Source organism: Lepidochelys olivacea (genome assembly GCF_965140295.1).
Source record: "Lepidochelys olivacea isolate rLepOli2 genome assembly, chromosome: 1".
Lineage (NCBI taxonomy): Eukaryota > Metazoa > Chordata > Testudines > Cheloniidae > Lepidochelys > Lepidochelys olivacea.
Window position 1 is genome coordinate 46,396,840 of NC_140411.1, and position 144,179 is coordinate 46,541,018.

The window sequence follows — 144,179 nt, forward strand, 5'->3', positions numbered from 1 at the left end:
ATAATTTGTTGGGGGAAGAGTCAACACGGTTTTTGTAAAGGGAAATCATGCCTCACCAATCTACTAGAATTCTTTGAGGGGGGTCAACAAGCACGTGGACAAGGGGGAATCCAGGGGATATAGTGTACTTAGATTTTCAGAAAGCCTTTGACAACATCCCTCACCAAAGGCTCTTAAGCAAAGTAAGCTGTCATGGGATAAGAGGGAAGGTCCTCATGGATTAGTAACTTGTTAAAAGTTCGGAAACAAAGGGTAGGAATAAATGGTCAGTATTCAGAATGGAGAGTGGTAAATAGTGGTGTACTAGGGTTGCCAACTGTCTAATCCAGGGATTGGCATCCTTTGGCACCCAGCCCGTCAGGGAAATCCGCTGGCAGGCCGGGACGGTTTGTTTACCTGCAGCATCCGCAGGGTCGGGCAGCACATACCTTGGCCCATGCCGCTTCCCGCAGCCCCCATTGGCCTGGAACAGCAAACCGCAGCCAGTAGGAGCTGCGATCGGCCGAACCTGTGGACACTGCAGGTAAACAAACCGTCCCGGCCTGCCAGCGGATTTCCCTGATGGGCCGCATGCCAAAGGTTGCCGATCCCTGCTCTAATCACACAAACACCCTTGCCCCGCCCCTGCCCGTTCTCCGAGGCCCCGCCCCACTCACTCTATCCCTCCGTCGCTCATTCTCCCCCACCCTCACTCACTTTCACCAGGCAGGAGGTTGGGATACGGGAGAGGGTCTGAGCTCTGGGCTGGGGCCAAGGGGTTTGGTGTGGGAGGGGGCTCCGGACTGAGCCTGGGGCAGGGGGTTGGGGTGCAGGGTGGAGCTTTTACCCAAGATGGCATCCGTCTAAAAACAGGTATGACATCAGGGGAGGAGCTAGAAAGCTAGAAGCAGATTGGCTGAGAGGAGCTGACCTTGAGAGAGCAACTAGTTTATCAGGCTGAGACTATAGTGGGTTTTGGGTGTTTCTAGAAGAACAGGAGTAGTGAGACACCTCAGCTACCTTGCCAGCAGCAATGGCCACTACATCTGCAGCTCAAAGAGACCGCAGCTGTGCAAGCAACACTCCAGAGATCAGAAGGACCAAATTAGATGGTACAGAGGGAATTCGAACAGAAGTGTAAGTCTGATCTTCTTTTCTACCTATTTAAGAATGTATGGGTCTCTCTGTAAATAAAGCTGGATGCTTGCATCTTGAGTGAAATCTCCCCTATCCGTTCTACAACTGCTTGGCCAATGCTTACAGGATGTTAAATGTTTAGTTTTAAGTGTTAATGTTAGTGTTAAAGTAAATGTTTTATATTAGTCAGTGAAAATGATGATGGTTTCTCGTATGTGTATATAGACACAGCCTATGCCACGATGTATTAAGTATGGGGTTAGATTGTCGCACAGACTAAAAGTCTTTGTGTATATGGGCTCTTTATATGCATATTATATTGAAACTACTGCATTTCCTGTATGTATTAATTATCTTATGCGGTCTGTCTTATTTTGTTGTGCCACTTTAACTATAGGATTCTTTAAATGTAATTCTACGGCATTTTACTATGTTTTATGTATTCTTTTGTGCTTTATTAAATACAATGTAACCACTTTTTTAAAATAAATAATTCTTTTGTTTTCTAAGAATTACTGCTTGTGCATCTATCCTTGAGCCGAAGGCTGTATCCGTGTCCTTTCAGGGGTTAGCAAGACTAACTTGCTCTGGGGAGTCCTCTGTGGTTAAGAGACAAGTCCGTGCGTAACACCCTGGCAATTCCTTTAGGGCAGGCCAAAACCTTGTTATCCTTTGGTTAAATTAGACAAATTTGTGGGTAACATATTTGGCATCCTTTTTTATTGGTGGGCTTGAGGTGCTATTTTAAACCCTGAAGCTTGAAAGTTTTATTTCAAGGTCAAGGAGGGTACAGCACCCCTTATGGGATAAAAGGACGACTGACACCAAGCAGTAATATTTTTTTCTCTCTCTTCTTTCCCCCCCTTTTCTTTTTTTTTGACAAATACACATACACTCTCAATACACACAAGCACACACACAACTTCATTACATACACATACCTGCTTGCATATCTGGCAGCCGTGCGCAGGTCTGAAAGGCAAGTAGGACCTGTCACTTAAAGCAGGAAATTCTAGACATTTTTACAAGTTTTGAGAACATTACAAAAGCACCAGAGGCCATGTGACTCAACAGTAGGGATATACAAAGAATACAGTACTTACCTTCAGAGAACATATTTTATTATTTAATAGACGTTTTTGCTCCAATATACAAAATAGGGGACCTGTCATCCCAATTAACATTTACATAGTTACACAGAAATCATTTCCATCATTTACAAGTGAAGATTCTTCTCACACTCCCCATTGCAATTACAATCAAGAGATAATCCTCTAATGCTTTTTATATTGGTCAGTTACATTTTGTATTTCCTCTGCCTGTAGTTTCTGGTATCAATTTTACCAAGAATTTACTTATATTTTTCAGTTGCACTAGAAGTGAAATTAAATGCATCATTTGGAACCACTATCTCAAAAAACCCTATCCAAAATAAATCACCATTTTATAAAAATATGTTGCAGGAGTAAAGCAAAATATCCTGTGGCTACCAGTGAAACAAAAATGCTTTAAATTTTGTTACTGTATAAAATATGTTTAGCAACTCAGCTTGGCTTTTAACTACATACATTTTTAAAAACTGTAAAATGACTGAGCAAACTTTTATCAGTTAACAAAAACTAATGCGACAATGGTTTTACAAAGCTGTACATTTAATGCAAGGGACTTCATCTTTCTGGCATGTATTATGGTCCAACTGATTCACCCCTCACTCTTTTCCCACTGAAACCTGGAAAATTTAGGTTCTAAAATAATTTGGTATAAGCCCTTAAAAATATCTAATCCATTATATTTTTTATGTCTCTCCCAAAATATTTGTGATGCTTTTCTTTGCAATGCTGGTAGTTTAGCCAAGCTACATAATTTATACAAAAGAATTTTAGCCAAACCAAGGTTTCAGAAACCTTGCATTTATAAAAGCAATCTGTTATAATATGACAAGAATTTTCTTTCATATATGTTAAATAGCCCAATTTACTTAGTGACCCTGTTCACCTATTCATTCAGTTGAACAAATCTTGAAGTCTTTTCCTGAGATAAAAATACAGGTAAGTAAATATATTAGTTATAGCAGCAGACAGGAGACATTCTTTTTAAAGGTTTCAACAGTATCAATAAAATAACCTTAGAAAATTACAATAAAGTAAAAATCACTATCTGAAATGGGATGACAAGGACATCCAAGACCTGATAGCCAGAATCTGAAATATGTATTCCATCATTTTCCAGAAATTACATTCAGCCACTGTCAGACAACAAACTAATGCATGGAAAAGTATCAAATCAAAACATTTCACATATTTCTTATTACATCTATTACTTGGTGGTGCTATTATTTAAATCTTAATGCTGTTTCATAAACCCAAAGCAAGGTAAACTTTAATTTCAGAAAATTCACCTCATATGACTTGAAAAAAATCTCAAAACACTGAACTCCTTTTACATTCCTAGATTATTTCATTTATTATCAACTTCATTTCATATTTAGAGAGTTTTTTGAAAGTCACCCGGCTCTTGGGAGTCTGAATGGATCAATTTTCTGAGAAGGGAATGATATTCTGAAAACTGCTTATTTTGATCCAGGTTTTTCTAACAAATTATTTAGAGTATGAACCCTTAATGAATAAAGAACAGTAAGGATTAGAGTACACCACCAGCATTTCACTATAGTAAGCATTCTTACAATCATCATTCAGACAGCTACAGGAAACATTTTACGGCTTGGCTTTTTCATCAGAGTAAAAACAGATTCATTGTTTAATTATTAAATTAAAATATGAAAGACATTGAGCCAGATACCAGTTCCTCCTGAAAGAGAGAATACAAAAGTGGTAAAACAGAAGGGGTAAAAGACATTTTATGCATTTTATTTAGAATCTGTCTTTCCTAAAAAAACCCATTTAAATGGAACAAGTAAATCTAATTCAAATATATATATAAAATTATGTTCAAGATTTGTTATGCTCAAAGACAATACATAGGACCCTAGTAGTTATAGTAATTCATAAATAAAAATAAACTATTATTGACCTCCCCATCTTTCTCCATAGGGAGATTAAAAGCCATAATTTTTACTGATTGTTCCCGACAGCATAGGTATATATTACTATAATGTCAGCTTCTTCAGAGAAGCAAAACATACTTGGCCTCCTTGACACTAGTTTATATTTTCTGTTAATCTATTACGGTCAAGAAGGCAACTGTGTTGTCCCAAGTATATTTGTTATTTATATATTAAAGAACCCAGGGGAAAAAAAAACCCGAAAAAACCTGTCCACCACATTCTTTCATAATTGAACACAGGCAAATTACTGCACAAAGAATTCTCTGTCTTTTCAAATAAAAAAATCAGTATAAAATACCAGATTTATATTGCTTCTATTGCACTGCCAGATTGTTGCAATTAGCCTTGAACCAAACCCCAGTGAAGTCAATGGGAGTCTTTCCATTGATTTTAAGGGGCCCTGACTCAGGACTTTAAAAAGAGAAAATGTGTTCACTGTTGGAAGGTTGTTCCTACAAGAGTGGCGGGTATCTCTCTTTTCTCTTTGCAGTTGTAGAAGAATTGTGTAGTCAGCATGATACCTGAGTAAATAAAATGAACTTGATATGAAGGGTTAAAAAAAAAAAATCCAAACTTTCCTTTATTGTGTGCAAACTGCGCTACTGTCCCTGGAGCTCCCTGCATTCCATTTTTTAAATCAGTGCTTGCTCCATTCCATCATAGCCAGAGAAGAAACGAGGCATAAAATCTCTCTTCACCACAGTTCCTATTCAATCCCGAGACTGATAGAAGAGAATGTAACCAGACTCAGAGTTCTTTGAAATGTCTGATGTCAACCCATAGAATTCTTCAATAGCTTGTGCATCTATTTTCTACAGAAAACAAAATACAAACATTAATTGTAAAGGGAAAAAAATCTACAATGACAAATGTATATTCTATTAAATTATACTTTGTGAAACAATGACAAAATATTCTGGTCTCATCTGCTAATTACCTTTCTCCGGATAACCTACGTTATAGAAGGGTTATAAGGCTTTTAGGGTTTTTTTTTTTACTTCCAAATCTTCTTTCCTCCACAGCAGCCCATCTTCTGTCTAATTTAAGTAACTTGAACACCTAATACTAACAAATGGACTAAACATGAATACAACTTAATCATCATCTGATAGGTTCCTCACACAGAAAGGTGATTTATAATGGTAAAGATCTTTCCTGACGAGAGGATATAAAGGATATAAAGATCTTTTCTGATGAGGGGCCAAAACTCACCATGGGCTATGCACATATAAGAACTTACAATCAGCACTGAACTTATAAGTTGGACTAATCAGAATGTAATAAAGTAGACCAACTTAGACAGAGATGGGGGATGAGCATGAAGAGGAGAAAAGGGCACCTGGCTCTTTAAAAAATTATGAGCTACTAGGACGATAGACACTTAAATTGCAAGAAGAGCCTCTAGTTTGTGATATAGAGCAGGATGCAAAGAGCTGCCAGATGCTACCACCATCATGATGATTTTGGGGAACACAACAGAAATTGAAGCCAAATTAAAGGCAATAAAAGAACTCTTGATTCAGAACAAGCCACAGATATATTTCATACAGCAGGATTGTGGAAATAAGCACTCTTTTCCCTCAGATCAATTAGATTTAATCTAATCTTTTGCCTCCACTGATGTGATGACTAATTGGATCATTTCCATCTTGAAGCACCAAATACAGCTACTTAAGATCTAGTATCAGCCAGCCTTCTTTGGGAATGCAAACTCTAGTAAATTCCTGAAAAGCATTCTCGCTCCGGTTCTAGTGAGATACACTGATGTTTGAGAGGTTGCAAGGCCTGTCCTAGCACCATCCACTTTACTAGTGGGAGAGTGAACCTTTAACTCTGTTGCAGTATCTTAAAATCCACTGACTATCCTGTCAGGACAACTGACACCACTCATCAATCATCTTTGAGCCCCCCCAGGAAGAAGTCTTCAGTAGACTGATTGGTTCTGGCAACTGAAAGGGAAGACTAACCTCTTGGTATCTCAGGCAAAACGTTCTTTTTCATTATGCAGTTCTTGCACATTGTAGAGAAAAATATGTACTACTAATACACCTTATAGGTTCTAAATGAACTCTATGAACTCAAGGAAGTGACTGGGGCATCACTGTGGGCAGTTCAATTAAGACCTCTATTGAGTGTAGCTATGGTTAAAAAAAAAAGCAATCAAGATGATAGGGTGCATAAGGAGAATAATGAAGTCACAAAACTATATAAATCAACACAATGGCCTCATATGAAATACTATATGCAATACAAGTTATACCATCTCAAAAAAAGGATATTGTAAAATTAGAGGGAGTTCAGAAGGCTGACAAGAATTATTTAGGTGCACAAGAAAACTCCTATAAGAGACAAAAGACTGGGACAGTTTACCTTAGAAAAGAAAGGAGACAAAATAAGAGGAGACGTGATAGAAGCATACAAAACATAAGAATGGCCATACTGGGTCAGACCGATGGTCCACCTAGCCCAATATCCTGTCTTCCAATAGTGGCCAGTGCCAATTGCTTCAGAGGGAATGAACAGAACAGGCAATCATGAAGTGATCCATCCCCGGCCATCCACTCCCAGCTTCTGGCAATCAGAGGCTAGCGACACCATCCCTGCCCATCCTGGCTAATAGCCATTGATGGACCTATCTCCATGAACATATCTAATTCTTTTTTGAACCCCATAATAGTTTTGGCCTTCACAACATCCTCTGGGAACAAGTACCACAGGTTGTGTGAAAAAGTACTTCCTTTTGTCATTTAAACCTGCTGTCTAATAATTTCACTGGATGACTCCTGGCGCTTGTGCTATGTGAAGGAGTAAATAACACTTCCTTATTCACTTTCTCCACACCATTCACAAATTTTATAGATTTTTATCACATTCCCCTTTTAGTAGTCTCTTTTCCAAGCTGAAATGTTCCAGTCTTTTTAATCTCTCCTCACACAGAAGCAGATTCGTATCCTTAATCATTTTTGTTGTATGAACAGAATAGAGAACGGACATTAGGAGCTTCTGTTGTCTCTGCCTCACAATGCAAGAATAAGGGACTATCCAATGAAACTAAAAGGTGGCAAAGTCAAAACTGATGACAGAAAAGACTTTTTCCACCCATTTAATTCGACTGTGGAACTCATTTACATAGGATGTTATTGAGGCCAAGGATTTAGCAGGATTTAAAGAGTTTATATGGATAACAATAATATCCAGAATTACTGGAGTTAACACTAACGAAAAGATTATTGGAAAGGAAATAAAACCTAATACTTCAACATTAAACCAATCTCCAGCTATTAGGGATTAGGATTAAACCTTCCTGAGGGGCAAGTGACTCTATATCTTTCTACTGTGGGATTTCTTGCACCTTTCTCTGAAGCATCTGGTAATGGCCACAGTCAAGAACAGGGTACTGGACTAGTTGGACCATGGCTCTGATCCAGTATGTCAACTCCGGCATCCCTAAAGGGCTTGGAGTAATGCTTGTCCAAAAAGTTTCTTGCCCTTAAAGAAAGCAGTAGTAAGCATCCATTTTATCTACCTCTCTACCTGCCATGTCTTTTGCCACAGGATCCACCAGTGACATTAATGACCAGAAGAGAAAAGCAGGATGACCTTATCCAAAAAGAAATTGTAAAAAAAGTAGGAAAACAAGCAAAGATTCATGCAGGCCTTTATCATCTGCCTGGAACACACTGATACTTCAGCAGCTGAGGGTTTGAAAACAAATGCCCAAGCACTTAAGACTACAAGAATATGGCAGAGTCAGCTGATGACACGCACATGGTTTTCAAGTCCTCGCTGCATCTCAAGTTGGACTCCAGTTTCCTGTCATACTACTATTTCTGGAACATTATGCTAGCCATTGAAGGGTTTACTTCTTCACTGACAAGAAGAATACTGTCAAAGTGCTTCCTAGCAGAATCAGTGCATTGCACTGGAGGTTGCATCGCTTTTGAGAGTGCAGTGTCAGAATCTGGATTCTTCCGTGATTCAATTTCCTTCGCTTTCCTTATGGAAAAGGAAACAGAAGGATTCACTTACGACTTAACATCTCTTCCTATGAGCCTTTTGATTCTAAGAATCACTCCACAGTAAATCCAAGACTGAAGACTCCACTTACACAGTGTATTAAAATCTTGTGGCAAAAAAATTATGCTCTGGTACAGGAGTTTCTCTTTCTTTATATGAACTACAGAGAGCCCTTTGGTGACATAACAGTACAGAGAGAGATGGTCCCAAAAGCTTCACAAGCTGGTTCCACACAGGGCTTGGGAAAGGGGAAAGCAGCATCCTTCAAAGAACCATCTCCCAAAAGCCTCCAATGAAGAAAGTTATATGATCTCTATCATAAGTCAAGGTAGGGATTAGAGAAGACAGTGTGGAATCTTAGTCTCCTTAAAGAAAACTTGGACAAGCAGGCCCTACTACTACCTGGCACTAACAACCAGGGTAATGGAGTTTAGATCAAGGGGTGATGGGAGAGAAGGAAAACAAATAAAAGAAGGATTGGCTGTCCCACCTGGCCTCATCAAAGGTTTAGTTAAGCAGACTCACTACAGAGGGATATATGACCATATTTTCCAATGTTATGTGACCTCCACTTTGGCCCTGGCATCTCTCATATGGGAAGAGTGGTTTTGTTTTAGAGAGTTTTCCCTCCCTGCCAGGAAAAGGTGAAGGTCACAGGTGGCAAAAGCAGCAAAAGAGATCTGCCATTAATCATCATGCTTGATTCAGAGTTGCAGAGTCTCAGGTACTTCTCTGAAAGACTCTAATCTACCCATAAGGTTGACATTGCAAAGAAGACTGCCATGGAGGATAGCCATAAAAACTTAGCAATTCCTTCGGGCAGAGTTACCTCTATCTAAGCTATGACTATTAGTCTCCCTAGCACAGATTTTTCTTCTTTTGGTAAAAAGCAATGCCTCTGGAAAGTGATCCAAAAAGATATACATTTTGAACAAACAGCTCTACTTTATCTTCCTCCAATAAATATCTAAACATGACTGTACTCAAAGAACAAGGATTGAATCTATCTAGTTTAGGAAAGAAAGGAAATGTAGCTGAAGATATTTCTTCAAAGTATCAGCACACTATTCCTTTTAATCTTTAAGTGATCATAAATGGGGTGTTGGGATGGCGGGGGCAGGGGGAGACTTTTGTTTAAAAGGAGTAAAAACACCAGGGTTACAGCAACACTTACCTCTACAATATCATCATCAAAGAGCAACCAAAAATCATGACTCTTCACTATTGCAATATAATGTCCTCGATTAGGGCCACTGTATTAAAAAAACAAAACAAAACATAGAACATTAACATTATGAATGTCTATTTTATTAAAGAGCTGCTTTTTTCCACAAGAAAAAACATTTAGTAAAAATTAAGCTGATTATTTGTATTTCTATTTGTATATTAATTCCCCTTTATGTTACCAAGGACATTTACATGAAAACAAGACATTAGTCATCATGACGCCAAATATTATACTAAACAGAGGCTTAAATAAGGAATAAGTAGGACAAGCTATGACAACATAAATGAGAGACTTTCATGCTAAGGCTTTATTGACAGAACTAGGGAAAAAAAATATAGAACATTTTTTATTTTAAAAAAAGGGGGGTGGCGGTTGAATGGGCGTGGGGGGGTGATCAAACTTTCCACACCAGATTGGATTCTGGGTGAGACCAATACCAAGAAGTTTCATACCAAAAACATAACTTTGAAGAATATTCAAAACCCATGACAATAGGGGAACTTGGAAGAGTCGTTCCATCAGTATTATTGATCTGTCTCTTATCTATAATGCTGTCCCAAATTTTATGTGAGGCAACAGAAGGTCATGGACTTGACCAGCCAGGATGGACAGAGGTTCAACTCAAAATGTGTAACCTGAAGCACGCTAGCACAGCCAGGACCTCAATGAGGCACACAAACTCAAGCAGAGACAATTGCGTATGCCTGTTCTCATAAGAAATTGCTTTGAAAGTAGACAGAGTTGGTTAAGATGAGTAATTTTATCCACAAAGCAATATGAAAACTCCTCATAGGAACAACTTGACCAATCAATACAATGCAGGCCACCTACAACAGTTCCACTGTGCAATACCTTGTAGATTAAGGCAGAGACAAAAACATTCTTTACCTTCTGAGCAGACACAGCAGAAGATGTTAAAACATGTCTCTAAGGTGCCACAAGTACTCCTTTTCTTTTTGCGAATACAGACTAACACGGTTGTTACTCTGAAAAAATGTCTTGCATCTCAAACAGTCAGGCTTGGAACTGAATTTGAACTATGAATACTCTAACAGTCTCCTTTCTCATTTGTCTATTGCAAATCATCTGTAAATCACACTGACTTATGAGATGAAAGGTCTGAGGAAGGGGACATCTAGAGGTCACTGAGTTGATGTTTGCAGACAAAAAGGTCCACCCAGGATTTTGTTACATTATTCTATCAACAAAACAGCACACTCCCTCAGAGCCAGCTAAAAACTGGTAGGTCCCATTAACCAATTAAGCAGATTAATAAAGCAGGAGCAGCATTGCCTTTACTGAATAATGGCACCCCAACCTCCAACCATAGGAGGCAATCTTATGGTAGATTTGTGATCGGTGTTCCATTTGGGGCTCCTGTGCTTGAAAAGTAAAATTAGAACACAAGTGCACAAACTTTAAGAATAGAATATACTTCTTAAACATCCATCCACTAACATAATACTTTGAACTTGAAAGCCGGGAGAAGAGATCAAATCAGCCTATTTAAAAAAATTGTACAAAACTGTTCTAGGAAAAATTCTGTTAAAATCTGAAGGTATCTTTTGTTGAAGAACTTACTTAACAAGGTCAAATACATTCTGCAATGTTTCCTTCTGTGCTACATACTTTCTTAAATCACTTTAGAGATTACTTAAATTAAGTGATACTGGATTTCTGTCACAATGTTAATAATGTCATACAAGAACCCCAATGTGACAAACTTCTTATTACCTCCCACAGTGAACTACTACAGCAACAAGGTCGTACATTCTGTCAGGATTGGTGGCATCTCCCGAAGTGTTAAAAAGTCTAAGTTCTAAAGGAAACACTACTCTATAAGAGAGTTTTGTATATCGATGTAGCTGATCCATGTATTTAAATCTCTTCAGATGGAGAGCTAGAATCATAGGCAGTTTTTTTACTTTCATCCTGAAATGATAAAATGAAATATATATCATATCTCAGATTCCAAGATTTCAAAATTTTAGGTTGACATTGTCAGAAATGAAAAAAACAGTCTTTTGAATACTATTAAAATACACTCAAGTATTAAAGATGCTCAGCTTGTCAGTTTCCTGAATTTTCTCTATTAAAACCACATGATCAGTCATCTTTTCTTCAGCATGTCTTAATGCTGCAACACCTAAACAATAAAACAAGTTATGAACAACTGCAGTAAGTTACACATGGAGATTAACCCTAAAAGAGAACTGCAAATGTGTGTTTGAAAAACATGTTAAATAAAAGCTTATGTGCCTTATGCCCCAAACAACATAAGTAAAAGGGACATGCAGCACAGAAGTGAATCTAAATACACTTTCCCTCATCCTTCTTGTTTAGGTCCCTAAAAGCAAAACCCAGCTCTTTCCTGATACTTCTATGCACAGACCAATTTGTTTTAGAACTACTGTGGAATCCAACTGGAATACAGAGTTATCCTCAAGGTAGAGGGAGTCAAGCTAAATGTTTTCATTTTAAAATATGTGGCTTATTTTTCAAAATATATATATGTAAAAATTAGTTTTATGTCTGCAAGGGACACAAATGTCAATATACTGCTATTTAACTGATGTAACCCCACCCAAACAAGTCAACACCGTACTCCAGAGAGTGCCATGATAGCATGATCTGCCTGTTACTTTGGAGGACAAAAAACAAGGCAGCAGCAGATGGAAAATACAATCCTAGATTCACCAATGTGTTCAATAACCCCCTTACCCTGTTTGAGCCATTCAGGACAGAATCTCAAATAATTTGCAGTGACTACAAAACTTTATCAGCTGACCACAGAAAGCCTGGTGGTGAGCTAACAGTTCTGCTTAATGTACAGTAAATTTACTCACTTAACTCACCTCATCCTCTCCCTCCCCACAAACATCCATTTGTCTAGCTCATCCATCACTGCATCTTGTCATAACCTATGCTATAAACTCTTTAAAGGCAGGAATTGTCTTTTTATTGCTTATTAGTAGGGCTCTGTGTCTGTCACGGAGGTCGCAGAAGTCACAGATTCCATGACTTTCCGTGACCTCCATGACTTCTGCAGCGGCCATTGTGGGTGGCCCAGGGACAGCCACACTGGCCACTGCTGGAGCAGCTCTGCAGCCAGCTGCACTGGCTGCTACTGGAGTGGCCCCAGGGCTGGTCCCGGGGACCGCCCGAACAGTGGCCAGTGCAACTGGCCTGGAGACTACCTGAGCAGCAGTCCCAGGGTGGCCAGAACAGCAGCAGGTGGGGCTGCCCTGGGGGCGGCCGGAGCAGGCACTGATCGGCAGCCCCTGACAGCTGGTGCGGCTGGCCCTGGGTCCCCACCCCACTCCATGCTTGAGCCCCGCGGCCTCCCAGCTAAGATTTAGTCAGGGGTATTTATAGTACAAGTCTGGACCATTGATTTTTGTTTATTGCCAGTGACCTGTCCATGATTTTTACTAAAAATACCTATAACTAAATCATAGCCTTACTTATTAGTACAGCACCAGCACAATGAGTCACGACCCTCAATTGGTGCCTCTTGACATTACTGCAATACAGATAAATCAATAAAAAACAAAAAGCTACCCAGGACTACAAAGAGACAACTTTAGGAAGACAGCCTTTGTGCACCACAACAGTGGCTTTCAACCTTTCCAGACTACTGTACCCCTTTCAGCAGTCTGATTTGTCTTGTGTACACCCAGGTTTCACCTCAATTAAAAAACTACTTGCTTACAAAATTAGACACAAAAATACAAAAGTGACACAGCACGTTATTACTGAATAATTGCTTACTTTCTAATTTTTACCATCAAATTATAAAATAAATCAACTGGAATATAAATGTACTTATATTTCAATGTATAGTATATAGAGCAGTATAAACAAGTCACTGTCTGTATGAAATTTTAGTTTGTACTAACTTCGCTAGTGCTTCTTAAGTAGCCTGTTGTAAAACTAGGCATATATCTAGAGAAGCTCATGTATCCCCTGGAAGACCACTGTGTACCCCAGGGATACGTGTACCCCTGGTTGAGAACCAGTGCACCACAATACTAAATCTCTGTTGTGCCAGCACTTAAAAAAATAAATTAAAAGTACCAGAGAAACACCTAATGCCTTCTGCAACCCTACTCAGTGAACATTTTGAATTTGGAATAAAATAAAAAGGAAAAAGTCTGAATCACCTCTAAGTCTCTGATGTATATCAGAACATTAGAATGAAGCTACATTAAAGAAAGGCATGAACAGTTTCGGAAAACACTCCAAAAGATGTACATCATAGTAAGTAGCATCTCCAAACTTCCATCCTCAGTGATATCCTCCCCCAAGTGGAACATTCTACAGCAGCACCACAGCAACTAATATACCACTATCTAAAAGTGCAGTTAATACACCACTACATAAAAGTACAACACAAACTCAGTACAACAAAAATATCCTGCCTCCTCCTCTTGTGCAAAGACATGAAGGGTCTCAGCTCTCCCTAAAATTCAGCCCATCATAGAATTCAAAAGCAGCACATGGATCAAAAATAAACTGTATAATTTCAAACAACCTCAAAAGCTAATCAGGGCAAAGATATGGAAAGTGTTGACTGTTGACCCTGACTTGATCTTGGAGGCTTCACAATCTTTGGGCTATGATTCCTTTGGTAAGCATGTTTAATGGAAGTTATGAAAGCTGTAAAAGCAAGTAGGAGAGCACACATAATTGGGTTATTAGGCTAAAATCTGCTGGGCCCAAGAAATAACCCAGGTCATAAATTCTGCACTCATTCTGAAAAGACACAGAAGTATCCACAAGAGGACAGCACACAGCAGTTATGTAAGAATGGAGTTTGCGGGGAGGCTTTAGCGATCTGGCTGCTATACAATAACTAGGCAGTTAAACTGTATTTATGTATAAGAATGATTAAGAAATGTGTGATGCAGTTAATTAATATTAATAATTAGGGGTTTGGCTAGGGACACCCAAAAGGCTACGCATGGATAATAGACCGGTATCAATCTTGTTATGGTCACATAAGGTGGTCAGTGTGGTTAGATATCCAACAGGATACAAAAAGTGGGATATAAAAGGCTCTGGTTCTGGTTCTAAGCTGCGCACTTGTGTGGCCGCCCAGGAGCAACCCAAGTGCCATGCACGTGATTAGCAGAGCTGCACATAGCGGTATGTGTTCAGGTGCCCCTCTCCCCACCTCTCTGCAGCCATGTTGCTCCTGCCCTCTGCCTTGGAGCCCCTGGCCAGCTGCTCCTGGGATCCTCCTGCTTGCTGTGCAGAGCAACGGGGCAGGGGGACGCTGATGTCAGGGTGTCCCCCTATCCCCTCTGCCATGTACCCCATCTCCGCAGAGCAGGGGAGAGAGGACAGGGCTCAAGAGCAGGAGAGCTCAGCCGCTGTGGTCTGAACCTTCTGGTGTGAGTGCCTTAAAGAGACAGTGCATGGTCTCTCAGACTGCCCCAGTAGCCAGCACACTCACTCTCTCTCACACACACACACTGTCTCTCCCCCTCCCCACGTACTCCATCTCCGCAGAGCTGGGGAGGGGACACAGGCTTCAGGAGCAGAAAAGCTGTTGGCAGCTGCTGCTCTGAGCTTTCTGATAAGTACCTTAAAGAAACAGCACATGGTCTCTCATAGACTTCCCCAACAGCCAGCGCACGCACACGCACACAGTGTCTCTTTCACACTCACCTCCCAACACATACTTGCGTTGTTGTTGTTACTTCTTGCTACTTCCTGCAATGCACATATAATCTCTGTAATTTTATTCTTTCAAAGTGCTGTTATTTTAGTTGTTTGATTGGTCTATGCATTTCATAATTTTATTTCTCTCTTATGCTTAAATTTAATTCTTTGAGTAGTGAGTTCTAGAATGCCTATCCTGTCCTGGCTTGTGTAACTACCCCATGGTAACTTTAAAAATATATATATATACCTAGGTTTTTTTGTTTCTACTGATGGCACACATCCGCACATTACCTCAATATTGGTGCACATAAAATTCATTCCGCACATAGATGGAAAAAATTAGAGGGAACATTGCTCTGGTTCCCTATTTTTGGGTTCACTGGGTCCTCAAGATGCCTAAATCAGAATCCCTTCTGATGGGCTCCACTTATTATTCCTTCTATCTTTGTTTCCAATGGTCTCTATAAAGCTGAAAGTACGTACAAAGCACATTGTACTGGTCTTATACTTCTGTATAATGTTTTTTCTATTATTTCAGTTACAGTTGTCTGTATTAACTAAAGCTAAAGTTTCTGTGTGAGCTTCACTAACTTTCATTTTTAGTAGCTGCCTGAAAAAGAATCTGTGACAAATGTATGTTGCACCCCAATAAATAATCTTACAATTGTTAAGGCTAAAACAGTTTTTAGAAGTACGGATCAGGGTAGATGTTTAGCATTTTTGCCAAGTCCATATCAAATTCAGGAAATAAAATTAAAAATTCAGTCTTAACTTTGTGAGCCCAGTCTTCTTCAAATTAAAAACCATTCAGCATCCTCATGATTGTGCTTTCCTAATCTCCATAAAATTACAAGTGTCCTTTATGGAGAGACAAGAAACCAAATAGTTATTTGACCTCCATAATCTACTCTTAACTTGGCCAGATATTGGACCACTTCAGGAATATCCAAACTCTCAGTTGTCTTAACTTAAACAAGTGCTCTTTTCTTATCTTAACCGTGTTCAGATACAGTTAAGACTGATCGTCACACATAGTATCTTGAACACAAACTTCTCCAAAGATCTTGCTGTCTTAAGTATTCTATTTCTACTGAAACATGCACAAATAATTAGGGTAGTTCTTGAGACTGCAGCCACAGAAATTATCCTTAAAAGCAATCTTTTGACAACCAAAATATATACAGGACACACAAAACCAGATAGACAAGGTAGCCACAAACGGTCTTTCTCTGCAAGGAAAAATGTCAGTTCACACAAATCAAGCTTCTTTGGGGAAACAAATACTATGAAAGCTCATAATTTTAGGATTGTGAGGCCCCACTTTCACGGTCTGTATTCTAAAGAACTAACTTAATAAACCACACTTTAAAAAAATCAAAACATAATTTTTGTGATAAACTGACATGCCCACTTTTCAGAAACCCCTCACCAATCTTGACAGCAGTCTCTCTAGCACTCTCTCTCATCTTTATCAGTAGTTATGCTTGATGTTGAAATTCATCCCTGATAAAAGGGAAGTGACACTGGTTGGTTGAGGGAGCAACTAGAAGATATGGCAAGAATATCACTGGTCCCCATAACTGAGGTGTGTATCTGCAGTGCGCCATGGGCAGATACCCCAGTGTACAATCTACCACCATCTGGCACATTGCCTTTTGGAAAGTTTTGGCAATGCATGGTGGTGCAGAAACAAGTCATGCGGGGGTGACTGGGAGCAAGGGGTGAGCTTCTCAGGGTGCAACTATCTCTATCCCATAATGTCATCAGTATGCCATCATTTTCGCACCTTTTGAAAAAAATCATTAACAAGTTCCAAAAATGGAAATATATATTCTCTAAGTACACTATACCTTTTATGTGCTTCCTGTTTACTGCGACATTCTTCACAGTAATATTTGTATTCACTGCACAGAGTTTCTGTATTGCTGAAACCCCTGAATATAACAGAAAGGAAAATGCAAGATGTAGAAGAAACTACTCCTTGATTTTGAAATATGTACTGATTTTTAAACAAAACAAAAATCACACTGTTTTACATCATATGTTTACATGTCTCATTTTAAATAAACAGGGACAATAAGCATGTAAAATAAACATTTGGACTATCAAATTAACCTGAGATATTTTGCTTTACTTCCTCCATTTTCATCTTCATCAATTTATTATTAGTTAACATGGTGACAGATGAAAGACTAAAATGTATAAGCATTTGTTTGTGCATGTACCTTAAGCAGTGAGTAATTGATGTATTTTGCTCTACATCAACAGAAAGGTCTAAAAAATCTTCATCTTTGCTGCTTATCTGCAGGAAAAAAAAGACTGATTATTAAAATAAATCTGCAATAAATTATAACCAAAATTGATTGTAGTGATTAACCTCACCATTACTGACAATTTCCACTGCTGGATACTAGATCTTATCCTTGAACGAGAAGAAAAGAGGATGCATTCACCTCAATCTTCCTAATTTAAGTACATACTTAAGTCCTTTTGAAATCTAAGGTGTGGTAGACTTTTCCCTTCCTGATTTAGGATCAGGACAGAAGCTTGGAAAGTTGTACCGTGGTTAGGTGAAAGGGAGACAGGGATTTGGGCAAAAACTAAGGTAAGTGTTGAAGATCATCTTGTCACTAGGGAATAGCAAATACGGAGGACTAAAGGGAAGTACAAGAATTCTAATTTTCTTGGCCAACCTGATTGCTATCCAGAACTAATGTCAGAAGGCAGAACCACAAATCTACCAAATGGAAAATCTTGAAGGGAAGTTTGCACAACCCTAAGGGGACTAAGTACAGTTGCCATAGAACCAGTGAGGGGCTATCTGAAAGGAAGAGGAGAAGATTCCACTGTACACCACCGCTGCAAGACTGTTGAAGATTCTGAAGTGCAGAGCCTTTTATGTAAAGGGGCCTTCAATGGAAAATCTTCTGTAGAAAATCTAAGATGGGGGGATTCTGATTCTTCTCTTTCTAAAAAAAGCCTATCCTGTATCATGTGGAAAGTGCCACCTTCACCTCATTGTACCTCTTTCATTTTCTCTTTTTTGTGGGTGCAGCACGGTAAATAAGGAAGTATTATTTACTCCTTCTCATAACACAGGAACTAGGGAAATTAATTGGCAGCAGGTTTAAGACAAACAAAAGGAAGTACTTCTTCACACAACACACAGTTGTGTGCAGTCAATCTGTGTAACTCTTTGCCAGAGGATATTACGAAGGCCAAGACTATCACAGGGTTCAAAAAAGAACTAGATAAATTCATGGAGGATAGGTCCATCAATGGCTATTAGCCAGAATTGGCAGGGATGGTGACCCTATCCTCTGTCTGCCAGAAGCTGGGAATGAGTGATAGGGAATGGCTCACTTGATGATTACCTGTTCTGTTCATTCCCTCTGAAGCACCAGGCATTGGCCACTGTTGGAAGACAGGATATTGGGCTAGATGAACCTTTGGTCTGACTCAGTATGGCCGTTCTTATGGTCAGGGCACCTGGAGATGCTTTACCACTGCAGGAGTGCCCTGTTGTGGACCAATGCAAGAGATTTAATACACTTGGGTTCTAGGCATTACTGGACCCAAGATGGTTTCAGCATGAGGGCAGAGGGATTTATACCCCTTGGGAAAGCATCAGCAGGTCTAGGCAACACCTTCCCTTGGCCAGTCTGGGGAAATTAGGATTAAAGGAGTTACAGGATGACTAGTGCTCTTTAAGACAATCAACTGCCTATCAAGCTGACCAATACTGTCTCACTGTTTTCTTGTACTCCCAGATCTGTGTGTCTGTATTCATCTGTTGTCTCTTGTCTTATACTTAGACTGTAATCTCTTTGGGGCAAAAACAGTTTTTTTTGTTCTGTGTTTGTACAACACCTAGCACAATGCGGTGCTGCTCCATGACTAGGGCTCTTAAGTGCTACAGTAATACAAAATAATATTATTATTAATATGACCAGGAAGGGAGGAAATGTATGAGCCAAGGAAAATTCCTTGGAACAGTAAAGCATTCCTTTAGCTAGTGTTTCTATGTCCAGATACATTTAAAAAAAGGAGAGAGTTTGTCATGGAAATATATTGCCAACAGGTCAACAATGGAGATACACAATTTCTTGAGGATTTGCTGGAATATCTCTGCCTTTAGTGACCACTCCCCTGGAAGAAACTTTATCAGATCAGCAAGTTCACTGTGCATTTAAGGTGACCCAGATTAAATACGGCTCTACTGAAAGCAGAACTGCAAAAGAGGCAGACTCCCTAAGCAGAGTGGGTTTTTTCATGTCATACTGCTGATTCAAGTATGCAACTATTGCTGTGTGTGCCTCACTTTATGAGGGTGTATTTTCCTTGAATTAACCTTCTGAACACCAAGAAATGCTAACCCAATTACATTAGGTGTTTTTGTGCTGTGCGGAGAAGGCATCCTTGTGTGCTCCCTATCCCAAGAAGCTCATGACCAATGCTATGTGTATTCTGGCTGGGACAAGAGGAGGGATAGTATCAGGCTGCCTTATCTCCTGCAGAATCAAGAAACCTTGAAGTATGTGGAGATGTAGATGAGAACCCTAATCCACACTGAAGCAAATGTGAATAATAGTGAAGCGACAAAGGAGTGTGAAGGGAATTATCTAACAGATGTATTCTTCCTTCAAACCCATAGGATCGGCCAAGGCATACTGGCCTAGATGTCCATGACTCTGAGGTGGTACACCTTCCATAAGGATAAGTTACTCACCATGTAGTAACTTCAGTTCAAGATGTGCTGTCCCTTTGTGTAGTGCACTTCTGGGTTGCACATGTGCTCCATACACCCAGGACTGGAGATTTTTCCTTAGCACTGTCTGCCTGATCCATATTCATGTGCCACCACTCTCCTTGCACTCTGCATTTAGGGGATAAAGGAGGCTGCCAGACCACCAGCAACTTTGTTCCTTCACTACCGTCAGTCCCCGGTAGGGGGAACCAGGCAGTGGGGAATGAGGGCAGGCAGTACACTAGACCATGGGTCTCAAACACGTATGCAGCCCACGGAGTTATTTCCTGCCGCCCGCCATAGCTCCTCTCACCCCCCACCCCTGCACCTCCGAGTGCACCACATCCCCAGTCCTCTGCCTACCTCCCCGCACTTCCTGCTGCCAAACAGTTGTTTGGCAGCTCTTGGGGCTTTCCGGGAGGGAGGGGGGAGGAGCAGGGATGAGGCATGCTCAGGAGAGAAGGTGGAGAAGAGGCGGGGCTGGGGTGGGGATTTGGAGAAGGGGCTGGAATTGGGGCAGGGAGGGCAGTGGAGTTGGGGTGGGGACTCTGGGGAAGGGGTTGGAAGAGGCTGGGCTGGGGTGGGGCGAGGTGAGGCTGGACGCAGAGCTGGGGGCTTTTGTATCTTTGTATGAAAAGGTGTCAGTGATGTGGCTCTTGGGCCAATGTCCTCATGTGGCCCTCATGGTGATTTGAGTTTGAGATCCCTGGACTATGACATTTGAAGTAATTTCATCCTTTGCAGGTGAAAGGTAAGAGCCCTACACACATCTAGTAAGTGCCATGCCACCTCTTCCCTGCTAGAAAGAGGTTTACTATTAAAAATGGTAGCTGGATACTTTAGTTCATGTGAAAATCTGACACCACCTTAGGAATGAATTTCAGATGTAGTCTTATGGATACCTTGGCCTAGTGGAGAACTCTATCAGGGAGGTGCGGAGGGGTGGGAGTAGAAGAGGGAAGGAGGTATAAGCCATGAGCACTCCCTAGCTCTTAGACTCTGACATGATAGTGACCAAAAATGCTACCTTCATGGAGATACGTAGTAGAGAGCAGGATTCCTGGGGCTTGAACAGTGACTTAGTAAGGGCTGATAAAACAAGGTTCAAGTCCCAGGCTGGTACACATTTTGCCACCGGAGGGAAGTCTAGAATTACACCTTTCAGGAAGTGGGCAATGACTGGGTGGGAAAATACAGAGTAAGTGTACATCTATGCTGCACACTCTTCACGGCGGCATGTAGAATACATACACTATACCTCCCTAGCATGGGTATAAACAGCAATGTAGATGGTACTGCACTACTTTGGCATATAAAGACAGCCCTGAACCCTTAAAGTATGCACACTTTTCAGCCTTTTACACGCTGAAACAGTGGCTCCCATGTTTACACTGCTATTTTTAGCAGTATAGTTTCCTGCTGCCTCCTCATTGATACAGCTTTTCCCCATCACAGAGAGCTGCCAAAGCTCGTCCCCACCACAGGGAAACACTCGGAAAGCAAGGAGGCAGTGGGGACACTGCTGGAAACTCTCCCTGCTACCTCTCCTTTGCTAGAGAGTCTTTCACTGACGCACGTAGCTATACACTACAGTGTGGATGCAGCCTGCCTTTACTTGTGCATGTAGCTACTCATATACAGCACGCTGTCACCAGTATAGCCTACGTGTCTACTAGTGGATGACAAGCACAGATGGCCTCCAGGTGTATCCTGAGAGACCCAAATGACAGCCCCGAAGATTTAAGTAGAAGAGGTAGTTCAGTACTCATTGATTCTTTGCTCAAAAGGAGGAAATTCCTTGTCTATTAAAACAACAAAATGCAAATCTTCTCCATTTTGATTTGTAACATTTCCCAGTATAGTCCCTTTCTACTGCTGCTCAGAATAGCTTGTACATCAGCTAAACAGGCCTTTTCTAACACTGACATCCAACCAAATACCATCCCCTCAGGTGAAGCATGGCTGATTTGGGTTGGTAAGTCCGTCCTTTGCCCTGGGTTAATACCCAGGGGGACGGCAGTGAGGAGGTCAGGAGGACAGTTGCAAAAGAATAGGGTACCAGAAATGATGGCCCCAACCTGATGCTATGAGGGTGACTTGCACCTTGTGCATTCTGATTTTCTTCAACACCTAAAATAATAAGGTAATTTGGAGGGGAACGCGTATTTCAGGGCTCCTGACCATTACATGAGAAAAACATCTCCCAGATCACCTGGCACTTGTTTACATGGGACATGAAGAGATCTGTGGATGCAAGATCCCACACCCATAGCACCTCCCACAAAGTTGGTTCATGCTGGTCCCATTCAAGTTCTGTGGAGAAATGTCTGCTTATAGAATCTATCAAAATGTTTTGGATTCCTGGCAGGTGGACAGCAGTCAGGATAATATACATGGGAATGCTATAGTTCCAAGGGCAACGGATCCACACAAAACTGAGGAGTGTGCTCCTCCTTGCTTGTTGATGCAATAGGCTGCCATCACATCCAATAACACCCAGATTAACTGGCCACAGATACGAGGGAGAATTGTTCGTAGGCTAGTCCAGCTGCTCTTAGCTCCAACACATTGATGTGAAGCACAGATTCCTGAGAAGACCATACAACTCAACCAACCTGTCCCTCCAAGCGTGTTCCCCAACCTAAAACGTGTGCATCTGTGGTTATAGTCTTTGCTGAAAGTGGGGAGTTGAACAGCACTACCACACATACTTTTCCTCTGTCCTCCCACCAACTACGGGAGGTTAAGACCCTTTTGGGAATCAGGACTAACAAGTCGAGACTGTGTTTGCCCAGAGTGTAAACAGTCCACAACCAGGCTTGCAGACATCAGAGATAAAGTTTTGCCAACAGGATAAGTACTTGTGTCCGTATGACCCAATAGCGCCAAGCAGGACCATGTGGATGCCCTGGGACTTGTCTAGCTTCACTGAACTAGTCAGATGATGGAGAGGAAGTGGTCGTGTAGTACGTATGCCCTGGTTGTAACAGCATCCAGCCTTGCTCTGATAAATTCTATCGATTGTGAGGTTTACAGGGTAGACATCTCCAGGTTAATTTTAAAACCCAACCTATCAGAGAACGTAGATGTTTGGTGGTTGCTTCTTGTGTTTCCTGGCAAGATTGTCCCTTTAGGAGCCAAATCATTTAAGTAAGGATAAACTGTCCCTCCTTCATTGATGAAAGTGAGCCGCTACTACTGACAGCACTTTGATCAACACTTCAGCACTGTCAAGAGTACAAAGACGAGAACGCTGTACCACTTTTGGCTGGCCACAAATCTCAGGAATTCCCTGGGTGCCCAATGAATGTCCATGTGAAAGTAGGCATCTTTGAAAATTAGGGCTGTAAAGAGATGGGATAATTGATGGCAGGGTCACCACTCTGAACTTTTGGTGGTGTATTAATTTGTTCAATTCCCTGAGAATGGGTTTCCATCCTCCTGCCTTTTGGGGGATAAGGAAGTACCCCAAGTAAAACCCCTTTCTCCTTGCTGTCGAAGGCACTAGTTCCAGTGCCCTCAAAAGCAACTCTACCTCTTACAGAAGCCTCCTCTCATGAAAAGTGTCCCAGAAAACAGATGGAGGTTGGGGAAGGAAGCAGACTGCTGGTGTATCCTAAGGAGATATCCTCTACTACCCAGCTTTCCATTGTGAATTCTGTCCAGACAGATAGGTAATGGGAAAGTTAGCCTTCAAAGGGAGGGGTAAAACCAGAGGGGATGTGTAGATATGGAGGGACAGTTGGTGTGTGCTTTTGAAGGTCCTGCCAAAACACCAATTTCCAATGGCCGTAGCTGTGAAGTAAAGGACAAGTGTCCCTGTGGTAGATGGTAAAATCATACTTGGCCATCAATGCTTGTCAATTTGACACACAAAACTGCAGGGAAACCAAGGATATGCCTTTTTCCGAAAGAGGTCAAGACTCTTTACTTCTTTCTTATGTGGCGTAGTCCTGGTTTGTCTCTGTCTGTTATGCTTGGCGGCCAATGACACTACCAACAAGTTGGGAGGAGGGAGAAAGAATAGGTACTCTGACCCTTTCACAGGTACAAAATGCCTGTTTTCAGCCCATAGGTATACTGGTGGGATCATGGTAAGCATCTGCCAAGTGTGCTACTAGTTTAGAGGGTCTTAATAGGGAGCACAACTCAGACTCATGCTATGCAAGATATCCAGCAGTTTGTGTGGTGCTTTCTGGACCTCTTCCATGGGGATTTGTAGCGACTCTGTCACCCTCTTAAGTAAGTCCTGGAAGGTCTTTATGTAATCAGGATGTGGTGGTGAAGCTGGAATCACCGCCTTGTCTGGGGAAGAGGAGGGTAAGGTCACTAGTATAGAATCCTCCCGCTCCTGGTACTCTTCTCTTCTTCCTTATGCTGCTATAATTGCATGTCTTCAGGAGGCTGACAAAGCTCTTCCTTTTCTCTCAGGACCCTGGATCTCCTTTATCCTCTTGTTAGACAAGAGACCTTACCGGGCAGCAGTTTCACAGATCTTCCAGGCCCCAATACTACCATTGTGGGATCTCATACCTCCTTGGTGCAGGGCCTTGGTACAGAACAAGGTACCAGAAGGCATAGTGGGGTACTCTTTCATATAAGAGTAGTGAGATACCTTGGAGACACCCAATGTTCTGTCTGGGCTCAGTCCTCTCAAAGGACCCCTCAAGACACAGTCCAGAGTGGGTGTCTGTCATAGTTCTCTTGTGGCTCTGAAGTTGTGAAGCTCAGATCCAGTGTGAGCACCCTGTTGTTAATAGTACCGTGTTTCAACAACTACTTTTACATGAGGATAGAGAGGAATACCATAGGGATACTGATACCAGCTGCCATTCTGGCATCACATGTTGGGGTCTGGAAAGGAGTGGAACATGTATTCCGAGAACACTGGAGTCGAGAAGTGAGCCAAAAATCTATGGAGTAGTTTCCATACCTCAAGCTAAAAGTAGATTTTTTTCAGTTAAACAATAAAAGGTTGTTTTAAGAGAAAGGATGGTCTTGTGGTTAAGGTAGTGGACTGAGTCTTTTGATACTTGGCTTCAGTTCTTGGCTCTGCCACTGAATTGCTGTGTGACTTGGGGCAAGTCACTTGATTTCTCTGTGCCTCACTTCCCCATCTGCAAAATACTTCTGTTCTCGAGCACCGTGGTGTGTGTTTGAACTGTTAGTTCTTTCGGGAGGAGCAGTCACTTATGTGTGTACAGTGTCTAGCACAGTAGCGCAAAAACTTGTACCTTCCACCAACAGAAATTGGTCCAATAAAAGATATTACCTCACCTCTCTTGTCTCTCTCAAAGTTCTATCATGCCAATGAGAAATTAACAGCTCAGCAAAGTCTAAAAATATTGTTTTCAGTTTTGTTCCCAAAATGCTGCCCAAATCAGACAAATTTAAAACAAATCTGCCCATCCCAATAACCAAAAGACAAACTCTTGAATACTACATTAAAATAAATAAATTTTGCTTTTGGCAAAGCTATCTTTTTACCAGAAAGAAGTCATGGGGGAAAAAATTAGTTCTAATACCCAGAAGTGAATTCAACATCTCTTATTACCCACATTATATAGTATATAACTGCTGAAAATCATGTGGTACATCCCAGTTAATTGAGCTGGAAGATGGACTTGTGGATCAATAACTTCCTTTAAAAGAAAGAAGGCAAAACACCCTAAAAAGTCAGGGATATGACTAGGATTACGCTACAACCCAGGGATCCCCCTCTGCTGCCCAAAAAGGCATTGTATGTTAGCATTATTCTCCAGCTATAATTAAGTTTTATCCAGAGCCCTAAAAACATGAGTCTCCCACCATACATTTTCTACCTCTACGCATTCCCTTCTACTTGCATAGTCCCCTATATATCTATGCATGCTACTTATTTGAGTGCCTAACAATCTAAGAAGAAAGTACTTACCTTGTGCAAGTAATGACAACTCTTTGAGATGTGTGTCCCCATGGGTGCTCCACTGTAGGTGTGCTTGCATCCCTGCACTGCTGATCATAGAACTTTGATAGTAGTGTCCGTTAAGCCCACACATGCACTGTTTGTCCTTGTGCCCCGCCACAAGACTAGCCACTGTAGGCAGGCTAACCCCCCTCAGTTCCTTCTCTACCAAAGTCACTGACAAGAACTCTGAGGTGGAGGGGAGGAGGGTAAGTTGTGGAGCACCTATAGGGACACACATCTCAAAGAACCACTGTTACTGCACAAGGTGAGTAACTTCTTCGAATAGTGTCCCTAAGCCCTGGTCTACACTAGGACTTTAGGTCGAATTTAGCAGCATTAAATCGATGTAAACCTGCACCCGTCCACACGATGAAGCCCTTTATTTCGACTTAAAGGGCTCTTAAAATCGATTTCCTTACTCCACCCCTGACAAGTGGATTACCACTTAAATCAGCCTTGCCAGCTCGAATTTGGGGTACTGTGGACACAATTCGACGGTATTGGCCTCCGGGAGCTATCCCAGAGTGCTCCATTGTGACCGCTCTGGACAGCACTCTCAACTCAGATACACTGGCCAGGTAGACAGGAAAAGAACCGCGAACTTTTGAATCTCACTTCCTGTTTGGCCTGCGTGGCAAGCTGCAGGTGACCATGCAGAGCTCATCAGCAGAGATGACCATGATGGAGTCCCAGAATCGCAAAAGAGCTCCAGCATGGACCGAACGGGAGGTATGGGATCCGATCGCTGTATGGGGAGAGGAAGCCGTGCTATCAGAACTCCGTTCCAGTTTTCGAAATGCCAAAACCTTTGTCAAAATCTCCCAGGGCATGAAGGACGGAGGCCATAACAGGGACCCGAAGCAGTGCCGCGTGAAACTGAAGGAGCTGAGGCAAGCCTACCAGAAAACCAGAGAGGCGAACGGCCGCTCTGGGTCAGAGCCCCAAACATGCCGCTTCTATGATGAGCTGCATGCCATTTTAGGGGGTTCAGCCACCACTACCCAGCCATGTTGTTTGACTCCTTCAATGGAGATGGAGGCAATACGGAAGCAGGTTTTGGGGACGAAGAAGATGATGATGAGGTTGTAGATAGCTCACAGCAAGCAAGCGGAGAAACCGGTTTTCCCGACAGCCAGGAACTGTTTCTCACCCTGGACCTGGAGCCAGTACCCCCCGAACCCACCCAAGGCTGCCTCCTGGACCCAGCAGGCGGAGAAGGGACCTCCGGTGAGTGTACCTTTTAAAATACTATACATCGTTTAAAAGCAAGCATGTGAAAGGATTACTTTGCCCTGGCATTCGCGGCTCTCCTGGATGTACTCCCAAAGCCTTTGCAAAAGGTTTCTGGGGAGGGCAGCCTTATTGCGTCCTTCATGGTAGGACACTTTACCACTCCAGGCCAGTAACACGTACTCGGGAATCATTGTACAACAAAGCATTGCAGTGTATGTTTGCTGGCGTTCAAACAACATCCGTTCTTTATCTCTCTGTGTTATCCTCAGGAGAGTGAGATATAATTCATGGTCACCTGGTTGAAATAGAGTGCTTTTCTTCAGGGGACACTCAGAGGAGCCCATTCCTGCTGGGCTGTTTGCCTGTGGCTAAACAGAAATGTACCCCGCTGTTAGCTACAGGGAGGGGGGAAGGTTGAGGGGGTAACCACGCGGTGGGGGGAGGCAAAATGCGACCTTGGAACGAAAGCACATGTGCTATGTATGTAATGTTAACAGCAAGGTTTACCCTGAAAGAGTGTACCCACTGTTTTATAAAATGTGTCTTTTTAAATACCGCTGTCCCTTTTTTTTTCTCCACCAGCTGCATGTGTTTCAATGATCACAGGATCTTCTCCTTCCCAAAGGCTAGTGAAGCTTAGAAAGAAAAAAAACGCACTCGAGATGAAATGTTCTCCGAGCTCATGCTGTCCTCCCACACTGACAGAGCACAGACGAATGCGTGGAGGCAAATAATGTCAGAGTGCAGGAAAGCACAAAATGACCGGGAGGAGAGGTGGTGGGCTGAAGAGAGTAAGTGGCGGGCTGAAGAGAGGGCTGAAGCTCAAATGTGGCGGTAGCGTGATGAGAGGAGGCAGGATTCAATGCTGAGGCTGCTGGAGGACAAAACCAGTATGCTCCAGTGTATGGTTGAGCTGCAGCAAAGGCAGCTGGAGCACAGACTGCCACTACAGCCCCTGTGTAACCAACCGCCCTCCTCCCCAAGTTCCATAGCCTCCACACCCAGATGCCCAAGAATGCGGTGGGGGGGCCACCGGCCAACCAGCCACTCTGCCACAGAGGATTGCCCATAAAAAAGAAGGCTGGCATTCAATAAATTTTAAAGTTGTAAACTTTTGAAGTGCTGTGTGGCGTTTTCCTTCCCTCCTCCACCACCCCTCCTGGGCTACCTTGGTAGTCATCCCCCTATTTGTGTAATGAATGAATAAAGAATGCATGAATGTGAAGCAACAATGACTTTATTGCCTCTGCAAGTGGTGATCGAAGGAAGGAGGGGAGGGTGGTTAGCTTACAGGGAAGTAGAGTGAACCAAGGGGCGGGGGGTTTCATCAAGGAGAAACAAACAGAACTTTCACACCGTAGCATGGCCAGTCATGAAACTGGTTTTCAAAGCTTCTCTGATGCGTACCACGCCCTCCTGTGCTCTTCTAACCGCCCTGGTGTCTGGCTGCACGTAACCAGCAGCCAGGCGATTTGCCTCAACCACCCACCCCGTCATAAACGTCTCTCCCTTACTCTCACAGATATTGTGGTGCACACAGCAAGCAGTAATAACAGTGGGAATATTGGTTTCGTTGAGGTCTAAGCGAGTCAGTAAACTGTGCCAGCGCGCCTTTAAACGTCCAAATGCACATTCTACCACCATTCTGCACTTGCTCAGCCTGTAGTTGAACAGCTCCTGACTACTGTCCAGGCTGCCTGTGTACGGCTTCATGAGCCATGGCATTAAGGGGTAGGCTGGGTCCCCAAGGATACATATAGGCATTTCAACATCCCCAACGGTTATTTTCTGGTCTGGGAATAAAGTCCCTTCCTGCAGCTTTTGAAACAGACCAGAGTTCCTGAAGATGCGAGCGTCATGTACCTTTCCCGGCCATCCCACGTTGATGTTGGTGAAACGTCCCTTGTGATCCACCAGAGCTTGCAGCACTATTGAAAAGTACCCCTTGCGGTTTATGTACTTGGCAGCTTGGTGCTCCGGTGCCAAGATAGGGATATGGGTTCCGTCTATGGCCCCATCACAGTTAGAGAATCCCATTGCAGCAAAGCCATCCACTATGACCTGCACATTTCCCAGGGTCACTACCCTTGATATCAGCAGATCTTTGATTGCGTGGGCTACTTGCATCACAGCAGCCCCAACAGCAGATTTGCCCACTCCAAATTGATTCCCGACTGACCGGTAGCTGTCTGGCGTTGCAAGCTTCCACAGGGCTATCGCCACTCACTTCTCAACTGTGAGGGCTGCTCTCATCTTGGTATTCATGCGCTTCAGGGCAGGGGAAAGCAAGTCACAAAGTTCCATGAAAGTGCCCTTACGCATGCGAAAGTTTTGCAGCCACTGGGAATCGTCCCAGATCTGCAACACTATGCGGTCCCACCAGTCTGTGCTTGTTTCCCAAGCCCAGAATCGGCGTTCCACAGCATGAACCTGCCCCATTAGCACCATGATGCATGCATTGGCAGGGCCCATGCTTTCAGAGAAATCTGTGTCCATGTCCTGATCACTCACGTGACCGCGCTGACGTCGCCTCCTCGCCCGGTATCGCTTTGCCAGGTTCTCGTGCTGCATATACTGCTGGATAATGCGTGTGGTGTTTAATGTGCTCCTAATTGCCAAAGTGAGCTGAGCGGCCTCCATGCTTGCCTTGGTATCGCGTCCGCACAGAAAAAAGGCGCGGAACTATTGTCTGCCGTTGGTCTGACGGAGGGAGGGGCGACTGACGACACGGCCTACAGGGTTGGCTTCAGGGAGCTAAAATCAACAAAGGGGGTGGCTTTACATCAAAGAGTATTTCAGGCAGGACTTCACGGAGGGTTCCAATAAGAAATGGTGCACCTAAGTTATTGTTCTTATTGGAACAAGGAGGTTAGCCTGGCCTCTGATTGATATATGGCTAGATTTACCTCGCTGCACCTTCTCTGTGAGTGACTGCAGTGTGACCTAGAGGAATGAGTCCCCTAGACAGGGGAGGGGGGGAAGCAAATGAGTACAAAACAAATCTGGTCTATTTCTTGTTTTGATCCACTCCATCTATCTTTTACATCTTTGGCTGGCAGCAGACGGTGCAGAAGGACTGCATGCCATCCACATCTCATGGCTGCTCGGCAGAAGATGGTACAGTACGACTGCTACCCATCCTCATCTCTTGCCTGCCCGGCAGAAGATGGTACAATACGACTGCTAGCAATCCGTATCGCCTGCCTGCTCACCATAAGACGGTTAAATAGGACTGACTGCAGGACTAAAGAGATTGACCTGGTCAAGTCACTCCAAATTTAGTCCCTGCGCCCATGTCTGCCCAGGCGCTCCCAGCCGACGTGGCCAGGAGCACCTCGGACACGACAAGGACGGCTACCAGTCGTACTGCACCGTCTGCTGCCAGAAGGCAATGGGTTGCTGCTACTGTGTAGCAATGCCGTACCGCATCTGCCAGCACCCAGGAGACATACGGTGACGGTTACCTGAGCGGGCTCCATGCTTGCCGTGGTATGGCGTCCGCACAGGTAACTCAGGAAAAAAGGCGCGAAACGATTGTTTGCCCTTGTTTTCACGGAGGGACGGAGGGCCTGACGATATGTACCCAAAACCAACCGCGACAATGTTTTAGCCCCATCGGGCATTGGGATCTCAAACCAGAATTCCAATGGGCAGCGGAGACTGCGGGAACTGTGGGATAGCTATCCACAGTGCAACGCTCTGGAAGTCGACTCTAGCCTCGGTACTGTGGAAGCACTCCGCCGAGTTAATGCACTTAGAGCATTTTCTGTGGGGACACACACACTCGAATATATAAAACTGATTTCTAAAAAACCGACTTCTATAAATTCAACCTTATTCCGTAGTGTAGACATACCCTAAGGGTGCTCCTCTGTAGGCCACTCATGAGCAGTATCCCTGCTGGAGGGCTGGGGCTTTGGAGTTGGGTCAGTTACAGATCTCACAACTGTGGAGCTGAAAATGGAATTGGATGGGGAGTCCCCAGTGATTGCAAAATGTTCTGCGAAGGCGTGGACTGACGCCCAAGTCACCGGTCTACAGATCACTGAGATAAGGACATTGTTGAAGAAGGCAACAGAAGAGGAGATTGATCTTGTGGAGCATGTACCAACAGTTTGGAGGTGTCATATTGTGAACTTGGTAACACTGTTTAATGCAGTTTGAGACCCACTTGGAGAGTCTCTGGGCTGATATTGCCGAGCCCTTTGAACTTTCCACAATGGAGAAGAAAAACATAGGGACTTCTTAAAAAGTAGACGGTAGAAGGCTAGGCTCTCCTGACATCTCGAGTGTGTAATATACCCTCTCTGTTGTCTTGGTGAGGCTTGGGTAGAAGATTGGAAAGTGAATCAATTAGTTCATGTGAAACTGGGAGATTACCTTAGGAATGAAGTTTTGATGTAGTCCGAGAGTAACCTGGTCCCGAAAGAATACCGTGTAGGGATAACGTGTCATTAGGGCCACTATTTCCCCTATTCTCGAAGCAGAGGCGATTGCTATCAGGAAGGCTGTTTTCACTGATAGGTATGTACAGTAACTCCTCGCTTAAAGTTGTAGTTATGTTCCTGAAAAATGCAACTTTAAGCAAAACTATGTTAAGCGAACCCAATTTCCCCATAAGAATCAATGTAAATGGGGGGGTTAGGTTCCAGGGAAACATTTTATATATATATATATATATAACACACACACACACACACACAGTATAAGTTTTAAATAAACAATTTAATACTGGAACACAGCGATGATGATTGTGAAGCTTGGCTGAGGTGGTTAAGTCAGAGGGTGGGATGCCTTACTGCTAAATGATGAACTAGCACTTGGCTGAGTCCTCAAGGGTTAACTCATTTTTGTTCATGTAGCCTCACACTCTACAAGGCAGCACAAACGGAGGAAGGGGAGACAACATAGCAGACAGAGACACACACCCTGTGTGTGAGAGAAAGATGTGCATTGCTCCTTTCAGTACACTGACCCCACTCTAAGTACATTGCCTTTTTAAGTTAATCAGCAAGCTGAGATGGCAGCTGCTGCCAGGAAGCTCCCTCTGTCCTGAGCCCTGTCATGTGTCCCCTCTGCTCTATGGAAGATGGGGTAAGCGGGACACCCTGACATTAGCCTCCCTCTTCTGCCCAACCCCTGCACAGCAAAAAGGAGGCTCTGGGGAGCAGCTTCAAGGCAGAGCGCAGGAGCAGCACATAGCAGTGGGGGGAGGGACAGCTGAACTGCCGGCAGTTGATAGCCTGCTGGGCAGCTGCCGCACAGGGAACTTAGTGGAACGGGGAGCTGTTAGGGGGGCTGCCTGTCCACCTGGGTTCCAAGACCCCACCAGCTAGCTGCAATGGGCTGCTCTTCCTGCAATCAGTGGACAAAGCAGGCGACTGCCAAATGACGTTATAAGGGAGACCTGCACAACTTTAAACGAGCATGTTCCCTAATTAATCAGCAACGTAACAATGAAACAACATTAACCAGGATGACTTTAAGTGAGGAGTTACTTTAAGTGAACAGCTAGCCATGGGTCTGAAGGGAGACCTGGTCAGTCCTTTCAGTACCAGGTTTAGGTCCCGTGAAGGGGTTGGGAGTCAGGGCTCTGAGGAGGCAATCATCCAGAGAGGGGTAAATCATGATCCCTTGGGAGACTTAAGTGGACAGCCACTACTGAGAGAACCTTGGAGAATATTGTCGGGGCAGATGATAGTCTGAAAGGGAGTAACGTGTATTGGTAGTGGTCTTGTCCCATGAGCACGCACGGGGAAAAAGTGGTGGGTGCTGAACACCCACCGGCAACTTCTTATCAGCTCCCCTCTTCCACCGCAGCGCCTCCCGTGCACTGCGATCAGCTGTATCGCGGCATGTGGGAGGCTTTGGGGGAGGAGCGAGGGTGCAGCATGCTCAAGGAAGGGAGCGGAACAGGGTGGGAAGAGGCGGGTGGGGGCGGGCATTTGGGAGAACGGGTGGAGTGGGGGCTGGATCTGGGGCAGAGCCAGGGATCGAGCACCCCATAGCACATTGCAACATTGGTGCCTGTGTCTTGTCCTAGGATGAATCTGATAAATCATCTATGAGAGGGTAGGATTGAGATACGAAAGTAGGAATCCTGAAGGTCAAGAGTCAAAAAAAAGTCTCCCTGTTTCAATGCTGGAATGATCATTGCTAGAGAGTGACCATCATGAATTTGAGCTTTGACAAACTTGTTGAGAGCTCTGACGTCTAGTACGGGTCTCCAACCACCCTTCCTGATGGGTATTAGGAAATAGTGAGAGTAGAACCCTTTGCATCGTAGATGGTGAAGTACTGGTTCTATGGCTCCTAACTGGAGGAGATGATCTACCTCTTGTCGTTGTAAACTCTTGTGAGAAGGATCCCTAAAGAGGCATGGGGAAGGCTGTTGTGGAGGGGTCAGGGAGGTAAAATGAATAGAGTACCCATTGCAAATGATCTCTAAGACCCATTGATCCAAATGTTATGCATTCCCAGGTGCTGCAGAACATTGCTAGCCAGTGGCCAAATGTCTAGTGGCCAAAATGGTCACCTGTAGCAGTTGGGGGGAGTGGTCTATCGAAGCCTCAACCAACACCTCAAAATTGGTGCTTGAAATTGACAGCTGGAATGAGGAAGACTGTGGGCCAGATGGTTTACACCTTGAGAACTTATTTTTCCTTTCTCTGTGGCTCATAGTAGTACTGAGCTGGGTATTGGGAGGTGTGGTTTGCGCTGAGGCTGCGGACTAAATTTCCTCTTTTGTCCTGGCGTGTAGATGTCCAACGAACAAAGAGTTGCCCTAGAATCCTTCAGGGTGTGAAGAGAGGCATCCATCAAAAGGAAAGATCTTCAAAGGTCGACTGTACCTCCTTCGGAAAAGCTGACAGATGTAACCATGATGGACATCACATAACCGTGGAGATGGACCTTATGCTGTGTCAGGGGCAGACTGTAATGTTGTCTTGGCCACTAACTGTCTCTCTTGGATAATGGCTTTAAATTGGTCACAGTGAGACTCAGGCAACTGTTAAATAAAATTGTTGTTCTGAATAGTTTACATAGTCGTAACTTGCCATCAGGGCTTGGTAACTGGCAATTCAAAACTGAAGCATGGCCAAGGAGTATGCTTTCCTCCCAAAAAGGGACTGGAAGCGTTTGGACCTATTGTAGGGAATAGACCTCATCTGGTGTTGCTGGCCACGGGAATTAACTGCATCCACCATGGTGGAGATGGGTGGAGGGTGGGAAAAGAGGAATTCAGTCTCTCTCACTAGGACATAATATTTTTTGTCCACCTACTTGCAGGTAGGTGTCACTGATACTGGGGTCTGCCAAATGGTTTTTGTGGGGTCCAGAACAGTCTCACTAATCAATTTTTGAGGATGAATGGAATAGGTCAGAATCGATGATGGGTGTCCTTGACTTCTTCTAGTGGTATTTGGAGAGTATCTGTCACTCTCTTTGCTAGGTCCTGGAAGAGGTGAAAATCATCAGCCGGAGATGGTGGGGGAGGCATGACAGCCTCATCCGGGGAGGAGAAGGATATGGTCCTTGTCAGGGTTCGTTCCCCACTCTGCACTCTGGGGTACAGATGTGGGGACCTGCATGAAAGACCCTCTAAGCTTATTTTTACCAGCTTAGGTTAAAAACTTTCCCAAGGCAGAAATTCCTCCTTGTCCTTGAACAGTATCCTGCCACCACCAAGTGATTTAGACAAAGAACCAGGAAAAGGACCACTTGGAGTCCTATTCCTCCAAAATATTCCCCAAAGCCCTACACCTCCTTTCCCAGGGAAGGCTTGAGAATAATCACCTCTACCAATTGGTGAGGATAACAGACCCAAACTCTTGGATCTTAAGAACAATGAAAAAATCAATCAGGTTCTTAAAAGAAGAATTTTATTTAAAGAAAAGGTAACAGAATCACCTCTGTAAAATCAGGATGGTAAATACTTTACAAGGTAAACAGATTCAAAACACAGAGGATTCCCCTCTAGGCAAAACTTTAAAGTTACAAAAAAACGGGATAAACCTCCCTCTCGCAAAGGGAAAATTCACAAGTGGAAAACAAAAGGTAATCTAACGCGCCTTGCCTTATTTACTTACTCTTTTTGTAATATCAGAGACTTGTACAGGATGGTTTATAGGAGAAGGAGTTTTTTGACCTGATGCTTCTCTGCTTTCCCCAGAGAACACACCAACAAAATCTTTGCTCCCTCCCCACCCCCGCCGATTTGGAAGTATCTTCTTTCCCCACTGGTCCTTTTGGTCAGCTGCCAAGCAGGTTATTTGAGCTTCTTAATTCCTTACAGGTAAGGAGGAATTCTAGGCTACCCTTAGCTGTTTGGTTATGACAGTCCTCAAGGTCACCTCTTCCTCAACACCGCCCTATGGTTCCTTCCTGATTCCTTCTGGAAGTTATGAAGCTCTGGACGCCGCAGTGGAAGGGGTGCATCTCAAGGATTCTTGGGTGGGGCTTAAAGCCTGAGAAGCATGGTGGTGATAAGCAGTACAAGGGTCTCAGTATGGCCGTAGTGATTGTGGTGGTGCCCATGGTTGGCCATACCATGATGGTGGTGGTGGGCCAGCTGAGGGTACGCTCAGTGGCCCGGTTGATATCGGGCACCATACGGAGCTTGAGATGAGTACTGTGATACCGCCTCCTCTGGTTCGCTATCCAAGTCTGCACTAGAGAGTGGGGGAGCATGATAGGGCAGCAAGGAAAACTCCCATGCCAAATGAAGACTCGGTATGGAAATCCTGGTACCAACAAGAGGAGACTCTGCAATGTCTGATACACGGAGGTCCCTTGAGTGCCAGAATGCTGGCAGTACTGACCAACTCGGTGCCACTGTCAGTACCAGGGAGGACGGAGATCTTGCCCGCACCTATCGTTCTGGTGTGGGATGGGGTGTCGATGATGGTACCGATGGAGAACTGCACACCAGCAGTGCCTTCTTAGTGGAGTGCTTACTCCTGTCCTTGTCCCTCAGTGCTGTTGACTTGGTGCCTGAGCCCATTGAATCCATAGGCTTGCTCACAGTACCTACCGCTGTTGAAATCTGTGAGCAGTGGGTACCGGGCTGGGATTGTCTTGGTGCTGATGGTACCAAGGATACTGAGCATGTCAGAGATTGTTTGCAGCTATCTCAGGGCTCACTGTGGGGACTTCCTGCTCTCTTTTTTGATGATTTATGAGAGGGGTCAACGCCTGGTTTCTTCAATCTACAGTCTTTAGATGTTGAAGATTGTGGGGAAGACTCATGACTGCCAGGTGACTTGTTGCATGGGTCCAGAGAAGGCTGGAGGACCGCCTCCATTAAAATGATCATCTGTCTCAGCTCCCTATCCTTGCGAGACCTGGGCCTGAGTTGCTAGTACAGACCACACTTTCATTGAATGTGACCTTCCCCCAAGGCAGCATATGCTCTGAGAGTGTTTGGAAAGAGGTTATCCCTGTTGCATACAAGAAAGGCACTTCTTGAATTCCTGTGAACTGGGCATACCCTGTTAGGGGAAGGGTCCCCAAAGAAAAAAGATGGGAATTTTTTATTTTTTTTTCAGGCAGAAAAGATAAGATAAAAAGGAAAGAACTACAACTACATACTAGGAGATCAACTAACTACAGAAATGCAGAACAAAAGGAATGGTCGTAATGCACTGTGAATAGCTCAGTCTCCAGCCAGGGACAATTGAGAAGGAACTGAAGGCAGTTAGCCTGTGTGCTGGCTAGCCTCTTGGCGGGGCACGAGGACAGACAGCACGTGGGTGGGCCTACCGGACACTGCTACCAAAGCTCTTCAGCAGGGAGCATGGTACCTACAGTGGAGCACCCATAGGGACACTACTCAAAGAAGAATATTTTTATCCTCACAACACCCTTGTGACATAAGAAAATATTTTTATACTTTTATTTTAGAGATGGGAAATTGAGGAATGGAAACACTAAGTGACTTGCCCAATGTCATACAGAAAGTCTGTGATGCAGCAGGGATTTGAATTTCGTCCTCCCCAATCCCAGCCTAGCACACTAATAACTGGACCATACTTCTTCTCATTCTGCCCTCATCACCATAGCGTCCAAGTACTTTAAAAACATTAATTAATTTATTCTTATAATACTCCTTCTGAGGAAGAAAAGTATTATCCCCATTTTACAGAAGTGGAACCAAGGCACAGAAGAGATAAAGGACTTGCCAAAGTCACACTGGGAATTTGTGGAAGATCCAGGAATTCAAACCTGAACTCTGGAACATTAGCCTAATGTCTTAATCACAAGACCATTCTTCTTCCTTTTCCTGAAATTTTCCCCACATCTTTTAACTATTTCAAGTTATAATCAGAAAACTTTATACTATCTTCACTCAACCATATTCACTGAATTGAGACTATTTGCGGGTTTGCCATCACCCTTCCCTTATATCTTAGGGGAAATTCTGTATGATCCAAGAATCAATTAATATTACTTTTATTTTCAAAGAGCAGCAAATTCGTAACATGAGCACATACTACCAACATCCCCACCTTCCAAGCCAAAATCCTGATAAAATCTCTATTGAAGGAAATATACAGATAATGGTTCTGTTACAGCGTAGCTGGTCCCAGAAAACTAATCTTTGCTTAAGAGCAGCCATTTTACGTCCTCACAATCACCTTCCATTTGTACTACACAAAAGCCAAAAAACAACTCAACATCTTCCTGAATAGACACACTCTGGCCCACGACCAAAGTGTGTGTCTAGGACAGCGGTTTTCAAACTGTGGGTTGGGACTAGTAGACACTCAGCTTAATGAAGTCAGGCACATAACAACAGGTACCAAGTAGGGATGTCAATTAATTGCAGTTAACTCACGCAATTAACTCACAAAAAATTAATCGCAACTAATTGCAGTTTTAATTGCACTGTTAAATAGAATACCAATTGAAATTAATTAAATATTTTGGATGTTTTTCTACCTTTTCATATAGATTGTAGTCTGTGTTGTAATTGAAATCAAAGTGTATATTATTTTTATTATACATATTTTCACTATAAAAATGATAAACCTCATACAAGTACTGTAGTGCAATCTCTTTGTTGTGAAAGTGCAATTTACAAATGTAGATTTTTTTTTGTTATATAACTGCACTCAAAAACAAAACCATGTAAAACTTCAGAGCCTACAAGACCACTCAGTCCTACTTCCTGTGCAGCCAATCACTAAGACAAACGAGTTTGTTTACATTTACAGGAGATAATGCTGTCCTCTGTCTTATTTACAATGTCACCATAAAATGAGAACAGGCAATTTGCACGGCACTTTTGTTGCTGGCATTGCAACGTCTTTACATCTCAGATATGCTAAATATTCATATGCCCCTTCATGCTTCGGCCACCATTCCAGAGGACATGCTTCCATGCTGATGACGCTTGTTAAAAAAATAATGCGTTAATTAAATTTGTGACTGAACTCCTCAGGGGAGAATTGTATGACTTTTGCTCTATTTTACCCACGTTCTGCCATATATTTCATGTTATAGCAGTCTCAGATGATGACCCAGCACATGTTATTCATTTTAAGAACACTTTCACTGCAGATATAACAAAACGCAAAGAAGGTACCAATGTGAGATTTCTAAAGATTTAAGAATCTGAAGTGCCTTCCAAAATCTGAGAGGGATGAGGTGTGGAGCATGCTTTCAAAAGTCTTAAAAGAACAACACTCCGACGTGGAAACTACAGAACCCGAACCACCAAAAAAGAAAATTAACCTTTTGCTGGTGGCATCTGACGCAGATAATGAAAATGAACATGCATCAGTCCTCACTGCTTTGCATTGTTATCAAGCAGAACCCGTCCTCAGCAAGAAGACATGTGTCTTCTGGAATGGTGGCTGAAGCATGAAGGGACATATGAATCTTTAGCGCATCTGGCACATAAATATGTTGTGACGCCGGCTACAACAGTGCCATGAGAATGCCTGTTCTCACTTTCAGGTGACATTGTAAACAAGAAGCGGGCAACATTATCTCCTGCAAATGTAAACAAACTTGTTTGAGCTATTGGCTGAATCAGAAGTAGGACTGAGTGGACTTGCAGGTTCTAAAATTTTACATTGTTTTATTTTCGAATGCATTATTTTGTACATAATTCTACATTTTTAAGTTCAACTTTCATGATTAAGAGATTACACTATAATACTTGTATTAGGTGAATTGAAAAATACTATTTCTTTTGTTTTTTTACAGGGCAAATACTTGTAATAAAAAATAATTATTAAGTGAGCACTGTACACTTTGTATTCTGTGTTGTAATTAAAATCAATATATTTGAAAATGTAGAAAACATCCAAAAATATTTAAATAAATGGTAGTCTATTATTACTTAATTGCACGATTAATTCTTTTAATTGCTTGACAGCCCTAGTACCAAAAGAATGATTAACCTGGCCTGGCTGCTGGTCCTGTGCAACAGCGTCACCTTGCAGAATCTGCTCCTTAAGGAGCAAAACAGGCCACATCTATCCCTGCTTACAGATTAGTTTAATCCATTGAGCCATCATCTCAGCTCAGTTTCCCTAAGGAACCTTGATATCACCTCCAGGTGGCACTGTAGCTGGCAAGAGCAAGCTTCCAACATTGACAGTGCCTATCTTGTGACAGATCCAACAGTCCAGCCCCTAGTTTTGACATTCCATGCCATTTTTGGGTAAAGCTCAAACACTTATAGAATGATCAGATGTGCTGACCATGACTATAAGTGGCCTGACCTTAAGAGCCTCTCCATGCCAACTGGCAGAGACCCACTATTTTGTAACTCCTATCAGACCTGACAAACTCACTCCACCTAACATATTGCTATCATTTATCTGTAAAGAGTACTATGTGAAGTATCAAATGAAAGCTGAAAACTGGTGACACATCTGTCATTAATATCATTGCATGATGTATGTACACATGGCGTGTAAAGAGTTGTACGTGTGCCAGAAATATGTTCCTAAAATGTGTTTTGAGGGCAGAGTTGATAAACAAATTTCTCTTAGACAAAGGAATGTTGATTTACCTATTTACATGTGTGTCTAATGTAAATTGAATGTGGTGATGCCAGAGACATTGGGCAGTTCCTTTACATCAGAGGTTAACGTCTGTTATCAGGAGGATAAGTCGTCAGCACACCAGAAGATACATCACAGGTCATCCTGACTCTTGAGACAATGAACTTTGGGAAATGTAAGGAGAAGCAAAAGGGCATTTTGTTTTCATCACTGGGGGAGGAGAGGAGGAAAGAAGTCAGTGTTCTTTACATTCTATGAACGGTGGATCCCCAACTACATAGGGTTGGTGATGTTAAAACTGGCTGTAGGTGAGAAAACTGCCTTGGACAAGGATTGTAAGCTGTTAAGTTTTAGTCACTAGAAAGCGTGATTATATTATGGTTTATTTGTAACCATTTTCTGTTATCTCTGCTTAGAATCACTTTAATCTGTTTTTTACTAATAAAACTTACTCTTGTTTTACTATAAATTCATCTCAGTGCTGTTAAGTGAGGTGTGGATCCTCAGCTAAGCCAACAGGCTGGTATATATTCCTTCTCTTTAGAAACACGGGCATCCAGTGGCTGGATGCTGCACAGAGATGCTTCTGGACAGTTAGGGAACTAAAGTACATCAAGGGTTAACCTGCAGAGAAAAGTTAGGACTGATAGAGTGAGAAGGAGTTTGTTTGGCTGGCTAACAGACTGGGGTGGCAGAGAGCACCAAAAATGTGTACACAGAGTGTAGTACCAAAAATGTATCTTTTGCTAAAGCAGAAGGGTGACAGTGAGTTACAGTTCCGGATGCCCTAAAAAAAGTGTCAAAATGGAGCCTTTGTAACTCCCCCATGTTGTTGCTGTGGCCAGTTAGAAGATGTAGGCCACATATTAGTAGGCTGCATGCATCAGCAAGGGCTGCCCGGTTCCATCATGGTCTGGCATAATGCCCTCCCATCAACTATTGAATGGTTAAGACATTTAAATTAATGCACCTGACTTGATCATCTATCCAGATGCAATGTTTAAGTTATATATTTTACAGTCATCATCCTAATATCTTATTTTAAGTAGGGACTTATTTTAGACTTGAGCTGATCCTCTAGACCAGAGCTGGAATAGTATCCTGTGGAGAAACAGCACTTGATAGTATCCTGTGGAGAAACATCTCTCTATATTCAAGACTTGGCTATCTAAATAAATGAGGAAAAATGGGCCAATTCTGACAATGGAATTCTGCTATACTGATTTTAGCACTGTTAAGCAAATTTGGCCAATTAAAAACTGATCAAGCTCACCTGGGAAGATATACTTAATTATAGAACATAAATGTGCATGTTGAATGATAGCAATGTTTTAAATCTAAATCTGAAATAGGTTAGATTTAATAGTTTACTATTAGAAGAAAAGGATTAACAACGAAAACAAAAAAGGTGGATTTACATATAACTATCTATAGTCAAGCCCTTCTAAACTTTTAATCCTTGTTTTTAAAACATTATCTAAATTCTCTAGCTGATTATGGAGGGCACAATTCAAAAATCCAAATGCAGATTTTTCATGCAACAGTTTGCTCAGTACTCTCACTGACCAAGAACTCATTCAGTGATTGCTCATTTAAAAAAAAAATTTCATCACTCACTAATATTTAGTGGAACATACAGATAGTCACATTTAAAGCTTACAGAAATAAACCAATTAGTCTAATACACTTACCATCTGCATGAATCTTGAAACTAACAGAGTAAAAAAAATTAAAATAATTTGAACTGCATATTTAAATTACAAAGAAAAATGGATTCCTGAAAGTATTAAATAAGAATTTCTTCTATAAAACAAATACAAACTTACAGTTTCACAAGTAAGACATCTGGTTTCATTAGTTAATGTTCCCTGAAAGATCTCATGAACCCAGGTCGGGTCTGGGGTGCTGTTATTGTTTTCGTTGTCAATACTGCCATTAGGTAGACGGCCATTTTGTTTTTCCTGTTTTCTCTCTTCTTGTAAAATATCAGCAATTGTGTTTAAAAGATAGTTTAAGAACTCATGCGCATCCTGCTGCATGTAGTTGTCAAAGAGCTCTAAAACATGAAGATAAAATAAAATAACCAACTAATTAAAATTTAGAATAAAAAGTCCAATGAATGTAAAACTTTCAAAATATAAGTCAAAAATATGGCATCAGCAGAACTTATTTCATAGACATATGCAATCAATTTTAACCTTAAAAAAAAAACAGTGAAAGCAATCAAATTAAAAAACTTTGGCAGAACAAGGTACTGTATATATATTTGGATAAATAATACAGATAAGAAGGGATTCTAAGATGAATTTTATGATGTAAACATGTATGGAAAAGAGAAAAGTGTACTTATGGAAAAGGTATTAAGTCCAATACAATGCCTTGAAATATAGGAAAATATTGATTAGGATGCTTTCTCAAAATTTCCACCTCCCACCCATATGTACTTGTTACAAACACAAATAAAGTAAAATTACATTAAATGATTGCAGAGCACAATCTAAAGAAGAGGACACCATATAACAGTGGCTCTCAAACTTTTTTACTGTTGACCCTTTTCACATAGCAAGTCTCTGAGTGCGATCCCCCCTTATAAATTAAAAACCATTTTTATACAGTAACTCCTCACTTAACGTTGTAGTTAACTTAACATTATGTTCCTGAAAAATGCAACTTTAAGTGAAACGACGTTAAACAAATCCAATTTTCCCATAAGATTTAATGTAAATGCAGGGGGTTAGGTTCCAAGGAAATTTTGGGGGGCAGACAAAAGGCATTATATATATATTGTACAGTACTGTACTGTACTGTGGTTGGGAAGTGCCCCTGGCTTACCCTATACAGGCACTGCGCTTCCTCACTCCTCCTCCTCCCTCCCAGAAAGTCCTAAGCACTGCCAAACAGCTGTCTGGCGGTGGGGGAAGAGCTGGGAGGGAGCGGGAGGAGGTGGAGAAAAGGAACTTGCTCAATGCTCCCTTGTAAAGTTGCTGCTCTTCCAAAAAATCTTACATGCAGTGTACAGAGCAGGCAGCCAAACAACATTATAAGGGAGCATTGCACAACTTTAAACGAGCACATTTCCTAATTGAGCAGCGACATAACTTTGAAACAACATTAAGCGGGAGGACATTGAGTCAGGAGTCACTGTACATTTAACACCATTATAAATGCTGGAGGCAAAGCAGGGTTTGGGGTGGAGGTTGACAGCTCGCGACCCCCCCAGGTAATAACCTCAGGACCCCCTGAGGGGTCCCGACCCCCAGTTTGAGAACCCCTGCCAAATAATATAGTTCAATACCACCATTTACATTCAAACATGTCCTAAGACGTCAGGCAAAAGTTGACATTGGTCTATGTCAAGAATCATGCATGACTGTAAGTACTTCTATAACATTACCCATAAAACCTATATTCCACAAACTTTACGTCTGGGGATGAGAAAGTGCAGTGGTATATAAGAACAGTCTTTTTATCCCATGTGCTTCGAAACTACTTACAGAGTGAACAGGCTCAAAAGAAAGCCTTAAACAACAGGCTTATGCATAGGTTGGTTCAGTCAAAGCAGACACACAGCTTTGAACAGAGAAACATTTCCTGATTCTACCTTCATCAGAGGAAGAATATGACCACTATGGCCTCAAAGGCCAAATCTACAAAAGTGCAAGGTTTTTGTTTTTAATTACTATCACAAGTGCGACTCCATAAATGCTAGCAATAATGAAAACATTATAATAAACAAGGCCCCTACAGATGTCAGTATTTTTAATGAATATCATCTAACTATTAAAAATATAAAACTATTTTAAAAATGGTGGTAGCCGCAGGTCCCTTGTCTACATATGGCTAAAAGGACTTAGCCCAAGACTCAAAGTGGACTGGAGCAGTGACAGCCAACCACCAAATTTGTTCTCCCTTTTTGAGCAGTAGTTGACTCAAAGGAATTGCACATTCACCTTAATTACCAAATCAAAAATATTCTATGCCTGCATAACTAATCATGCAATTCCTCCAATGGGGCTCTATATATTGGTTACATAGCAGAAATTGTGTTTCTACCTAACAAATTACAAGTTGCAACTTGTTCTTAGTCCAAGAATATAGAGCAAATGTTAGCCCATAAGTGAAGGAATGGTACCATAAATAGAAAGACGAACAAAAATGTGTCATCAGTTTAATATGGTGCTACTACAATCAAGTCTACATCTGAGGAGAGTATATTTGAAGATACATGGAAATTTGGCTAGCCTATTTTAGGGAGTCTGAAAAGAAAAAAAACAACAACAACATTTGGAATAGGGAAAAATTGCTAGTTTGATTCTAGATCACTAAGAGGGTCTAAAGTAAAAAGTGTCACAGATCATCTACAAACCAAGCAGCTTCCAGGACAAGACACAACTATACTTTTCAGAGTTGAAAATAAACTAGATCCCAGATCAAACCAGCCCAAATGTCTCTATTTAATTGAATATTTTAATGAGGTGGCATAACAAGTATTTCAAGTCCCCTGAAGGTAAAAGGCTTGTCTCAGAGGTTCTTAGCAGTATTGCATCCAGATTCCAGTGTAGTTAATGTCCAGTCAACAGTCTGATATTAAGCACAGTGGATCTAATCCCACAGATGATCTTGCCATTATTTAATTCAAGGATTAGGAGTGATCGAAACAAAAGGAAATAGAACACTTCCACTTGGTTAATGAGAAACTGCAAACTTGAAGCATGTCAGGTTTTAAACTCTTATTACCATATACTGTACAGTATGTATTTTAATGTAATAGAGTCTAGAAATGATATAGAGGTAAGAGATTCTGAGCACAGAAAGAGTCTTGATATGACAGCTGTGAGGATATAAAACTCCTCATGAGTGATTGGTCTTACTTAATGAGAATAGAATCCAGACTGGGTTTTTCTTTGTGTTTATCCTCTTTCATGTATTGTATATCAATACAAACATAAATCTACTATTCCTAGGAGACATATTTTTATAAAGAATTCTCCATTGTAGCTATCAAGAAAGTTATTCATGGATGTACTTTTTAAAAAAGTTAATTCATCAGAGTAGTTAATACTTCAGTGCACATAATCAGTCACCTGGCAATTCAGCAATTGTCTCCTATAAGTCTATACCAGGGATGGCCAAACTTACTGAATCTCTGAGCTGCATACAACAATCTTCAGAAGTTTGAGAACCGGGACGTGCCTGCCGGGGCTTCAGCAGGCGCTGGGCTGAAGCCCCGAGCCCCAGCAGGCACCTCCCATGGAATATAGAGTCTTTTTTACTTCTAAATCCCCATTTGAATAAATCCCAAAGTCAGCAGTGATTAAAGTTGATGTGTTTGATGAGTGAGATGATGGTGTTTTATGATATGTACATTTAAAATACCATTATAGTTATCACCTTTGATGGCAGTCTCAGCAGAATTGCCAAGAGCTAAATGGCATGGAGATTGAACTATTCTCTCACCTCTAAAAATAGTCACCCTTCTTCAGATTTAAGACTCACTGGTGTGAGAAAGCTTGCACAACACTACTACCTATGCTATAAACTGCTCTATTGATAAACAGATCATCTTCCAGGTCTGAAAAATCTAGCATCTTTCATGAGCAGTAAATTCACTCAAGGCTTGAAATAAATTGTTATGCTATCCTAGAGTAGTTTGTCTTTATTATGCATCTTCATAATATTTGAATACATTTTAATTTTAAACGTTTAATTTGAAAACATTTGGAAATATGATCCAGGATGGATTATACAGGTATGAAAATTTCTACTATATGAAAGTGTTGCCATATTTAACTTGTGTAAACCAAGCACGGAAGTTTTTATTGAAAGACAACCTGTAATTAATTTAAATAAAATGTACAATTTACAAGCATTATTTTATATTTCCTCCAAATCAAGTAGCAGATCTATTAAAGGATTTAATTATATTTTACTACACAGAATTATTTCATGAACCGTCCTAATCAACAAGCATTACAAATACCAAATAGGAAGTGTTAAATATATGAAATTAGGCGTGTCCATGGCACTAGGATAATTACTGGAAGGGTTACTAATTTTTAAAGAAGAGTATATTAATCCTGAATAGAAATGTTAAGTCCTAAGTGTTATATAAACATGAACTGAACTAAATTTAAGCTAAATCAAGGTTCTCTCACTCCCTCACCCCCCTCCAAAAACCACACACACAAAAACTCACTCTCCTGCTGGTAATAGCTTATCCAAAGTGACCACTCTCCCTACAATGTGCATGATAATCAAGGTGGGCCATTTCCAGCACAAATCCAGGCTCTCTCACCCCCCCCCCCCGGAAACACACACACACACACAAACACAAACAGGAGAGTGAGTTTGTGTGTGTGTGTTTCGGGGGGGGGGGGTGACAGAGCCTGGATTTGTGCTGGACATGGCCCACCTTGATTACCATGCATTGTAGACATGTAGGGAGAGTGGTCACTTTGGATGAGCTATTACCAGCATGAGAGTGAGTTTGTGTGTGTGTGGTTTCTGGAGGGGGGTGAGAGAACCTGGATTTGTGCAGGAAATGGCCCACCTTGATTATCATACACATTGTGAAGAGAGTGGTCACTTTGGATGGGCTATTACCAGCAGGAGAGTGAGTTTGTGTGGGGGGGGGGGGGGCGGCGGAGGGTGAGAAAACCTGGATTTGTGCTGGAAATGGCCCAACTTGATGATCACTTTAGATAAGCTATTACCAGCAGGACAGTGGGGTGGGAGGAGGTATTGTTTCATGGTCTCTGTGTGTATATAATGTCTTCTGCAGTTTCCACGGTATGCATCCGATGAAGTGAGCTGTAGCTCACGAAAGCTCATGCTCAAATAAATTGGTTAGTCTCTAAGGTGCTCCTTTTCTTTTTGCGAATACAGACTAACACGGCTGTTACTCTGAAACCTGGCAAAAGAAACTGTGCCTCTGCCCAGTTTCGAAGCAGGGCCCTTTTGTGTGTTAGCCAAACATGATAACCACTATACTACAGAAACAAACACAGATGTGAGACAAATAGCAAGAACAAAAGCTTTAAAACAGCGATTTTTGACAAAAATCTACAAATTCCACACTGCCTCCCATATTTGCTAAGCACTGCCTGGGCTCAGTTCTGTATGAGATGGGGGAAGGGGGTGGGGGGGGAAGACATTGCCTCAAGAAGGCCAAAGTATTTCTCAAATGTGGCCACCGGGGCTTTTCTTGTGGCCAGGCTTCTGGGCAGTGATGGGGGAAGGGGCAAAGCAGCGGCCCCTCCTCTGGGGCTGCCAGGAGGGGTTGGGCCCTGACCCTCTCAGGATCCACAACTGCCGGAGGAGCAGACAGAGGTTGTGAGTTCTCCGCCTTCCTGGGGGTGGTGGGGCTCAGGCTTCCAGCTTTAGCCCTGGATTGGTGTGGGCAGGCTCCAAACCCTGATCACAGGGCTTCGGGCTCACCACTCCCCCGGCGCACCCCCTGGCTTGAAGGGTTTCTATCATGTACAGGATTTCAATGGTTCTCAGCACGACCACTATAAAAATTGTTCCAGAGCCCCTGCCCACTGCCTCCCTTCCCACCTCACCATCCAAGGTTTAATTTGTCCCCTGGCTTGACAGGGCTGAGTAAGTCTGCTGTGAAAAGCAATATTTGTATGTTAATATCACTTTTCACTGCCTCCCAGCTAGCTAACCAGGCTGCTGCTGTGAAAAGTGATATCAACAAGCATACGAATATCTCTTTTCACAGAAGCAGATTTATAAGCTATCAAATCTAAAAAACAAGAACAACCAAAACAGCAAAACAACAACATGCAAAACACCTTATTTGTGTTTCTATTCTGTTTAGGTCCAGTAAAGAATAGACACAACTGTACATTATTTTTAGTATTGAGTCTGCAAAAAACCAAACCCACATAAATTACCATATATACTCGCTCATTAGCCCATTTGTTTATAAGCCGACCCCCCAAGATGGAGACGTAAAAATAGTAAAAACTGTATGACCCTTTCATAAGCCGACCCTATATTTCAGGGGTTGGCAAACTTTGGCTCCTGGCCCGTCAGGGTAAGCTACTGGCGGGTCGAGACGTTTTGTTTACCTGGAGCATTCACAGGCACAGAGCTCCTCAGCTCCCAGTGGCCGCGGTTTGCCATTCCCAGCCAATGGGAGCTGCAGAAAGTGGTGCCACTTCCCAAAAATATTCGGCTTATGAACGAGTATATACGGTACTGTGATTTGGACATGTATATGTGCATATTTATTTGTTTTTCCTAAAGTTAATTAAGTATTTTAGGGAAAAAATGTCATAGCGGCCACCAGCAAGAGTTGGTGGCCGCACTCTGAGGCCACCAAAAAATGTGTTGTGAGAACTTATTCAGCATGTGTGTCGTCTTTTCTGTCTTTTACAGCATCAAGCGTTCCTGTTGTACTTAGCAAATATATTTTACGTATAAAAAAAATGTCAACCTTTCAATTTCAGTATTAAATCACAATTGATGTAATTAGTATACACAGAATAAAAGAAAAATTAAGAAGGTACCATTTTCTTTCCGTAATCTTGTTATAAACTTCTTCGGAGGTATTACTCCAACTTTTTTCTTCTGTGTAGCTATGCTGTGGAAGAGATCAGCTAAGCATGTAAGAAGGGTCTCTTTTTTTCGGGGTTGACTCTTGTATGCTAGGACTTTTTCTCGAAATGGTCGACAAAAATAAAGTGCCTGAAGAACTGAATTGCAGTAGCATGTGTTCCCAAACTATAAAATAAGAAAAAAAAATATTACCTTGTATTGTATTTCTACAGTGATGCAAGGTTAAAAAAAAACAAAACTAAATATAAACGCACAAGCAAGGGCAAATTTTCTGGAAGGCATTTCTTGTTGATTTTCAGACAGTAAAGAATCTCAGGTGGCAACATAAATAATGGGGAGCACTCCAGATATTTTTAACTGATACTAGATTGTGTTTTCCTGTTTGTAATAACTGGGGTATGTATGTGTTATCAATGCTTTACAGTGCTGTAGAACTGTAAAAGTATTCAGTAAGTGCTCAGTATTTACCTAGTGCCAAAAATGTATACAACACAGTATAAAGAGTAAACTGAAAAAATGAGATTCTCTGCCACATATATCAGTCAAAACACCACTCAGTACAATGAAGAACAGAGTGTAATGTCGTGTTTATAGCTGAAATTCTTCATGGTAAAGGTAGGTGGGTCTTCGAGAAAAATGCATGGTCCTGGGCAAGTCTCCCCATCTGTAAAAAGGGAACATCATATATCTGCCACACATAGATTCTGTGAAATGCAGTCAATATTTGTACAGTATTTTAAAAATGCAAAATGCTATTTTCATCATATAAATTGTAGAATCATAGAAATGTAGGGCTGGGAAGGGTCCTCAAGTTCATCCTCCTGAGCTGAAGCAGGACCATGAATACCTAAGCCCTGGTCTACACTAGGAGTTGAGGTCGAATTTAGCAGCGTTAAATCGATTTAACCCTGCACCCGTCCACATGACGAAGTCCTTTTTTTCGACTTAAAGGGCTCTTAAAATAGATTTCCTTACTCCACCTCCGACAAGGGGATTAGCGCTGAAATCGGCCCTGCCAGGTTGAATTTGGGGTACTGTGTACGCAATTAAACGGTATTGGGGTCCAGGAGCTATCCCAGAGTGCTCCTTTGTGACCGCTCTGGACAGCACTCTCAACTCAGATGTACTGGCCAGGTAGACAGGAAAAGGCCCGCCAACTTTTGAATTTCAATTTCCTGTTTGGCCAGCGTGGCAAGCTCCAGGTGAGTGCAGAGCTCATCAGCAGAGGTGACCATGATGGAGTCCCAGAATCGCAGAAGAGCTCCAGCATGGACCGAACGGGAGGTACGGGATCTGATCGCTGTATGGGGAGAGGAATCCGTGCTATCAGAACTCCGTTCCAGTTTTCGAAATGCCAAAACCTTTGTCAAAATCTCCCAGGGCATGAAGGACAGAGGCCATAACAGGGACCCGAAGCAGTGCCGCGTGAAACTGAAGGAGCTGAGGCAAGCCTACCAGAAAACCAGAGAGGTGAACGGCCGCTCCGGGTCAGAGCCCCAAACATGCCGCTTCTATGACGAGCTGCATGCCATTTTAGGGGGTTCGGCCACCACTACCCCAGCCATGTTCTTTGACTTCTTCAATGGAGATGGAGGCAACAGGGAAGCAGGTTTTGGGGACAAGGAAGAAGATGATGATGAAGAAGTTGTAGACAGCTCACAGCAAGCAAGCGGAGAAACTGGTTATCCCGACAGCCAGGAACTGTTTATCACCCTGGACCTGGAGCCAGTACCCCCCCGAACCCACCCAAGGCTACCTCCCGGACCCGCCAGGCAGACAAGGGACCTCCGGTGAGTGTACCTTTTAAAATACTATACATGGTTTAAAAGCAAGCATGTTTAATGATTAATTTGCCCCGGCATTTGCGGCTCTCCTGGATGTACTCCCACAGCCTTTGCTAAAGGTTTCTGGGGAGGGCAGCCTTATTCCATCCACCATGGTAGGACACTTTACCACACCAGGCCAGTAGCACGTACTCTGGAATCATTGTAGAACAAAGCATTGCAGTGTATGGTTGTTGGCATTTAAACAACATCCGTTCTTTATCTCTCTGTGTTATCCTCAGGAGAGTGATATCATTCATGGTCACCTGGTTGAAATAGGGTGCTTTTCTTAAGGGGACGTTCCTGCTCGGCTGTTTGCCTGTGGCTGAACAGAAATGTTCCCCGCTCTTAGCCACGGGGAGGGGGGGTGGGGCTAGCCACGTGGTGTGGGGAGGCAAAATGTGACCTTGGAACGAAAGCACATGTGCTATGTATGTAATGTTAACAGCAAGGTTTACCGTGAAAGAGTGTACCCACTGTTCTAGAAAATGTGTCTTTTTAAATACCACTGTCCCTTTTTTTTCTCCACCAGCTGCATGTGTTTCAAGGATCGCAGGATCTTCCCCTTCCCAGAGGTTAGTGAAGATTAGAAGGCAAAAAAAAAGCACTCGTGATGAAATGTTCTCTGAGCTCATGCTGTCCTCCCACACTGACAGAGCACAGACGAATGCGTGGAGGCAGACAACGTCAGAGTGCAGGAAAGCACAAAATGACCGGGAGGAGAAGTGGCGGGCTGAAGAGAGAGCTGAAGCTGAAAGGTGGCGGCAGTGTGATGAGAGGAGGCAGGATTCAATGCTGAGGCTGCTGGAGGATCAAACTAATATGCTCCAGTGTATGGTTGAGCTGCAGGAAAGGCAGCTGGAGCACAGACCGCCGCTACAGCCCCTGTGTAATCAACCGCCCTCCTCCCCAAATTCCATAGCCTCCTCACCCCAATGCCCAAGAACGCAGTGGGGGGGACTCCGGCCACCCATCACTCCACCCCAGAGGATTGCCCAAGCTACAGAAGGCTGGCATTCAATAAGTTTTAAACTTTTAAAGTGCTGTGTGGCCTTGTCCTTCCCTCCTCCACCACCCTTCCTGGCGCTCCTCTCCTCCACCACCCCTCCTGGGCTACCTTGGTAGTTATCCCCCTATTTGTGTGATGAATTAATAAAGAATGCATATATGTGAAGCAACAATGACTTTATTGCCTCTGCAAGCAGTGATCAAAGGGACGAGGGGAGGGTGGTTAGCTTACAGGGAAGTAGAGTGAACCAAGGGGCGGGGGGTTTCATCAAGGAGAAACAAACAGAACTTTCACACTGTAGCATGGCCAGTCATGAAACTGGTTTTCAAAGCTTCTCGGATACGCACCACGCCCTCCTGTGCTCTTCTAACCGCCCTGGTGTCTGGCTGCATGTGATCAGCGGCCAGGCGATTTGCCTCAATCTCCCACCCCACCATAAACGTCTCCCCCTTACTCTCACAGATATTGTGGTGCACACAGCAAGCAGTAATAACAGTGGGAATATTGGTTTCGCTGAGGTCTAAGCGAGTCAGTAAACTGCGCCAGCGCGCCTTTAAACGTCCAAATGCGCATTCTACCACCATTCTGCACTTGCTCAGCCTGTAGTTGAACAGCTCCTGACTACTGTCCAGGCTGCCTGTGTACGGCTTCATGAGCCATGGCATTAAGGGGTAGGCTGGGTCCCCAAGGATACATATAGGCATTTCAACATCCCCAACGGTTATTTTCTGGTCTGGGAATAAAGTCCCTTCCTGCAGCTTTTGAAACAGACCAGAGTTCCTGAAGATGCGAGCGTCATGTACCTTTCCCGGCCATCCCACGTTGATGTTGGTGAAACGTCCCTTGTGATCCACCAGAGCTTGCAGCACTATTGAAAAGTACCCCTTGCGGTTTATGTACTTGGCAGCTTGGTGCTCCGGTGCCAAGATAGGGATATGGGTTCCGTCTATGGCCCCATCACAGTTAGGGAATCCCATTGCAGCAAAGCCATCCACTATGACCTGCACATTTCCCAGGGTCACTACCCTAGATATCGGCAGATCTTTGATTGCGTGGGCTACTTGCATCACAGCAGCCCCAACAGTAGATTTGCCCATTCCAAATTGATTCCCGACTGACCGGTAGCTGTCTGGCGTTGCAAGCTTCCACAGGGCTATTGCCACTCGCTTCTCAACTGTGAGGGCTGCTCTCATCTTGGTATTCATGTGCTTCAGGGCAGGGGAAAACAAGTCACAAAGTTCCATGGGAGTATCCTTACGCATACGAAAGTTTCGCAGCCACTGGGAATCGTCCCAGACCTGCAACACTGTGCGATTCCACCAGCCTGTGCTTGCTTCCCGGGTCCAGAATCGGCGTTCCACCGCATGAACCTGCCCCATTAGCACCATGATGCCTGCATTGCCAGGGCCCGTGCTTTGAGAGAAGTCTGTGTCCATGTTGTCATCACTCTCGTCACCGCGCTGCCATCGCCTACTCGTCCGGTTTCGCTTTGCCAGGTTCTGGTGCTGCATATACAGCTGGATAACGTGCGTGGTGTTTAATGTGTTCCTAATTGCCAAAGTGATCTGAGCGGGCTCCATGCTTGCTGTGGTATGGCGTCTGCACAGAAAAAAGGCACGGAACGATTGTCTGCCGTTGCTCTGATGGAGGGAGGGGCGACTGACGACATGGCTTACAGGGAATTAAAATCAACAAAGGGGGTGGCTTTACACCAAGGAGAAACAAAAACAGGGGTCACACAGAATGGTCCCCTCAAGGACTGAACTCAAAACCCTGGGTTTAGCAGGCGAATGCTCAACCCACTAAGCTATCCCTCCCTCTGGTATTTCAAGCAGGACTTCACGGAGGGAGGCAGGGAGGGGGGAGCAAATGAATACAAAACAAATCTGGTCTATTTCTTGTTTTGATCCACTCCATCTATCTTTTACATCTTTGGCTGGCAGCAGACGGTGCAGAAGGACTGCAAGCCATCCACATCTCCCGGCTGCTCGGCAGAAGATGGTGCAATAGGACTGCTAGCCATCCACATCTCCTGCCTTCTCACCATAAGATGGTACAATAGGACTGCCTGTTGGACTGAAGAGAATGACCTGGTCGAGTCACTCCTAATTTAGTCCCTGCACCCGTATCTGCCCAGGCGCTCCTGACCGACCTTACCGAGGCGGCCAGGAGCACCTCGGACATGAGGAGGATGGTTTTCAGGCCTATTGCACAGTCTGCTGCCACAAGGCAATGGGTTGCTGCTGCTGTGTAGCAATGCAGTACCGCGTCTGCCAGCACCCAGGAGACATACGGTGACAGTGAGCTGAGCGGGCTCCATGCTTGCCGTGGTATGGCGTCTGCACAGGTAACTCAGGAAAAAAGGCGTGAAACCATTGTCTGTCGTTGCTTTCACAGAGAGAGGGAGGGAGGGAGGGCCTGATGACATGTACCCAGAACCACCCGCAACAATGTTTTTTGCCCCATCAGGCATTGGGATCTCAACCCAGAATTCCAATCGGCAGCGGAGACTGCGGGAACTGTTGGATAGCTACCCACAGTGCAACACTCTGGAAGTCGACGCTAGCCTCAGTACTGTGGAAACACTCCACCAAGTTAATGCACTTAATGCACTTAGAGCATTTTGTGTGGGGACAAACACAATCGACTATGTAAAAGCTATTTCTAAAAAACCGATGTCTATAAATTCGACCTAATTTCGTAGTGTAGACATACCCTAAGACTACCCCTGATAGGCATTGTCTAACATGCTCTTAAAAACCTCTAATGAGAAGGATTCCACAAACTGTCTGGGCAACCTATTCCAGTAGTTAACTATCCTTATCGTTAGAAAGGCTTTTCTAATATCTAACCTAAACCTCCTTTGCTGCACATTAAGCCAGAAACTTCTTGTCCTACCTTCTGTGGACATAGAGAAAAATTGATCATCGTCATTATAACAGCCCTTACCATAACTGAAGACTTATCAGCAACCCCCACCTACCTCCTTTTTTCCTAAAGGATAAATATACTCTATTTTTTTAATCTTTTCTCATAGGTCATGCTTTCTAAACCTTTTATCATTTTTGTTGCTCTCCTCTGGACTCTTTTCAGTTAGTTCACCTCTTTCCTAAAGTGTGGTACCCAAAACTGGATACACTATTCCAGCTGTGGTCTTACCAGTGCCAAGTACAGCACAACAATTACCTCCCATGTCTTACATACAATACTCCTGCTAATAGATCACAGAATATTAGCCTTTTTTTTTTTTTTGCAATGGCATCATACTGATGACTCTCATTCTATTTGTGATCCACTATAACCCCTAGACCCTTTTCTGCAGTGCTACTGCCTAGCCAGCTATTCCCCATTTTGTATTTGTGCATTTGAATACTTTGCACGTTTTTATTGAATTTCATCTTGTTTATTTCAGACAAATTCTTCAATTTATCAAGGTTCTTTGGAATTCTAATCCTGTTCTCTGAAGTGCTTGTGATCCCTCTCAGCTTCATGTCATCTACAAATTTTATAAACATATTCTCCACTCCATTATCAAAGTAATTCATGAAAATGTTATGTATTAGTGCACGTTAGTAGCTGGTTTCAAACTATAGGGATGTACTATATCATAAAGCCACTAATACAAACAGTTATCTAGGGACAAGTTGAGACCATGTTCTCAACCGAGAATGGTCTAAAAGTTCCTTAGTCATTGCTTTGGGAGTATGGGGAAAGTGACTGCCTTTGGCAGCTCTCCTTTGGGACTGCATGATCAACAAAACCACCATATACAATGCAGTCAAAAAATTGGAGACCAAAGACAGACATCTGGTTTCCAGATTTTCAGTTGATTTCAAGTACAATTATTCATAGAATACATATCTATTGCTAAATGCTTTAAAGAGTCACAGCTCCTACAATTTAGAATATAGGTAATCAGGATGAACACAGCCCATTTAAAAAAACGAAAACAAAACCAAACCCAGTTTCCACCCCCAAGATTATTCTCCAGGAAAGGCTGCTTGCAATAGCTCAAAGTTTTTAATATTACATGAAATATACTGATCACATTATAATCAAGAATATCCAAGACAACTGAATTTTTGTTTAAATATAAAATTAACATTTTTAATTAAAACAGTGAATTTCAAATATGCCTTTCAAAATTTCCTACAGAAATCAGGGCAACAAAGTTGTAGATAAAAGGTTTCACAATTTTCAGATCGAAAAAGCATACAGACTGGTGACATATTAATTGGGAGAGTAAAACATGTAGAAGGACAGAGAACCAAAATGCAGAGTGACATTAAAGCTCTGGGCCAAACTGAAAGAGATGAAATTCAATATAAATTAATGTAAAATTATACATTTATGGAAGGAAATAAAAGCAGACTGACTCTCAGCTTTTCAGAGTCTCTCTCTCCAATCCATTTTGAGAGACAAGGAGACAACTGTAAGTAGCAAGCTAAATGTTAATTATTCATATTATTATTTGTATTATCATAGCACCTAGGAATGCCAGTTATGAACTAGGACCTCACTATGCAGCTGTGCTATTTACAAAGACCACCACATTTGGGGAACCACACGTACAGGTAGAGAAGACAGACAATAAGACCATACCTATGCTACTGGCTATACGTTTGACCTCCCATTTTTGGGAGATGCTAAGAAACTATAAGCAGGATAACAAAGTGATATATGGATTAGATTGCCCACTTGGTAAAGCAACTCCCATCTTTTCATGTACTGTGTATCTATATCGGCCTATTGTATTTTCCACTCCATGCATCTGATGAAGTGGGTTTTAGCCCACGAAAGCTTATGCCCAAATAAATTTGTTAGTCTCTAAGGTGCCACAAGTACTCCTCGTTGTTTTTGCTAATAAAGACTAACTCAGCTACCACTCTGAAACAGAGCACACTAAGTTTATCTAGTCTGAAAAAGATCACCATATGCGAGTAATACCTTCAAAGTAACAGTTTAAATGAAGGTATGGAACTGTTTCATCTAAGGCCAGATATACACTAAAGAGTTAAGTCATACAGCTACATCCCTCAGGGGTATGAAAAATCCACACCCCTGAGCAACTCAGTTAAGATGACCCAAGTAGACAGTGCTAGGTTGATACAATAATTCTTCCGTTGCCCTAGCTACTGCCTTTCAGCGAGGTGGATTACTTATGTCAAAGGGAGAACCCCTCCTATCAGCATAGGTAACATCTACACTGAAGCGCTACAGCGGTGCAACTCGGCAGCTGTGCCACTGTAGAGTTCCAAAAGTAGACAAGCCCTCAGATGATATCAGGAATCTAAAACTAAGAAAAAGTTTAGCCAAGGTATTATGAAAAACTTTACTGGACAAAGACTATCAAGATTTCCTCAGACAGAACCATGAAAATTATTTACAGTTTTATTGTTCATCACAGAGTTCTGAATATCAGCAATGAAACTAACTAGTCTTAGGCCAGGTCTACACTTAAAAATTTGATCATTCTAGCTACATTGCTCAGGGCTGTGAAAAGTTTCACGCCTTGTGCAATATAGTTAGGTTGACCTAACCGCCTGTGCAGATCAATGGAAGAATTCTTCCATTGACCTCTCTACTACCTCCAGGAGACGTGAATTAACTACATTGATGGAAAACTCCCTTCTGTCGATGTAGGAAGTAGCTATGCTACAGCTCCATAATTGTGTCACGGTAGCAACTGTAGTGTAGTCATACCATTAGTCTCAACTTGCTCGTATTTGGCAAACCTATGAGTAGCAGCGGAGGCACTAAGGCTATGTCTACACTACAGCTTATGTCGGCATAACTTACGTTGCACAGGGGTGTGAATAAACCACCCCCCTCCTGAGCAACGTAAGTTACACTGACAAAAGTGCAAGTGTGGACAGGACTATGTTGGCGGGAAAGTTTCTCCCACCGACATAGCTTCTGTTGCTCACAGAGGTGGTTTTATTATGCCACAGGAGAGCTCTCCTGTTGGCATAGAGCCAGCTTTTTTGTTCTGTGGTGGGACATAGCCTGGGGTCGCTGTGGGATACTTTCCCCCTGAATTGGTCAAAACATCTGCTGTCTGCCTTCCCTCCAATTCTGCTCCTGCCCAAGGTCTTGTCCAAGATCAAACAAGATGGTGCTCACATCATACTAAAAGCCCCAGCATGGTCTCACCAACACTGGTTTTTGTCTCTACTAATCCTATCAGTCCGAATCCCTATGATGCTCCTGAGAAATGCGGATGTGGTCTCCCAGGACAACAGCTGCTCCTCCATCTGACAGCATGGATGCTACGTGGCTAACTTCCTTGGAAAGTCTTTGCTTTAAAGAAGAATGCCATACAAGCCAAATGGATGGGCCCAGACTTCTTTGATATTTATATGGAGAGTGAGGTCCTATGATGACCAAAGCCTCTGAGTCTGATGGGGGACTAAATGAGCCACAAACACTCGTGGGTTGTTACGAGACAATGTCAGGAGAGGAAAAGGCCCATGTACACTACAGCACAAAAGAACTGTGGCCGGTTTAATCAGAAATGCTCAAGAGAGAAAGGAAAGAGTTGTTTGGAAAAACCTGATTGAGACAGGACCCACTGAAGTCAGGCCTGCCTAGGTTACCATCAGAGGCAGTATGCCTCCAGTATGCACGTAGACTGTCATTTTAAAATCTTTTTTCTCTAGATCCTTTGCTCCCATTGCAAAATAAACAATATTTTTGTTTTAAGAGGACTGTTTTATCACCAGATACCACTGGTCACAGACTCCTGAAATGAAGAACCACAGGTTTCCAAATTCAGTCAGACCTGCTGGGTAAGATTAGTTGGTACATACAGAATCATAGAAAAGAACATCTGAAAGGGACCTCAAAAGGTCATCTAGTTCATCCCCCACATGCTAAAGCAGGACCAAGTACAACTCGACCATCCTTAGACATTATACTATACAGCCCAGGTCTCGGAAGAACTGCAGAATTCCACCCCAAAATAGGTAAAGGTAGAAAAGCCATTAGTCAAAAGCCACTTGATGGACTGCATTCAGAGAGACAAGAAAGGGGACAGAGGTGCAGCTGGCCCTGTAATCATGACATATTAACCAAAACTTCTGGACACAAGTTAAGGTTATTGAGTGTTGCATGTATGAAAAATAACTGGGTCATCACAACAGAATCAATTCTGAGCTATTGGTAAACAAGCAATGACATAAACCCTCTCTGTGCAGAGAAGCAGAATAAAGACTATGAAACAGTTCTATTTGTCAATACAATGGTACCCCGAGATAAAGATGAGAATATTTTTTACAACTTTGAAGGAAAGAAGTTTACAAATGTAAGATTGTGTTGTCAGTTCTACAAGCTAGCACCAATACTTCACTATAATTGTGTTTCATTATTTCCCAACTAAACTAATACCAAACTGAAAGGAAACTGTTTCATCCTTCTACATGAAATAGGAAAAATGGTGATTTAAACTTATGCATGGTCTGAACACAACTAGATTACATTTAATCAACAGGCATTCTTGTTGGCCTATGAATAGGGCCCTACTAAACTCATGGCCGTAAAAAAACACGTCACAGGCCATGAAATCAGACCTCCTTCATGAAATGTAGCTATTGGAGGAAAGAGGAAGGGGCAGGGAGAGGGGTGTGCCAGCCAGGGGCTCCTACCATTCAGTGGGCTCCAACTGCTAGTCCACCAGGCTGGAGAAGAACAGGACTTCCTCTTCCCCTGCACAGCCCCTCATGAGGGGGAGATCAGACCCACCTCCAGGTACCTCTCATGGCTGCAGAAAGCTCCATGCCTGCGCTGCCCTCAGAGCTGGGCTCTAAAGGTAGCAGCCACAGCGCTTCCTGCAGCTGGGGAAGGTTCCTGGGGGTGGAGGCTTCTTCCCCTGCACAGCCACTCTCGGTGGGGGGGGGGGGGGGGAAAGAGATCAGACCCACCTCCAGGTACTTTCTCCAGTTGCAGGAAGCGCCGCAGCTGAACAAGCCCAGCTCTGAAGGCAGTGCAGCTGTGGAGCTTCCTGCCCTCAGGGGAAGTACCCAGAGGTGGGTATGATTTCCCTCCCAAGCAGCCATGCAGGGGAAGAGGAAGTCCTGGTCCCCCCCAGCCTGGCCCAGACTAGCAGCTAAGAACCCCCAGCTGCGGTACACCCAGCAGCACAGGGGAGATCAGACCCATCTCCACCTCCAGGAAACTTCCCCAGCCACAGGAAGCTCCACAGCTGCTGCCTTCAGAGCCTACCTCTGACGGCAGCACAGAAGTGAGGGTGGCAATCCCCCAACAACAGCTTTGCAACCCCTATGACCCTCTTTTGGGTCAGGACAATACCGTGAAATTTCAGATGTAAACATGTGAAAATGTGAAGTTGAACAATTTTAAAACCCTGAGGCTGTGAAATTGAACAAAAAGGACCATGAATTTGGTAAGGCCCTACTGTCAGACTCACTTTCTTAAAGTGTAGCATATCTATGGAACATATCCTAACAAGAGGCAGAAGATTACACTACAGTAGCAATTCCTGTTAACAGCAATTAAAAATAAACTTATTTCTTTAAGAAACAAAGCATTGTGGCCTATGTTTATTCATCTGTTTTTTACTACTGTATATTCTGAAACCCACAACGATTTTAAAATATCTCTAACCTGTTCAGTTGCAACTAGAGAACTAAAAATACCCGCTATGTTTTCAGATCTGTGTGATTTAAATGCTCTCCCCCAAATCTCTCTCACCTACCCCGCTGTCAGACCAACAGTTTTAAAACTGCAGCAACGCTTAGTCTCACACAGAATGTTTCCAAGATGGTAGCAATTCCATTTGGAATGATCAGAAGCATTTCAATGTATTATTTTTCCCCCTTTGCTTTTTTGGAGGGCATATTTAAACATAATCGATTGTGCTTTCATTTAAATATGCTTCTTTTCCAATCTGAGATTCTGCCACCAGCTTAGAACAGCTGTGCGGTGGATTCCTGCAGCTCATGCAGAAACGAGCAGCACTTGTCGCTCTGGTCCATCCAAAGTGAAGGTGCTATATTATATTACTGTTTGTCTTTACAATACCCTCATCACCAAGAAACAAAATTTAAAAACTCTTATATCACTTCAGGCAGTGCTACAGAAGTTCTTCTAATGAGATGCAGTTTTCACAATTTGCCAACTGTCAGTTATGTAATTAAATTTTATTATTGAATAGAATATGCTGAAATTTTCCAGTCTGGCTCTCTTTTTTGGGCTGAACATATTTTGAAAGTTTCAACAAAAACTGCAACCTCTATTCTGGCATTTCCACACTTCTGAGTGCTTTAACACTGCAACCATGTGTTAAGGTTTTTTGTATAAAATTATTTATATAGACTGTGATAACCACCACAACATGCTATGTACTTTTCTGCTTTAGAGTATAGTAATCTGAAGAAGTAAAAGTTTACAGAGGAGTAAAACGCAAGAAACATGAGAAATAGTTCTATATCTATTCTAACATATATATATATACTGTACCTTTATGAGAGTCTTAACTTTTAACATTAAGTTTACAGCAAGTCAGATTTCAATAATTTCTTTCCAATGGCATTATATTAGTGTTGTACACAATTTGCTCCACCTCAGTTCTATCACTTAGTATTTCAAAGCAATTAAATTATTAATTGAAACTTACGTTAACTAAACCAAAATAGTGCTCATTGACTGGAAACTGTTCCGGACCAATCTCTTTCTCTAAAGCTGAGGCATTGGCGCCCTGGAAAATAAAACAATGCAATCTTAATATTCATAGGTTCTATGGTTCTATCTATTTATAGTTCTATCTACGTCCACAGTGTAGACATGTAGTGTAACTAAAGAGGGAAAAATTAATTAAATGGCAGTTTCTACCAGGATACAAGGCCAGCTCTGCAATGGTCAATGTGAATAACTGCACACACAAATGGCCAGTTACACATCTAACTGGCAGTGTATGCACAAATGAGGCATGCAAATACATACCCACCGTTCTCAAAATCTGTCCCAAATGTCCAATATGAACAACAGTCACTTGTTAAAAAGAAAAACAGGTGCTCAATTGCTTTTGAAGTAGCATGTATTAATGTGGAGGACTATATGCTTGGAATTAGCTGCCTATATTCCACAGTGCACATTTATTCTACCAAAATTAAGTAATTGTTTAAGGCAATTTTAAACCAAACAAATTGAAAATACCAGAAAAGCATGTCTGACTGAGTTTGAACTTTCTGAGCCATCAAAATAAAACAAAAACAAACAAACAAACAACAGGTTTGGTCAGGATTTGGTACTTATTCCTAGGCACTCCATAACATGGGGCTGATCCAGCCAAAACAAGCATGCACAGCTTTCAGGACATAAATGCTCTGGATTTCCTAGACTCTGTAACAACAGTTACGCCCTAGTCAGATGAAGAAAGGCAAAGATATGCAAAAAATTAATCTGACTGTAAATCTGCAGAACAATGGATTAGGCGTCTGTCCTGCCTCCTTCCCAGGGGGTGTTTTTATGACCCAGCCCAGTCATTATACATGGCAATTAAAATCTTGGCAATGATTAGAGAAAGAACTAACTGAGTATGCTTAGCTAGTCCTAATTAGTCAGCAATACAGAAAAAAGTAGCCATTTTAATTGTTGGTGTTTTTCCGGATGACACCTCCAGAATGGAACTTATTTTTTTTTCATACAGCTCTTAAAGAAGGCAGAACATCTACCAAGTGTTCCTCAGACTAAACCCCATTCATATTTTTAAAACTTCCAAAATATTGCCTCACCTAACCTCTCTTGCACCAAGACAGACAGGATTATGTTAAATCATTTTACAATCCCCTAAAAGATGTTTTTATTTCTGTGTATGTTCTGGTTACTTCACTTTTAGTATGATATTTACTGACCTGCAAAAGTTACAAGTATTTTTGCATAACTATAAATAAAGCACACCAAAACAATAAGACATTAGTTCTTTTCTGAGCAACATTTGCACGCGCATCTAGCATTGCAAAGCAATGGACCTCAGGCCACATGATTTGTAACAATTTCAGAAATAATGATCTCCAGGAATGAAATGCCTGGAATGTACTATTATACCAGGATTACATTTTACAGAAGTTAGGGAATTGAGATCATCTACAAGGAGCAGAGAGGCTTGTTTGTTTTATTAATATTAATATTAACATTAGAATTCTGCAATCTTCAAGTTGGTTTTCTATACAGTTATATCATCTTGGCCTAATGACAGCCATTTCAGCACTAACATGTAGGAGACGTTACGGTATAATATGAAGCAGTAAAGGCTGGAACTGCTGCAAACTTCGTAAAATAAGGACAGAATATAATGATGTTGCTTATTTTGATGTTTTGGTGATGTTTTTATCTGGCACACTTTTCTATTGGACTGTCACCCTACTGCTTCCCTCACCTCCAGTACACCACTTCCCCAGTCAACAAAGGAAGTTAGGTTTGTTTAGCACAATTTGTTCTTAAAGCCATTTTGGCTATTACTTATCACCTTATCCTCTAAGTCAGTGGTTCTCAAACTTTTGTACTGGTGACCCCTTTCACATAGCAAGCCTCTGAGTGCAACCCCCTTACAAATTAAAAACACTTTTTTATGTATTTAACGCCATTATAAATACTGGATGCAAAGCACGGTTTGGGGTGGAGGCTGACAGCTCATGGCCCCCCATGTAATAACCTCGCGAGCCCCAAGAAGTCCCGACTGCCAGTTTGAGAACCTGTGCTCTAGGTGCTTGCAATTTAATAATTTGTTTCAGTATCTTTCTGGGTAATGAAGTTATGACGATTGTGCTTTAATGGCCTGAGTCTTCCTTTTTTCCTGCTTTAAAGATTCTTGCAGAGCTCTGCTATACTTAGGGTGACCAGATGTCCTGATTTTATAGGGACAGTCCCGATTTTTGGGTCTTTTTCTTATATAGGCTCCTATTACCCCCCCACCCCATCCCGATTTTTCGCATTTGCTGTCTGGTCACCCTAGCTATACTTACGGTTAAGACCAGCTTCCTGTTTAAAGCCTGACTGTTCCAAGTGCTCTAAAATCCTTACAGTTACTCAGATTACCTTGAAATCTGTGCACCTCATGTGGGTTCAGTGTAGGGTCAGTGATCCAAATTTGGGGCCACTTGGATAAACTCTCTTTTTGGGAGAGCTGTTTCTTAAAGTTGACCTATTCTGGCACACAGAGATCAAACCAGTACTCAGATCATCACATCAGGATCTCTGAAGCCCAAGGGTTACCCCAACAGAGTGTATGGCACCCACCAGCCCTTCAGGGGAAATCTAATTGGAATGTGATCTAAAAAAAGAAAGAGTTTGCTTCTCCAGATGGGCCCACTCCAAGCAGTTCTACTGCTCACACATCAAATGGATTTCACTGTGCACAGGTAGAGAGAGCAGCTAACAATCTGAAAAACTCTCTCTACATCACAGAACCTGTGTGGCTCTGATGGTATGTTACAGTCATCAAATCTGACCACCACCACAGGCACTGAGAGTATGAATCCAAAATAGGACAGAAATCTGAAACTGAAAGAAGGGATAACGTTACTGTGATCTGGCTCTGTACAAGGTTTTTTTTCATTCTGGGGAAATGTAATCAAAGTACAACAAAAATTTCAGAAGGCACTGAAACTACTTTTTGAAAAGAAAAACTACACAAGCAAATGCTTGCTCAGAGGGCAGGATGACTAGGGTGAAAGTAGGTGGGAATAAGGGGAGAGGACCTGGGGGATGGAGGCTAGTGGGGGAGGAGGGGTGCACTGGGAAGGGAATATGGGGGTGAGTGACAGGGGGACTGGGAAAGAATACGAATAGGAGTGCCTGTCAGCTCTACATTCCCCATCTGAGTGTGCTACAATACAGGAGCCCCCAGCCCACCTACAGGGATGTAATCTCCCCCTTCTCCAAGTGATCTGGAAAGGCTTGCCTTTCTGGGGAGGGTCTGAGCCCCTCTCCCAACCCCTTCATATGAGCTGGGATTTGGGGGTCCCTGCCCTCCAAATGTATCTGAGCCTCACTCCCTGCCCTGCTGGGTGAAGGACAGAAACTCAGGGGTTCGATTTTCCCCCACCCCCTTCCTGCCACCACTCATGTAAGCTGGGATGTTGGGATGTCTTGTCCCTCTAATGGCTTCAGGACCCATCTCACTACCCCCTCACATATAAGTCAGGATCTGGGAAAGCCCTGCTCCTCTGGTGGGGAGCTTAGAACAGGCATGCTCAGAGCATGCACCAAGAACACATTGCTGACGCTGGGGTGAGGGGTTGAGAACAGACATGCTTGACGCATATCACAGCCTCTCCAGTATTGGACAGAGAGGATGGGAACACTCATAGGTATAAATGGAGCAGTTCATATGTTTAGAGCTATTACTACAGGCTACACTCATCTCACTGAGATGTTCTCACCTCTCCGAGCCTCTCTCACCTGCCTTGTTAGTAACTACACATTGCAAACATTTCAAAGCATGACCATTATCCCCATTCCACTATAACAAAATATACAGGACACAGGAGAAGCACTCAGAAATCATATAGCAATTGTGTAGCTTAGTGGAAATACCACTAGACTGGCCTGGATGATCTTGGGCAAGCCACATCACCTCTCTGTGCCTCAGTTTCCCATATGTAAAATGGAGATAAGAAGAACATAAGAACGGCCATACTAGGTCAGACCAAAGGTCCATCTAGCCCTGTATCCTGTCTTCCGACAATCGCCAATGCCATGTGCCCCAGAGGGAATGAACAGAACAGGTAATCATCAAGTGATCCATTCCCTGTCACTCATTCCCAACTTCTGGCAAACAGAGGCTAGGGACACCATCCCTGCCCATCCTGGCTAATAGCCATTGATAGACCTATCCTCCATTAACTTATCTAGCTCTTTTTTGAACCCTGTTATACTCTTGGCCTTCACAACATCCTCTGACAAAGACTTCCACAGACTGGAAGTTGTGTGAAGAAATACTTCCTTTTATTTGTTTTAAACTTGCTGATTATTAATTTCATTTGGTGACCCCTAGTTCTTGTGTTATGAGAAGGAGTAAATAACACTTCCTTATTCGCTTTCTCCACACCAGTCATGATTTTATAGACCTCTATCATATCCCCCCTTAGTCGGCTCTCTTCCAAGTTGAAAAGTCCTAGTCTTATTATTCTCTCCTCATAAGGAAGGCCTTCCATACCCCTAATCATTTTTGTTGCCCTTTTCTGAACCTTTTCCAATTCCAATATTTTTTGAGATGGGGCGATCACATCTGCACGCAGTATTCAAGATGTGGGTGTACCATGGATTTATATAGAGGCAATATGACACTTTCTGTCTTACTATCTATCCCTTTCTTAATGATGCCCAACATTCTGTTGGCTTTTTTGACTGCTGCTGCACATTGAGTGGATGATTTCAGGGAACTATCCACAATGACTCCAAGATCTTTTTCTTGAGTGGTAACAGCTAATTTAGACCCCATCATTTTATATGTATAGCTGGAATTGTGTTTTCTAATGTGTATTACTTTACATTTATCAACATTGAATTTCATCTGCCATTTTGTTGCCCAGTCACCTAGTTTTGAGAGATACTTTTGTATCTCTTCGCAGTCAGCCTGGGACTTAACTATTTGAGTAGTTTTGTATCATCTGCAAATTTTGCCACCTCACTGCTTACCCCTTTTCCATATCATTTATGGATAGGTTGAATTCAGACCCCTGGGGAACACCACTATTTACCGCTCTCCATTCTGAAAACTGACTATTTATTCCTACCCTTTGTTTCCGATCTTTTAACAAGTTACCAATCCATGAGAGGACCTTCCCTCTTATCTGATGACAGCTTACTTTGCCTTGGTGAGGGACCCTGTCAAAGCCTTTTGGAAAATCTAAGTACACTGTATCTACTGGATCCCCCTCGTCCACATGCTTGTTGAGCACATCAAAGAATTCTAGCAGATTGGTGAGGCATGATTTCCCTTTACAAAAACCATGTTGACTCTTCCCTAACAAATTGTGTTAATCGATGTGTATGACAGTGTTGTTCTTTACTATAGTTTCAACCAGTTTGCCGGGTACTGAAGTCAGGCTTACCGGCCTGTAATTGCCGGGATCATCTTTGGAGCCCTTTTTAAAAATTGGCATCACATTAGCTATCCTCCCGTCATTTGGTACAGAAGCTGATTTAAATGATAGGTTACAGTTAGTAGTTCTGCAATTTCACGTAAGTTCCTTCAGAACTCTTGGGTGAATACCATCAGGTCCTGGTGACTTATTACTTCTAAAACCTCCTCTAATGACACCTCAATCTGGGACAGTTCCTCAGATTTGTCACCTAAAAAGAATGGTTCAGGTTTGGGACTCTCCCTCACATCCTCAGCCATGAAGACCGGGCAAAGAATTCATTTAGTTTCTCTGCAATGGCCTTATCATCCTGGAGTGCTCCTTTAGCAAGCTTTCTGCTTCTGATGTACTTAAAAAAAAAAAAAACTGCTATTACTTTTTGATCTTTGGCTAGCTGTTCTTCAAATTCTTTTTTGGCCTTCCTAATTATATTTTTACACTTTATTTGCCAGAGTTTATGCTCCTTTCTATTTTCCTTGCTAGGATTTAACTTCTTCTTAAAGGATGCCTTTTTGCCTCTCACTGCTTCTTTTACTTTGTTGTTTAGCCACAGTAGCACTTCTTTGGATCTCTGTTTTTTTAATTTGGGATATACATTTAAGTTGAGCCTCTATTATGAAGTCTTTAAAAAGTTTCCATGCAGCTTGCATGGATTTCACTTTTTGAGCTGTACCTTTAATTTCTGTTTCACTATCTTCCTCATTTTTGTGTAATCCCCCTTTCTGAAATTAAATGCTACAGTGTTGGGCTGTTGAGGTGTTTTCCCCACCACAGGGATGTTAAATTTAATTATATTATGGTCAGTATTACCAAGCGGTCCAGCTATATTCACCTCTTGGACCAGATCCTGTGCTCCACTTAGGACTAAATCAAGAATTGCCTCTCCTCTTGTGGATTCCAGGACTAGCTGCTCCAAGAAGCATCCATTTAAGATGTCAAGAAACTTTATCTCTGCTTCCCATCCTGAGGCGACATGTACCCAGTCAATATGAGGATAGTTGAAATCCCCTATTATTATTGAGTTTTTTATTTTAATAGCCTCTCTAATCTCCTTGAGCATTTCACAGACACTATCACCATCCTGGTCAGGTGGTTGGTAATATATCCTTACTGCTATATTCTTATTATTAGAGCTTGGAATTACTATCCATAGAGATTCTATGGTACAGTTTGGTTCATTTAAGATTTTTTAAGTATTCATTTGATTCTACGCTTTCTTTCACATACAGTGCCACTCCCCGATCAGCATGACCTGTTCTGTCCTTCCGATATATTTTGTACCCTGACATTACTGTGTCCCATTGATTATCCTCATTCCACCAAGTTTCTGTGATGCCTATTATATCAATATCCTCATTTAATAAGAGGCAGTCTAGTTCACCCATTTTATTATTTAGACTTCTAGCATTGGTATAGAAGCACTTTAAAAACTCATCACTTTTTAGCAGTCTGCCATTACATGATGTAATTGAATGGGACTTTTTCCATTTGACTGTTTCTCATCAGATCCTACCTGTATTTTATCATCTACCATCCTCTCCTCACTAGGACATAGAGAATCTCCATTAATAGATCCTCCCCTAAGAGATGTCTCTGTACGAATGATACGCCCACATCTTGAATACAGCGTGCAGCCTATAGGGAAACAATAATCTCTGTGGAAACTAGCGCCGCATCCTGCTGATTTCCCCAGGTGCAGATAGCTACAAACTTTTCCTGTAGTAAGAACAGGAGTACTTGTGGCACCTTAGAGACTAACAAATTTATTAGAGCATAAGCTTTCGTGGGCTACAGCCCACTTCATCGGATGCATAGAATGGAACATATAGTAAGAAGATATATATACACATACAGATAAGTTGGAAGTTGCCATACAAACTATGAGAGGCTAATTAGTTAAGATGAGCAATTATCTGCAGGAGAAAAAAACTTTTGTAAGGATAATCAAGATGGCCCATTTAGACAGTTGACAAGAAGGTGTGAGGATACTTAACTTAGGGAAACAGATTCAATATGTGCAATGACCCAACCACTCCCAGTCTCTATTCAAACCCAAGTTAATGGTATCTAGTTTGCATATTAATCCAAGCTCAGCAGTTTCTCGTTGGAGTCTGTTTTTGAAGCTTTTCTGTTGCAAAATTGCCACCCTTAAATCTTTTACTGAGTGGTCAGAGAGGTTGAAGTGTTCTCCTACCAGTTTTTGAATGTTATGATTCCTGATGTCAGATGTGTGTCCATTTATTCCTTTGCGTAGGGACTGTCCAGTTTTGCCAATGTACATGGCAGAGGGGCATTGCTGGCACATGATGGCATAGATCACATTGGTAGATGTGCAGGTGAACGAGCCCCTGATGGCGTGGCTAATGTGATTAAGTCCTACAATGGTATGATAGTAGGAACTCAACACACATCTGGCTTGCCATCAGTAACTTGGAACAGAATATCCCTTTGCCATTCAGGAATCTCCCAAATTGTTATGTCCTCCCAAATGCCTAAAAGGATAATAAAACCATAGGTAGCAAACTATGGAAAGTGGCACTTACCCCCCAAGGCTAAAGTGGACTGCAATTTTTAACAATATATCACTAAATGAATTTTGTAAATTTCACCTTACCATTATGTGTGAAGGCTTTACGCTCTGAAGTGGTGCTTAACTCTAAGTGGTGTACAAGCAACATTTAGAAACTAAAAAACTGTTGGTCTCAGATATACTGAAGCACAAAATTATACAAAATATCATGTTTTGGCCTTGAGATCCTAAAGAAATTTCTGCTGATGATATAATAAAATTCTTCTGAAATACTGAGACAGTGTACTGTTTCATTTCTATTTTCAGGCCCTTCTACTTCTACCCTTGCAGGCCAACCACAATCAAGCAGGAGCCTGGCAGGGCAGGATCGTGCTGTCATGATGCAGTAAAACATTGTGAAGAGCACAGCAAGCCACAATAATGCAGACAGCATTGTAACACTTACATCCAAACGGTTCTGTAAACAGCACCAGCAAGATTTTAATTGGCCAAATGCGCATTCAGCCACCATTCTGTACCTATTGAGAGTGTAATTAAACCTTCCTTTGCCAGGGCTTCTGAAATCAGGTACAATCTCGTAACACAAGGGTGGGGTCTCCTAGAATAAAAGTGGGGACAGTTACTCCATTTATGACAATGTCATTTGATGAGAATAGCATCCCAGTATGTCCATGAAGGAAAACTACCAATCAGCTGAAAAGTCTGTCATCATGCACTTTTCTAGCAGTCCATGTTGGCATCCATGAATCAGCCTCTGTGGTTGACAAGGTCCAGCACAGCAACGGAGTAGTAGCCTTTGTGGTTTATGTACTCTGGTGCTCCTCGAGGGAGGACAAGCTTTGGGCACAAATATTATCATGGCCCCAGTGCAGTTGGGAAACCCCATTCTCTCAAAACCAGCAATTACGGCAAGGATATTTTTTATGCTTGCCAGGTTTGAGTAAATCACTTGCCTCATTGCCTCTGAAACCTCCACCACCACAACCATCCCACTCAAATTGCCAACACTGAACTGGTTAGCAGTGGACTTGTAGAAGTCAGAAGTATCCAGCTTCCAGATGGTTATACAACCAGCTTCTGGACCAGCATGGCCACCCTCTCTCAAATTGGAGGTTCGTGAAAAGCTGCTCCCAAAGCTCCAGAAATGTCACTTTCTTCATGCAAAACTTCTGGAGCCACTGCTGATCATCCCAGGTCCACATGATGATACAATCCCACCAGTCTGTACTTGTGATCCTGCTCAGGAAGCACTGGTCTACACAGAGGACATCAGCAGCTATACTGAGAGTTGTGAGCAGCATTAGCCAGTTAGCATCTCATTCTCCTCCTCCGCTGAGAGGTGCCTTCAGTAGGTCAGAAAATGCCATCAAAACATCCACCAGCATCTCATGGATGCTCTGCCCATTTCCTGAAATGGGAACAAAAGAACAAGCAGAACAAGTTCTTCTATCTATGTTGTTGGCTCTGGTTGCTGAGAGCATGAAGACCGAAAAGATGGCTTGGCTGAATGTGTTGGTGGGCTGAAACAACTTCCAATATGGTTCTGAAGGATGGATAGTCAAGTTTTCCCACAATGCACCAGGAACCAAGGACTAGAGCAGCTACAGCTACAGAGGGAGCCAGGAAGTCTGGGATATATGCAGGTTTGACTCAGGTCTGCATAGTGCAGAGTGGATGCGGAACAGCAGGTGTGAGACCCAGGTCCAAAAATTGTAAACCCAGGGTCATTAATCAGTGTGGATATTCAAGTGCAGACTTATAAACACCAAGTCTCTGGACTCAAATCCAAAAGACCCTTGGCTTACATTGCAGCGCAGATATCCCCTAACTTAGGTAAATATTCTTTAACCTGTTCTTTCCCTCTTCTAGCCTATGTTCCTTCCCTTTGTTGCTAATATTATATGTGTTAAGCATATGGTTACACACAACCTTTTTAGTTAAGACCAACAAAAAAAGGCATTAACAACTTCATCTCCTAGCCTCAAAGTAAAGCACAAGGCATCCCTGACATATAGCTTTAACCATTTGCTGTAGTGTTCAGAGGCAGCCGCTCTGGCTGTTCACAATGTTCTGAAAGTCTCTGCACCTCTGCCAATCAGTGAGGCTCTCTCCCATTGAAAAAGTTATCCCATTAGGCGGATATTGCTCATCAGACTCCAGCCTTGTTATCAGACACCAGCATATCCCTTTCAGCCTTCTGAATACACATTCCACTGTTATTCTCCAGCTACTCAGGATATAGTTGAACAGCCCCTTTCTCTATCCAAATGTCCAGTTAAAGGCTTCATACACCAGGGAAGCCAAGGGCAATCTAGGTCTCCCAGAAGGACCGTGGGAATCATACCATCATTAACATCCAAAGTAGTCCTGGGAGGACACGTGTTCATTAAAGAAAACAGTTCTGAGTTTCTAATGATCCTAGCAACATGGATCTTTCCAGACCACCTCACATCAATATTGGCAAACCTTCCACGGTGATCAACCATTCATCAACATTATCTGAAGCACCATTCAGATATACCCATTTCTGTTTATGAACTCTGGTGTGGGAGGCAAAAGAATATGCACAAGGGTCTCATCAATCGCCCCAATATAATTCAGGAACCCCAACCATGCAAATCCATCAATAATCTCCTGTGCACTACCAAGTGTTATCACCTGGGGGATCAACACTTTAATGCACTGAACATCTCCATGACAACAGCTGCAACAGCACCAAACTGATTAGCTACTGACCAACTGGGAGATAGTTAGCTTCGAGATGGTGATGGCCACAAACATATCCATGGTAAGAGGAACTCTCATGTTCATACTCTACTGCAGCAGCTCAGGGGTTAGTAGCATACAGATCTCTGGTAAAGTGGCCTATATCCTGAAATTCTATCACAACTATTGGTCATCCCAGGTCTGCAGCACTATCCTTTCACACCACTCAATTTGTTTCTCAAGCCCAGACATGGTGCTCCTCCAAGTGAAGCTGCCCCAGGAAAAGTTCATCCACAGGTAGTTGCTCAGTTTCCCCCTCCTCCTCTTCCCAAATTGGCTCAGCAGCGCAGTAGCTGACTCCCAAAGCCATTTGGCTGCATGACTACAAATACAGCATTAATTACTGTGACAGATATAACAATATCCTGCAATACTCTACACAAATTTTATGGAATTAAGTTAAACCTTATTGAACTAAGGATTTCAGGAGTCAATTGAATTAAAAATGTCATTGTTTATGTGCTATTTTGGAACTGTATGTAATTTCTCTAGGAGATGTGACTAATGCAATCTCTGGGAAGCATTAGGAACTTCAAAGGACTTTTTCGGAAAATACATGTGAAATGGAATCCCTTGGGTTCACCAAAAGGGGTCATATAAGGTCTCTTATGATATGCAAGTATGGAAAATGTGCAAGAAGTTCTGAATATATGCTGAAAATTATATTCTGTAGGCCTTGTAAAGACAGGGTATGCTACTTTTGGATGACTTGAGACAAACTTGTCCAGACAAAGTGGAAGACACTTATCTCTCCAGCGGACCATTGTATATTGTGTTTCTTATTATAGAAATCTATTAGCATACTAAGTCAAATGCTAATGAAGAGCTTGCAGAGACTTCAAAAGGAAACTAACAGGAAGAGGTAAACAGCAGGGGGCAGCGGGGAGAGACGCTGTTTTCAGGTGAAGATAAAAGCTCTGGTCTGGTCTATCTGGGATGCAGAGAGATACGCTGGCATCCTTCAATCTATAAAGACAAGTGCCAGCAGGCTTCATCTTATGAAAGGGGGATCTCAGCCATCCTGGTTGAAAATGCTGAGGAAAGGACTTAAAATAAGCTATCTTGCTGGAGACAGGAATGTTTTGAGAGTTAAATTTCAGCTCTAGAAAGACTGTTATGATTTTGTTTTATATGTAATCATTTGTTTCCAATATTCTTACTTTCCATCATCTAAATCTCTGTTCTTTGGTAATAGATATATTTACAGTGAAAACAAGAATAAGTTTAAGTGTTTGTTAAGAAAAATGGCAATCCTGAATTAAAACTAGTAAATTTTTGTGTACTATTCCTCTGAGAGCAGCAAATCTGAGACTTCTGTGAGTGTTCGGTGGACCAGGGGCTGGGTGCTCAAGAGGGATGCTTGGTGTGCCTATCGTTAACCTTCACAGACAAAGCAAGGCCTGCCGAGGCCTGGAAGTTAGTGCTCATGTTGCTAGAGGATGTTGGAGTCAGGGAGCTGATCCACAGCAGGCACAGACAAGACTTCCTCATGCTAAGGGCAGGTGGAAGTGAGGTGCCTCACAACTCTGGATGCCTTTGGGAAGCATCACAGTAGAACACTCAGGGCTGACCCCTGTTGGAGCCCATTAGATAAGCCCTCCCAGTTAGACAACGAATCATTGATAACTACTCTTTGAGTACGATCTTTCAACCAGTTGTGCACCCACCTTATAGTAATGTCATCTGAACCAGATTTCCCTAGTCTGCTTATGAGAATGTCATGTGGAACTGTGTCAAAAGCCTTACTAAAAATCAAGATATATCATGTCTATTGCTTTCCCCCATCCACTAGGTTTGTGACCCTGTTCTTGACAAATCCATACTGACTATTCCTTATAATCCTATTATCCTCTAGGTGCTTACGAATTGAATATTTATTCCGGTATCTTTCCAGGTACTGAAGTTAAGTTGACTGATTTATGATTGCCCAGGTCCTCTTTAAAAAGGGGGACAAAGAAAGGTAGTAGGTTTGCCCTTTTCCAGTTCTCTGGGACCGCACCTGTCCTCTGAGTTCTCAAAGATAATCACTAACAGTTCCAAGATTGCTTTGGCTAGCTCCTTAAGTACTCGAGTGAATTTCATCAGGCCCTGCTGACTTGAATATACCTAACTTATCTAAACATTATTTAAACTAGTTTTTCCCTATTTTGGAATGTGCTCCTTTCCCCTTGTTAATATTGTGCTGAGTATCCAATCACCATTAATTTTCTAGTGAAGATTACTGAGCTTGGCAAAATAGGCATTAAACACCTCAGCCTTCTTGCTGTTATAGTTATTAGTGTGTCTTCTCCAGGAAGTAGAGTACCTACACTTTTCTTTGTCTTTCTTTCAATCCTAATGTATTTAAGGAACCTCTTACTGCCTTTTATGTCCTTTGCTAGGTGTAATTCATTTTGTGCCCTTACGTTTTTGGATTTTGTCCCTACATGCTTGTGCTAATGTTCTGTACTCCTGAGCCATTTGTCCACATTTCCACTTTTTGTGGAATTTCTTTTTGATTTTCAGGTCATTAAAGAGCTCCTGAGAGAGCCTTCCTATTCTTCCTATCTTACTTCCGCATCAGAATAGTTTGAAATTATGCCTTCACTACTGTCCCATTGAGAAACAGCCAGCTCTCCTTAACTCCTTTATCCCTTATTCTCTCTGTACCAACCCAATTTTCATCAAGCCACCATGAGAGAGTCAAGTTGTAAACGTAAATTTTGAATACTTTTAATTTTTTTTAACAAAACAAATATTTAAAACACCACTTAAATTAAGAACTTTTATCTCAGCATGATAACTATACTGTTGGGACCAGCTTCAGCATAATGTGTGCATTAATTTACACTACGATTGTAAATAAGATCCTAGATTACCTATTAAATTTAAACACTGCAGCTTTACAATGGGTATCTTCATCTAGCTGTCCTATCCCAAGATCCTAGTAAAGCACAGACATTTTGAAATTCATTTTAAATTTTATAATGGCTTTATCCCAGAGCACATCGTGAGTTAATACACCATAAGACTGACCATAATATGTACCTGATGTAAAAATGTCTTAGTTATATATAGACATATTTTAGTTCATCACAAAAGAGATATAACTGAAACAAAATGCCTTAGGTGACAACACAGAATGTAGAGACCTCTCCTAAGTCACTTATTCAAATCCAACCCATACCTGATGACTATTCAGTAGCTTACCTGAAAGCACTTTGGGTGCTCTCTCATACCACAAACATGTCACTACAGTAGACTAGCAACGTTACTGGCAATTTTAGCTGGCATGCTATAGAAAGTTATTCATTTAGAAGTGTTTGGGCCTCCTTTGAAACTTTTGCTTGATATATTCAGACAATACAAAAAGAAAAGGAGTACTTGTGGCACCTTAGAGACTAACCAATTTATTAGAGCATAAGCTTATGCTCTAATAAATTGGTTAGTCTCTAAGGTGCCACAAGTACTCCTTTTCTTTTTGCGAATACAGACTAACACGGCTGTTACTCTGAAACCTGTCAGACAATACAGAAATTCCTAAAAACTGCAGAACAGTCTCCCATGGGAAGTGGAGGAAGCCCCACTGCTTGAGAAGTTTATAACTAGACAGAGAAAAAAGCCTAGAGAAAGTACTGTAGGGAATGATCCAATAGGTCTCTCCCCACTTCTGCAGTCTCTAAATTCACATTTTTGTGCTCTCAGAAGGTGTGTAGATAGCTCCTTCATTCATAGTACAGTTTTACAGAGAAGTGGAATGCAAGATTCCCTACAATGGTCTGCCAACGTGCCTCATCTGTGAGGAGAGGCTATTTCTACAGGTTAGAGGATAGCTTGGTCTCAAAGTTCAGCACTCTCAAAGAGCACTAAATTCCCAGTTTTTTAAAATTAGAGACAGAAAAGTTCTATTACACCAATTAGTGTGGTCATAACTCTTTCTTCACAAATAATTAAGGATGAAGTTCAATTAAAAATAAACACTGACAGCTGTGTTCCAATCCGGACTTGGACCGATGCAAACCTTTCAGACTACATACCAGTATGTGTACCATACTGCACAAGACTAACTACACTGGCTGCTAATGCAGCTTTTAAGGGTAACCAAGAGTGCACCAGATTACCACTGTGACATGACAGCCATGCCCACATAACATTAGTGAGGCATTATGTACTAACTACTACTGACAAAAATTTATGATGTGGAGTTGGGGGGGGGGGAGGGGGAAATCAAGATTTCTAGAAATCCTACAGTCAGTAAAAACCAGCTTGAGCAAATATTTTAAAGCATCTGCAAGATTTCCAATACAATTTTGATAAAGACTTTACTGGTTAACTAATGATTCCTAGTTTCCTGTGTCGTTATTTAAACCAAGTTTCACCTTATGTCCATATTACGCTTCCCCACCCCCCACTGCCATTTGCGCTTGCCTCAGTACTGCATTCTCTAAAGCCGATTAACTACACCCAGTTTTTGATTCCCACCCTCGCTCCCTCCCACGGCGAGCGGCACGCTCTTCTACGGGAGCCGCACAAAAGCCAGGCGGAGAGGAGGCACCGCTCCGAGGAGCTTGGTTTTCGAACCCAACATAACCCGCGTCACCTGTTTGCAAGGGAAGGAAGCGCCCCCCTCACGCCCTTTCCCAGCACCCGCTCCGCGCGCGATGCTGCAGGCCGCGCAAGCGCCGCCTCCCGTCCCCATTCCAAACCCACCCCCGACTCAGTGCTTCGCTCACACCCCAACCCCCCCGCAGCACGCCCAGCCGCCCCAGGACCCGCCCCGCCAGGAGGCTCCCCCTCACACCCGGCCCCCTTCGATCACCTCCCTCCCCCACAGGCCCCGCGGGTGCCCAGCCGGCCGCCCCCCCCTCACCATGGTACAGATAGAGGCGATTTTGGAGACCGTCATTAGGATTTCCATCCGCCCAGCGCCATCTTCCGCCCACTCACAGCGCCGAGCCGGGGAGGGGGCAGCCCCCACCAGCCGCTGCAGCGGGACACGTACCCCGCGCGCCAGACCCGCCGCCCCAACCGCCGGGCGCGCGGCTCCAAGAGGCAGAGGCTAGAGCGCGAAACCCTCCTCCTCCTCCCCGCCCCGCGCGCGGGCACAGACCGCGAGCCCACCCCGCCTTACGCCGGCTCCCTCTGGGCCCTAGCGCCGCCCCACAGCTGCCCTCTGCTTCCTCTCGGGCCTTTGCACCGCCCACTCTAAGCGGCTCCCAGCACGGGGCTGTAGCGCCGCCCCACATTGGCTCTCTCCGGGCGCTAGCCCTACTGTGCCATTCAGCCCCCTCCCCACCGGCCCGGCTGCCCACGCCACCTGGAGTCCTGCCGGCCTGGGGCCCCTCCACCACCCGCGCCTGGAGGGGACGGGCCCCACCTGCAGGGTGGCAGCGCAGCACATGGCGGCAGTAACCTGCCGCACCTGGCCGAAGTCAGGCCCTCCCCCCCGCGGCCACAAAGCGTGTGCCTGGCTGACACAGCAGGGGCCCCTGGAGCCTGACCAGGGGCGGGCTCTTGCTGTTTGGGGCCTCTTCCCGTTGCTGGGGGGGGTCAGAAACTTAATTCTCCATACAGGGGAGAGTGGTGGGCAAACCCCAGAGTCCAGGAGCCCAGGCGTTGAGAACAACACCCCAGCGTACCTGCAGTCAGGCCCTGCCCTGCCACTATTAAACACTGGCAAAGCTCCAGAACTGGTAAAACATTGTGGTACCATTCACAAACAGGAGCCTGATTTGCCTAGGGTGACCAGATGCTAAATACAAAATATTGGGACTGCCGCAAGGGGAACACCTTTTCACCCGGCACCTTCAGCAGTGGGAAATAAATCTTGCCACTGAAGAAGGAAGTACCCGCCGCCGAAATCCGTCAGCAACTGAAGGGCCCGCCGTCAAAGTGCCGCCGAAGACCCAGACGTGCCGGGTCAGTGTAACAATGAAAAAGGCGCGCCCGCTGCCCATCATCACCGCCTAAGGGAGGGGAAAAGAAAAAAAATGCACCCGAAACAAAATATCGGGACAAATGGTGTCCCGACCGTACTTTGGTCAGGACACGGGACAAACTGCTCAATATCGGGACGTCTGGTCACCCTAGATTTGCCACTGTTTTACTTCAGCTTTAAACAGCTGTAACACCATTGACGTGGATGGGGTTACACCAGCATAGTGTAACTAGGGTGACCAGATGCCCTGATTTTATAGGGACAGTCCCGATTTTTGGGTCTTTTTCTTATATAGGCTCCTATTACCTGCCCACCCCATCCCGATTTTTCACACTTACTCTCTGGTCACCCTTAGTGTAACACACACGCCTCCTGGGTGTGATGTTCTTTCCCATCTAGTGGCACTGAGACCACTTAGAGAGAGAGATAAAATGAGACTGTTCTACAGCCTTAGCTAACAGCCAGTTGGCTTTTACCGCATGAGTAGAGGCTCATGCACTAAGCTCCAGAGGGCCCCGGTTTGATCCTGCCAGCTGACCGGTGTTACAAGTGGGGGCTTGTATGGCATTTCAACTAGGAAGACTGAAGCTTGGGACACACTTCCTCAGCTGGAGGAAGTATGTAACCCACACACCTCCTTGGTGTGGTGTTCTGTTCCTTCTGGTGGCACCAAGACCACTTAGAGAGAGTTAAATGAGTCATGCTGAGGGAATTGATTGATTGTTGGGATGATGAAAAGACAAGGTGAGAAGGGATTTTTAATGAGTTTTTTTATTATGTTTTTTAAGGTGGGGAGGCATACCCCTGACTCAACGCCAGAGCCTGTTCCAGGAAGAGACAGGCTAAACCTGCAGCTGCTGAAGGGATAGGGATTATCAGAGTGGTCAGTTTATACATATATATTTTTCAAACAACAGATCTAGAACTAGAACTAACAAGACCTGTGTCCATTCATCTTAATCACTTTATATGAGACTCCCTTTCCTCCATCCTTTGTCCTTTTAGATTACAATGTCTTTGAGGCAGTGACTGTCTCTTCCTACACATATGGAAAGTGCTGAGCACATTTTAATAAATACTAATAAATACATAAATAAACAAACAGTGTTTAGAAACATGTGGCCAAAACTCATAAGGGCTTTTTTTTTCCACTGTGAAAACCATAGATTTTTGAATCTTTACTATATAAACAATTGTGATTCTTCACTTCTGAAGGTCATTAGAAAAATCCTACTTAACACTAACATTAGACCCAAAAAAATGCCGCTCAATAGCTCTTTCAACTAAAAATTGGGGGGGCAGAGGTGTATTTTCAAAATGAGCATTATAATAGAACTATTTGTTGCAACCTTAATTTTGGAGTTGCAAGCACTCCATAATATTAACTACTTGATGGATCATTTGATGATTACCTGTTCTGTTCATTGCCTCTGAAGCACCTGGCATTAGCCACTGTCAGAAGACAGAATACTGGGCTAGATGGAAAGTCCCTGGAAAAATCATGGAGCAGGTCCTCAAAGAATCAATCCTGAAGCACTTGCATGAGAGGAAAGTGATCAGGAACAGCCAACATGGATTCACCAAGGGAAGGTCATGCCTGACTAATCTAATCACCTTTTATGATGAGATTACTGGTTCTGTGGATGAAGGGAAAGCAGTGGATGTATTGTTTCTTGACTTTAGCAAAGCTTTTGACACGGTCTCCCACAGTATTCTTGTCAGCAAGTTAAGGAAGTATGGGCTGGATGAATGCACTATAAGGTGGGTAGAAAGCTGGCTAGATTGTCGGGCTCAACGGGTAGTGATCAATGGCTCCATGTCTAGTTGGCAGCCGGTATCAAGTGGAGTGCCCCAAGGGTCGGTCCTGGGGCCGGTTTTATTCAATATCTTCATAAATGATCTGGAGGATGGTGTGGATTGCACTCTCAGCAAATTTGCGGATGATACTAAACTGGGAGGAGTGGTAGATACGCTGGAGGGGAGGGATAGGATACAGAAGGACCTAGACCAATTGGAAGACTGGGCCAAAAGAAATCTGATGAGGTTCAATAAGGATAAGTGCAGGGTCCTGCACTTAGGACGGAAGAACCCAATGCACAGCTACAGACTAGGGACCGAATGGCTAGGCAGCAGTTCTGCGGAAAAGGACCTAGGGGTGACAGTGGACGAGAAGCTGGATATGAGTCAGCAGTGTGCCCTTGTTGCCAAGAAGGCCAATGGCATTTTGGGATGTATAAGTAGGGGCATAGCGAGCAGATCGAGGGACGTGATCGTTCCCCTCTATTCAACATTGGTGAGGCCTCATCTGGAGTACTGTGTCCAGTTTTGGGCCCCACACTTCAAGAAGGATGTGGATAAATTGGAGAGAGTCCAGCGAAGGGCAACAAAAATGATTAGGGGACTGGAACACATGAGTTATGAGGAGAGGCTGAGGGAGCTGGGATTGTTTAGCCTGCAGAAGAGAAGAATGAGGGGGGATTTGATAGCTGCTTTCAACTACCTGAAAGGGGGTTCCAAAGAGGATGGCTCTAGACTGTTCTCAATGGTAGCAGATGACAGAACGAGGAGTAATGGTCTCAAGTTGCAGTGGGGGAGGTTTAGATTGGATATTAGGAAAAACTTTTTCACTAAGAGGGTGGTGAAACACTGGAATGCGTTACCTAGGGAGGTGGTAGAATCTCCTTCCTTAGAGGTTTTTAAGGTCAGGCTTGACAAAGCCCTGGCTGGGATGATTTAACTGGGAATTGGTCCTGCTTTGAGCAGGGGGTTGGACTGGATGACCTTCTGGGGTCCCTTCCAGCCCTGATATTCTATGATTCTATGATTCTATGGATCTTTGGTCTGATCCAGTATGGCTGTTCTTATGCTCTCCTCCCTGCTCTATAGATCATACAGGTCCTCGCCCATTCTCACAATTTTCCCTCACCTCTTTCTGTCAAGAGCATATTTTTCACACTGATGGTAATTCACATTAAGACCTCTTAGGCCTTGCTCAGTATTATCCCTCCACCTTCTCCTGGGTCAACCACAAGATCAAGCATCAATAGGATGTCTGTCCAAAAGACACTTAGCTCATCTGTCTTTCATCATTCTAACAACATGCCCAGCCCACTGAAGACAAGTTTTGACCGCTAGGCAAGGTCAACACTATACCTTCCAACTGTGGTTGACCTCATCTACCCACATTACAGTAAAATATAGAGAGCCTTGTCTCCACTAGGATTTTACAGCAAGATAATTAATGTGCATTAGTATCTCACTGTAAAAACACACCTCTTTTGGCAGTGAAGACATAGGCACAGGTTGAGGTGCATTTGTGTTGTATGCTCATTGTGCTATTAGTCAGGTGTGTGTCCTTGGGTGGAGGAACAGATGGTATATACTGTTGGTTTCCTTAAATTTTAATTTCTTTGCTTTTTAGGTTCTGTGTTAAGTATATTATAGGTAAATCTAATTTACCTGACACCAAGAATAGTGTTTTTATGTTATTTTATATATAGTACAGTGGGATTAATCTAAAGGCAGCAACTCTGTACCTAACTCCTAATTTATCAGGAGTCATTCAAGTACAATTCTAAGTCAGTTTTATCTCCATAATCTCAACACCTGAAGGAGAAGAAAATTAAAATAGTTTATAAATATTTACAGTAGTTATAGGAGCAGGGGGAAAATAACCGGATCCTTTGCCAAATAAAGAAAAACTAGATGAGATTTTAGCAGAGATTTTTTTAGTGTAGTCTCTGTGTTTATAGAGGATAAAGATATAGAAGGATATAGAAGAGCCTTCCTTCTTTCCTATATTTTGGAATCTATAAGAGTCCTATTGTTAAAAACTTGTTACTCCGTCTCTTGTTTAAGAGTTCTCAGGTGGCATTTAAGAAATGTCATCTCACTATCCTCAATAACCCTCTTTGAATCCTGTAATTGCTCTACTTTATCTTATCCCATTGTGAACCAGGGTATACATAGTTAGGTTATTTGTAAAAACAAAAGGAGTACTTGTGGCACCTTAGAGAGTAACAAATTTATTAGCACATAAGCTTTCATGAGCTACAGCTGAAGTGAGCTGTAGCTCACGAAAGCTTATGCGCTAATAAATTTGTTGGTCTCTTAGGTGCCACAAGTACTCCTTTTCTTTTTACGGATACAGAATAACATGGCTGCTACTCTGAAACCTTAGGTTATTTGATGATTGAAAGAAATGATATCAGTTAATGGATTTTTACAGACTCTCTTATACTACCTGAAGCATTTATTTAAGGTAATTCTCAAACGATAAACAGTTAATAAGGAACTTCCCTTTTTTTCTGTCCTCATGTGATTGATTGGCGATCCCTCAATTCGAGGATGATCTCTACCACGGATTTACATATGGGTCCTGAGATGACTCAGGAGTCCCATCCTGGAACCCCAAATCCGCCCACAGTAGATAAGGACATTTTGTGGTAGGCCAGCAGCCTGCTGGGAGAAAGTTATTTCTTTTTCCTTCCTCCTCTCTCTTTTCAGCTTCGAGGGCAAGGCACTTCTTCTCGAAGCGGGCTACTGCCCGATGGAGGATATGGCACCACTGGGGTCGGTTGGTGGCTTGCTCTTCCCAGTTTGTGATGTCCACATCAGTTTTCTTAAGATACACTTTCATTGTAGTGTTTTCTCTTTCCACCACTGGATCTCTGACCGGGGTGAGCTGAGAGTAGAGGACCTGTTTTGGGACGCAAGAGTCTGGCATCTGCACACAATGTCTGGCCCAGCAAGGCTGGTGCATGAGGATCATTGCTTCAATGCTGGTAACATTGGCTACAGCGAGGATGCTGGTGTTAGTGATGTGATTTTACCACTTGATGCAAAGGAGCTTCCGGAGGCATTGTTGGTGATACCTCTCCAAACTTTTGAGGTGCTGTCAATAGGCCACCCAGGTTTCACATCCATAGAGACGTTTAGGAAAAACAACTGTCTTTTAGACCTGTATCTTGGTGTCCTGCCATAGGTCACGATCTATGAAAATGCATCAGAGTAATTTCCCAAAGGAAGCACTTGCACACTGGATCCTGTGCTGGATCTCACTGTCGATTTTTGCATTTTGAGAAGGTTGGCTACCGAGGTAGCTAAAGTGCTCAACTGTCTCCAAAGTCGGACCCTCGATGGTGATTTTTGGTGGGTCATGTGCAAGGCCTGAAGCAGGTTGTCCTCATGTAAGCAGGGTCTGAATGAACTCTCCTATGACAGCTAGTTGGTGGGGGGGGAAAGAGACTTCAGGAGCAAATTGTATTTACATGAACACACCTACTCTGCCAAGATATCCAGCAGATAGAGCTGTGTTGCTCAAAGTGATCAACTTTGGCTGGTGTTTGGATACAAATCACTTTAGTACTGAATGTAGGGTAGTGAAATGTTATCATCAGTGTTGTCTTTACTGTATGAATAAAGGGGAGTAGAACTGTGCTTAACCTATCCCAAATGAGGGGGTCACCCTCAGCTGAAAGGATCTTGTTAAGCCAGGGGCTTGAATGCCAGACCCCTGTGAAAGTAAGAGAGGGGGGGATAGGTGTCCCAGTTAGGAGGTGTGGACCGTCCCTAAAGGTGGTCTGCTTTAACCTGTTCCTCCCCACTTTTCAAAGATAGAGCTAAATAGGCTTCATTAGGAGTCTTATGTTATTTCAAGTACTTAATAATGGCTGAAATCACTTGTAGTGGGGCAGTGTTTCTGGCCAGCCTGCTGAGAGCTTAAAAATCACTAAGAGGCTGATCTGCAGAGGTTACAGCAGAGAGGCAGGTGGCAGCCAAAGGTAACTGACGGATAGCCGGCTGGCGAAAGTGGCAAGCAGTCAGCTGGCGGGGCAGCTGGGTGGTGAGGAACAGCAGCTGGCAGAGTGGCCAGCAGAGAGGAACCATGGCTGGCGGGGTGGTCAACCAGAGAAACTGCTCAGATGGCAGAGCAAGCAAGGTGTCTTCTTCACTGGATGGGAGGTGAACTCACACAGATGCACCTCTGAACCCTGGGTCCTCACTGACCAAGGACAGCCACTGTGAGTTGGGTGTGATGAGGGAGCAGAGGGGGGAACAGTAAAGGAATTTTTGGTTGTAGAACTCAAGAACATGAGGCAGAAGGCACTGTCCCAAGCACTCTGGGGTGGGTGACCTGCTCACAGTTTTATGATTATGAATTCCTGCTTGTGGCATTTTCCCTAATTAATATCGGGTGACGTCTCTCCTTTCATTAAAAGTTTCTTTTCTACACTCAGACTGCTTGCAAGTGGGGAAGTATTGCCTCTCAGAGGTGCCCAGGGGCAGTGTGTAATTTTCCCAGGTTATGGTGTGGGGGCTTGGGCCGGTTCTGTGTTGTATTGTTGAAAAGGAACTCCTACATATTGAATCGGGCCCTGGTTGCTGCTGACTCCACCTGGCACAAGGGTTACACTCACATATATTTTCCTAATTATTTTAACTATACATTCTCAGGCATTAATTTGTTTGAGATCTGACAACTGTTGCATCAAACATGATGCTTTTCTGCAATACCATAATGAAGAGATAATGAGTCAAATTATACTTTCAGTTACAACCACATAATCCCATTGACGCTTATTAAGTGAACAGGACCATTTCAGAGAGTACAGAAGCAGATGCAGTGCTTACAAATAAAGTGATAGCATGTGTTTGGTCTGTCTGTTTGTTTGTTTCCATGTGGCTGGCGGTTTGAGCCACTATACAAGCCAGGCAAAGAGATCTTCTTGTTCATATTTTTATGTGGTGGGCATAGGTGCCAACTCTGTGGGTGGTCCAGGGCTCAAACACCCACAGAAAAAAATAGGGGGTGCTTAAAACCCACAGCCACAGTGGTTCCAAGTTCCAGGGCTGGCCACTGATCAACTGTTCTGTGGGCCCCAGGCTGGACACTGATCAGAAAATGGCTGGCAGGAGGTGCTGGGGGTGGGCAGAGGGGTCTTGGGGGAGGAGATGCAGAGGAGCAAGCGGTGGGGCCTTGCAGGAGAGGGTGGAGCATTGGGCTGGTTGGGGGGGCCCTGAGGGGAGGGGCCAGAGCGGAGGCAGGAAGAGGCAGAGTGAGGGCAGGGCTCCAGGGAAAGAGACGGAGTGGGAGCTGGGCCTTGGGGTGGAGCATCCACTGGGAAAAACAAAAGGCAGTGCCTGTGACTGGGGGTTTGAGCCACTAAATAGGCCAGGCAACATCTGCTTGTTCATGTCTCTGTGAGGAAGGCATGGCTTTAACCCAGTGTTTCAAGTCTGAGTGATTAATCCCTCTTTGTTAGCGAAGGGGTGGATCTGAACACTGAGATTTAGGGTACGTCTACAGTCCAAAATTATTCTATTTGAATTTTCAGAAGCTATTTTATACATTCGGTCTTCTGTGTCCCCACTAAAGCGCGTGAATTCAGCGGATTGCATCCACAGTACCAAAGCTAGCATCGAAAGTCGGAGCGGTGCACTGTTGGTAGCTATCCCACAGTTCCCGCAGTCCCCGCCGCCCATTGGAATTCTGGGTTAAGCTCCCAGTGCATGGTGGGGCAAAAACATTCTTGCAGGTGTTTCTGGGTGTGTCATCAGAAAGCTAAGGAAGACAATCGTTTCGCACCTTTTTGGCGTGCAGACGCCATACTGCTTTCAGCAGATGGTGCACCGCTCCTCTCCTGCTACTATGAATCCACCTCTCATTTCCTCTCATCTTCCTATGTAATCTCTACTATCTACTCTTTCTCTTCCTCATCGAACGCTTCTGCTGCCAACTCTGATCAGCTATTGTGAACCGAGCAGCACAGCTTCCACCGCCAACTCTGCTCTCCCACTATTGCCACGCTTCCGAGCTTCTCCATGTTGTCTGTCCTGGGCTCCCACCTCTGTGAAAGCCACAAAAGGCAACCATTTTTGGCCGTTGTTCGGTTATCATGAACCGAACAGCACAGCTTCCGCTGCCTCTCTACCATCCTACGTTTTGAGCACTTTTTCCAGGATTACCCGGGCAGGCGCCATAGCCATGGAGCCCGATCAGATCTCCACTGCAGTTTTGACCATTGTAAATACCTCGTGCATTATCCAGCAGTATGTGCAGTACCTGTAAAACTGGATGAGGAAGTGACGACAGCATGATTACTATACGGATGAGGACATGGACACAAACGGCACAGCATGTGGCAATTGGGAGATCATGGTGCTGTTGGGCCAGGTTCATGCCGTGGAATGCCGATTCTGGGCCCGGGAAACAAGCACAGACTGGTGGGACCGCATAGTGTTGTGGGTATGGGATGATTCCCAGTGGCTGAGAAACTTTCGTATGCATAGGGCCACTTTCATGGAACTTTGTGACTTGCTGTCCCCTGCCCTGAAGCACAAAGACACCAAAATGAGAGCAGCCCTCACAGTTGAGAAGCGAGTGGCAATAGCCCTGTGGAAGCTTGCAACAACCAACAGCTACCGGTCAGTCGGGAATCAGTTTGGAGTGGACAAATCTATGGTGGGGGCTGCTGTGCTGCAAGTAGCCAACGCAATCATTGACCAGCTGCTATCAAGGGTAGTGACTTTGGGAAATGTGCAGACCGTTGTGGATAGCTTTAAAGCACTGGGGTTTTCTAACTGCGGCGGGGCAATAGATGGAACGAGTATCCCTGTCTTGGCCCCGGAACACCGGGGCAGCCAGTACATAAACTGCAAGGGGTACTTTTCCATGCTGCTGCAAGCTCTGGTGGATCACAAGGGACATTTCACTGACATCAATGTGGGATGGCTGGGAAAGGTGCACAACACTCGCATCTTCAGGAACTCTGGTCTGTTTGAACAGCTGCAGGAAGGAACTCACTTCCCAGACCAGAAAATTACTGTTGGGGATGTTGAAATGCCTATAGTTATCCTTGGGGACCCAGCCTACCCCTTAATGCCATGGCTCATGAAGCCGTACACAGGCAGTCTGGACAGTAGTAAGGAGCAGTTCAACTATAGGCTGAGCAAGTGCAGAATGGTGGTAGAATGTGCGTTTAGACGTTTGAAAGTGCGCTGGCGCAGTTTACTGACTCGGTTAGATCTCAGCACAACCAATATTCCAATTGTAATTGCTGCTTGTTGTGTGCAGCACAATATCTGTGAGAGTAAGGGGGAGACATTTATGGCGGGGTGGGAGGTTGAGGCAACTCACCTGGTGGCCAGTTTCACACAGCCAGACAATAGGATGATTAGAAGAGCGCAGCAGGGTGCGCTGCACATCAGAGAAGCTTTGAAAGCCAGTTTCATGACTGGCCAGGGTACGGTGTGAGAGTTGCATTTGTTTCTCTTAAAGTTACTCGCCCCATATATATATATATATATGAAAGGAAATAAAGTCACAATTATTTAAAAAACGTTCTTTATTATTTGTTGCACAAAACACTGAAAGAAATCAGAAGCTAGATGTCGTGGGGGGGCGGTATTGGGTTATGGGGGTGAAGGAGGAGGGAAGGACAAGTCCAGGAACCAAATGAAAATTTAGGATATGCCAGCTTTCTGCTGCTTGTGCAGTCCTCAGGGGTTGACTGTGTGGGTCCCCGTAGCCTCCTCCCCCCCCCCGTTCTTAGGCGTCTGGGTGAGGAGGCTATGGAACTTGAGGAGGAGGGAGGGCGGTTATTCAGGGGCTGCAGCAGCAGTCTGTGGTCTTGCTGCCTTTCCCGCATTAGATCCACCATACAGCGGAGCTCCCCCGTGAGCTTGACCATAGCATCCTGCCTGCTCTCATCGTGCACATCCCTCCTCTCTTTGTATTCATGTAACGCTTTACCCAACTCCACAATTGTTTGCCTCCACGCATTCAACTGGGCCCTATCAGTGCGGGAGGACTGCATGAGCTCGGCAAACATGTTGTCCCGAGTTCATTTTTTCTGTCTTCTAATCTGGACCAGCCTCTGGGACGGAGTAGATAGGGGCCACGTTGAAACATTTGCACCTGCTGCGGGAGGAGAAAAAAGGGAGGGTAGTATTTTAAAAAATACATTTTAGAGAACAAAGGGGATACTGTTTCTCAGTGAAACAGGCAATTCACAGTACACAGCATATGTTCTTTCTGTACAAGGTCTCATTTTGCCTTTTATACTGACGTGCCTGCCACATGTGGCCAGGCAACAGAATTCAGCTTGCAGGCTCTCTGGAATGATCGCTTCACACCCCCCACCACGGGGCTCCGATGAGGCTCTGAGCAAGGATGAGCTCTTTAAACTAAACGTGAACAGCCCAGCGCGGCTGGGTTTCCCTCCACCATGTGGCTCCAATCAAGCTCTCACTCACCAGAAGTGCCTTCTCCAGGGTCATGGTCTGGAAGCAGGGTTTGGGAATAGGGGGAGACTATTGGCTCCAGCATTAAGAATAGTTCCTGGCTAGGCGGGGAAACAGATTCCCCACTTGCCGCCTGTGCACTGTCCTCCTCCTCCTCTTCGTCCTCCAAAAACTCATCCTCCTCGCTCCGTGCTACTCCCCCCTTGCAGGTGTCCACGGACAGTGGTGGGGTAGTGGTGTTGTCACCCCCCATAATTGCATGCAGCTCCTGGTAGAAGCGGCATGTATGGGGCTGTGACCCAGAGCTCCTGTTTGCCTCCCTGGCTTTTTGGTACGCTTGCCTGAGCTCCTTGATTTTTGTATGGTACTGCACTGTACGTATTTGTATTCCTTTTTTTGGAACATAGTTCTGCCATAACAGATTCATCTCCCCAACATGCAATGAAATCCAGTACCTCCCGTTCGGACCAGGCTGGAGCTCGTCTGCGAATCCGGGACCGCGTGGTCTCTTGAGATGGTGGACTCTGCATGGTCGCCTTTTATGGTGGACTATGCTGTTGGTCACCTGGGCTGATGGTGACCAAACAGGAAATTCAAAAGTTCCCAGGGCTTTTACTGCCTACCTGGCTAGTGCATCAGAGTTCAGAGTGTTGTCCAGAGTGGTCACAAGGGAGCATTCGTCAAATTGCGTCCACAGTACCTGTAACCCGGAACTGCGATCTCGATTTTAGCGCTACTCCACTTGCCGAGGTGGCATACAGAAATCGGAATAAAGAGCCCTTTAAATCGAAAAAACTAGTTTGGTTGTGTGGACGGAACCAGTTTTATTTTGAGGTAACTCGGCTAATTCCGAAATAACCGCGTACTGTAGACCAGGCCTAAGTATATAAATCAGTTGCCAAGTGATCTGAGCAGGCAAACTGGGGAGTTTCAGATGAAGCTTGTAGAGAGAGTGTGGTTCTTTTAATTTAGGTATGGCTCTATGCCACACAGCAGATATGAAAGGAACAACCTCTGTTACCTGCCTTGGAAGTGGTATATTTTCCTTTCTGGAGAAGGGGGGAAAAAAAGAAAACCCTGGTGCATGCAGTGCAAGCTGGTGGACATAATGGAGAAGATATATGATTTGGAAGTGCAAATTTCAGCTCTGCATAGCATCTAAGAAAGTGAAGTCTTCTTAGATGACCAGATTCCAAAATGCATTGCCACATACACTACAAGGGGAAGGATCTGCAGTAAGAGAACTGGAGAGCATAGAAACCAAAGAAGTAAACTGGTGATTTGTGACTCAGAGGGGAAGAGAACCAGGAGTCATCCAACCAGAATAGACATAATGGTTGGCATGTTAATATTTGAACTTGCTGTTCAGCTGTAGAGAAGGCACAGGGGAATACGTTGATCGTTTTACTCTTAGAGCATAAATGATGCTGTGCATCTTGTCATGTATGCAACTGGTAAAGAATAAAACTTTTGATATCCCAATATCAAAAAAAAAAAAAATTAGGGGAGAAAAAGGTTACTGAATATTGAACTGAAAAGAGTATTTCAGCTAACAATTTTTTGTCAAATATATCAGCAGCAAACAAAAGACTAAAGAGAAAATATGTCCAATAAAAAATTAAAATAGGAATTTGGAGTTGAGAACAACAGAACAATAGATTTTTAAATCATTACTGCTTTTTGTCTTTAGACAGCTAAAAGAAGATGGAGAGCTGGATGCGAAGGAGATCATATTTCTTGAGGGAGTCAATGTATGCATATAAGAATGTATATCATGATGAAAAGATAGGTTTCAGAGTAGCAGCTGTGTTAGTCTGTATCTGCAAAAAGAACATGAGTACTTGTGGCACCTTAGAGACTAACGAATTTATTAAAGCATAAGCTTTCGTGGGCTACAGCCCACTTCACTGGATGCACAAAATGGAACCTATAATAAGAAGATATATATATATACATATACACCTACAGAGAAGGTGGAAGTTGCCATACAAACTGTAAGAGGCTACTCAGTTTAAGATGAGCTATTATCAGCAGGAGAAAAAAAACTTTTGTAGTGATAATCAAGATGGCCCAGTTGTCAACTATCTAAATGGGCCATCTTCATAACACAACCCATGAGCCAAAACCCACGCCAAGCAAATTGGGCCGTGTCCTTTCCCTTTGGTTCTTGAGTCCAGCAACCCAAAAGTCACCCAAAGTCTCAAAAGTCTCTGTCCCTAGTCAGTGCAGCCCCAGATTTCAAAAGTTTATCTGCAGAGTTTTTCCTCCCAACCTGGGTGGAAATAGGTGGGGTTAACGGGCACCTTACATGATCCAAAGCCGACTGCCCAAACACTCCGTGGGGCTCCGCTCTACCAGCTGTCCCACGAACTGCTCCACAATATATCTTCAGGCCCCCCCACTACTTAACACAACAGTCAATAATTTCAGCTCTTCAGTGATTTCAGCTTGTAGTAGAGGAGCCTCAGTGCTGGTACACCACGGGCCCAAAATGAATTCAGCTCAACAACCTGTAACTAGACTCGTAGTGGAATCAAAACTAGCTCTGATATTCCACCATGGAGAGAGTGCAATTGGCACATAGGGCCCTCATCAGGGACCCATACCACCAAGTATTAACACCTATCCCCAACCTCTCTCAATTCGCTGGGTTTTGGAACCCATGTCCCTTACCTAGCAAGTGCTGCTTAGTTGATGGTGAGTCCCTCCATCATAACAAAAGGCCAAGTACAGTTCCACTGTCCTTAATTCACATAATCAGGATAACAACAGTTTATTCTTCCTGCCCCAATAACAGAGTAACTGGGGCTCCTACAGCAGCCAAAGTGACCATCTAGGCAGGGTGGGTGTGCCAATGCAAATGAGATCAGCCCCTAAAGTGCTTTTCCATAACCCACCACGACTCACCACCAGATGTCAGGGTAGAGCTCATCCTGACTCTGCTTACACAAGTAAAGTAATTAAAAAATGCTTACCATTGATTTCTGATATGTCTCACATGGTGCTAATGTTTGGTTTATTACTTTTGCTGTGATTGAAACCTATGTCACTGTTAGCCATATTTTGTTCTTTTGCTGATTGTAAAGCTATTGTTCATGTGCAGGTGGCAATCAGTTCTTAAACACTGCTGTCTTTGTTGTCAACAAAAAAGTAAAATCATTTTGATTCACTCTCTTGAAAGATTTCTACCCTGGAAAATTAGTAGCCTCCCCGATGAGCTTGCAGATGGCCAGCTAGTTTAATAGTCCCATCTGGTTATACTTATAATTTTGTTTTTTTAAAAAGCCACATACATGTATGATAATAACTGTGAACTTACCACTAAGGAGTAAATTCACTGAGAACAGTGTTGCTGACACTCAGGGCTCATGTATGAGAGAAGGGGCAAATCTTGAAATTCTTGCTTAGGTTTTATTGAGTCCTTATTTAGACCTAAGTCGTGATGCCAGCTCTCATGATTTTCTTGCCAGTCTCAATGTTTGTTGCTTTTCTTCAAGCCTCCAGTTTAATTCTTAGAATTATTTGAGAATCTCCACTTTAATTAAAAAAACAAATATGCTTCTAGCCCTCCTGGTTGCTGAAAAAAGCTTGAAAATGTGAACCCTGAAGGCAATGACACTAGAAAACAAATAAAAAGAACCCACATATTATTTAAAAAAAAAATCACATGATTTTTAAGCCAATCTCATGGTTTCTAGGGACCGGACTCTTGATTTTTAAAGGCTTGCGATTGGCAACACTGTTAATGAGAATGTGGTGTAAGGACTTCAGGATTTGGGACAGAAATGTCATAGTATTAACATTTACATTACTTAGAATGCCTTCCATTAAAGGATTTCACAGCACTTTGTAAGCACTGATGAATTAATCAATTACAACTGCCAGTGAGGTAAGCGAGCATTATCATCCCCATTTCACAGATAGAAAAACTGAGGCACACAGGGATCAAGGGGTAGATCACTGTCCTTTATTAATTTTCACTTTTACTTCTTTTTAATCCACCATTATTACTTTCTCTCTCTCTCTCGTAGTGAAAAGAAGTGGCATGTCTGTAGTGAAAAGAAGTGCGGCCAATTCTCGCTGTTTTATCGCAAGTCTTCTGATAACTGATGTTTTACTTAAGGCCCCAGTTACTAGATACAAGTGATTATTATTTGAGAATTTAATCTTTCATTCATTTTTAAAAATAAGTTTCTAGATCACATTGTTGCAGTCCAAAGCTTGAAAACGTAGTCTGAGCACACCCTAAAGTTTAAAAAAAAATAGAAGACAAATAAAAAGAAAAGAATTCAATGTATTTTTACATATAAGTATTGTAAAGCCAATCTTATGATATTTTGAAATCTGGTTTATGATCTTTTAATAATTCAAGTTGTCAATACTGGGTATAGCTTCAGAGACCAAAAGTCACCCTTCATTTTGGAAGGTGAGACTCTGGACTGCAAGGGTATGTCTGCATAGCACATTAAGCCCAGGCTCTGATTCAGGTTTAAGTCCAAGCCCTCCCAGCTGTCCACATAGAAGTTAATTTGATTTGGTCAGGAATCCCTCTGGACTCAGGTCTGCAAACCCTGGTAGGGGTCAGAGCCACTGTGACTGCAGAGTAATGCACACTGGAAAACATAATCACAACTACACATACAAAATAATGGGGCCTAATTAGCTGTTACCACTCAGGAAAGAGATATTGGAGTCATTGTGGATAGTTCTCTGAAAAAATCTGCTCAATGTGCAGTGGCAGTCAAAAAAGCTAACAGAATGTTAGGAACCATTAGGAAAGGGATAGATAAAACAGAAAATATCATAATGCCGCTATATAAATCCATGGTACACTCACATCTTGAATACTGTGTGCAGTTCAGGTCACCCCATCTCAAAAAAGATACATTAGAATTGGAAAAGGTACAGAAAAGGGCAACAAAAATAATTAAGGATATAGAACAGTGTCCGTATGAGGAGAGTTTAAAAAGACTGGGACTTTTCAGCTTGGAAAAGAGACCACTAAAAGGGGATATGATAGAGGTATATAAAATCGTGAATGATGTGGAGAGAGTGAATAAGGGAGTGTTATTTATTCCTTCACATAACACAAGAACCAGGGGTTACCCCATGAAATTAATAGGTAGCAGGTTTAAAACAAACAAAAGGAAGTACTTTTTTAAACACTGCACAGTCAACCTGTGGAACTCATTGCCAGGGGATGTTGTGAAGGTCAAAAGTATAACGGGGTTCAAAAAAGAACTAGATAAATTCAGAGGATAGGTCTATCAACGGTTGTTAGCCAAGATGGTCAAGGATCTAACCCCATGCTCTGGATGTCCCTAGCCTCTGACTGCCAAGAAGCTGGGAGTGGATAATAGGGGATGGATCATTCAATGATTGCCTGTTCTGTTCATTCCCTCTGAAGTACCTGACATTAGCCACTGTTGGAAGACAGGATATTGGGCTACATGGACCATTGGTCTGACCCAGTATGGCCATTCTTATGTTTACGTTCTTATATGATGCAGGTGAAAGCCCAGGCATTTTGCAACATGGCCGCAGCTCAAGTTTGGGTTTTTGCCAGATTCAGGACTGGCAAGTGCAGCAACATTGTATCACAATTTCCTGGGATTTGGTTCCCAGTCCTTCCATCCCAAAACTTCCCACTCACTTCCCAGGAACCAGAAGCAACTTCCTGGTTCAAATGCGGCTGTTTAGCATTTACCCATGTCCATAGAGACTGCTCAACTAGAATCACAGTTAACCCTCACATGTATTAATATGGCCAGCACTAAGAAGTCGTCCTGCATCTAGAGGAACACAACAGAATTCTGATTAACCTCTGGTGCAAGGTGAGCAAGACATTCAACTTCAGCAAGAGCACCTAGGAGATACTTGGGAGGCCTTTTGAAGTTATATCCTGGGAAGAGACCCATTGTCTCCTAATTACCTGCTCCTGGAAATTCCAGATCAAAGGCCCCTGAACTATATAAAGGGTGGACTAAACATGCCATGTGTGTGCTTGTTCTGAGAGGAAGCTGATGATCCTGAAACCACAAGCAGACCTACAGGGTGGGGTTATGAAGGACTGCTCCTACCAGAGCTCATGTTAGGGCTGAGTGATCTCTGGTATGCTTATTAGCATGTGTGTAGATTCCTTTGTTGTTTTAAATGTTTTCTCTGTAGTGCTTTTTCCTTCAGACTAAAATAGGATTTTATAGGAAGTGGTGTTTGGTAACTTACAACTGTCGGCAATCACTCTGTTGTTAGTATCTGAAGAGAAAGCAAGAGAAGCTTGCCTAGGTAGCCTGTCTTTTGCTGGGAACAACACAGTGAAGGCAGGGAACTGTTTAGCCTGGAGATACCCTGGCCAGGAGGGAGAGACACATGGGTCTCCACCCGAGAAACTGGTAGGGAGCTAGAAGCCTGAAAGTGGGTGTCACACTGTTTGGAGTGGTTTACAAACAAGAGTGCCAATCTCAGGGAAGACTGTCAAAAAGCAAGGGAGAAACCCCAAACCGGTTGTATGATCTATAATTAGATTTTACGAAACCAGTAACAAGTGTGAACTGCTAAAGCTCTAGAACAATCTTACCATGGAGTCACAGACAGCCCCCTTGGACATTTGGATCTATCTTGCTCCCCATGCAAGCTTGATTCTGTGATTGCAAAGTAAGCAAAATAAGCTGTCATAGGATAAGGGGGAAAGGTCCTCTCATGGATTGGTAACTGGTTAAAAGATTGAAAACAAAGGGTAGGAATAAATGGTCAGTGTGACAGAGTCTGCTTACGCCGCACTAGCCCAGACAGGGTTAAGCCCATATTATTGACAGCAGAAGTCCCACCTCCCCGGCAGGACTGGGCATGCTCCAGATGCTCTAGCAGTATAAAAGGAGGGAGCCCAGCTAATTCTGGGCTAGAGGCTGTAGGGGAAGGACCTGTCTGGGAAGTGCCTGCAGAGGGCTAGTTACAGCCCCTGACTATGCCAGGGATCAGAACCTTCCTGGGCCTGCTTGAACTCTGGTGACTGGAGGAGCCATAGGAGGTGACTGGCCCAGCTGACCATGGAGAATCTGAAGTCTCATGAGAGACCCCAGCACAGACTGTAGTAGAAAGTGATGCAGGGAGGGTGACCAAGTGGTACGTCCCACCTGGGAAACCTCAGTGTGTTCTGGTAGGACCCCCCTGCTGAGTCAGTGGCTAGTTGCTATGCCACTGCTAGGGCCCTGATTTGGGGCCTGGTGGAGTTGGGAGGCCCTGAGCCCCTGTACTGGGGCTGCCACACCCTTTGGTAGGTGCCCCACCCCCATAGGCTTTGGCTGCTAGGCCATGCTGCTCTGCACCTAAGGGTGGCTCTGTGGACTCTGGCTGCTAGGCTGTGCTGCCCTGACCTTAGGGCTGTAAATGTCACAGTCCATTTACAGAATGGAGAGAGGTAAATAGTGGTGTCCCTCATAGGTCTGTACTGGGCCCAGTATTATTCAACGTATTCATAAATAATTTGGAAAAAGGGGTAAACAGTGAGGTGGCAAATTTTGCTGATGATACAAAACTACTTAAGATAGTTAAGCCCAAAGCAGACTGAAAAGAGCTACAAAGGGATCTCACAAACTGGGTGACTGGTCTACAAAATGGCAGATGAAATTCACTGTCAATAAATGCAAAGTAATGCACATTAGAAAACATAATCCCAACTATGCATATAAAATGATGGGGTCTAAATTAGCTGTTACCACTTAAGAAAGATCTTGGAGTCATTGTGGATAGTTCTCTGAAAACAGCCACTCAATGTGCAGCGACAGTCAAAAAAGGTAACAGAATGTTGGGAATAATTAAAAAGGAATAGATAATAAGACAGAAAATATTCTATTGCCTCTGAATAAATCTATGGCATGCCCACATCTTGAGCACTGTGTGCAGATGTGGTCACCCCATCTCAAAAAAATATACATTGGAATTGGAAAAGGTTCAGAAAAGGGCAACAAAAATGAGTAGGGGCATGGGTGGCTGGTATCCCAGGCTTTGAGGAGGCTAACCCCTAGCTCCTCCCTCGTGCCTGAAGCCGCTCCCCTGCCCTCCCATCTAACCCCCCTCCACCTGCAGGAGCCCAGAGCAGCCCCACCTTGGCCCCCCAGCCCCGGGCGGCACAGCTGCAGCATCCCCAGCGGTGCAGTCACAGCATCCCCAATACACCAGGTGACCAGCCCCAGAGTGCTGGGCGGCCAGGCAGCATAGGCACATTGCTCTGAGCCCCAGTGCGCCAGGTGGCCACCCAGGGCATTACTTATGAACATCAAAATGTTTGTGATCAAAATATAACTAGTATATTATTTTGTTGTATTTATCAATTACATTTTTACTGTTGGACTTCTGAATATTTTTTTATTGCAATCAGCCAGGGCAGAGCACTGGGAACTGCAAGACTCTGAGTGGGCCTGGGGATAGAGTGTGGGCAGGCATGCCAGGCTGTTTGGGGAGGCACAGTCCCCCATTGATAATTGGCCCCACTCCAATCCCCTCCTTTCCTTCCCTGATTATGGGCACTCCTAGTTTTGTTTCACTTGGGAGGGTAAGGAATTCAGAATTTGTCAAGGTTTATAAATATGGCAGAATAGGACATTTTACTGTATTAAGGGCTTGATCCTGTGGAGGACCCAAGGGTTGTGCTACTGATAGAGAGGCCACCCATCCCTTATTTTATTGATTTGTCCCTCAGAGTGACCACCTGTCTGTCATTTTAAGATGTATTGACATGTATTAAGACTGATAAGAGCATTTAAACATAAGTATCAAACTTCCATTTAATACTTGAGGGCAGTAGAAATGTACATTGGAGAGGAAATACATGATATGCTAAGGGAAATGGTGTTTTCCTTAAAATAAAGCATTGTCCCTTATTTTTCATGTGGTTTTCCCTTACTTCCATCTAACAAAGGTGGTCACCCTAGCTACTGGAAGCAACAGATGCCCATGTCATCATAGGCATTGGGACCTGGCCTCGGACTCCAGGAAACAGCATCACATCTCATCAGGATCACACACTGAGCCACCTGGGAGGTCTCATACTCCTATTTTATAACTTCTCCCTATCTGAGCTTTGATTGGCTCAGTCCTCAAATTATGAATATTTTTGGCTCCACCCACCATGGAAACTTACTCTCCCAGATCATAAAAAAACACTGATCTGCACAGTATCTACCAGCTCTTGCTTCCGGGAACTTAAAGTAAATGGCCTTGCTCTGTCTCCTTGTGTGTGTATAAACACAAACAGAGATTCAAACAGAAATCCACTAATTCCTCAGCTGCCTCCCTCTGTCTCCAAACAAACAAACAAACAAACTACTGCAGTGCAAAAAAGTCATGTGGGTGACATGACCAGAAGTCTTGGACTGTTAGTTCTTTTGTTTTTCTGAAACTAGCAATGACAGTTATGTAACAAGGGAGAAGGAGTGTGCAACCAGAAAGGAGCAACACTGATATCAAAGCAGGACACTGTGGGAAGAAGAGAACACTTTTCAGAGTGTAGTCTCTAATGCTGATTTCAACACCTGGGAATTGTGGCCGGGGGGGCCAGGCTACAGGTTGTAAGGAAGACCTTATTTGGGAATGTTTTCAAGAAACTCCTATATCTATTGGTAAAAATAGGAACATACACCAAATGTGAACAGTGCAACAAAGAAATGCAAGGCATAGCTGTCATTATGACAAATGTTCCTCCAAAGACAATGAATTTGGAGATGATGTGGCCATGTTTAAACAATTTGGATCAACTGGTTAGTAAACTTATATATGCACCTCTCTTATGGACTGCCTATCATGTTTTACTATGCTAGAAAATGATACATTTGTGTTTTGAGTGGATTACTTATGACTGTCAAAATGTTTGATCAAAATATAAGTGGTTTATTTTGTTAGAGTATTTATCCATTATATTTTTACTGTTGGACTTCTGAGATTTTTTATTGCTAAATATTATCAAATATCCTAGGTGAAGATTTCCTGTGTAAAACTAAAATTTTATTAGGCATTTATGAACTTGTACATTTAAAAAGTGATTTTGTTTACAATCTGTTTAGTATGGCACTAGAGACAAGGGTTTAAATAGATAATCCTTATGATTTTTCCTATAAAACTAGGTTTAGAATAAGTCATTTAAATAGTGGTAAAAACAGCTGCAACAGGAGGAATATTTCATTAACAATTTTTTTTGTAAAGCAGTGCACCGAGTAACAGTCAGTGACTTTTAACCATTTTGTTTGAGTCCAGCTTAGATATAACGAGTTTTGAACATCCATCATCTGCAATGTCTACAACTTCAGAGCTATCTGTTGGTACCACAAGCACCGCTGCAACTAACATACGTTTGTTTTTTGATACAGGTAATTTTATTTTCTAACAGACTCTTCTTTATCCAGTAAAACCATAGATGAGTATCAGGACCAGCAAATTCCTGCAAGACTCTAAAGATGAAAAGATTGCTTGGATCATTTATGCAACTAATTTCCCACTTCATCTCGTTCAGAACAAACATTTCATTGACACAGGCTACACTCCACCCAGCAGAGTGGACATTGCTAGATACCATCTATGAGAAGGAAATTGAATAGTGTGGGAAAAAAAACCACAAAACCCATTGACAGGAAATCCATTAATCTGTGTCTTGATAGGCAGTGCAATGTACACAATGATCCAGTAATATCTGCTTCTGTGACAACAGAAGATGGGGTTGTTTATCTTACAGAAAATTGATACATCAGAAAATGCTCATACAACAGAATACTTAAAAGAAGTAGCAGTAAGAGCTATAACAAAACATGATCAAAAATTCAAGTGTCAAGTACATAGGCAAAGCTGCAAATGTAGTAAAGATGAGCATTATCTCGTAGATTTCTTAAGGGGAACCTGAAACTTACAACATATGGGTAAGTGCTCATTTGATGAATGTTTTAACCAAAGACGTAAGTGCAACCCCAGGGATAAAGGAAAATGTTGAAATTGTTATAGCAGCATTTTGCAATCACTTTGCTTCAGCTTCACTGAAGAGAGCAGGAGGATCCAGACTAATTCTTCCTCAAGATGCACAATGGAATTCAGCAGTTGACTGGCCTGATCTGATAAAATACAAGCAGTCCTCAGACTTACAACACAATTGGTTCCTGAAAATTGCATTGTAAGTCGTAACTGAGAACCACAATCCACTCCATTGTGGGACCAAGCATTGTAAAGTCTAAACCAACTGTCGTAAGTCAAATCAGTGTGTCAATTCAGAAATGTCGTAAGTCAAACATCGTAAAATCAAGGACAGCCTGTAGATGGAACTATCGTAGCCAAAGCAGACACACCGACTTTCTGGTTTCCCTGGGGGTGCTCAACCCCTGCTTCACTCCCTGCCTCTTCCCATACCTGCTCCGTCCCCTCCCCTGAACACCCTGCCCTTGCTATGCCTCTTCCTTCCCCTCCCCGCCCAGGCCTCCTACACGCCACTGAACAGCTGATTACTGGCGGGTAGGAGGTGCTAGGAGGAAGAAGTGATCAACAGGGCTGCCAGTGGGTGCCAAGCACCCACTATTTTCTTTCCCCCCCCCATGGGTGCTCAAGCCACGGAGTCTACTTATGAGCCAAAGTATTCAATATTGGACTAAAGAGAAACATAGAAGATATGCTAAATATAATGGAACCTCCTTTTTATAGCCTTGGACAAACTTTGGGGAGATTGCTACTGTATTGTTGAAGCTGTTTAAATCTGGAAAGCACTTCAAGAGACACTGAAGAAAGAATGCTTTCCTGCCTACAAAGTTAAATTTGTACACAGGAAAAGCCCCAGGAACTTTTGAATTTAATTTCCTGTTTGGTCAGCATGGCAAGCTCAGCAGCACAGGTGACCATGCAGTCCCCCCCAGAATTGCAAACAAGCTCCAGCATGGAACAAACGGGAGAGACTGGATCCGACTGCTGTATGGGGAGAAGAATCTGTGCAGGCAGAACTCTGATCAAAAAGAAGAAATGCTAATATATGTCAATCTCACAGGGCATGGTGGAGAGAGGCTACACCAGGGACACACAGCAGTGCCGTGTGAAAGTCAAGGAGCTCAGGCAAGCCTACCAAAAGATAAAGGAGGCAAATGGTCATTCTGGGTCAGAGCCCCACACATGCCACTTCTATGATGAGCTGCATGGCATTCTGGGGGGGACCCTACCACTACCCCACCACTGTCCATGGACACCAGCAAGGGGGGAGTCTCCTGCAACATGGAGGAGGATTCTGTGGATGAGGAGGAGGAGAATGCACAGCAGGCAAGCAGTGAAGCAGTTCTCCCCGGCAGCCAGGACCTTTTCATCACCCTGGAGCCAATACACTCCCAAGGCAGGATCCCCAACCCTGAAGGCAGAGAAGACACCTCTAGTGAGTGCATATTTGTAACTACAGTACAGGGTTTAAAAGCAACAGAGTTTAATGTTTGGGGGGGGAGGGACAGCACAGTGGTTTCAGCATTAGCCTGCTAAACCCAGGGTTGTGAGTTCAATCCTTGAGGGGCCCATTTAGGGATCTGGGGCAAACACTAGAAACTGGCCCTGCTTTGAGCAGGGGGTTGGATGAGATGACCTCCTAAGGTCCCTTCCAACCCTGATATTTTATGACTTGCCCTGAAGACTTAGGATGCATTTATGGTCAGTACAGCTACTGGAAAAGTCTGGGGATGGAGTGGGAATCCACCAGGGACATCTCCGTGAAGCTCTACTGCAAAAGCCTTTGCACAAGGTTTCTGGGGAGGGCTGCCTTATTTCATTCTCCACTTTACAATGCCTAGCAAGTAGTCTGGAATCATTGCAGCACAAAGCATAGCAGCAAATGATCCTAGGTTTTGGCTGCATTCAAGCAACATTTGATCTTTATCTTTCTGTGTTAGCCTCAGGAGAGTGATACCATTCATAGTCACCTGCTTGAAATAGGGGAATTTTTGTAAGGGAACAGTAAAAGGACCCCATTCATGGTGGGCTGTTTGCTTGGCTAAAAGGGATCATCCCATAGCCATGTAGCAGGGGGAGGGGTGAAGGGATTATCCCAAATAGCCATGCAGACTGGGGGTGGGAGGTGTGTGCTGCACATCCACCTGAAAACCACAGCCTCTCCTTTTAAATGGCAAACCCAACCAGCATTGCTTACTATAGGAAAGAAGGACGCTGCAGTTTGAAAACATTCCCACCTGTTATGAAGGCGTTAGAAGCCAAACCAGCGTACCCTTTGGCTCACCATGGCTGCTTGGAAACTGAATTCTGTTGCCCAGCCGTGTGTGATGTCACCATACCAGCAGGCGCTCAATATAAAAGGCAAAATGCGATCTTGTACCTAAAGCACATGTGCTGTCCTCTGTGAATTGCTTGATTCACTGAAAGTCTCCCTTTTGTTCTCAAATGTATCATCTTAAATTTTACTCCCCTTTTTTTATCCCCCTGCAGGTGCAAATGTTTCTATACTCCCCTATCCTCTCTGTCCCTGAGGTTATTGCAGATTAGAAGGCCAAAAAAAAAAAAAGCACTCACGATGACATGTTTTCTGAGCTCATGCAGTCCTCCTCCACTGATAGGGCATAGCTGAATGCCAAAAACATCTTCCCCCTTACTCTCTCTCATTATGGAGCAAGCAGTAATAACAATGGAAATATTGGTTGTGCTGAAGTCTAACGTAGTCAAACAGCGCAAGCGAGCTTTTAAACATCCAAATGCACATTCTATCACCCTTCTGCACTTGCTCAGCCTATAGTTCAACTACTCCTTACTGCTGTCCAGGGTGCCTGTGTAAGGCTTCATGAGTCATGGGAGCAAGGGGTAGGCTGGGTCCCCAAGGATAACTACTGGCATTTCAACATCCCCAACGGTAATTTTCTAGCCGGGGAAGTAAGTCCCTTCTTGCAGCTGCTCAAACAGCCCAGAGTTCCTAAAGATGTGAGCATCATGCACCTTTCCTAGCCATCCCATGTTGATGGTGGTGAAACATCCCTTGTGATCCACCAGTGCTTGCAGCACCATTGAGAAGTACCCCTTGCGGTTTATATACTAGTTGGCAAGGTGGTCCAGTGCCAAGATAGGGATGTGTGTTCAGTCTATCACCCCACCACAGTTAAGGAAACCCATTGCAGCAAAGCCATCCACTATGACCTGCACACTTCCCAGAGTCACTACCCTTGATACAGAACACCAATGATTGCATTGGCTACTTGAAACACAGCAATCCCCACAGTAGATTTGCCCACTCCAAATTGATTCCCAACTGACCGGTAGCAGTCAGGTGTTGCAAGGTTCCACAGGGCTATCACCACTCGCTTCTCAACTGTCAGGGCAGCTCTCATCTTGATATTCCTGGGCTTCAGGGCAGGGGAAAGCAACTCACAGAGTTCCAGGAAAGTAGCTTTACACATGCAAGTTTCACAGCCACTGGAAATCATCCCATACCCACAAGACTATGCGGTCCCACCAGTCTGTGCTTATTTGCGGGTCCCAGAATCAGCATTCCACTATATCTACCAGTCCCACTGCCACCAGGATGACCCAGTTGCCCCATCCTATGCTTTCAGGAACATCTGTGTCCATGTCCTCCTCACAATCTTCCTCGTGCTGCAGTCTCTTAGCCAGGTACTGCACATACTGCAGTATAATGCATGAGGTGTTTACAATGCTCGCAACAGCAGCGGTGAGCTGAGCGGGCTCCATGCTATGGCATCTGCACAGATAAGCCAGGAAAAAAGGCACAAAATGAGAGTCTGCAGTTGCTTTCACGGAGGGAGGAAGGGAGGGGAGACTGCCAAAACCACCCATGACAATGTTTTTGCCCCATCAGGCATTGAGAGCTTAACCCAAAATTCCAATGGGCAGTAGAGACTGGGGGGAACCGTGGGATAGCTTCCCACAGTGCAACGCTCTGTGAGTCGATGCTAGCCATGGTATTGAGGACGCACTCCACCAACTTAATGCGCTTAGTGGGGACATACACAATAGACTGTATAAAATAGATTTCTAAAAATTGACTTCTATAAGATCAATCTAATTTCATAGTGTAGACATACCCTTACTCTTCCAGTCTATGATAAAAACACGGACAGAGAGAATGAAATCTACTAGTTTTTAAAGTTTGAAGGACAGCTTAATAGTTTAGCAGACTGTCTCATTTGCAAGATTTAGGCCAGGATCTACATTCACAAGTTAAATCAACCCAGCTATGTTGCTCAGAAGTTGAAAAATACACAACATAGTTAAACTGATCTCACTTCTGGTGTAGATAGCATTAGGTTGACAAAATTCTTCTGCTGACCTACCCATTACCTCTCGGAGAGGTAGATTAGTTACTGATGGGAGAACTCCTCCCATTGCTGTAGTGAATGTCTACACTGAAGCAAGAAGTACTGCAGTGGCATAGACAAGCCCATAGGCAAGTGCAAACTTAAATGCCAGTCACTTTCACTTTGGCATATTTGAAAATTTTCCCAGGCTAACCTGAAATAATCCTTCTGACTACAGTTAATCCCTCTGTTTAATAAATCTTTTACCTGTAAATATGAAACATGTCTTGATAAGAGAACTTTATCCAAAACATTTAAGGTTGCTTTTTTTTAAATGAACGTGAGTTTTACATGCGGTTTTGTGTATTTAATTAAATTCAGTTACCACCCTAATGCAGCTTGACACAACTCCTGAGCAAAAAGTTAATTATCTAGTAAATAAGCAATATCCTTTACCATTCTCTAACATACTAAAAAAATACAATTAATAACAACCTGCAACTATTAAGCTCTACAATTACTTAAATAAATGCATCAAGTGTACCCTTCTAGCTAACAAAACGACATACCAGATCCCACGTAAAGGCGCTATTGAGGTGTAAATCAATACATTTTCATGGTTATATCAACTAATGAGAATACACTTTAAAGATCCGAAATATAAACGGAAAAGTTGATTAAAATTGATTATTTACATCGAGGCTTTTCCGCGGGGTGACAGAACTCGCAGGCTTCACTGGAGCCACCCTGACACGGTGCACAGAGCGCAGCGCCTGCCCTGACTTTCAACCCACAGACTCATAACGAACCATCCACACAGGGCGACACCGGGCCGCTGTTTTCTCCCACGGGTGCTAGAGCGCCCAGCGTCCTGCGGCGACAGGACAAGCTGGCCCCGCCCGCGAGACGGACGATGGACGGAGACTAGCACCCCCACCCGCCACGTCACGTGGCCCTCCTAAGCCCACTTCCCGGGCTGTCAATCCATGTGCCTGTTTGCAATCGATGGCGCGGCCCCCCTCCCCCGTCGGGCGCTGCAGGGCCAGTATGTCGCACAGTGAATTCCTAGCCGCTAGTGTTGTCCTGCCCCTACCCCCCGCCCTCGATTGCTTTATAGTCAGGCAGTGCGCGGGCAGCCCCTGAGGTCCCCCGTTAAGAGAGCCCGGGAGGCGCCGCCTCCTTCCTTTCGGCCTGAGCCGCCATTTTGTAGGTATGTGTGAGAAGTAGTGCTCTTGTCACGCTGCGATAACAGCGGGTAGGGAACTCCGCGGCCGCGGTACCGCTGGGTGGCGGGGAGGGCAGCGGATGGGGGCCGGGCTGGGCCTGGAAGGCGGCAGCAGGGCGGGGAGGGTGGCTGCATGGGCCCGGGAGGCCGCTCCACGTGCCAGCCCGAGCCGGGACAGAGAAGGGAGGCGGCTGCACAGGCCCAGGGGCGAGTTGGCGGGGGACCGGGGAGGCCGCTGCACAGGCCTGAAAGGGGCCCGGGGGTGGCTGCACGGGTTGGTGTGGGGGAGCTGCCGGCGGGGCGGGGCTGGGCTGGGGCCAGGGAGCGAGCCCTGCCTCCGCCAGCGGCCGCTGTTCAGCCGCCCCGTTCTCGTGCAGGGGGCGCGCAGGTCTCCCGCCTGTGTCCTAGTAGGTCTGCCAAGGGGCCACGTACCTGTACGTCCACTTCATTCAACTGTTAGTGTGACGCCAGGGCAAGCTGCCTGTCTGCACGGGGTGAAGTGTCTCTAAGTGATCGGATAGCGAATATCTCTCCCTCTGCCACCGTTGTGCTTAGTTTAAAATATTTTTTTGACCTAGTTCATCTAGACAAAGCTGTCACTTTTTTCCCCTCGTAACTTTTATAAAGCTCTTATTGGAAGTATTAAGCAACACGCAGGATTTTGTCAGGGGTTTCAGTAATTTGGAGTATAGTCTGAAAACAATGGGATGACTTAGTCGGGGATCGATCCTGCTTTGAGCAGGGGGTTGGACTAGATGACCTCCTGAGGTCCCTTCCAACCCTGATATTCTATGAACAACACTAGATCTAAGCATGCTGCAAGACCTGAATAGCACTGGGTGGCAAATACATGAGGATAATCTGAGTTGTCTTTTTTTAATAGCTGTTTGCCAAAATGACAAACACAAAGGGGAAAAGGAGAGGGACACGTTATATGTTCTCGAGGCCATTTCGCAAACATGGTAAGTACAGCTTGTGTTAGGGATACCTGCATTCATAGCAATAATGAGTTTAGCCAATTCTAAAAAGACATTCAAGCATTGTGTTAACCATTTCTCCTCAACATTGCACTAAGAACGTATTTAAGGAGACAACTAAAAATGCAGAACAAAATACTGTCATAGCCACTGCTTTTATTTGATAAACTTTTTTTCCCTATGGGGTAGCTGCCTTTTTATCTTGTACTTCAAATTTTGATTACCTTATCTTTTGACTGCTTGAAAATAGGTTACAGTACTTGTCATTTTTAGTAAAGATAGGATAAGAACTGCTTTGAAGGGGGAAGTGAGTTATAAGTATTAGGAGTACTGGCTTAAAACTATATAATTAAATTGACAAGTTCAAACTGCTCTTACCAAAAGGCAATGGCAACACCAATTACCCAGCTAACAATTGGGGGGTGGGGGGGAGAGAATCTTACTGTGTAATATCTTATAACTTCTACACTGATCAGGTTAAAACCAAACTTGAATTAGCTGTAGTGTCTTAAAGTGCACTTTTTTAAATGTGAAAAGATGGCTGGCTTTTCCATTTCTAGTCACCTAAGCTTTTTCAGATGAGTTTGAGAAATACCACTTTTTAGTAAAAATGATTCTCTTATGAAACAACTTTGTATTTTCCTCCTCCCAGGAGTTGTCCCTCTGGCCACCTATATGCGAATCTACAAGAAGGGTGATATTGTGGACATCAAGGTATCTAATAGTATAATATAATTCAAAGATGAAATAAGAGTCTATAACAAATTCAGTGCCAGAACAGTAATGTAGTATATATTTTAAAAACATGGCTGAGAATGTAAACATTAATTAAGGGACTGTTTTGGTTGCTGTAGCAGCTGTCTCTTCCATTCTGCATGTTCATTGGGAATTGATGTCTGGAAGCTGGACATCTTCAGGAGAAGACTTTACTCTTTTGTACAGTGTCTGACACAATGGACCCAGGTTAATGTTTGCAGGCTCCCCTGGATGTTATTGATATACAAATAGCAGTAACAACTCAGTCTGCATCTCTATTGGCCTAACAGAGCCAAAATTTTACTTCTAGGTTATTGTGCAAAGCAGATCTGTTTTAGCTCCTACCCACAATCCTAGATACAGGTAGAGTTGCTTGGGGAGTCTATATATTAAAAGTATATGCACAGAGATGGAAGCAGTGAATGTTTTAAAATCTGGGAAATAAACTAAGGGATGTACTTGATTGCATATATAATAAGTGCAGTGTGACTTTCAGTTCTGAACTTGTGCTCCAAAAGTCAACCGTAGTGTTAATTTAAATTATCTTTTGCATTGGATATTGAATTTCTCCATAGAAGAATTCTACTTTTATCTTCCAGTATACAAACTTTTGAGAAGACTTGCCTTTTTGAGAAAGCTAAGGATGCAAAGTCTAAGCTTCTTGACATTCTGGAGCTTGATGATGACTGTCTCATGCGATTGCTTTGGTAATAACAAAATGAGCAAATCATTTCACCGGCACTGAAAGCAAGCCAGGATTGTCAGAGAAGTTTAATAGATTTCAGATATCTTGTGATGATTTCAGTAGCTCAAAGCAAACTTGTAAACATCTTCCAAGATATCCATAAAATTAAGAATGTCAGATTTATACTCTATTCTCCACATTAAAGCTGAGAGTAGAATGGCTTCACTTTATTTTAATGGTCTTACTCTTGTATGTTTTTAACAGGGCATGGGTACTGTTCAACAAGGTATGCCCCACAAGTGTTACCATGGCAAGACTGGAAGGGTATTTAACATTACTCAGCATGCTGTTGGCATTATTGTAAACAAACAGGTTAAGTAAGTGTTTTTTAAACTTTCCTCTGGGTGAAACTTGATTTTAAAAATAAACTGTAGTGACACCCCCTCTTTCACTTTGCCAAGTAGACATTTCTTGTCATCTTGGTCATTCAGTTGGGGTAAAATAAGTCCTTTTAAAACCCAAGCAAGCAAACAATGATTGTTTGGCTTGGATCCTGTCAGGGGAAACACTGGACTGTTAAACAAGATTATGAAGAGTTCAGCAAGCTAGCATATTTATACTAAATTCGTTTTAAAGGTCATTATGTTTTCTTAATTTTATTCAACTGGGCATAATATAGTATAGTCACTAAAATAAGGTACAGCGCTTACTTATCCCTGGACCAACTGACTGTGTGGATTGACCTACAACAGTGGTAGATGATACAACTGTTTGTCCCTGTATTACAGAGGAGAGAATCATTAGTCTTCAAGAGTATTAGTCTTGAGGTATTAGAACATGGTTAAGAGTTATTTCTTCATGTTAAGTATCCTCACACCTTGTCAACTGTCTAATTGGGCCATCTTGATTATCACTACAAAAGTTTTTTTGTTCCTGAAAATAGCTCATCTTAGCCTCTTCCTCCACCTTTTCATATTTTTGTGTGTATGTATCTGTTCCATTCTATGCATCCAATGAAGTGGGCCGTAGCCCACGAAAGCTTATGCTCAAATTAAGTCTAAGGTGCCACAAGTACTCCTGGTTTTGTGGATACAGACTAACATGGCTGCTACTGACACCCTGTTGTAGAAACTGATAAAAATCTGAGTACAGTTCCGTGTGTTTTGAGCAACAGCCCTTTTAAGAAAAATGCTATGTAGTCATGCTTCTGGGACTTTTTAAAATGAGCTTCAGTATTTGTCTTACACATTTTTATAATTACAATAGATTCAAAATAGGCTTCTTCCCTCAGGGGCAAGATTCTCGCCAAGAGAATTAATGTGCGTATTGAGCATATTAAGCATTCTAAGAGCAGAGACAGCTTCCTGCAGCGTGTGACAGAAAATGAAAGGAAGAAAAAGGAAGCGAAGGAAAAAGGCACTTGGTTTGAACTGAAACGCCAGGTATTGTTAACTGAACTAATACACCTATGACATAAGACTCAAACTGCCTTACCATGTAAATGAGTGTTGTTGTTCCTCGGACACTAGTGAAGGAGGGGGACAAGCTACTAATGGTTTCTGTGCCTATACTAGACAGGCTTAAGTGGGAGAAAGACGATAAACACTGATTTGTTTAAGGTAGATCTATACTAGAAAAAATTAGGTTAACCCAGCTGCATTGCTCTGAGGCAATGGTCCCCAACCTCTGTTGCAATAGCATATTCATGTTCCCAGAAGAGTGTGGCGGGCACTAGACTACCACCTGCCAAAATGCCGCCAAGAAGCAGCGGCATTCTGATGGCAGGTTGTCCAGTGGAAGCACTTCCTTGTCAGTAGGTGGGCACACAAATGCCCCAGCAGGCACCATGGTGCCCATGGGCAGTGTTGGACCACTGCTCTGAGATATGAAAAATCCATAACCCCCTAAATGATGTAGTTAAGGTGACCTAATGCCCAGTAGGTTGATAAAATAATTCTGTTGACTTGACTACTCCCTCTCACTACAAGGGGGGGAGCCCCTTCTATAACTACTCAGTAGCACCGAAAATATTTTCATTAAAGCAGTCAGATTGGAAATACATTTAGCTTAATAGAATCATATGAAAAGAAACTTTACATTACATGATAGAATTGGTTTACACATTGCTAATGTAACTGCAAACTAAACATTTTAAAAAATTTAAATCAGGTTTACTTTGAGTGTGTCATATTAATGGTTATTGCCTTTTTTTGCTTACAGCCTGCTCCACCCAGGGAAGCACACTTTGTGAGAACCAATGGCAAAGAGCCAGAGCTGCTGGAGCCAATTCCCTATGAATTCATGGCATAGGGAAACTTAAAAAAAATAAAGCTGTCTCTTTAAGACAAAATGTGAGTGATGGTTGATTGCTTCCAGAACGCATGCTTTGGATGATTGATCTTCCTTCATTAAATTATACTTTTTGGATTATAGATCAGTTTTGGGTAATGAAGGAAAAATTCTGTATATCACTTGTACTGTTAAACAGGTGTATCTTAACCATTATGCTTTGTATATGCCAATGATTAAGGTTAAGATTGTCACAGGTATTAATAAGTTGGGTTGCAAGCACACAAATTCCTGGAAGCCTATGACATGTCTCTGACTTTTACTAAATACACAAGGGGGGGGGAATCAGGGGCCTGTTAGTCTGAATTAGTGACCACTGTATCCTTACCAAGGATTATTCACCTTTGATGGCACTCATGTTGCCTTATTAGGCAGTGTCAAACAGCAAGTAGTATTTAATGTCATACTACAATCTTTAGCTGTTTACTTGATTATCATTAGGTGTGTTCTAGCTTATTTACTTGATTATCTTAAAGTGACTCAGCTGTATGAGAGTTGATAGAAGCCAGTTTAGGTGTAGTTAGCTGACTGTTATGGACATCTTAATCTATTGAGTTGTATGTAAACTGTTAAGTGTTTCAACATTGTCAGAACAAGGTTTGTAAAACAAAGCTATATGCATACACGAAAGGTGAGATGCTCTCCAAGAGCAGATCCCTCCTGTAAGCCTTAAGTTCTGTGAGGTCTGCCTTTGCTCAAACTTAGGTGTTCCAGAGTCCTTGCTTTAGTGGCTTTCACAATGTTCTCAAGGAAGATAGTATATGGTATTCAGATATACTAAGGCATAGGAATAGAATTTCCTTCCTGTGCTAGTCAGATCCACAGCACTGAAGATTCCTATATACATAAGGTCCCCAGAAACTAGTAAAATTAAAATGAAGTTTGTATAGGAAATAAGCCTTGCACCAAAAAAAATCTTCCAAAATAACCAGCCTCCAATTTTCACCTGCAAGCCAGCTTTCAATTTATATCTAAAATCAGCTACCTTATACTCCTTTTCCTTGTGTGCTTACATACCTTACAAGTGTGATAACAGTTCTACTACTACTTGCAGCCTAATTCACCCATTAGGGAAGCTTCCCTTGAGTCAAATACTTGTACTCTTAAGGTCTGGTCTACACCTAAATTACATTGATCTAGCTATATCATTTAGCAGTGAAAGATTTCATGCTGTGTGAGGTAGTTAGATCAGCTGGTCAGACTAACCACTTGTGTTTAGACAGTTGGGTTGATGGAAGAATTCTTTTTGTAGTTAGAGAAGTGGATTAATTACTTTGATAGCATCTACCCTCTAGTGCTACACCTGCAGTGCCACAGCTGTGCTACTGAGTAGACACCTTAAATACAACTAAAAATAGCACCTTTAGCCATCTGTTTCTTGTGGGATCAGCACTGACATTAAATCTATATTGCTTCAAGGGAAGTGCTGGAGGAATTCTATCCTGATGCTCTCTAGTTCAGGCAATATACCCCCAACCCCTCAAGGGGCAGTAGTGTATATCCTTGTGGGGTAAATGGTGATGGCCCTGCTTTCTTCCACACCATCTTCAGGATTTGCACTGTAGGAGTTGCACAGAGGAATCACAATTGTACAACTAGTGCCATATCATCCCCCCTCTGAAGCAGTGCTTAACAGGCAAAATGTTAGAGAAACAGGAAGTTTCTGAAGAATTGAATTGGCCTCTGGAACAGCTCACCTTCAATCCTTTTGTTCCCACACCCAAATTTCATCTGCTTGCATCCTTCCATATCTTGTCAGTGCCTTTACCCACACCACTCACAGCCTTGCTTCACCTATTCATACAGTACTCTTCCTCTGGCCTCCACCAGCTCAGCTTCTGCCTTTGTTTCACTTTGTTCCACTTTGTTCAAATTCCCATTTCTATCCACCATTGTTCTTTTATCCTTACTCCTCCATTTCTACTGCTCATCCACCATTGCCCCCAACCCATCTGCCCTCTTACCTATTCTTCCTATCCATGCACCCTTTCCTCTCTGTCCTTCTTTTCCTCTGCCACATGTCTCCATCCACTGAGTACAAGTCACTTGGCTCAAAATACAGTGATAGACCTAGTGCAGCAGTTCTCAAACTGGGTCCAGACCCCATTTTAATGGGGTCACCAGGGCTGGCTTAGATGTGCTGTAGCCTAGGGCCAAAGCTTGAGGGTTTCAGCCCTGCATGTTGGGACTCAGGTTACAGGCCTGCTGCCTGGGGCTGATGCCCTTGGGCTTCAGCTTTATCCCCACCTCTGATTCAGGGGGGCTTAGGCTTCAGTCCCCCATTCTGGGGTCATGTAATAATTTTATTGTCAGAAGGGGATCACGGTGCAATGAAGTTGGAGAACCCCTGTCCCAGTGTATTCTACAATTGTGAATCGCATATGTTAATTCTGTCCAGTTCCCCCCACCCACTACACACACCCAGCGGTTACAGATTTCAAAGCTCAAGGCTGACAAGGGCTTCTTTTAAGTCATACTTCTACTTTCTGGTCTCCACTTATCTGGATACATTACCTCACTTTCAATTAAAAAGGTATGATTCACATTTGCACTGGTGGAAATACACAAATCTTAAAATATCAATGCATGCCAGCATAAGTAAAGTGTTTTGATTACAAATGTAACTATAAAAAGAGTCACTTCCAAGCCAGAGGAGTATGACTTGATTATATTGGTCTGCATGTGTCAGTACCTGTAATATTCACTGGCCTAGTTTCTCCCCTGCTTTGTACCTATAGCATTAAAAAAAAAAGACAGCTGTAAATAAGTAGAATTTGGTCCATTAAAGGGAAGGCTGATCACTGACCTTTCTTTGTAATTAGGAGATTATATCTATCATATCTATCTATTTCAAATTTATTTGTCAGCTAAATATCAAGACAGTATTGTTCCAAAGTTATTTAGGTGTCAAAGACCATAGAAAAGTACTAGTACTCCATTTGAAAGAATGAACAAAATATACACATACCTTTAAGCTTTTGCTAGTAGGTTACACAGCTTTAGCAGTATAATGGACAACTTGTTAGCCAAATATTAACCTATAAAGTATATTTATCAATCATATGCCTATGTAGTTTTCTCTGTGATAGTGCTGCTCCCTAACTCTAATAGGACTAACCAAACCTACAGATCTGAACATCCCCAACCCAGGAAGTTTGGCTATTACCCAAGCTGCAGTGGTCAGAAGATTGTGTTTTCTACATGTACCAAATTTCTATTTATGATCAAGTTGATCATCCTTTTCCACCATGTGTCCTTCAGTCTTGTGAGATATATCCTAGTATTGCAACAGAACCGGCTTATTGTACCTGTGGTAGTAGTAAGCTTTCCAGACCAATGCCAACTCCAGTTTGCCTCTGATGGGTCCCATAAGCATCATATCCTTCGGTAAATGAAACAGACAAAATAAAATACAAGTCAGTAAGGTGGGGTAAAGCCCTTCTTTTTTTAAAAAAAAGAAGTGCAGATCACATGTCTCCCTTCCCATTCTCATTTGCACATTTCCATCATCTCCTTTTGGGGACCAAATAGTCCTAAGGCAACTGCAGTGATTGCATTTAAAAAAAAAAACAACCCACCACAACTGCTAAATACTATGTGAAATACTTTCCTAATTTACTTTTCCATTTAAGCAGTTTAATAGATGGAGACAAGGAAGGGAAACCAAGCATCTGGAATAGTGGTACCACAGTTTGGGAATCATTGCCCTCTGAAAATTGATAAGGAATATCAGGTTATTGTTTTCATTTTAGCATAAGGGACACAATTCTTAAGCAGCATATTGCACCTGTTCATTTGGTACAAAATAGTACAGTGTTCACTAAACAATGTGAAGAGAACACAACTTGCTTAAATCATTTCGACATCTATAAACTATTAAAGTAAATTTTATTTTAAAAATGTATTAAGAGTCAGGACAGCAGTAGATTGATGATATTGGCCCATGACTAGGGAGAAGGCTAATTGGCAGGTTTTTGTAGTCACTGCAGAGGTGGAACACAAGGAAGAATAAATTTTGAAAGGAAGAAAATAAATACTGACAATTATCTTCACTTACAGTCACAACAGTAATAGATTGTTTTGATAGATTCTGAACTGAACATGAAAGGTAGCCCTTAAAATTCAGACCCAGAACCCCCCAGAATATAGTCAGATCTATGTAGATGCAGAGCCTTAAAAGCTAAGATTGTAAACGGACCATTTCTGCTAAGTCAAAAGAGGCTAAGGTTTGCACGAGAGCTCTCTTTTTCTATATACAAAAAATACCTTGAGCATGCTGTTGTGCTTTAAGTGGAGTCCATTAAAAGCAGCAACATACTTCAGGAAGTATGCAATCTTGTGTCTCTGTTCGTGTCAGTCTTGTTATGTGTATGGAATTTTCTTCTCTATAATGAAGGTATGTTTGTGACCAATGGGAGCTGAAGTCAGGTAACGGTGTAGTTGTGTGAACCTAAAATATGGGCAAAAGGAAAGATGGCTTTTTGCTTGTAGGAATCCACTATAACACGAAGTTAAAGAAATATATGAACTAAAGTGATAAGCAGGACAGTGGAGGACAACCTGATTTTGCAGAGAGTGCTGCAGTGTGGCCATAAAGTTAGTGCAGGCTAATAGTAAGAGTACAGCTGTTACCCGGCACCTCACTGGTTTGCCAAAGTCTCCCCGTACACAGCCAGTGATGGGAATGCCAAACTAAAAACCTCATTTGCAATCTAAGAATAGCATTTAAACCCATAACCGCTCACTCTGATTTGACTATTCCCCCATATTCTGCTCCTTTTTTACCTCATGATATTGAGAAGGGAGAAGACACGTAACGGAGTTAACACATGTTTTTGCTCAGTGAAGACGACTATGTCTAAGGTTTAACCTTGCCTCCCCCCCGCCCCAGCCTGTGCTTACCCTTGTGCTGGAGTGCAGCAACCTTGCTCATCCTGACACAGCTTGCAAATACTTGCAAGATTAAGGCTTGAGAGACAACAGACTTAGCCATTGCAACAATTGTATCCCTCCTGCACATGCTTCCCTGCTTCTTGTTTTCCTTCTCTCCTTCCTGGATATACTGCTCCCTTGTATATGCTGCCAGACTGCCTCATTCCTCTTGAGAGGCAAGGGGACTGGGACTGACACAGCTACAACTACATTCCATTCCTCTTCTGCAGGTGGCTGGCAGCTCCAGTCCCAAGGACTCCAGTCACTGAGGGGACTTCTGTTTCCCCTATTCTTAAGGGACAGCAGTCCGTAATAAAGGAGTTCAACAGCCTCACTTTCAGCTTCTTAAACCTCTGAGCCTGGAAACAGAAGTCCACACAATCTAATCAGCTGTCTTTCTATGGACCTCCAGTGGGCCACAATCCACAGTTCATGAACTATTGCTGTATCATTTAACAGCCATGACAGGCATTTAGAGCTCACGGTGTTTCCAGTTCAGGCTAGGTACAGCTATCTAAGAGATCAGCGATACTTCTCTTTCACAGATTGCCTCTGTAGATAGAAACGGAGACAGGATGACTAGCTCAACACAGCAATACAAACACCCCCGCTTGGTATAAAACAAGGGGATGCGAAGTCTTGGGGCTGCAATTTGTTAATTCTCCTATTTATCAGGCATGGAAGGGACACATTTTGATAATGTTCTGTCAAGGGGCACTTTGAATGAACACCCTTAAATAGCACACTTCAAAAAGGTTATAGAAAAATAGTGCAAACAAATGCTATGTGCAAGGCCAAAGACAAGATGGAATATGACAACAGAAGTGGATGACAACAACATGAATTACTGGAAAAAAAACCTAAAAAGCTTTAGCAATAGAACAGAAATCTTGGTACAAAAGTAAAAGGTCTGCTTGGGTGATGGTAAAGCTTTGATGACATTTCAAATTAAAAATAGAGACCATAATTCTGCTACTTTGGAAATAGCTGAATACTTGAAGTACCCAATTCCCTATTGTATTTCTTAGGCAGCCTAATTTAACTTTGTGCCAATTTGTGCAATGTTAATTACAATGGACTGGATTATACCTTGAGGCAGCAGTAATCAATGGGTGGACCACAGGCCAAATCTGAACCGCCAGATGCTTTTGAACAGACCCTGAAATCTTATTTACTTATCATGGTTATTTTTCTCTGGAGTCAGGACCTTGACCAATAAATTTGGACTTTGACCAAAAATAATTGACCACCACTGCCTTGAGGAAATGGCTCTGCACTGGGGGACAGTGTGGAACAATGGAGGCAACCTGATAGCCACACAAAGCCTCCCAGAGCCGTCAGGGTACAGGAGGAACACAAATAGATACTCTTGAAGGGGTGCAGAATCCTCATCAGTGTGCAGCAGACACATTCTGCTGGCTGGTGCATGGACACCTAGCCAGGGATCTGCCAACTCCCTTCCCCACCCTGCCCCTTTGGGGTACCATGCATCCCTTGGGTAGTAGTTAGAGAACAGCTCCTGGGTGCAACAGCAGCAATGCTGCCCAGCCCTGACCCTACAGTGCCTGAGCATTCTCCTACACAGGGGGAAATCTTCCACTGCCTTGGTAATTGATTGTGGGACAACTTTCCACTGCTGAATGGTATTAAGTTTCCCCACCACTCCTGAGGACTGTGGCCATGGCCCCTCTGAAGCCTCCTCCACACCTGTGCATTTGACCTCTGATGGAGAGAAAGGGCAGAGAGCAAACATGAGTTCATGCACCCTTCATGCTCTGGCATTCTCTGAGAATTTCCATACAACTCAGTTGACACTGATCAGACTTCCCATACTAGTTTAAATTTAAAATTAGTTCTATTTGGGATCCATCCAATTGGGTACTTGGCATATTTTAGTTAGATTAAAAGGCAGTTTGTCTACTCACTGCTGGGAGTCAAACAACCCTTTGTTCAAGAACTGCAATCTTAATCTTGTCTGACTCCCACTGCATTTTTAACATTGTCATCACTGCAAACTAAGTCTATTATTGGTATATTATATTTTTGTTAAGTGGCAACAGTATGCTTGGCATTGTACAAGACAGAATGCTACAGTGCTACCCTCCTCTCACCCCAAGAAATGTATAATCTAAATAGTGCAAAATTAATTGAGAGCATCTGCATTTTCTGATGTAATGGGGTGACTGAATTTTTATATTTATTAGCTTTATCGCCAATTGACTTTCCACACCACATTGTGGGTCATTAGCCTGGCTTAGTCAGGGTCTGACTTTTTGCAAACCCTTAGTTGCACACAGTCATTACCCATTCAAGTAATGTTATTGACTTCAAAGAGGAATAACTAGGAGTAATGGGATGTTAAGAAAGGGAAAATTAGTCCTGAATAAAGATAACCTTTCCAACAGTGGAACAGACTGTGAAAGTCTCCCAAGCAAAGCAATAAAAGCCCTATTACTTAAGACATTTAAAGCTAGCCCAGGTAAAGGATGAGAACATATAGTGTGTAGAGAATAATCCTGCCCTGGCAGAGGGAAGGACTAGATGAGTTAATAGGGTTCTCTCTCAACTTCTATAAAAGTGCCATTCAATGTGGGAGTCTTGTTGGGTATCACTTCGCCTGTCTTTATAAGCCTTCTTGTCATTCCTCCAGTCCCCTTTCCTACTAAAGGGATGGACATATTTTCTACAGCCAGCAAGGGGAAGAGAACTCAAAGATATGGTATTGGCAAGAGAGAAATAGACAATTTTTTTTCCCTCTCATTCTGCAACAAAATGTAAATTGGTTATGCAGTGTGGTGTTTCTGTAATGTGATTTCAACAAAGCAATATAGTTCAATATACTTCCATAAGGTATCTCATTCAAAAGTATCAAGGAATGAGTCAACGTTTATTACATAGCTTGTATTATTTTATACATATGCAATACAGTATATACTTATATGGCTATGAGTGGAAGGCTAAAGATAAAATAATAATGGAGACAGAGCATGAAACAAAACCTTGCATCTCAACACTCCTGAACTCGGGGAACATATACATCCCAATTGGATCTTAGACCAATCTCCAATTTTATAATATTAGTATTCATAAATACTTTGCCTTGAGATAGCATTTCATCTGTTTGCCTTGACCTGACATTTGAACAGAGAAGAAAGATTTACACTGTGTGACAAGGCTATATGGTTGTGACAGATCTGGCAATTTCCTGACCTAGACAAACCTTGAATTAAGTTTAAGTATCTTCAGAGTTCACTGTACTAACAATGGAAATGTCTATGTATTATTGTGGGATCGTATTTAACATCTAAAACCATGGGAAGTGTCATGAGCTTCAAAGGACTATTTGAAGCACTGGGTCAAGACAATGAACTTTTCAAGTTAAGGTGTCACAGATCCACAGGATCTGTACTACGCTTCAGCTTTAAAATAGTCTCTTAGAGGAACAGCTTTGTGTGGCATCCCTCCTTCCCAAGTGGTTTCACCCTTTCTTAAGGATAGGCCATTTGGTCTCAATACGGAGACTAAGGGCTGGTCTACACTACGGGGTGGGGGGAGAAATCTATCCCAGTTACGCAACTTCAGCTACATTATTCACAGAGCTGAAGTTGACATACTTAGATCTACTTACTGCAGTGTCTTCACTGCAGGATGTCAACAGGAGATGCTCTCCCATCAATTCCCCTTGCGCTTCTCATTGAGGTGGAATACTGGAGTCAACGCTAGAGTGATGGGCGGTTGATTTATCGCATCTATACTAGACACGATAAATCATCCCCCACTGGATCGATGGCTGGCCGTCAATCCGGCTGGTAGTGTAGACAAGCCCTGAGCCTCTCAACTCTAGCCCTCCTGCTTCACACAGTGACCTCTTCCGAGCAAGTCCAGCTAAGGTAGGCTCCTGGTCAGAGACTTCTACAATCTTCAAGGACCAAAAATGCTCCTCAGCAAGTATTTTCAGTGACACCAAGGTGCCTTTTCAAAGTAGAGTAGGATGTGTGTGTCAACTGGGACACAGCATCAGGAAGTCTTTAGGTAAACAGAGACAAAGGCTAAGACACAGTATTTTATTCTGGCCAAACCAGTGCAATTAGCCAGCCAAGTTGCTATGGAATCTATTTCTGGCTCTTCATCTCTGTCAGTCCCATGTGAGAGCTGCTGTCTCTTCCAAAAGCCAACCCTTTCTCCAGCCACCTTTCTCCTTTGTTCTTGAGCTGGAGCCCTTGCTCTGCTTCCCTGCCTCTCTCAGCTATTGTTGGTTGCCAGGTATGAACATCTTGGTTACTGGGGTTCCCATTATCTTTGCAGATTCTCCATTAATATGGGTCAGTTTCAGCCAGTCCTTTAATGATCCATTCATTCCACCCCAGACAGCTATGTGACCCAACTCATGTCTCTTGTGCCCTAAAAGCAGATTTTGCGTTGTTACTCAGTGATTGGAAAATGCTAACTAGAGCAGGAAGCTTAAGCACACATACAAATCAAAGACATTACAGAAAATCCACCCTTCATCTCAGTAGGTTTCCCAGGAAATCTTGGGGGCACATTATGCAAACACACTTACTCCGGTTATGCAAGAACTCAGCCTTTTAAAGCTTCACCCTGAGAGGGGGACCTATTGTAACAAGTGACCAGCAGGCAGGCAGGACAGAAAAAAAAACAAACCCAAACTGTCTAATGAAGGGACTCTCAGAGTCATGCAGGAGGAGGGGCTTGTTCTGAGCCAAGACAGTTATGAACTTGTGACCACAGGAAACCCTTTGTGTGGTGTTTGAAGGGCCATTCACCAGCCAGAGCCTTTACTGGAGTCAAGGTGATCTCTGGTAAGCTTATAGAATCTTTATTGTTTAATAGGTTCTCTCTTTAATGCTTTCATCCATAGGTGCTGGAACTAGGGGTGCTGTGGGTGCTGCCACCCCCTGGCTTGAAGTGGTTTCCATCATATACAGAGTTAACAGTTAGATTCAGTGGCTCTCCTCACGCCCATTATACAAGTTTTTCCTGCTCCCCTGCTTTCACCTTAAGAATAAAGGTGCTTGCTTAGAAAGAGCTGTGTAGTTCCTTAACCGTGGGCAATTACACTGTTTTCGGTCTCTAAAGAGAAAGAGAAGCACAGATGCTGGCCTGTTTAGGCACTCATTTTCTTGGGATATCAGTGTAGGCAGCGAGCTGTGCAACCTGGAATACCCTGGTCAGGAGGAAGAAAAACATGTCTCCACCCAGGAGACCTGACAGCTGGGGAGCCAGGAGTCTGACAGTGGATCATAGAGGGGGAGTGCAGATGCAGTTGCCCTGAACTTTGTCACTATCACAAATGAAAGTAGGGGGGTTGATAAGTTTTACTTTGATCCCTCTCTTGTATTGTAATAGTTGCATCAAACACAACCTATAGGTGGTTAACAAAGACACAAACTTGATTTTTTCAATTTACTACTTTTTTTTTTAAAGTCATGTTCTGACAGAGAACCTTCTAGCATTTTAGTTCTACATGTTAGCTTTTGCTGGTTTGTGTCATAACCCTTAATGGTAAAATTATATATAACACACACACACACTTTTATGAATTCTTTAAGGCCCAGATCAGCAAACTCTTACCTGCTGGCAGAAATGAACATGCATAAGTAATTTCATTGAAGCCAGTGCAACTCCTCACATGAATAAAAATGAGGATGTGCACAATTGCTCGCAGGATTGGGACTTGAGTGCTACAGTAATTGTGTTATCTATTTCTAGTAATAGAAGCATTTCATTTTTAATATTTGCCTCACTTTTTAAAAAAGTCTATTTTAAACCCGTGGCTTCCCCCCGCCCCCGAGCACTTTCAGATTCCTCCCAGATGAACCTTAATTAACGTGAGCCTGGATTTCCAATATTGGTTATTGGATGACATATCTGGATATGAAAATAAGAGTATTTGTCAATGATAAATGAAAAGCAAAATGAATTAGGTTTATAACTTTATATGAAAAATGAAAAAATAAAGTATATGATTTACTCCCAATTACTAAAATAAAACATGTATCACATTAGATTAAGGCTTTTGACACTGTCCTACATTACATTCTTATAAACAAACTAGGGAAATATGGTCTAGATTGGCAGTTCTCAACCGGGGGGGGGGGCCCTGTGAGCCCTTTCAGGGGAGCCACAAGGCCCCAACACTGAAACCCCAAACTCTAGCATCCCACCGTGGGGCTGAAGCTGGGAGTGGCACAGGGCTGAAACCCTGAGCACCCCTCTTCTCCCCCCCCCCCAACCCAGCAGCACAGAGCTGAAACCCTGAGCTCCCCCTCACCACCACTTGCTGAAGCCAGGAGTGGCAGCGCTGAAGCCCCAGCAGAATCCCTAGTCCACGGGCAGAATTGAGGCGGCACAAGGGGGTTGCCCCCCAAACTGCAGTGCCTTACCCAGAGTGGGGCAGTCCTGGGGGCAGCTCCACGCTTCTCCCACCGCCTTCTCTCCCTCAGCCCCCACCCCACGCAGGAAGCAAGGTGCAGCTGCTCCTCTGGCTGGTGGTGCCATGGAGTGGGCAGCCATGGTATTCCCCTGTCATAAATATAAAGGGAAGGGTAAACCCCTTTGAAATCCCTCCTGGCCAGGGGAAAGCTCCTCTCACCTGTAAAGGGTTAAGAAGCTAAAGGTAACCTCGCTGGCACCTGACCAAAATGACCAATGAGGAGACAAGATACTTTCAAAAGCTGGGAGGAGGGAGAGAAACAAAGGGTCTGTGTCTGTCTGTATGCTGCGCTTGCCAGGGACAGAACAGGAATGGAGTCTTAGAACTTTTAGTAAGTAATCTAGCTAGGTATGTGTTAGATTATGATTTCTTTAAATGGCTGAGAAAAGAATTGTGCTGAATAGAATAACTATTTCTGTCTGTGTATCTTTTTTGTAACTTAAGGTTTTGCCTAGAGGGGTTCTCTATGGTTTTGAATCTAATTACCCTGTAAGATATATACCATCCTGATTTTACAGGGGGGATTTCTTTATTTCTATTTACTTCTATTTTTTATTAAAAGTCTTCTTGTAAAACACTGAATGCTTTTTCATTGTTCTCAGATCCAAGGGTTTGGGTTTGTGGTCACCTATGCAAATTGGTGAGGCTTTTTACCAAACCTTGTCCAGGAAGTGGGGTGCAAGGTTTTGGGAAGTATTTTGGGGGGAAGGACGCGTCCAAACAGCTCTTCCCCAGTAACCAGTATTAGTTTGGTGGTGGTAGCGGCCAGTCTAAGGATAACGGGGGTAATATTTTGTACCTTGGGGAAGTTTTGACCTAAGCTGGTAAAGATAAGCTTAGGAGGTTTTTCATGCAGGTCCCCACATCTGTACCCTAGAGTTCAGAGTGGGGGAGGAACCTTGACATCCCCCATCTACTGCTTGTGGCCAGGGTTGCAATTGCTCCTCAGCTCCCAGCCCTCTCTGACTGCTCACGCAGCTGATCAGAGCTGCCCACGTGGGGACCCAGGCCAGGAAGAGCCCTTGGAAAGTAGTCACCAGCACACATCCCCAGACAGGCTGGGTGGCCTGCTGAGGTGAGCCAGGGGTGGAGATGGCACTTCCTCCCCGGACCCTGCTGTGTGGAGCTGGTCTGAGCCCCCGCAAAATAGAAGTCAAACTATGCCAATACCCAAGGGTTCCCCCCCCTCCAGCCCTGCACCCTGGCGTTTTTACAGCATGTTGAGGGGGGGCCCCCTCAGGGGAAAAAAAAAAGGAGGTTGAGAACCCCTGGTATACATACAATTACTAGAAGGTGGGTGCATAACTGCATTCAAAGAGAGTAATCGTCAATGGTTCACTGGTAAACTGGGAGGGCGTATCTATTGGGATCCCCCAGGGGTCAGTACTATCCAGTATTTTCAATAGTAACTTGGATAATGGAGTCAAGAGCATGCTTATAAAATTTGCAGAGGACACAAAGCTGGGAGGAGTTGCAAGCACTTCGGAGGACAGGATTAGAATTCAACATGACCGTGACAAATTGGAGACTTGGTTTGAATTCAATAAAATTAAATTCAGTCAGGACAAATATAAAGTGCTTCACTTAGGAAGCAAAAAATCAAGTGCACAAAACAAAATGGGGAATAACTGGCTTGGTGCTAGTACTGCTGAAAAGGTCAGAGGGTTATAGTGGATCTCACAGAATAGAGGTCAACAGTGTGATAGAGTTGTGAAAAAGCCTAAAATCATTCTGAGCTAGACGCAGACTAGTGCCTGCAGAGCCAGCTCCACCCCTGGGCCCTCTCACAGAATCCAGGGAAGGTAGTTTCCAATCAGATTAATTGCTGTGGGTTTTATTTCAAACCTTCATAACAGAAACCAGAATCAACACTTCACAACCTCAGCACAGTCTGTATAGGTTAAATCCCTTTCTCCCAAGTCTGTCCCTCACCCCACAAGCTCATCAACCCACAAGCTCTTACCTCAGAGCCTTTTTTGTAATAACAGGACTTTCCCTTCTGTTTCTTGGAGCTGCTCCTCCCCAAATTTGCTCCAAGCTCCAGCAAGTATTACAGCCCCCTCTTCTTTAGTCTGCTCCTCCTTTTATGAGGATCAGCCAGTTAAGTTGTAGGTCTGTTCCCAGGTGCAGTGGGTGAGGCTAATTTGCCAGCCAGTCAGCTGCAGGCCTCTGACCCCAGAGAAACAGATTTAAAATTGCTATTAAAGCTAATGTTAAAAAAATTATATAATACATAGGTTGAGAAAAGAGTGTCTGTACATCTGGTTATAGTGCTTAGATTACCCACAAATAAAAAGGTTTGTTTTTAACGTCATAAGATACACATAGTGCATAATCAGCAATAACCCAAATTTGGGTGAATGAATTTAATAATACAGTTTAGATATCTAGCTTCCATGCATTTGGGTACATTACTCATGAAAAAAGTTATACACAGAGTTGGTGGTGGAAAGCAAAATATATCAATGAGTGAAGATTGTGCCTCAGAATTTGAGAATTTAGGATAGGTTGTCCATTTAGAGAAAAAAGACAGTCCATCAAGAAAGTATTTGAGTTACTTTCCTGACTGTGCTTCTCATCAGTACCCCAGGTCATCCCTCCTAGTATTGCCAATGGCCGGTGATGTGTGTGATGGTGCACCCCATAAGGCTATATGGAAATATGCTTATGAATGTATATATGACATAACTGGAATATGTTTTATGCTACATATGCCATGTAACATATCTCTGTAAAGGTTATGGTCTACTGAATTTATTCATCCTATTTGTATGCATGTGTCATTATTGTATTCGAAGTTATGAATATTGGCTGTATACATGTTTGATTTTAAATAGCCTTAGTAAGGCATTTAGTCAGCTTCTTTAAAAAGGAATTTGCAAGTTAAGTGCTCAATCAAGAAGCACTTAACAGACAATGGATCTTGAAAGGCTCCAATCCACACAAGAAATCTACATGAAGTTCAAGGTAGCATGTGAACAATGACTGCTGCCTGTAAAAACTGAGTTATGCATGGACATGTGACTTGCCCAGGTGACTCCAAAACTCCATCTTGGAGCTGGACTTTGCATAGGAGAGAGGAGGGGGTCTCCACCCACATGAGAAAGTCTATTTAAGCCTGTGGGAGACCCCTCCATTTTGTCTTCAGCTGGCTCAAGAGATAGCCTCTCCACTTCCAAGGATACCTGAAAGAAAGTGGAACAAAGGACAGTAACTATAGGGGTTGTGAGTGATTGCTGGACCCAGACTAGAAGGACTCTAGTCTGTAAAAGGAAGCTTACTGGAATTCCTCTGAGAGTGAGGTTTTTATTTGCATTCTGTTTTTTTACTGTATTAGACATAGATTTGCATGTTCTATATTATTTTGCTTGGTAATTCACTTTGTTCTGTCTGTTACTACTTGAAACCACTTAAATCCTACTTTCTGTATTTAATAAAATCACTTTTTACCTATTAATTAACCCAGAGTATGTATTAATACTTGAGGAAGGGGGGGGGGGCAAACAGTTGTGCATACCTCTCTATCAGTGTTATAGAGGGTGAACAATTTATGAATTTACCCTGTATAAGCTTTATATAGGGTAAAACGGATTTATTTGGGGTTTGGACCCCATTGGGAGTTGAGCATCTGAGTGTTAAAGACAGGAACACTTCTTAAGCTGCTTTCAATTAAGCCTACAGCTGTTAGGGGATGTGGTTCAGACCTGGGTCTGAGTTTGCAGCAGGCTAGTGGGTCTGGCTCAAACCAGGCAGGACACTGAAGTCCCAAGCTAGGAGGGCAGGGAAAGCAGGGGCAGCAGTAGTCTTGGCACATCAGTTGGCAGCCCCAAGGGGGTTTCTGTGATCCAACCTGTCACAATGTGTTCTATGTAGATGTCCCTCGACCACCTGATGGCGTCTGACACCATGACACATTAACCAAGCGTAGCGTTGACCAACGCCACTTCTCTCAGCACTCGCTCATTACCGGGGTCCCATGCACCCAGGGCTCCGATGATCACCACGTGAGTTTGGACCTCATAGCCCCTAACTCTCAGGGTGTCAGCCAGAGGGGCATATTTCTCCAATTTTCGAGATCGGGCATCGTGGAAAGCCAGAGTCCTGTTTTCGAAGGGCACTGTGATGTCCACCATGATGATCTTCTTCTGGTCCTCGTTGGTGATGATGATTTCCGGTCACAGTTGGCTGTCGGTTCCGGGGATGGCAGAGTTCATGGCTGTCTTCCCCACAGGTGGCAGGAGGGCTCTGCCCAGGTGATCTTGGATGGCGTTGTGCCACAGCTGCCAGGCTCTGGAATGGGGCTTGCAGCTACACAAGACGTGGGGTAGTGTCTTGTTGGCGTAGCCGCACTTCCTGCATTGCTTGTCCCAATTCTCGTGGGAATGTGGAGTGTGGTAGGTAAGGTGCATGTAATTGTCTAGGTAATTGTCTAGCTCTACCTGGCACTGGTGAGGCCTCAGGTGGAATATGGTGTCCAGTTCCAGGTGCCACACTTCAGGAAAAATGTGTACAAATTAGGGAGTGTCCACAGAAGAGCAACAAAAATGATTGGTTTAGAAAACCTGACCCACCAGGAAAGGTTTAAAAAATGGGCATGTTTAGTTTTGAGAAAAGGAGATAGCCTTCAAATAAGTTCAGGGCTGTTAGAGGAGGTGATCAATTATTCTTCATAGCCCCTGAAGGCAGGACAAGATGGAATTGGCTTAGTCCGCAGCAAGGGAGATTTAGGGTGGATATTAGGAAAAACATTATAATTAATAGTGTAGTTAAGCTCTGCAATAGGCTTCCAATGGAGGTTATGGAGTCCCCAGCATCTGAGCTTTTTTAAGAACAGGTTGGACAAACACCCGTCAGGGATGAACTCTAGGTTTACTTGGTCCTGCCACAGCGCAGGGGGCTGGACTTGAGCGCCATGGCGCTCAGCCCAGAATCAGCAGGGGCCCTGGCCAGACTGATCCCCTGGCTGGCTGAGCCGGCCAGGAAAGCTGCCCGCACCCCTGCTCTGCCCCCACCTAGCCTCTTCCCCAAAGCCCCTGCCCCACCTCTTCCCACCCCTGTTCTGCCCCAGGCCCGCCCCCACTCCACCCCTTCCTCTGAGCAACGTCCTGGGGGACTGCAGCAGGGGTTGGGCGCGCCCTGCACTCACCGCTCCATGCCGCCAGTGAGTGCTGGGGGGCGGTTCCCCCCTGCCCCCCAGTCCCAAGGCTGGGAGTTAGAGAAGCAGAGTGGTGCGGGCTGGGGCCGGGTCGCTCCACTTCCCGTCACCCTGTGAGTGCAGTGTCAGGCCTGCCCTGCAATCACCAGGTGGCAGGAAATGGAGCGACCTGGCCCCAGCCTGCTCTGCAGGCTCATGCGGGGGGGCTGTTTTCCCCCTGCCCCCCAAGCCTAAGGAGGAGATGGAGCGGTGGAGAAGGGGCATGGGATGGGGAAGAGAAGGGGATAGGGGAAGCGGCAGCAGGGGGGAAGGAAGTGGGTGGGATGAGGAGGAGATGGAGTGGTGGGAAGGGGCATAGGATGGGGAAGAGAAGGGGATAGGGGAAGCGGGGGCCCAGCATGTGGATCCCCTTGGCAGCAGCTGGGGCTCCCCTGTTAAGCAGGCCCATCAAACGCTCACCCTAACAAGCCCCACCTCCCCTGCATCTGTACCACTCCGATGAGCCACCCCCAGACACCCTCCTCACTGAGCCCCACCTCCCCTGTACCCAGACCACCCCCCACTGAGCTCCAACCACTTTCACTTGGTCCTCCCTGCAGACTCCCATTGCCCCTGCACCTGGAACCTCCCTGTGCATCCAGATCCCCCACTGAGCTGCCTGCACCCAGACTGCCCCACACAGAACCCTGTGACCCCCATCTGGATCCCCCCACACTAAGTCTCTCTGCACTTGGATCCTGCTGCCAGGCTGAGCCTTCCTGCCCACATCTGGTGTGCCTGGTGCAAAAGGAGCAGGGCCCCAAGATGTTTCTGTGGCACGCATAGCCCTTGTGCTGTGTCAGGTTCAGCCTAACTGCCAAGTCCCTGTCCCAAGGGGGCGGGGGAGGCTGCAGGGTATTCTCCTACCTCCACGCAGCTAGTGGCCTGTGCTCCCCACCGCCATGGGGGAGCTTCCCACATTTATTTATTGTGTTAAAATTATGCAATTTTTTAAAGATATTATGCACAGAATTTGATGCAGAATTCCCTCAGGAATATGGGGTGCTGTACAGCTGTGATGGTGGGACCGTGAAGGGGGTGCTGGACAGTAGGGGATGTGGGGGAGGGGAGCGGGGCAGGGGGTATGGTGTGCAGGGTGCTGTGCAGTTGTGGTGGGAGGTCAGCAGAAGGGGTCTCTGGGCATGGGGTGCTGGGCATAGCGGGTCCAGGGGCCTTGGGCATAGGGATCTGTGGGGGAAGTCTCTGGGTGAGGGGGCGCTGGGCATAGCGGGTCCAGGGGCCTTGGGCATAGGGATCTGTGGGGGAAGTCTCTGGGTGAGGGGGCGCTGGGCATAGCGGGTCCAGGGGCCTTGGGCATAGGGATCTGTGGGGGAAGTCTCTGGGTGAGGGGGCGCTGGGCATAGCGGGTCCAGGGGCCTTGGGCATAGGGATCTGTGGGGGAAGTCTCTGGGTGAGGGGGCGCTGGGCATAAGGGCAGGGCACTGGGCAGTGTGGAAGGGGCAGGCTGGCAGCACAGGGCTAGGTGGGCCAGTGTGCGTCTCCCAGCTGTGGGTTTGTAAACCGTGCCCTTGTGCTGGGCTGAGGGGGGCCACTCCCGCTGCGCTGCACTTCATTGCCCCCAACCAGCCCCTCGCTCTGCAGACCGCCCCCCATCACATGCCCTATTTCCCCAATTGGGGGCCCACAAAAAGTTAATCGGGCCCTGGACTTGAGGACCTGCCAGGTCATTTCCAGCCTTCCACGCCGAGGGCTCTGTGCGCCCGCTGGTGTCTTTTCAGCGGCATAAGCAAAGGCACATTTACAGGCCCCCGCCCCGCCTGCACACTCGCCCAGGAGCGGCCCCCGGCAGCCAGGGGGCGGCGGGCGGTGAAGCTGCCAGGGGAGTTTGCAGGGCCGGGGCTCTAGCGGGTTCACCTGTGGCTGGCGCGCTTCCCCCGGCGGGGCCAATGGGTCACCACCAGCCCCCTGACCCGCGGCAGCCGGCGGCCGAGCCCGAAGGCGCGCAGAGCCGCGGCTGCCGTGCGCGCTGTCTGCGCACACCCCGCCCCGAGCGCACGCAGCGACGGCCGCCGGGCTCAGCCTCCCCAGCGCCGGGGCTGGGCGGCGAGGGGAGGAGGCGGCTCCTAGCGGTCGCCGGGATCCCTTTAAAAGCTCGGGCTTCAGAGGCGGCTCGGGCAGCCGCAACATCTGCAGCCGCCGGCAGCGCCTCGTCCCCCTCTGCCTCCTGCCGCGGCTGCCCTCCTGCCGCCCGCGGGGCTCCCTCCGCGGCGCCGGTGTTTGTGGGGCACACGCTGCTGTTCCCGGCCCGACCCCTCCCTGTCCATGCGCCCGCCGACCATGTCCACTAACTTCCTGCTCGCGCCCATCCTGGAGTGCCCCTCGGACTTCTTCCAGCGCCGGGACATCAAACTGGCGGTGCTGGGGGCCGGCAGCGTGGGCAAAAGCGGTGAGTTGCGCTGGGCGAGCCACTGCCGTGGGCTGGGAGCCGCGGTCGAGGGCCGTAGCTGGGGCTGGGGAGCGGGAGACAGCCGGGCTCCATCGCACGTAGAGATCCCGGGGGGTTGAGGGAAGGAATTTCCCTGAAAACAGAAGGATGTTGGCTGAGTCTCTCTGGGTTGTTTGTGGACGTGGCCCTTGGTCAGGAGAGAAGTGCCGAAGTCAGGGATGCCTCCTGCCTGAGCTGGAGAATTCCTTCACAGCCACAGAGTTTTCCCAGTAGCCAGGCAGGCCAAGCCTATTGTCCAATTCTTGTTCCTTTGACTGGCTTTGATCTAGCTGTACACCCCTCCAATCCAAATATGACAATTTTTTTAAAGCTCTTTATGCATTAATCTCCACTGATAAACCTGTAGATGTACACTCCTGGGAGTGCAAGAGGAGCTGGAGCATGATTGTAGTGTGTTTTGCCATGTGGCTATTAATAAAAGCATCTGGTTCTTTTCAGCTATGATTGTTCGATTCCTAACGAAGAGGTTTATTGGAGACTATGAACCCAATACAGGTGAGGATTTTTTTTTTAAATGTCTGTTTGCAGAATCTACATGCTAGCTACCATGTTGCTTTAGAATTTATTCCCCCTGCCCCAAAGCAACAGTTTTCATTACCTTTATTTATTTCTCAGGAAACTTATATTCAAGACTTGTTCATGTAGAGGGAGATCAAGTTTCCATACAGATCCAAGACACACCAGGATGTATTCAGGTACAGAAATGCTTCTGAACTAGTAATGGAGGACTTGATCCAAACTCCACTGAAAATCAGAAATGCTGTCTTTCTTTCCTACTATTCGTATCATTCACGCATCACTGCCTACAGTTATTTTATGACTAATAGCTGTGATTAAAGGTACATTAGCAAACATTTCCATAAATAGAATGGATTTAAGCCTGTACAAAATAATCTGTAATGGCTGTTTGGAATACAATTTTATATCAAACTTATTTATGTTGAAAGTTTATTAACAGACTTTTTTAATTAAATTTTATTTAAAATACTAAATTTAAGACCTACTAGAATGTGCATGATAATGTACTCAGGCTGCTAGTAGAACATGACTAAAACCAGACTTTTCCCTGCAGATTTATTGAATATGCTAGAGTAGCTTGCTTGAAAATGTTGTGTGCTATAGTGATTTATATTATCTAGGACGAAGCTAAATGTACAGCGACTAGATCATCTGATTTATCTTAAAATGATTCAAGATGAAACATTAGTTTTCACAATTGTGTTCTTTAAATCTGCATTAAGCTGTTAAGCTCTATCAGTTAGTAAAGACTCAAAAATTGAACCATTCCTTAAATAGCCAGACCTGCCTCCTAATAAATAGGAATAAAGTTCATTTACATTGTACAGTGTGGTCAGATGTCTTGTTGCTTTATTAATCTGTTTGAAAGTAGTACAATTTAAGCTTCATCTTTCCATTATCTAACTTCCAATAATTCCTTTACAGGTGCAAGAAGGCTTTGTACAGGTGTTGGACTCTCTTTCCAGATGTGTGAAGTGGGCAGAGGGCTTTCTCTTGGTCTATTCTATCACAGACTACAGTAGCTATCAGTCTATTCGTCCTCTCTATCAGCACATACGCAAAGTCCATCCAGACTCTAAAATTCCCATCCTTATTGTGGGAAACAAAGGGGATCTCCTCCATGCGAGGCAGGTACAGACCAATGAGGGGATGCAGCTGGCTAATGAACTGGGCAGTGTGTTTTTAGAAATCTCCACTAGTGAAAACTACTACGGGGTCTGTGATGTTTTTCAGTATCTTTGCAGGGAAGTTAGCAAACTACACCACAGCAGCTGTGGAGACAAAAGGAGATCGTCCATCATCCCTCGACCCAAGTCTCCTAACATGCAAGATCTAAAGAGACGTTTCAAACAGGCACTAACTTCCAAAGTCAAGTAAACCAACACTGAGTCATGTGCAACTAAATGGACTTTTTTTTTTATAAACTGTAAATATTAAAAAAATATTTATTTTTGTACTCATGCCACTGATGTGCAGGTGGGTGGAAGTATGCAATATTTTGTTTAGTTTTGTAAGAAGTACTGTGCTGTAACAAACTGGATTTTGCTAGTGGTTAGAGAAAGGGATTGAGCCAGGAGCTGTGGTTTCTAGTCCTGTTTTGGACAGTGACTTGCGGTTTAATCTAGGCTATGTTGCTGTGTCTGTGCCTCCTATCTGTAAAATGGGGATGATAATGTAACACCTTTTGTCAAATGCTGTGAGATCCTTGGCTGACTAGCTTTACATATGGAGAAAGTATTATTAAAGGTGAAATGATCAAACTCTTCAGTCGCAATAGTCCTGTTTTAACAGAACACTTAGCAGGCCTTCCCTCCTTTATGGCCGACAGGTTGGTACCTGAGTGTGTGCAAGGATATGAGTTATTTTGCCAGCATCTGTAGAGTGGCAACAAGTCCTCTTGGGATTTTTGTTATACTGTGCTGTTCTCAATATGCATTATATTATACAAGCATTACAACATACCTTGCACTAGGAGATCACTGGTGTATATCGTCTGCCCTAAAGTAATCCTTTGTGTAGATCCATTGGCTTCCATGTATTTTCAGCAGGGATGAATGTTTCCTTGAAAGACACTGTGGGCCAAAGTGCTGGTTTTGGAGGTTCTGTGACGGTCACAAGTGGGAGGCATTGCTGTCGTATTGCTCTTTGAGTAGTATAGCAGTAGATCTACTGAACAGAATTGATTGACATACATTCTATTTATAGAGAAGTGGTTGTATTTAAAGGAATGACTTGTTTTTCTCAAGGCTTTTTTCATAGGTATGCAAAGGCAAGGCAGTGAATTTATGTGACGGCTTATCTAGTGTAAACTATGCTATATCAGAATGGCTGTAATAACTGTTTTTAAGAGGCACTAGAACAAGAAATATGGTCTTAGTTAATGGCACATGCACACCATTTTGGCAAGCTACAGCTTTGCTCTCCCAGCCATTTATATAAAATGCTCACTCAGGCCTAACTCCTGGTAGGCTTCAATAGAAGTTGTAGCTAGCAGTGTCTGGGGCCAAAGATTGTTATGCAGGTGGTGGTTTTATTTCCCCCCCCCCCCATCTTCTCCTTGCTATTTTTACGAATATTTTACTTTCACAACCTATCCTCTGTGGGTGCTACAATGAAATCCATAATCCTCTGTCTATATCAGCCACTGCTGTGGCATCAGACTTAACACAATTTTAACAGTATGCTTCCACCATCCGCCCCCCACGCTAGCCTTGATTTATAGATGGAAATCCTATCGACATCAGTGGGAATTGCACATGTAGATCTGGGGTAGTGTATAGACTGCAGCATCAAGTAAGAGGAGATGCTCTGCAAAGAAATACCATTTTTAAAATCCCACAGGGCCCAAATCCTGCAGCCTTTACTCAGGGCTGAGTTCATCCAACATATACTTCTCACAACCCCTTTAGCAACTGCACCATTGTTCCTCTTCTATGGTCTACCACAGGCACCCTCTCCCAGGCTTCTGGTTCTCCAGTCATCCGCTGTCTTAGGCAGAGACATGCATTTCCATCCCCTTCTGACTGGGCTATTTTCAGGCTGCCCAGTTCCCTGTCTACACTGTGTGAATTCTCCAGCAAGTCAGACTGCCTAAGCAGACCTGCTTTGCTTTCTTTCCCCCTCAGAGGCTGTGAACAGTGTAACTGCCTACAGTTATAAAGGTACTGCACAGCTTTTCCTACGCAAGCACATTTATTCCTAAGGCACAAACATTATAGAGAAACCATATTAAAACGAGAACCATGCGTGCTAATAAGCTTACCTGAAATCACTCCAACTCCAGCAAGGATCCTGGTAGGAGTCTGTCCTTCAAAACCCACCAAGGGGGTTTTGTGTGGTTACAAGTTCATAACTGCCTTGTGTGAGAACAAGCACATCTGTGAGTCACCCCTTTACACAGTTTGGGCTTCTGATCTTGTCCTCGTGTAACAGGCAACCAACAGACAATGGTTCGCTCCTCAGGGTGAGGCTTCAAAAAGCAGAGCTCTTGCATAATAGAGGGGGTATGTTTGCATACACCTTCCCCCAAGATTGTTTCCAGGAAACCTACTTAACTACAGTATCAGAGGGGTAGCTGTGTTAGTCTGTATCCATAAAAACAACAAGGAGCCTGGTGGCATCTTAAAGACTAACTGATTTATTTGGGCATACGCTTTTGTGGGTAAAAAGCCCACTTCTTCAGATGCATGGAGTGACTGAAGAAGTGGATTTTTTACCCCCAAAAGCTTATGCCCAAATAAATCGGTTAGTCTTTAAGATGCTACCAGGCTCCTTAACAATGAATGTAGTTAAGTGTCATCTGGCACGTTGTTTCAAATAACCTGCTGAAGCTCATAACAATTCCCAGGGTTTACGTTAGTCACGTCTCCACCCCCTCGCTCCCACCTCCCAGAGACATTATATACAATAGTACATAAACATTTGCATTTTTAATACAATGAACTCCTAATAAGCTTAATTCAATAAGTTTGTCCAGGAAATTGTCATACCTGTCACGGGCATACAGAGAACATTAAAATCAAGGCTGGCTTTGGCCTCAGTACTTGCTAGATATCTATTCCTGCTCCCACTGAAGCGAATGAAATAGCTTCAATTGAGTTGAAAAGAAGCAGGAGCAGACCCTATGGCAGTCTGCCTCCCACAAACACTTCATTGAAATCCCGAACTAGGATTGCAAATTGGGCACATATACCTTTGGTTAATTAGTAGCCATGGAAAGGCCCTCTGAAAAACCTGACAAAAATAAATGCCACTTGATGACATGCATATGAAAGACTTCCCCAAAATGGACGTCCCTTATTAAGGTATATTATAAGCATCTATTGCTAGTAGACTATAAGTGTCTACTGTTGTGTGTTTGTAAATAGTTTTAGTGCAATGAAAGACAAACTACAACTATAGATATAGTTCAGAGGAAAAGGCTGTAGTAATAGTTTTTGTTGTTGTTTAAGACCTTTGACTTTAGTTTCGGAAACACAACTCAACCCCACTGTTGTATACTACATTTGATTTGTGAAATTCTTTCCCCACCCACCACCTCACAAAGTTTAACTAAACAAGTTGCTTCTTGTGGCACCTTAGAGGCTAACAAATTTATTTGGGCATAAGCTTTCATGGGCTAAAACCCACTTCATCGATAAGCCCATTAACTTATATTGGAAGAAGACACACTTGTCTCTCATTCCCTCCCACCACTATGACTAAGCCAAATCAAGGCAATTTCAAAGGATAAGATGAGTGGATTTTCAGCAACAGCACTTTGTGCAGCATCACACACTATTATGACTGTTATTACATTATGATCTCTCCCCTGTTGAGCTATTTTGCTTAGTTATCTCCCAGTATTGAAATCATCCCATTATGCTTTTTAAGACTCTGAATTTTAAAATACCAGTTGTCATAAGCTTGTTCTAAGTATTTCAGTTCAAGGCTTCCAGTATCCTAAATATATGCCAGGAGCTTTTTTGAGAAAAAGTTCCATTTATGTAGGGATCCAATCCTTATCCAGGGCTTGCTTCTCCACTGCCTTGCATCGTGTGTCATCATTCACACCTGTGCAAATTACTAAAAATTCAGAATAGTAATGATGCATGCCCAAGAGGCGCAAGGCAGTGGGAAACTAGTCCTTCTGTCTTTATTCACACAAAACTCCTATTGAGTTCAAAATGCATTTTATTGCAGTAACAATCTCAAGACAAGGACCATAAATAAGGCCAGAACCTTATTAGAAAAGCATCAGTACTAGAATATTATTAATCTAAATAGCATATTAGAACCTAAATAGAAAGGCATCAGTACTAAAATACCTGGATCTAATTCTTTTGTAATTTAAGCCAGTTTTACATGTGTAACTCCATTGACTTTTGATGGAGTCACTCCTTATTTAAAGTTAGTGCAAGCATATTTGGAATCAAGTCCCGGTGTTACTCCTGATTTACACCAGTGTAAGGGCAGGACCAGGTTCACATCCAGTTACTACTACTACTCCCATGGGTTTGAAGTCATTTCCACATTTGTCACTTCTAGAGAACAATACTTTGGGGAATGACTATACAAAGATAGTGATTCAACCGTGCTGCTGACGTACTTCTAAAAAGTAACATTTTCCGGAGGTAGCAGTTCAGAATGACACACTGATAAACCTGATGCGGGGTAGAACAGAGTTCACAAAATACTACCTCATCTTGTTTTTCTGATAAACTAGTTACAATTCTGTGCTAACGCCGCCATCACCACCCACCCAGTATTTAACAAAAACAAAACAGTTTTTTGATTAGAAAAGGTTTCTGGGTAATGCATTTACGTGGCTTCCCACTATATGATGCTGTTGTCCAAGAAAAAATTGGATCAGATATCTAAACCTAGATTCTGACTTGTTATGCCAGTGGGTATTTGGAATAAATCCATTATATTCTCCGATTACATTCATAAAAGGGCAATCAGGGTGCAGTCAGAAATGAAGCACACATTTTCTTGGACATCTGCAAAGCTTCATAGTGAAATTTGCATGTTATACAGCTCAATAGATGGTTCATTTGTGATTTTTAAAAAAACCTATTTGTTTGTTTGCCATTCAGAGTTTGATTTCTTGACAGCAAGTGGCAATTCATATGAGAATGCCTCAGATACAACGACCCAAACCTGCAAGCTGTTCTGTGGGGCAGACACTCCGAGGCAGAGCCCCACTGACTTTGATGACCTCTGAATGGACAGAAGGGTCTGTCTGCATGCAGCAGTTTGCAGGATTGGGACCCTGAAAGCCATATCATGCTCTAGATCTGTGCCCAAACTTCCATTAAAATTATATACATATTTTACCAGGAAACTGTCCCATGCTGTTTGTTTAATAGTTTTAGTCCTCATGGTTGATAAATGGTAATTTATTCTTAGAAGCAGAAATATTTCCCTCACAGGCTAATTGCAGCTTTTCCCGTTATTAAAATTGATTCCTTTCCCCATGTTTCAAATGGAGTGTGAAATGGTTTCTCTCCTCCCCACCCTGCCGTGGTTGTGAGCCAATACCATGAAGTACAGGTAATCAGCACAGCTCTGGGAAGGGGAGACTAAATTCTCCCCTCCCATAGTGGGAAATAAAGTGATTCAAACGCTCACTAGGCCACTTTCTGTCAAGAAAACAAAATCTGATTCAAACTGATACCCGTCATTCAGGCAAAGACTCCCACTGAGGGCAAGTCACTGGGATTTTTGCTTGAGTAAGGATTGCATGATTGGGCCCAAAGGTAACTGAAAGCGCTGTAGAAACATTTTAAGGAGAATGCTGTTGGCCTATGGGTAGCTTGACAGGAGCCTGCTTATTTGGTATACTTCAGAACAGATATTGGTTCATTTTAAAATTAATACTTGCTAAGCACAATGGGATGACTTCAATGCTGGGAGATAACTAGGCAAAAGCACACAATAAGGGAGAGATCATCAGGCACTAACAGCAATAACAGGTGTCTTATGTTGCTGAAAACCCCCTCATCTTCCTAGGATTTGAAATCGCTGTATAGCAATTCACTGCTGTTGGTGCAAGGGAAGGAAAGGTTTTTGCAGACAAATAGAGAAGATGTAACCTTGCAACAGTTTGGAGCCTGAGGATGTTGAGACATCAGTTTCCAACACTATAACCATTGGGGTAGCTGCCTAGAGAGCTTATCTCTCTGCATACCCTCAACAAATCAGCCTGGCTCACACAATAATCAGACTGCAGTGCCATCTGCTCCCTCACTGAGGCTGCTCACTAGTCTCTCTGAGGCAATGTGCACTACAAACTTTTACCGATGCAGGTTACATTGGCATCCAGCCACCTCAGTTAGTGCATTGCTTGTGGTTGTGCATACTTAGCTCTTTGCATTGGTGCTGTGCGTACTCACTGAGAGTGCTTGCATCAGTGCACAGTGGGACACACCATGGGTAGGTATGCCACTGTGCAACTCACCACTGTCCACCACGTAGGGTGACTAGACAGCAAGCGTGAAAAATCGGGACAGGGGATGGGGGGGTAATAGGAGCCTATATAAGAAAAAGACCCCAAAATCGGGGACTGTCCCTATAAAATCGGGACATCTGGTCACCCTACCAGCACACTATCTTTTGGCAATGCATGGTAGGGCAAAAACGAGTCATGCAGGGGTCAAGTTCTATCATGCAACTTTATCCACCCCATAATGCAATCTCTATCCCATAATTTTCATGCCTATTTGAAAAGCCCATGAACCCACATGGGACTTGTTGCTGTCCACCGCCCCTGACAGATGCAAGGAGCGTTCCAGCGCTGCTCTATTGTTAGGAGCATTGCAAGCACGGGACCCACAATTATCCGGTATTTGCAGAGCCACAAGAAGAGCTGCAGGGAACACAATGATTTCCTGGAGGGCAGATTGCTATGGGACATAGTGAGAACAATTCAAGGTTGTTGGTGGCATTCACAGAGCAGCTGCAAATGGTAGTGTGACACTGCTGGGCATGAGAAACGAGCACTGACTGGTGGGATCACCTCATAATGCAGGCTTGGGATTGGATTGCTGGAACTAGTGGTGCTGGGGGGGTGTGGCAGCATCCACAGCTTGAAGTGGTTTCCATCATCTAGAGGTTTCAGAGTAGCAGCCGCGTTAGTCTGTATTCGCAAAAAGAAAAGGAGTACTAGTGGCACCTTAGAGACTAACCAATTTATTTGAGCATGAGCTTTTGTGAGCTACTGATGAAGTGAGCTGTAGCTCACGAAAGCTCATGCTCAAATAAATTGGTTAGTCTCTAAGGTGCCACAAGTACTCCATCATACTGAGGCTTTACAGTTTGGTTCAATGGCTTTCAGCACCCCACGCTATACAAACTGTTCCAATGCCACTGCTTGGTAGGATGAGCAGTTGCTGCAGAAGTTTCGGATGTGCAAGGCCACATCCCTGGATTTGTGTGCTGTGTTCACCAAACCCTCCAGTGCAGGGACACCTGAATGAGAGCTGCACTGAGAGTGTTTCAGAGTAACAGCCGTGTTAGTCTGTCTTTGCAAAAAGAAAAGCAGTACTTGTGGCACCTTAGAGACTAACCAATCTATTTGAGCATAAGCTTTCGTGAGCTACAGCTCACTTCATCGGATGCATACTGTGGAAAGTGTAGAAGATCTGTGATTTCACTGTGGAAATGTTCAATGCTGGATTTCTGCCAGTGGGAAATCATTGTGGCGTTGGAAAATCCACTGTGGGTGCTGTCGTCATGCAATTGTGCAGGACCATTAATGGTCTCCTGCTATGCAGGATTGACTCAGCAATGTGCACAACACAGTGGATGGATTTGCAGCAATGGGGTTCCCAAACTGTGGTGGAGCAATAGACAGCACACATATCTCTATTGTGGCACGAGACCACCTTGCCACAGAGTACATCAACAAAAAGGGTTACTTTTCTATGGTACTGCAAGCGCTGGTCAGAGGTGGATTAAGGTCTCCTGGGGCCCTGGGCTGGAGCAAGTGGGGATGCCCCGGCATGGGAACTGTGGCTCCACCCCATGCCTTCCGCCTGTGGCCCCACCCCATTCTACCCCTTCCCACGTGGCCCCGTCCCTCTTCCGCCCATGTCCCTGTCCCTATTCCGCCCACCCCCCTGCTATGGCCCTGAGACTGGAGAAGGTCTGTGCCCCTGCCACGACCCTGAGGCTGCAGCAGGGAGCAAAAGCTCTTCCAGCCTTGGGGCTGCAGCAAGGGGAGATTTTTCCAAGGGCCCCAAATTGGCTGGGGTTCCTGGACACAGGCCCCATGTGGTAATCTGCCACCGGTGCTTGTGGATCACTGGAGATGCTTCATCAACATCAGTGGTGAGTGGTCAGGGAAGGTGCATGTCACTTGCACCTTTAAGAACACAGGACTGTTCAGAAAGCTACAAGCAGGGACTTTCTTTCACAACCAGTGGATTACAGTTTGTGATGTTGAAATGCCAACAGTGATCCTGGGGGATCTAGCCTTTCCCTTAGTCCCCTGGCTCAGGAAGCTGAAGGAATGTTGGCATTGTTTTCTCACAAAATTAGACCTCAGTGAGATAAATATCCCAATGATTATAGCGGCCTGCCGCATCCTGCATAATATCTGAGAAGCAAAGGCATAAAAGTTTCCGCTGGAGTGCCTGTCTGCTGAGTTTGAACAATGAGACACGGGGGCTATCAGAAGAGTTCAATATGGAACTACATAGCTCAGGGAGACTTTGAAAGAGCCTTTAACAGCAAGCCACAGTAATGCATTGTAATGTATTGTGCTCTGCCTGGTCCTGCAGTTTGGGGGCCTGTGTTGGTGCACATCTATATGAATATAACACTGACAATGCACCTAGTAAAACTGTGGTGCTTGCTGTACATTTAAGATTATTATACTGTGTTTGTCACTGATCCTACGAGTTGTGTCACAGAGTACAATATCAAGTAAGTGGGTGCTTTCGCTACCGCCAGGCATTATGCAGGGTGGGAGCTATTATTTTCCAAACAACAGTGTTATTGACTAACAAAAACACATCAAAAAATTCTGTGGAACTTAAAAGCAAACTGAGTGGAACAGAGTGTAAAGAAGAGGAAGGAATATTCATATCCATTTTAGATACATTGCCCTATGAGAGCCACGGTTGATGTGTATGTAGGTGAAGCTATGTTTGTCTTTAATGTCCCACATTATGAACAGGTAGGGATAAGGATATAGCCCCTGGTGCCACATGGAAAGTTGAGGAGGTGAGTGCTATACTGGAGTTCTCTCTGGACTGCAAGGGAATTTGGGATTGCTGAACCTGTAGGTCCACAAGAGTCTGCAGTATCTGTGTTTGCTGCCAGAGAAGCCCCATTATGTCATGGTGCATCTCCCTGTCTCCTTTTCCTGCTGGGACTTTCTCCTGTTTGCTCTTTCCCTCTCTATACAGGCCTCCTCTTCATGCTCCAGGCCCTTAGCTCGTGGTCTGATACAGCACTGGCTTGCAGGATCTGAATGAACATATCAGCCTGAGTTCTCTTCTTTCTCTTCCTCTGGCGTCTGCATCCCTTGGTTGTGGACGGGGAACCGCTCAAGTCTTCAATGGCAGCAGCTGCAGATAAAACCCACAGATGTACCATTGTCAGTACAGTCACAATGGAAAGTGAAAGTTAAGATTCAGAACTCCCTTTCCTTGTTCCCCTAAAGTTTTAAACAAGACAGGCTTATTGACTTTTCTGCTTGGAATTGCTTGTGCACAGCACCAGCCATTGTGAGTGTGGCCCAGCGAGGGTGAGGGAAATGAGGATGGAAAGTGCTTGGTTGCATGAATCTCTGAGTAGAGAGCAATGGCACTGAATACTGGCACCATTTTCCACAGGCGGTGGTGATTTTAGCTGATAGCCCACTCCTGAGGGTAACAAAGCCACATAGAGCACAGCTGGTACTGATGTCCTGAACCCACTCAGGCCTGCATGCTGCTAGCCTGTGGGGCCTGCCGAAATTATCACTGACTGGTGTGGGAAAGTGTCCTATCGTGGAGGAAGAAATAAGGCTGCCATCCCTAGGAACGTTCAGGAGAGGATTGCAGATTATCTCCATGGAAGTTTCATCAAGATCTCTCAGGAGGATTCAACAGACATCCTGGCGGCTTGGCATTGGATCGACTGTTGGCCTTCCTGGCCTCCTAATATGCCCGACACAATTCCTTGGCTTTCATGTGGCACTGCTGTTGGTCCCTATCGTACCCCTTCTCCTGCATTCCCTGAGCAATCTGCTTTTAGATGTCCAGGCTTCTATGGCTGTTCCATAGTTGTGCCTGCTCAGTCTCTTCTCCCCACAGGCCCAGGAGATCCAATATCTCCTGTCTACTCCAAGCCAGAGCGCGTCTGGAGCATGTAGCTGGCATGGTCTGCTGGGTGGTTGGACACAACAATGGAGAGCTGCTGGGTGGGCTCACCATGCTGGAGAATCAGGAAAAGGCATTTCAAAAATTTGCTCAGTTTTTAAGGGCAGGAGGCTTCCAGTCTCCATGACCTTGGGCCGTGGAGTTCACTATTCTGACCAGAGTGGTCAGTGTGGGACAGCTGGTGGAGGACTGTTAAGGTTGATATAGGTAAAGCAGCGTCTACATTCACTCTGTGTCGACCTCGGTACATCAGCCGTGGCTGGACACCACTTGGGGAGGTGCTGTTACATAATGGTGAGTTCACATCAGTGGGAAACAAGCTTACGCGTAGATACATTTACTACTAGGTTGACGCAAGGCGGCTTACGTTGACCTAACTTTGTAGTGCAGGCCAGGCCTGAGAAGCAAGGGTTAGTATTAACTTCCTGCTTGAAAATATACAGGCCCCCAAAGGAAGCATGCAGCATGCCTCAGCTCCTGTTATACCTAACAGGTATCTCTCAGCTCTTCATCACTCCAACTCCGGGGGTGAGGAGGGAGTTTCCAGTCAATGGGCAGGACAGAAGCTTGCAGCATGTTCACTTCTCTTCCTCCTTTGTAGAACCTGTACCCTTTCAGACACAATTTCCATTCCTTTGAACCTCTCTGCATTGGGAGCATCTGGCTCAGTCTTTGTAGATCAAATGATTTTCTCCCAGCACAGTATCAGAGGTGCAGGTCGGACACTTTATATCAGAGCCCAGATCTCTCTAAAAAAAATCATTTCTCAGCTGGTGCTTGTAGAGAAAGTTTCAAACCCACAAGAATTATTTTAATTAGGTCAGCTTCTGCAAATCACTGAGTGCCTTCCAGGAACTGTTTTGTTCTCCCAAGTTAAGGGAGCTCAGCACCTTGTAGGATTTGGCCGAGAGATAACTCAGGTATCTATCAAAGTTCTGTTCTCATACGAATCTAGAAAGATAGTGCATCTGATGGGCCAGATGGTGGCTGTTGCCTGCTAGATACGCAAGAAGCCTTCCCTTTTATCTCAAGATCCAGGACCAGCTACAGCACCTGCTCAATGCTAGCACCCCCTGCAACATTAGCACCCTGAAGGGAGAGCAGAGGACATGATGAAAAGCCATGGCATAGAAGAGAACAGGCTGCAGCCTTTTAAGAGAGGCCTTGAGAGCTTCTGGAGAGCTCCCACATCTACCAAACCAATGCGTTATTTTGTTGCTGTTGCGCTTTGAACACGTAGCAATGAGTGTAACGTTTGCTTTCCCATTAATGGGCGTATATTAAGCATCAGATTCTTGTGTTGATGTATTTTCACGCAGCAGCAAAATGATTCAGATGCAGGATGATCTCTGAAGTCATAGTAACATTTAAACAGGAAAGGACATGCATAAGAATTTGAGTGTAGCTTGACAATCTCATGTTGTCAATATTCTCAGCACAGCACACCTAAGCTGAAAGGCTACAGAAATAAAGCAGAGGCCTGTGCAAATTCAAGCATGTCCCTTGAAGATTTTTTTTTTTTTTAAATCTGGTAGTCTACTGATAAGCAAGTCTTATCAACATTTGTAATGAATAATTGAGTATCAAGCTTTGTCTGATGTCAAGTTGTGCACATTTCTTATGCAAAAGCTGCTGGTTTCATAGTGAAACGCAAGCTCTTTTTGATTTTTACTAGGTATAATAGAACAGCAGACAATACATATGTATGTAATTAGGCTAATTTGATTGAGCAAAGGTAGGTTTTGCTTAATATAGCTGAAATTCCCAGAAGCTGTGTTCTGGACATAATGAATTGCTCCCCCTCCTCATATACTCAATTGTTTCAGAAATCTCAGAACCAGCTTGGAGAAATGGGGTGGTAATGATTAATTGTATTTATTAATTGTTCAGATGTGACAGTGTTAAATATAAGCAAGGCAGAAAGCAGAATTAAATTATTTAGCTTTTGCAATCAGCCTTCCCTGACTGCCACCTGTGTTTCCCTCTGATGTCATGAAGCAGTGGAAAGGGAAGTTATATCTTACATGGTGCTTGGATCAGAAGATCATCATTTTCAATACAATAACTTCTCCTCCACGCTGAGTCAACAGAAGGGAAGTAAGGAGAGAATTGACCAAATATCTGCAAGAGTTTCTAGTCTCAGGCCTGTGGAGCCCTGTCCTGAGGTAAAAAGAGGCACCTTGGTAAATGCCTCTGAGCCACCATCCTGTGTCAGAGTAGGCACGTAGGAGAGAGAATAGGTGAGACTGTTATGTATGTTGGGCCCATTCAGGGTTCAGTAGCATGGTAGGAGGGTGCAGTCTATCTTTGAGCTGTTCGGGTTCTGCCTGCACTTATAAATACCTCCTTTGGGGAGCTGAGTTGGAGGCATGTTTCCCCAGATTTTTCTAGCAAAAGTCTCTGAGATTGTGTTCTAGTGGATAAAACACTACACTTGGGAGACAGAGGTTATATTCTCAGCTCTGGCCTGCAGGCTGACCTTAGGCAAGTCACTTCCCCAGCTGTAAAATGGGGATAACCCAACAAAGGAGTTCTAGCTACCCAAGCAATAAGAGAACTCTGAGCTGCTAGCAGGCTGCTTTCTCTATCTCAAATCTGCCTACATGGGTTGAAAAAAAATCACATTGATTCATTACCTGGCTTATTCGTTCTCTAGCTTGTTCCAAGAAGAAAGCCACTCTGATCAAGATGAGGCAATCCACACAAGGATGGAGGTTTCCATGGGCCACAAACCATGTTAAAGAGGAGAGTGGCTACAATCTGCTCTTTTATATATGGCTGTAATGCTCCAGGTAAACTGTCAATGCAGCCCGTTGTTAGGCAACGTTGGGGTTTTCTTAATCTTTAATATAAATGACTTTGGCTAAATATGAGGGGAGCTAATCACAGTTACTGCAAGTGATCGGTTCTGAGATCATTGTGGAAAAAATAAACTCAAACCAAGATGGACTACACACAATATTAATGCCTCTTCCTGCACCTCCTGTAACAAAGAGATACCACACAGGAGCTCTAGTAATAGACCTCTCTATTTCCTGCTGGCCCCAGTCACAGCCCATGGTAATAGTAGCCCTGCCCGGCCCAGCCCACTAAACTGAAGACAGCAGTGATACAGAACCTCTCATTATGAAAAGAACATATTCCTTGGTGATGTTTAGTTACTTGCTATTTTTAGAGATCGTCAAAGGTGAAAAGCAGTTTTTAAAAACACAATTGCATTTTCCAAGCACTCTCATGTGTTGCTTTTTTAAAAAATAAAGCTCAGAGCTTGCTGCAGATCCCTAGCAAAGTGGCAGATTCTGGGTTTGATACAGTGTTTTGAATACCACATTCTGCTTCCAAACAAGGATAGAATGAAAGGAAGATTGTAGTAATTGTTAGCAGCTTTTGGAGAGAGCACTTCCTGTAGTGAGGTGAATTTTATAAATATAATAAAAGCATGCACTCAAGTTGGCAAGTTACTGACGCTACAAAGAATTGAAGTAATAGTTTACTTACATAGTGCTTAACAATTGCTGGAGGTCAGGAGACCTCCTGGGGTTTGAACAGATAGGTTTTTTATAGTAAAAAGATGATTAACAGCAGCAAACTCCTTAATGAAAGATTTCCTGGAAGGAAAGAGAAAAGTTGGAGATTTATGTAAACCCCTCTCTGCTACTCACCATAAGAAGCAAGGAGATCAAGATAAGATTTTTTTTTTGGCTGATAAAAATTGAACAATATAGCTCCTGTGGTGGTAATAAAGGTATATTTGTGTAGCCATTGCTGACTGCTCAAGAAAACACGGGGCTTCTAAACTAACAGAGACCTCTCACAAAGGGAAGTCTGGCTAATGATGAACATTCTAGGAGTGTTGCCAACCTACAATGCTATTTCAAGTCTCATGAAAAATCTCAGCTTTCATTTAAAATGTAGTTTCTAGCCCTTACAGTTACAAAGAGAAGCTTGAAAAAGTGAAAGGCTCAAAAACCCGAAACCAATAAAAACCCAAAGTTTAATTTAAGGTCTCA

At 43.7% G+C, this 144,179-nt stretch overlaps 3 protein-coding genes across 6 annotated transcripts; 2 read left to right on the forward strand and 1 right to left on the reverse strand.

The window, feature by feature from the left end:
- Positions 1-2,228: 2,228 nt before the first annotated feature.
- Positions 2,229-76,917, reverse strand: USP12 (ubiquitin specific peptidase 12). 3 transcript variants are annotated; one of them, XM_084628964.1, is made up of 11 exons: positions 76,691-76,917; positions 70,212-70,483; positions 69,521-69,673; positions 61,076-61,156; positions 48,561-48,774; positions 41,868-42,097; positions 17,321-17,397; positions 16,946-17,029; positions 11,160-11,357; positions 9,372-9,450; positions 2,229-4,992 (listed from the first exon to the last, which is right to left on the reverse strand). In XM_084628964.1, exons 2-11 carry the CDS (start codon positions 70,374-70,376, stop codon positions 4,891-4,893), a joined length of 1,383 nt encoding a protein of 460 aa, XP_084485090.1. In that variant the 5' UTR covers positions 70,377-70,483; positions 76,691-76,917; the 3' UTR covers positions 2,229-4,890. The 3 variants fall into 3 exon arrangements, with proteins under 3 accessions (XP_084485090.1, XP_084485089.1, XP_084485088.1); XM_084628963.1 differs by lacking the exons at positions 69,521-69,673; positions 70,212-70,483 and having other exon boundaries at positions 76,691-76,916; XM_084628962.1 differs by lacking the exons at positions 70,212-70,483; positions 76,691-76,917 and having other exon boundaries at positions 69,521-69,601.
- A 27,475-nt stretch (positions 76,918-104,392) lies between these two features.
- Positions 104,393-109,253, forward strand: RPL21 (ribosomal protein L21). Of its 2 annotated transcripts, none has more exons than XM_084646350.1 (6): positions 104,393-104,470; positions 105,369-105,447; positions 106,115-106,176; positions 107,168-107,280; positions 108,195-108,345; positions 109,124-109,253. In XM_084646350.1, the coding sequence occupies exons 2-6, from the start codon at positions 105,381-105,383 to the stop codon at positions 109,211-109,213; spliced, it is 483 nt and encodes a 160-aa protein (XP_084502476.1). In that variant the 5' UTR covers positions 104,393-104,470; positions 105,369-105,380; the 3' UTR covers positions 109,214-109,253. The 2 variants fall into 2 exon arrangements, with proteins under 2 accessions (XP_084502476.1, XP_084502477.1); XM_084646351.1 differs by having other exon boundaries at positions 104,440-104,515.
- Positions 109,254-127,879: 18,626 nt separating this feature from the next.
- RASL11A (RAS like family 11 member A) lies at positions 127,880-130,563 on the forward strand. Its single transcript, XM_084617472.1, has 4 exons — positions 127,880-128,239; positions 128,738-128,794; positions 128,915-128,994; positions 129,743-130,563. Exons 1-4 carry the CDS (start codon positions 128,116-128,118, stop codon positions 130,193-130,195), a joined length of 714 nt encoding a protein of 237 aa, XP_084473598.1. The 5' UTR covers positions 127,880-128,115; the 3' UTR covers positions 130,196-130,563.
- Positions 130,564-144,179: the final 13,616 nt, after the last annotated feature.

Coding starts and splice junctions, on each gene's coding strand:
- USP12 (XM_084628964.1), bottom strand. CDS start 70,376: ATGCTGCTCACAACTCTCAGTATAGCTGCTGATGTCCTCTGTGTAGAC. Junction 17,030..17,320: donor TCAATTACTCACTGCTTAAG/GTACATGCACAA, acceptor TGTTATATTCAG/GGGTTTCAGCAATACAGAAA. Junction 9,451..11,159: donor GTAGTAGTTCACTGTGGGAG/GTAATAAGAAGT, acceptor TTTTTAATACAG/TGGCCCTAATCGAGGACATT.
- RPL21 (XM_084646350.1), top strand. CDS start 105,381: ATGACAAACACAAAGGGGAAAAGGAGAGGGACACGTTATATGTTCTCG. Junction 106,177..107,167: donor GTGATATTGTGGACATCAAG/GTATCTAATAGT, acceptor TGTTTTTAACAG/GGCATGGGTACTGTTCAACA. Junction 107,281..108,194: donor ATTGTAAACAAACAGGTTAA/GTAAGTGTTTTT, acceptor TTCTTCCCTCAG/GGGCAAGATTCTCGCCAAGA.
- RASL11A (XM_084617472.1), top strand. CDS start 128,116: ATGCGCCCGCCGACCATGTCCACTAACTTCCTGCTCGCGCCCATCCTG. Junction 128,240..128,737: donor CGGCAGCGTGGGCAAAAGCG/GTGAGTTGCGCT, acceptor GGTTCTTTTCAG/CTATGATTGTTCGATTCCTA. Junction 128,995..129,742: donor ACACACCAGGATGTATTCAG/GTACAGAAATGC, acceptor ATTCCTTTACAG/GTGCAAGAAGGCTTTGTACA.